Source organism: Antechinus flavipes, chromosome 4 (assembly GCF_016432865.1).
Source record: "Antechinus flavipes isolate AdamAnt ecotype Samford, QLD, Australia chromosome 4, AdamAnt_v2, whole genome shotgun sequence".
In the NCBI taxonomy this organism is placed as follows: domain Eukaryota; kingdom Metazoa; phylum Chordata; class Mammalia; order Dasyuromorphia; family Dasyuridae; genus Antechinus; species Antechinus flavipes.
The window spans coordinates 14,997,147-15,141,325 of NC_067401.1; the positions used below are offsets into that span (position 1 = coordinate 14,997,147).

The 144,179-nt window shown below is 42.6% G+C and overlaps 1 protein-coding gene across 3 annotated transcripts; it reads right to left on the reverse strand.

Moving 5' to 3' along the window:
- Positions 1 to 14,093: 14,093 nt before the first annotated feature.
- On the reverse strand, positions 14,094 to 101,981 carry MYL10 (myosin light chain 10). 3 transcript variants are annotated; one of them, XM_051991858.1, is made up of 7 exons: positions 98,663 to 98,769; positions 88,220 to 88,312; positions 86,787 to 86,862; positions 86,056 to 86,160; positions 81,646 to 81,724; positions 74,507 to 74,555; positions 14,094 to 14,686 (listed from the first exon to the last, which is right to left on the reverse strand). In XM_051991858.1, the coding sequence occupies exons 1-7, from the start codon at positions 98,663 to 98,665 to the stop codon at positions 14,657 to 14,659; spliced, it is 435 nt and encodes a 144-aa protein (XP_051847818.1). In that variant the 5' UTR covers positions 98,666 to 98,769; the 3' UTR covers positions 14,094 to 14,656. The 3 variants fall into 3 exon arrangements, with proteins under 3 accessions (XP_051847818.1, XP_051847817.1, XP_051847816.1); XM_051991857.1 differs by lacking the exons at positions 14,094 to 14,686; positions 98,663 to 98,769 and adding exons at positions 71,909 to 73,074; positions 101,898 to 101,981; XM_051991856.1 differs by lacking the exon at positions 14,094 to 14,686 and adding an exon at positions 71,909 to 73,074.
- Positions 101,982 to 144,179: the final 42,198 nt, after the last annotated feature.

A 144,179-nucleotide genomic window follows, 5' to 3' on the forward strand; every position in this document is an offset into this window, starting at 1 on the left:
AAAGAAGGAAGGAGAAAGGGAAGGAAGGAAAAAAGAAGGAAGAAAGGAAGAAAAGGAGGGAGGGAGGGAAAAAGGGAAGAAGGGAGGGAGGAAGGAAGGGGGAAGGAGGGAGCGAAGGAAGAAAGAAAGAAAGAGGGAAGGAAGGAAGGAAGCAAGAAAAGGAAGGAGGGAGGGAAAAAGGGAAGAAGGGAGGGAGGAAGGAAGCAAAGAAGGAAGGAAGAAATGTGTTAATCACATTATTTGGTTTTGGGATTGAGCCTTCTTATGGGCCCAACTTAATGTAAATTCCCTACTAGAGTACCATGTGAATCATGAGGGGCTCATGTGTGTGTGAAGATGGGTAACATTTAGTTATATCACTACTAGGTCTATGCTTCAAAGAAATCAAAGAAAGACAAAAAGGATCCATATGTACCAAAAATATGTAGTTGTTTTTGCAGAAACAAAGAACCTCAAACTAAGAGGCTGCCCATCAACTAGGCAATGATGGAACAAAACAGGGAATATAAATGTAATGAAATAAATATTATAGCTCTGTAAAAAATGATGAGAGGGACAGTTTCTGTGAAACCTGGAAGGATTTGTTTAAAATGATTTAGAGCGACATGAGAAGAACCAGAAAATAATTTGTGATAACAATACTAGAGAAAAATAGCTTTGAAAGACTGAATAATAATTAGCAACGTTTTGGTGCCAGATTTAGTGCAGATTATCTGTCAATGATGAAGCATCCCATGAATGGACCCAAGATGCAGAACAAGGCATACATTTCCAGAGAATCAACAGGGGAATTTGTTTTGTTTCATTATGTATATTTACCACAAGGGCCTTGTTTTTTTTCTAGTGCAGAGGTGGGGAGCCAGCAAGCATATAAAGCTGGTGAAATCATTGCTAAGGCCGCCACGGGGGATGATGAGCTGAAAGCTAGGTACAACAACCTTCCACTGTTTGAGTCCTATGAATTGATAATTTTGTATGGCCTACGAATGTTATAAATATCCAAATGGCAGATTTGGCAGAAAAAAAGTTTCTCCACCCCCATAATCTAATGGGAGTAAAGATGAAAAGGCAAAAGGGAATTGGGAAAGTTTAGAAAAAAGCAAAGAGGGAAAAGAGAATTATTGGCCATGTTGGTTTGTTTCTTTTTTTAAAGGAAAGAAAAGAATAGAAAAAAAAGACCAAAAAGTCAGACAAGCAAGATGGCTTTGAAAGATATAAAGATATAAAATATAAATATATAAATTGATCTTAATATACTTTTTTGAGGTTAGATTTCTCTATGTTGTTTTGGAGTTTTTCATTTTTATTTAATTTTAAAGCATAGATATTTGTTTGATTATTTGTTTTACATTCCACATTCTGGATCTCCTTAGGTTGCCCAGGTTAGACAGACAATCACCATTTACAGGTTCAAATTTGAATCCTAATCAACTAACTGGAAGTAGATGGGGTTTTGGGGGGGCAGGGGTAAGTGTTGGACTTAATGCTATTTGAGTTTTTTTCCAATCACATGTAAAGTTGTTTTTTTAATATTCATTTTTTCGTAAGATTTGTAAGATTTTTTTTGCCTCCCCTTCCCCAAAACAGAAAGCAATCTGATATGTACTATATATATATAATCATATTAAACCTATTTTCATGTTAGTCATGTTATGAAAGAAGAATAAGAACAAAAGGGAAAAAATCACAAGAAAGAAAAAAAAACAACCAAAAAAGTAAAAATAGAATACTTTGATCTGCATTCAGTCTCCATAGACCTGTCTTTGGATGTGGATGGCATTTTCCATCATAAGTCTTTTGGAATTATCTTGGTTCATTGTATTGCTGAGAAGAGAAAAGTCTACTATAGTTGATCATTACACAATGTTGCTGTTACCATATACAATGTTTCTTTGGTTCTGCTCACTTCATTCAGCATCAGTTCATACAAATCTTTCCAGCTTTTTCTGCAATCCACCTGCTCATTACTTCTTATAGAACAACAATATTCCATTACAATCATATGTCATAATTTGTTCAACTGATGGATGTCTCCACAATTTCCAATTATTTGCCATCATGAAAAGGGCTACTACAAACATTTTTGTTCATGTGGCTCCTTACCGCCCCCCCTTTTTAAATAATCTCTTTGAGATAGTAGTGGTTAGTAGTATTGGATAGTAGATTTAACCTGTTCTATTTGTATGACCTGGATCAGTTTGCCCCTCCCTAAGCACCTTGGTGCTCCCTACTCCCACTAACTCACAATACTAGTGTCAGATTTAATGCAGATACCTAGTAAGATTTACTCCTTTTCCAGCTCAGAACTCCAGAACTCAGTCCACCAAACTCAACCTTCCCAATACCAGGGACCAAAACTACTTAATAATATGTCCAGTCCTCTTAATACAAAAGAAAACTGTATGGAATAGAGAGCTGCAATTTTATTTATAACTTTTTCTATTGTACTCTGCACATGTAAATATCCACTCCATTTTATATTTGTTCGGTTCAGAATAAAAATAAAAATTAATTTAACAAAGAAATTTCCTTATACACCAAAACATTGCGCATCTTTCTGTCATCTGGACATTTGCTTTTCTCTAAGAATCTTGGTAATAACTCTGAGATTCCACTAGTAGGCTTATATCCTAATGAGAGCATCTACAGTAGCATTCTTCATCATAGCAAAGAAATAGATGTCCATTTGGGGAATTTATGGGATGTAGTAGAATATTACTGTGCTATAAGAAGTTACAAATAGAATTGTGGGAAAAGTTATATGAACTGATGCAAAATAAAACAAAAAACAATATATGCAATGAGAATGACAGTGTAAATGCACAGAAGAGGAGAAATCACAAAATCATCAAAACTAAATATTGCAAAACTAGAAATAGTAAGCTTGGCCCCAAAGGAATGGTGAGAGATACTTTGAAATCTCTCATACTTGGCAGAGGTGTAGAGTGAGAAGGGAAGGATCATTCACAGTTTAGAACATTTATGTGACACATTGTTTTTCAGTTGTTTCAGACCTGTCTGGTTCTCCATAATCTCATTTAGGGTTCCTGGCAAAGATATTGGAGGGTTTGTCATTTCCTTCTTCATCTCATTTTATGTTTGAGGAAAGCAAGGCAAAGAGGATTAAGTGACTTGCCGAGGGTCACACATCTAGCAAGTATCTGATGCCAGATTTTAACTCAGGAAAATGAGTGTTCCTGACTCCACATCCTGTATTTTAGTCATTGTGTGATCTAGTTGCCCAATGTGAGATATAAGGTCATTATCTTTTAAAATTCTGCATCAGTTCATAAAAATCACCCCATGTTTTTTGATAATTTTTCATATTTATCTCTCTTTTTTTGGTCCAATGATCTCTTCAGAGTGGAAAATTAATATGAAATTCTATCTACTAACTTTTCTGTGATATATAGTATAAAGGAATCCCTGAGGGTACTGGGTTAAGTGACTTGCCCAAGATCTTACAATGAGTAGCCTGGGAGAAAAGACTTAAAGTCAGGCTCTCAGGTTCTACAAACCTTTTATATCCACTATTCCCAGCTATCTTTTATTCTTTGTGGGACAATAATATTTCATAGAACTCTAAGATCACAATTTTCTCAGCCATTTAAACATATTTAAATTTAAATTATTTAAAACTATTATATAAAACATTACTTGACTATTTTAGAACAAATGCCTTCTTTTTTCAGAGAATAACATCCTTAACATATAATTCTAATTAGATGAACTCCTGCTTTGTAAATCTTCTCTGACGTATGATTCACAAAAACATTGCATGAATTCATATATCTATCAGCACCTATTTCTCCACAGTCCTGCCAACATGGAAGTTTAACATCTGTAGCTAAATGTGGCATTTAATGGATTAAAGATGTTATTTCAAGGTTGTTTACATTCATTTTTCTCTGATAACTCAATGCACTTCTAACTCTACAATATCTTCCAGATCAGTCCTTTTTTCTGTAGTCACAAGACTAACACCCTAATTTAGACTTTCAACATGTCTCACAGGACTATTGAAAGAGCTTCCTAATTGATCTTCTTGACCTTCTCCAATACATCCATCATGTAGGTGCCTCAGTTCTGATTATGTCATTCCTTTGCTCAATGAATTCCAATAGCTCCTTGTTAACTCTAGGATCAAATAAAATGCTTCTGCTTTGGTTTTAAAGCCCTTCACAATCATTCATTTCAGTTTTCCTTACATTTAATCATCAAAAAATTGTGTATGTGTTGAAATTTTTTTTTAATGGGAGTTGCCTTGGAGTATTAGTGCCATCAGATAAAACTGATTTTATAAAAAAAAAAATCAGAATTACTTTACCAATCCAGTCTGTTAAAACATACAAAATATGTAATTTTAAATAAATAATTATTTTTTAAAAATTAAAACTCTTCGTAGTCTTCCTTCATTCTCTTTTTCCAGTTGGTTCATACATAAGAATATGGTAATGGGAATTAAGGATATTAAGAAACTGGAAGGCTTTGAGAGAAAAGTCAATAAGATAAAGCCCTTCCATTTTTTATAAAATCAAAACCATTGATGATGTAATTTCTCATATCTACTGAATAAGATTTTCTTTCTCTTCCCAATTGCCAATATATACAACAACCCATTACTGTCTCATTTTTATGATTTTCTGCATATAAATCATTAATCCATTGGAAGTTTGTTGTGCTATATGTTGCAAATTGTGGTTCTAGTCCAATTTTTTTCACCATGTTACTATTCAATCTTTTCTAACAGTTTTCAGTATTGAATAATGAAGTTCCTCCCAAGCACTATGTACTTTGGATTTGTCAAGCACTAGTCTATTTTATTTTTGGCTTTTATCCTGAATTATATAACCTGTATCATCAATCTAATTTTCTATTTTATATGTAGTTCTATGTGGTCTTGAGAATTATTACTGTTTTATAACACAATTTGAGATCGCATAGTGCCAAATCTCCTTTTAAAAATTTCCTTTTTTATTTTGACCATTTGTTTATTGATGTAAATGTTTGTAATTACTTTATATAATTTTATGAAATCTCCCATACTCTATGAATTAATTTGGATAGTGTTTTTATCTTATTTTATTGGCTCGACCTAGCCATGTACATTGCCTTTCTCTGGGTTTTCTCCTGGTCCCTCTTATCTTGCCCTTCTATACTTTTTAACTTAGTGATGTCTTCAACTCTTATGGATTCAATTATCATCTTTATGTTAATGATTCTCAGATTTACTTATTCAGCCCTAATCTCTCTGCTGACCTCCAGATTCTCATCTCCAAATACCTATTAGATATCTCAAATTGAATGTGGCATATATAGATATACTAAATTCAACATAAACAAAACTGCTCATTATCTTTCCTTCCCACACTATCACTCTTTCCAAATTTCCCTTTTGCTGTCATCATTATCCTCCCAGTCACTCAGGATTGATATTTAGAAATCTGTCTCAACTTTTTACTCTCTCTCATCCTAATATCTAATGTTTCCAAGACCTGAACATTTTTTTAAATTAACATTTTATCATTTTTCCCAATTTATATGTTAAAATGTTTTTAACATTCACTTTTTGAAACTATAATTTCTTAATTCCCTTCCTTTCTCACTCCTTCTCCTCTTTCCTCCTTGTGATGGCAAACAATTTAATGTAGATTATACATGTGCAATCATACAAAAGATATTTACATGTTAGTAATGTTATGAAAGAAAACAGATCCAAGAAAGGAATAAAGCCAAAAAAAAAAAAAAGTAAAAAATTCTACTTTGATCTTCATTTAAATTAAATTTCATTTAAACTCTATCAGTTCTTTCTTCATCATTTTTCATCATAGGTTTTTTTTGTCTGGAATCATTATGCTGCTGAGAATGGCTTAATCATTTAAAGTTGATCCTTATACCATGTTGTTCTTACTCTGTCCAATGTTCTCCTGGTTCTGCTCACTTTACTCTGCATCAATTCATGTAAGTCTTCCCAGGTTTTTCTGAAATGATCCTGCTCACCATTTCTTATGGCACAATAATATTCCATTCATATATCATATTATGATCATATATCACAACTGCCTCAAGTTTCTCCCACTCTAGTCCATCATCCTGTATTATAGAGACCAAAGTGATCTTCCTAAAGCATAGATCTGACCATATCACACACCCAACCTCCCCTTTCCCTTCCTCCCTCCCACCACATTCAATCAACCCCAATACCTCTCTGTCACTTCAAAGATCAATATAAAATTCTTTGTCTGGACTTCAAAGCCCTTCATAATCTGACTTCCTCTCATTCCTTGATTTTCCAGTCTCCTTAGACCACACTTCCCTCTGTATACTCTGCAGTTCAGTGACACTGGCCTTCTCATTGTACCACACACAAAATAGGTTATCTCCTAACTCCAGGTATTTTTGCTGCTGTCCCCCTTACCTGGAATGTTCTCCTTCCTCATCTCACCAAGGGAGATTTCAAGAGGAATTGGAGGTATTTTGCCTAGAATTTTTAGAAAGTTTTAGCAATAACGTGATAACCATCTTCACTTCTTGGAAAGTTTGTCAGATAAAAGAGGAATTTTATTTGTTTTGTTTTCCGCTAGAGAGCAGAATTAGATAAAGGTTAGAGGTGTCAGATATCACTTTGAAATAATGAAAGATTTCCTCTCAAAAAGAACTATCCAATAGTGGAATGAGCCACTTTAATAAATAAGGAATTTGCCATCATTGAAGTCTTTAAATTACAGATTGTGAATAACTTGAAAGAGAATTCATGAATAATTGGAGAAATATTAATTGTTCATGGATGTGTTGAGGCAATGATAATAAAAATATGAATACCATATAAATTGATTTATTTATTCAGTGATGTACCAAACACCCAAAAGAATATTTTATAGACCTAAAACTAATAATGAAATTCATATGGAATGATAAAAAAATCAAGAATCTCAAGCATAAAAATGGGGGGAGTGAAAAGAAAGGGATTCTACCAGTGATCTCAAAGGGTACTACAAAGCAGTTATCGCCGAAAGGATTTAGTACTGCTGAGTGAGAGAAACAGACAAATAAAGAAAGACAGAGACACCCAAAGAGAGAGATCTGTACTAGTGGGACAGATTAAGTACATGACATACAGCATCTAACAAACACAGTTAGTATGGTTTTTGATAAACACAAAGATCTCAGTTACTAGAAGGTCTCATTATTTGACCAAAACTACTAGGCAAACTGTACCTAAATCAGTCAGAAATTAGATTTAAAGCAATGCCTCACACTACAAAAGATAAGTTCCAAATGGTTTCCCAATCTAGAAATTTGTTGGAACATAAAATACTGAATAAATTAAAATAAAATAAAAAACAAGAGATCTTTTTATAAGTAGCCAGCCACAGGGGGACTAAGGGTGTCCTCCTACTGGGGAATGGATAAACAGATATGCTACATGAATATAATGGAATATTATTATGCCATAAAAAGTTATAAAATGAACAATGTCAGAGGAAACTTGAAAGATTTCTATGGACTGATACAGAGCAGAAAAAGAAAAATAATTTAGATCATAATTACTTTATAGAGAAAACCAACTTTGAAAAACTGGAGTTTTGATGATTGTAATGATTAGCCACACATCTAAAAGAATGGAGATGATATATGTCACTTATCTAGGGACAGAGAAGTGATGAACTTGAAATGCAAAAGAGATATACTTTTTCAGATATCGTTAATGAGAATTTATTTTGCTGAACCCTAAAGCTATGTATTGATGATTTCATTTTCAGGATTTTTTTTAAATCAATGAGGAATGGAACAGTGGAAAGGACAGGTTAATTTTTAAATGTTTGTGAATTAAAAATAAAATAGGAAAAAATTAGTTATTTTGAAAAACAAAAAAGGAAAGGATTTTATAGAGAGAATTCCTATTCAAGTAGAGGTACACTAGATAGTTTCTGAGGTTCCTTTCATTCTCAGAGTCTCTGATCTTCTGAATGACCACTGGCAGTGCAAGTAGGGGCCACCACGTAAACCGAGGGGGATCTCTCTCTCTCATCCAGAATCAGCAGTGTTTCAGTGACTACTATAAGGTGCCTGTTGGTGGGTCTAGTAACCTGACCTCCAGTTCAGATAGTGAAGAATGCAACTGAGCCAGGTCTCTGGGAGATAAAAGAGGCGAGAGGCTCACATCTGCAGCCATTTTCTGCAAAACTCTCTCCCGTGCCATCTCCAGGCAGGGGCTTCATTTGCTATTCTGTAAAGCCCTCCAGGATCTTGCCCAGGGAAGACAGGTCTAATGCTCCATTTCACATTTAGAGTGAAGGTCTTTTTCAGTTCTCTGCTAATCTGTATGGGAGCAGGGAGATCTACAGACAAATCCTGAGGCAGTGATTTTAAACGGCACCGGTGGCAACTGATGTGATTTGACTTTAGCTTAGCCTGTCAACTTAACCTGTTTGAGAGCATATTCTGGGCTCCCTTCCTCCTTTTATCTAGAAAAAGAAGTGATACAACACCTTTAAATAGTGAATATACTCTACCCTGGAAAGGCAGCATGATGTAGCAGATAGAGAGCACTTCACTGGGAATCAGAAACATGTCAATAGGATTCTTCACAAAAACTTACCGGCCAGGTGACTATGGGCAAGTCTGTGGCCCATTCTGAACTTCAGTTTCATCATCTATAAAATGGGATGGGGGGAAGGATGGGGGGAAGGATGGGGGGAAGGATGGGGGAAGGAGGGGAAAAGTTAGAATAGAAGGTTTTGCAAGGGTCAATGCTGAAAAATTACCCATGCATATATCTTGTAAATAAAAAGCTATAATTAAAAAAAAATAAAATAAAATGGGATGGTGAGGCTCAAATAAGTTAAGGCATATTAAATACTATGCAGATATGAAAGTTCTGTGGAAAAGTCCATGATTGCTTGAAAGTTAAAGTCTAACTTCTCATTGCCTCATTTTGGAAGCTCATTCTACGCTTAGTCCTGAAATTCAATTCGACAGATATGTATTTATTAACTACTTGAAGATCACAGTTCAACAATGATTAGCAGGATGTGTGGCCTTAGCCCACAGATAGCCAAGTTCTCAGTGTTTTCGGCCAAGCCCGTTAAATCTCCAGCTTCTCAAGGTTTAATTTTTCTCAGTCCGGCTCAGCCTCCCTGGAGCTTCAAGGTCACTTGACTGGAATATGGCTTGGGAGATTTCCTGGGCATTAAATCGTCCTTTCCAAAACATTTTGATGAGTTCAGTGTCAATGATTCAAAAACACATGGATCAGATTTTCCTCCAAATCCATATGGGTTTCAAGATTAAGAGGAAAACATTCTTTAGGAAAATACTGCCTGAAATGCCTCCCCACCCCTACAACCTTGACCCAACCTCCTCCAAGTTCCTGCCTGAGAGGACTTGCCATTTGTTTAACCAATGACATCAGCTTCCCACTCTGCTGCAATAGCAAATCTCGGCTCCAGCTAAGCTAGTATCCCCACCATCCCTCCTATGAGCCAGGCTCTTCCATTCCCTCTCTGATGCTTCTGCTCAGACTGGATCCTATACACTTTCCAAGCCCAGGCCAAGTTCGCCTTCCTAACCAGCCACATTTTGGAATACCTGTTCTCCCCTTCACACCCTCTTACTAACTCAACCTTTGTCTCTGACACCTTCGTCTTTTTAAATGGAACCTCATGGAACAGAGCCACTTCTCACCTCTGTCTATTAGAATCAAAGGCCACCATCTTCATGAGTCCTTTCTTGGTTTCTCCTAGTTATTAACACTCTTCCTCTTGAAATAAATATATCATTTTACTTTGTATACGTGATTTCTAATATACAAAATGTAAAATTCTTATGGAAGACTTTTTTCATTTTTGTCTTTTTGTTGCTAGTATATATAATAGGTGCTTAATAAATGTTTGAATTTTAGGGAATATTGTTTCATTAAATATATTTTAAAGAGTCATTTTCTTCAGTCAGTTTCTGTTTCTTTTTCCAAACTCTCCTGCGAAGTTCTTATTTCCTGTCCCCATTTTTCTTCTAAGTTTTTTTTAAGATCCTTTTTTAATTCTTCTAAGAGTCTTTTGAGTTGGAGACCAGTTCATATCTCCCTTTGAAGTTTCATATGGAGGTGTTTTGCCTTTAGTGTCTTCGGGGGTTGAGGTCTATTCTTCCTTGTCTCCATAATAGCTATCTATGGTCAGAGCTCTTTTTGCTTTTTTTGTTCATTTTTAAAGATTGAGGTTTACACTTAGGCCACAGGGGAAGTTGTCCCAAACTTCCTGTACAGGGAGACAGGGACTTCATACTGTCCTGGGGCTGATGTTGCAGATTTCCCCCCTGAACTGAGTTAGCCTGACCAAGTCCCCCCTGTTATGTCGGGGTTTGTGGCTCGCTATTTGCCTTCTGTAGTTACAGCGGAGATCTCACTCTCTTGATTCACTGGCTTTCTGAAGCAGGACAGAGTGGCAAATGCTGCTGTATTTTGGCTAAAAGCCTCCTACTATATTCTTTGAGGGGGACCGCCACCCTGGGCCTCCCTGCGCTGGGTTGCATCTACCCCCTGCCCAATCAAAACAGACCTTTCCTGAAGTCCTTCCAAGCTATCTTCTGCTGGGAGTTTGTTATACTCCAAATTTTTGTCTGTTCTGTCACTCCAAAATCCCTTCTAAAGCTTGATCTAGTACAGATTCTGAGGGAAGCCAGGAAGAGCTCAGGTAAAGTCCTGTCTACTTTCCACCACCTTGGCTCGGTCCCCTCTGAATGATAATCATTTTAAAAGGTATTAACTTTGTACTCAGAAGACTTGGATTCAAATTCCATTTTTCACATTTACTACTTGTGTGACCAATCTTCCTGGACCTCAGTTTACTCATTTGTAACATGAAGGGGTTGCTCTGGACAAGTCGCTTAATTTTGTGTGCCTCAGTTTCCTCATCTGTCAAATGAGCTGGAGAAAGAAATGGCAAATCAGTCCAGTATCTTTGCCAAGAAAACCCAAAATGGGGTCATAAGGAGGCAGACATGACTGAAAATGACTGAACAATGCAACATGAAAGGATCGGATTAGAGGCCTCTGAGTTCCTTTCTAGGTCAGAACCTATGATTTGATGACATGATGCTTCAGTCCGTCCTCTCCGTATTTATGCAACCTGTAGATAGAAGATTCCAGAAGAATGAATGGGAGGCTAGGGTGGTCCCTTAGAGGTCATTGAGCCCGACCTCTTCCTCCACAGATGGATCTTTTTTTTACAATATTTCCAAAAAAAGAAATGGAAAAAAAAACTTCATAAAATCTCTGAATATTTTCCATAGCGTCCCATTCCACTGTGGGGGAAGTTTTAAGTATTAAGAATTCTTCTGTCTATTGAGATGAAATCAAGCAAAGAGACGACTTGAAATTTTTTTGTCAGTTTAGTTTTTCTTGGCCAAGATTTACCGTTGTTTATATTCTTTGGACATAATTTTCAGCAAGACACGATCATTTGGAAAGCAATAAATACACATTCAGATGCAAGCCCAGGATAATAAAGTGTGGTCCTGAATAGCCACTTGAGCTGCTAAAAATTTGGTCATATTTTGCTCTCTGCTGCCTGTAAATCAGATCATATCTCCTGTTCGTGTCTCTCCTTTGTTTGTTTTTTTTCCCCTTTCACCATCTATTATTTCTGCAGGTGAAGTGTCTGACAGGCCTGGGAGCTGCCCTTACATCAGTCACCCATCCATCATCCTCGTAGCTCTGCATTCCATGCGAGTGTTGAGGGAAAAGCAGAGGAAGGGAAAGGAATGAAGCTTCTTTTCCTATTTTCTCCAGCTTGCCTTTGTCTATTCCTTCTCGAAAGATCGGCCTCTCCTTCTCCCACCCCACCCGTATCTTCAGCACTTTTACATAGGTGCTGTCAGTCTGAGAACCAGCCCCATTTAGAAATCCATCCTTATGGAGAGGGGTGGCAAGGTGAAGTAAAAATGACACTGGGCTTGGGGTCAGGACTCATTCAGCTAGGGGCCTATGAGACATGTGACCCTGGACAAGTAACTTAATTTCTTGGAATCTGTGTTTCTTCATCTGAAAAATTGGGGAGGGGGAGGTGAACTTGATGATCTGTCAAGTCCCTTCCAGTTCCAAATCTATGATCTCTGAGTCTTATTTCTCTGTAATTCTCACTATATCTAGTTGGGAAGGATAGAATTCTGTTAATGAAACTAGCTACACCATTCTAAGCTGGCCCCATTCCATGAATGTCCACTGCCAAGTCTCAACTTGACCGTAATGCTGTGCTAGTCTCTAGGAGAAATATGTGAAAATACATAAGCCCCTCACCTCCAGGGAGGATGCCAAGGATGTGGAAATATTACAGAAAGATCCTAGAGCCCAAACTCAAATATACCCTGGAAAGGGCCATTTTACAGATGAGGAAGCGGCAAAATTACCCAAGTAACGAGGGTCAGAGCCAGGATTTAAGCTCCTTCCCAGTTAGAGTTCTTTCTAGTGTACTGATGTGCTGAGGGTCTGGATCCTGCTCCGGAGGAGACAGACTGATGGAGAGAAAGAGACTGATGACAGTCAGAAGATGGGCATAGACAGAGACTAGAAGGAGCTTACGAATTGTCTGGTGTTGTAGTAATTGCCGGAAATACAAATACAATCAAACAAGACAGTACTTTCCCTCAAAAGACTTATGTTCTAAGAGGGGAAAACAAGATCTAAAGGGGTGCCAGGAAATGGTGGGGAGGTGAAGGAGAAGGAGACAGCATGACTGCCTAAAGTAGGCAGACATGGAAGAGACTAACTAGGAGGTGAACCCAGGGGCATACAGCAAGAAGTTGAAAACAGTTCCTTAGAAATAGTAAGATGTTTCACTAGATTCCCTCCTCAAACCCTCTATTTGCTAATGAAAGACAAGGAGAGGATCCCAGGCATTTTGTTCTCAGTTCTCAATCTATGATCTTACCGTCCCATTTATGGAGCTATTTCTGTGTGTTTAGTCTTGTCCTCAATATTGAGATATATACAAAAGAAACCTGAGACCATCATGAGATTAAGGGTCTTAGAAACTCATTGAAGAAACAGGTCAAGTGAGTTTTAAATGAGTGAAACCTTAACTGTTAATGGTTTGTGCGCAACCATCCGTGTAGAAAAGCCACTGGCCCCCAAAGATCAGTAATCTCATTACTCAAATCTGTTCTTTTCACTTTGTCTTTTCTTTGTGACTTTTACATATCTTACATCATCTACTCACAGAATCTCAGAAATGAAAAGTGCCTCAAAGGTGATCTAAATATTTGCAAGAATAACTCCACTATGACATCTCTGACAAATGCCCATCTGGCCTCTGTTGGAAGGCCTTCTCTTCTAGAGAACCCAGAAAGTACTTTGGGATAGTTTTTATGTTAGATTGAAAACTGCTCTCTTTTCTCTTCTACCCACTGGACCTAGTTCTTCCCTCTAAGGGCAAATAAATTAAGTCTTATTTCTTCTCTACTGATCACCCTTCATCCAGTTCAAGGCAGTTGTCACATTTCCTCCCTCTGACAAATCTGCTCCACTCCAAGTGAAATACCGCCATATTCCTTGGAAGGGATGGCTACCAGGCTCCTGATCTTCCATATGGAAATGCACTTAGGGTAAAGATCATCAGATCATGGGATCATAGGAAAGAATAAGACCCAGAACTGCAGAGGTCTTCAGAAGGCTGAATAGAAGGTCCCCCCACCCCCATCTCTAGTACTAAGATTGTATGAGAGTGATAGGTTCACATGTTTACAGTGATTTAAAGTTTACAAAATGGTTTCCTAAAAACAAGGCAGTGAGGCAAAAGCAGTAATAATCTTTTTATCCACAATGAAAAAAACTGATGCTTAAGGAAATTCAGTGGACTATGACCATTTTGTTGGGTTTAGAATAAGACGTGGGTCCAAATGTCAGCTCTGCTACTGATCTTGCTGAAATAACCAGTGAAATTGTTTCGTTATTATGCAGATCTGTTTGCTACTAGATATTTTTTTTTCATAAGGCCATATATATAGGACTAGAAAATCATCAAACCCGATCCATCCTTCATCTTATAGAAATAGAGGTTTGGCAGTTTGCCCACAATCACACAGGTAATAACAGAATGTTAAAAAATAATAATTTTATTGACATATTTTGGTTTTAATCCATTAAATTCCCCTGATTTGTCTTCCCCTTCCAGGGAGCTGTGGGTGAGGAAGAGATAAAGGAAGAAGAAAGAAGGGGAAAGGGATAACATGTGATGAACTTTCATTTAATTGAGTGCCTTGAAATCTAGTTTGTATCATAGTCTTCATTTTATTTTCATATTTTTTAGAAGAAATGTGATATATTGGACAGAGAAAGACCTTGGCTTTAAGTCCCCACTTTGACATACAATGGCTGCGGGACCATAGATAAGTCACATGATTTGTGAAAGCCACAAGTGATTGTGTAAGACCATAGTTTACAGGCAAAGTATTGGTGAAGTACAGAGTAGGTGCTCATTTGGCACTTTTGCTTCCTGGAGGAAGATTCTGAAAGAGAAAAAAAAAGAAGTCTTTTCTCCATCCAGTTGCATTATGATATGAGGGGGCTGGAGGCCAAAGGAGGGGATCAGGACGGACATTCAGGGGTTCAGGCTGGCCAGTTCTGAAGGCATCTCTTGTTGGATTTGTTCCTTTTCAAAAGTCAGCACATGTGAGACTGAAGATTTGTCTCCTGCCAATGGAGAGAAGACAATTAAATCAAATTAACCACTCCCTTCTCTCCACTAAGGGCTCCAGAGCCCCTCGTGCTAGAGAGGCCCTCCCAGCTATGTGACCAGATGTTGTCAGTAACCCAGGCTGAGGCTTATTTAGGGCCCCATTCTGGAAATCTTGATGAGGCCATTTGGGTCCCTCACCCATGGGCCTGGATCCTTCTGAGAGTAGGTAAAGCTGGAGGGAAGATTCAAGCCAATGGTGTCAAAAGCCATTCCCCTTGGAGTCAAGAGTTAATGGACCTGGGATCCTGCATTCACTTCCCTTTCAGAAGTGAGGAACCCTGGCCACAGCAGTCCCAACCCCTAAACATGGAATCCATCTATTATCCAAGGAAGAAACACATCCATTTCCATCTCAGTCTTCAAAATCAGCCCATAAAGCGTAAAAATAAACATAACGTGCAGCTTTAATTTTGGAGGTTTGGGGTTTTTCTCCTTTCCTTTTTTATTACTTGTTAGATTTTCATATTTTAGTGCCCGAGTTATAGAACTCACTGGTCTGAGGAAAGGGGAGCCAATGAAGTCATCTCTTGGAGAAGTGGCTTTAAGGATCTTCCAAACAGGGCTCCTGCCCATTCCCATAGAAGGAGAACTGGGCTTGTAAGAGCAATCATGGAGTACAGACTCCTAGAATTTAGGGAACATTTAATCTTCCTGAACATCAGTTTCCCCATCTGTAAAATCGTGGGGTTAACCTGGGGGTAGGAAATAATCGTTTATAATGGGATTGAGATTGAGCTAAGCTTTCTACAAACATTAGCAACTCTGGGAAGTAGGGTCTACTATGACTATTTTACATGTAAGGAAACTGAGGCAGACAGCAATTAGAAATATTTCAGGTCTTCCTGACTTTGGACCCAAGTCTTCTCCTACTGTACCATGTAGCCAAGTGGGTGACCTCAGTAGTACTTTTCAGCTTTAAATCTCTAATTTTAGAAAGAACCTTGTTGGAAAATAACAGTCCCAATTCTAAAGGCTAATTTTTTTACTTTTAAAATCTCTATGACTTGTTTTTATCTTCCGGGACTTATCACTGTGCCAGGCACATAATGGACACTCAATAAATGCTTATTATTTTTGTACCTTATTTTATAATTTCCAAAATACTTTCAAATTCACAAACTTATTTGATCTTCACAGAAGTCATATGAAGGAAGAAGAATTTCCATCTTAGAGATACAGAACATAAGTGACTTGTCCAAGGTCACAAAAGGAAGTCACAATGGAAACAGAATTTGGACCTAATCTATTAACCACACTGTGGTAACTCCCCAAACAGGTTCAGAACCTGAGAAGAGTTAGCCGTTTGTCCTATATCTAAAACTCTGGATAATAATCCCTGAATGCCATTCCCTTTCCCATTTGATCTCAGAAGACTCTGCTTCCTTGAGAGGAAATGCAATGTGACTTCCTGTTCACTTCTGTCTTGACGCCTCCTGGGAGGATGGAGACTTGGATCAGAAAACATCATAGGGTAAAAATCCCGTTTGGCAGAAGTGTGGATGGAGGGTGGTGCTCTTGTCTGTGAATTCATTTCTGTGGCCAAGGGGGTGAAGGTGACAGCTCCCCCTGCTCTCTTGTAGGAAGTCCATTCAACTGCCCCAGTCCACATTTGGAAATCTTGGCAAAAGAGTCCCTTTCTTCTTGGCAAAACACAGCTTCCTCTTTTGAACAATAAAGGAAGATTTTTCAAGGCTTATTATTAAAGACCCAAAAAGAGCCTTGAACATCAAATAGCTATTTTTTTAAAATCCTCTATTTTCATGATTGCCATGTCAATTAATCAGAAACACGTGTGTTCTATTCCTCATATGTGATGTGATTAAATTTGAAAAAGCACTTTGGGTTAAAAACTTTATTCATGGTGTGATTTCAGAGGGCCTGGGAAAACCCACCAGCTGATGGAAAGAAACAAGAGAATCCTCCCCCCTTTCCCACAGACAAGTGGATACTTTTTCAATATGTATGACCCAGATTACCATCCCTTCCACAACCATTGGAAAGACTCTCTTCCCTTAAAACTGAACGCGTGTTTTCTTATTTGTATTTGTTGTTGTTCAGTCATTTCACCAAGTCTGATTCTTCAAAACTCTATTTGGGATTTTCTTGGTAAAAATACTGATGGTTTGTATGTCCTCCAGCTCATTTTACAGATGAGAAAACTGAGGCAAATAGGGTGAAGTGACTTGCCCAGTATAACATAGTTAATAGAGTTCCTGGGGCCAGATTTGAACTCAGGATGATAAGTTTTCCTGTTTCCAGGTAAAGTTCTCTATGCCCTATGGCAATACCAAGCTGCCCATTCCTCTTTAATATATGGTGAGTGATTATCCAGCTTGGCTCAGAGACTTACACCGAAGGAGAACTTACTATCCCCGGAGGCTACCCATTCCACTTTTAGATGCCACACTAATTGGTAAGAAGTTTTTCCTTAGGCATCAAGCTAAAATGTAACCTCTCTGCACTTTCCAACCATTACATCCTATTCTTCCCTTTGGGGCACAAAAAACAAGACTAATCCTTTTTTCACATCTCAACCATACAAAGACTAAAAGATTCATCACTCATTTCAGACTAAATATTAATGAATTAAAGAGTATTCATTAAGTGCTTACTACATACAAAATGGCGATCATACAAATTAAAAAGTGGAGATAGTTGTTATTCTCAAGGAGGTCCCATTCTTAAGGCAGGGGAGAAAATTTATAAATGAATAAGCTCCATCTATGATCTTCAGACTATTGTGGCAAGGCAGATGGAAAGCAGCTTTTTAAGTGTCATTTCTATGGCTAAAACTCTGTTTCTAATGTTGAACCATTTGTCAGATTTAAGGCCTTTGGTGTTGAAGATTTTTCTGGATCTTTGACAGTTATGAATGCTGAAGAATCCAGGATGGCAAGACCAGAGGGCACTTACCATCTTGAGTTCCTTGAGGGTTTCCTGTCTGGATGCTAGATACAGGGGACATTGGGAAGCAGGCTGAGTCATCTGTATAATGTTGCTGATCCTAAGGCTTTGGGCAGGCTTCTCTAAGCCTGGGAGGAACTGATCCAAAAGGAGGGATATATACTTATTGATGTTATATTCTATGTTATTAGATTCAGATCCTTGTTGTAAATTTTCAAGATCTTTTTTTGGGACCTTGACTCACATCCAACATGTTAGTAATTCCTACCATCATCGTATTATCTCTAAATATGATAAATACCACTTATGTCTACATCCAATTTTTTGATTAAAATGTTAAATAGCAGACTTCTTGGCCAATTCAAGAAGACATTGACTTATTAAAAGCAACTCAGAATTAGAAACAACTTTGGCAGCGTTACAGCCAAACCAGACCTAAAAGGAATCCCTCTCCCCCAAAAAACACACCTGCCTGAAGACCTCCGATGAGGGAAAATCCACTGCCTTATGAGGCAGCCCATTCTACTTTGAAACAATTCTAATTAGTAGGAAGTTTGTTTGTTTATTTTATACCAAGTCTAAGCTTACCCCTTTCTAATTTCTACCCCCTACTCCTGATTCTGCCCTTTGGGACCAAACAAACCAAGTCTCATTCCTCTCCCACATAGAAGTCCTTCAGATATTTAAAGTGAAAGCAGTTACATCTCTCCCTGAGCCCTACTTTCTCCAGCCTAATCATCCCCCAATTCCTTCAATGAGCCTCTCTTCCATTTTCATCTAATTGTTCTCTCATCTAGCCCTCTTTACTCCATCTTGTCCACAAGGTTAAATGAGAGACTATTAATGTGATAGACTATCTCAAATGCTGTGCTGAAATTCAGGTGTATTTTGTTCATATTCCTTGAACAGTATAGTAATCCTGTCAAATAAAATGAAATCAGGTTAGTCTGTCATGACCTATTCTTGCAAGGGATGATTTGCTGTCACTGATGACTTTACAGGTCAAGAATAAATGGAAATCTGAATTTTAATTCAAATCAGCAGACATTCATTCAACACTTAGTGTATGTTCAGAGTTATTTTAGGCTTGGGATGAAACAAATATAATGGGGAGGGAATGATTGGAGAGTCACTTATCAATTTGATGATCACTGTGATGGGATTATATGGTGTCATCTTTTATTTAGAGCCATCTAAGGTATGTTTCTTCATATTGCCACGCACACACAGGAAGCTCAAAGTGATTGGGTTATTGAAACTTCGAGGAATGGACTCTCATTAGCAGAATTGCACAAATCCCATTGGAATAAATGCACAAATCTATTGCACAGATATAAAAGTGATCCAAGATCAGTTCATCTTTTCTCTTTATTGTTCATTCTTGAATTTTCTTTTCACTTTCAGAAGATAGGAAAGAGTGCAGTGACTTGGCCCTGACTTGGTAGTTGGGAGAGCAAAACCCATACCCATGTATAGTTGTTTTATTCCCACTGGAAGCTATTATTGACTCTTTGTGGTAGAAGCTCGTGGCAAGCTGTAAGTGCTTGCTTAGGTGGTCTAAGTTTTTTCTAGGCTTGAGTTAAAAACTTCTTTGGCTGAAGAGAAAGTAGTAGTGGAACACCAACAGATTTCTTCTAGGAGCACAAGAAAGGTAAAATCAAGGGTATGCTCATACAGCACAAGTATGGAAGCTCTCAAATTCAAGAGCATCAAGAGCTTGGACCTTCTTGAGGAGAAAAAAAAAAAAGGAATTTCCTGATGCAGTGTGATCCTTGAAGAAATAAGGACCATCTACATCTAGCTTCTGTACAGAATTCTACTTGAAGAAAAAAGCCAATCAGTTATTTAGATAATGCAGGTCCTGTAGGAAAGGGATCATATCTCAGCAGCCCCTAAAGCCTACTTTTGAGAGACATCTAAACTCTATTGTGGTAATATAACCCTCAGAAGAACTGTCTATGACCCTGCAAATAAGGAAACGTATTTTTTATGGAGTAAAATAATTACTGTCCTGTAACGTGTATGCAATTGTTACCTTGAGTAATTGTGAAGGATCTGGGAACATTTTCACTGACTTTTAGAGAAAATGAAGTATAGTAGATTTTCCTGGAATATCTCTTTAGATTTTCCTGGAATATCTCCATATGTGGGCTGATAGTAAATGATAGACTCATAACTCTAAAGCAAAAAGGGACTTCTGAAATCATCTAACAATTCTTTAATTTTGCAGAACAGCCAACTGAAACCCAAAAATATTTAATTATTTGCCATAAGTCAGATGGGTAGTAAACATAGGAAATGGGATCTGACTCTAGTTCCAGAGTTCTTTCCATTATAGCACACTCTTTGGGGTACCCAGAGTTATGGGCTACATAAAGTTTAGGTAGGATTCATTGCTTGTTTTCATTTTATAGCAGGGGTTCAACCTCAGCCAACACGTTACCCTGTTATATTCGAGATAGATGATTTCTCTTAAACAAATAATATAATTATCATCCTACCCAGCAAGAGTATAAACAGAACCCTGATTCATGAATTTCCTAATTGTTCTTCCCTGTTGCAGCCATTAACTGCTTTTGCTCATCTTAGTCTTCAAGCAGATATACAATTATGGACCATCTAATTACATACTCCAGTCCTAAATAGTTCCAGGAGAAATGTCTCTCTGGCTTCCCTCTTCAGTTTTTCCCAGATTGTCTTGAAATGGGGAACTCACAAAAGTCTTTTTGCAATGCCCTTTCCCTCCCTTGTAGCAGGACACCTCTTTGACTTGGCTGAACCCGCCTGGTGGCTGCTACCCCTTCCAGCCGATGAGATAATCCTGCTTGATTTGCTGCCATCCTGGCATGGAGCTTGGAGCCCTGGGCACGGTATAGAGCATCAAAAGGAAAATTAATGTCTCCTACCAGCAATTACAGGAAATTATTTAGATATAAATCTTGTTTTATATCTCCTCATACTTGTTTTTCAATCCTCTGCCTTTGATTTTTTTTCCTTTGGGGATTCTCAGAAAGAAACATTTAAAATCCTTACTATATACCAGTGACATAATGAGCTACGTGTTACACCTGGTATTTCACTATGGAATCATTTTTGGAGGGGGGTAGATATGTGTGTGTGTGTGTGTGTGTGTATGTATGTATGTGTGAACTAAGCCCTGAGGGGCTCAAAAATGGACTGAACTCCTTTCTCCTTTGGCGGGTAATAGAGTCAGAGGTGAGGAGCAGTGGGTGGTCTGTCTTTACATGCCCTTGTTGACTTGCCCAGGGGCTCCGGAGTTGGGGCTGGGAGTGGGAGCTGTTGAGCTCTGGGTTCCCTTCCTTAGCTGAGATGGCTATGGGCCTGAAGAAGGTCCAAAACCCACAACGGGATGGCTACAAAGCCCACACTGCCACGTGGCAGCCAGCCTGCAGACTAGGCTACTATGTCAGCCCTGGGATGGGCCACCAGATCATTTGATGATCATAGTCCCAGTCCGAACTAAATGCCTTCCTGCCTTCTCAGTCCACTTTATTCCCTTTAGAAAACTTGGGATGGACACAGGGTAAAAGACTTCACGGAGATACCGTTGGATCATATGGATTATATCATAAAACACTGAACCCAGACAGAACCACAGAGCTTGTCCAGTTGGCTCCCATTCACTATTTTATAAATGGGGAAACTGAGGCAGACGGAGATTGTAGTCACAAAACTAGTTTCTGAGACAGGATTCAAACTCAGATCTTTTTTTCCTAACTCAGGTCTTTTTGCCTGTAAGTCCAAAACTCTAGCCATGGATCTTCATAATAATCCTGTGAAATAGGCATGGTGGGTATAATTAATTGCCATTTTATAGATGAAGATATGGGATTCCTGACCACATAAAGGACTAGGAGGAAATGAGGGAAAAAAGGGTCCCACCAAGAGAATTTCCAAAATGTAGAAATTCAGAAATCCCAAGTCCCTGAAAGACAAACAATCCTCCAAACTGATTCGGTCTTGTTTCCATCTTTCTATCTCCCTTCTCAACACTCAAACAGCTGCTACCCTGGATCAACACCTTATCATCTCACACCCAGACTATTGCATTAGCTGCCGGTGGATCTTCCTGCCTCCAAGTCTCTCTCCACTCCTATCCATCCCTCCAGTGCCACCAAAGTGGTTTTCCTAAAGGGCAAGTCTGACCATATCATGCCCCTATATGCACTTGGTAAATCCTAGCGGCTGGCTGTTACTTCCAGGATCGCATATAAAATTCTCTGTTTAGCATTTTAAAGTCTTCATAGCCTGGCCTCTTCACAAATTTCTTGTACGTTATTCCCTTCCACTTATTCCAATTTAGCCATTTTGCTATTCTTCTCACACAAGACTCTATCTCATGATTTTATGATTTTCCCTGAGTTCGCTTTCTCCTCCCCATAAATTTCATGACCTTCCTCCAAGAATCAACTAAAATTATGCTTCTATAAGAGGCCTTTCTCATTCCCCAATTCCCCATCACCCCATGGCTTCCCTTCCATCAACCATCATTACATCTTATATGAATATAGTTGTTAGCCTATTGTTTCCTCTATCACACTGTAAGCTTCATGAGGAATATGTATTTGCTTTGGTTGTCGTCATGTTTGTTTGTTTTATCCCCCAATACAATCTGGGATATAATGAATGTTTGTTGACCAACTCAGTGACTGATATTCCATGACCTTTTTTGGACCTCAAAGGCCCTTCTTTCTGGACCCCTTGTAGACTGAGGAGGGCAGGTTAGATATTTAAGGATACCCCTTGCTCTGACATTCTAGTATTCCATGATTGCTATAATTTCCACCCTAACCCAAACGGAATTGGTTTTCAAACACTATCTTTAATTTTGAAACCCAAAAGAACATTGAAGATTTGCAATGATGTCCCCTAGGATAATCTGAGAACGCTTGCTTTCCACCTTGTCAATCTTATCTATATCCTATTTCTGTTCAGACATTAAGGAAGGGATGGAGTATAATGAGATCTCTTCTCTTTTTCCCTTGTACTGTCTACCTTGGCTCCCCACTCTAGCTCATGGATTTCCTTTTAAGGGCATATCTCATCCACTTTAGAACCATTGCCCACGACATAGATCTCTTTAATATGCAATGCTGCTGAGACATTCTCCAAGTGATAAATGATAAAAGAATATGAACAGTTCTCAAAAGAAGAATTGTAAACTATCAACAACCATCTATGACTGAGCTAAATCACTAATAATAAAAGAAATGCAAAATAAAACAACTCTGAGATTTCACCTCCCACTCATCAAAGTGACAAAGATGATAAATGATTAAATTAGTCAATGGAGAAGGGTTTATGGGAAGACCAGCATACTAATACATTGCTAGTAGAGCTGTGAACTGGTCCAGCTTTTATAGAAGGCAATTTGAAATTGAGTGAGAAAAATCACTCCACTGTTCCCACCTTTTGCCCCAATAATGATCCTTTGATCTCAAAGGTGGTCAATGGAAAGTCCCATTTGTTCAAAAATATTTGTAGCAGAATTCTTGTAATAGTTAAAAATTAGAAACCAAATTGTGCCCATAGAAGGAGGAAGCTTCTCCTCCAGCTTCTTTAAGCTGAAGAAATTGTGATATGGAAGTGTAATGGGGTATTATAAAGAAATCATAAGAAATGGTGACTATGAAGAATTCAGAGAAATGTGGAAAGACAGTGTAAGAGTAAGATCAAAACCATCCCCTGACATCTTAGCTTTGATACCTTAACTGGGTGAGAACATTTCCCAATCAGTCAGAAACAGATCTTAGACGAAGGGCCTTTGAATTACACAAGCAGGGTTTGGATAGCCAGTTAGAACAAGGAAATTTGACCTCATCCCAGGTATCATCTATATATCATTTAATGAGTTGTGAATGGATTGAATTCTGGAAAATGGATTATGTGGCTTTGTAGCTCATCCCTAAGGAATAACTGCCACAGGGGATAGAGAAGAAAGAAAAGAAAGACCTCGGTTTTGGCTTTGGCCCTCACTTTTGATCAAAAGAGGAACTTCCAACTTAAAACAGGTCTACTTGTTCAGTCATTTCAGTCACATCCAACTTTTCATGACCCCATGTAAGGTTTTCTTGGCAAAGACACTGCAGTGGTTTTCTATTTTCTTTATTAGATCATTTTACAGATGAGGAAACTGAGGCAAAAGTGACTTGTCCGGAGTCATACAGCTAGTACCTGTCTGAGGCCAAATTTGAAATCAAGAAGATGAGACTTTTTGTCTTCAAGCCTCAAACTCTATTTACTATGCCACACAGCTGCCCAATTATATTCTTTATATATATTCTATTTTGAATTCTTGTTTAAATGAGGATGCTTAAAGACCTGGAGGCAGGAAGGTAAATGAGGACATAAATGTCTCCAAATGCATAGAAGGGTTTAAATATTCATTTAAACAAGAATTCTTAAATTAAAAAATATAATATATATTCTGAAACAACCAAACAAAACCTGGCATATATGATTGTAGACCATTTTTGGTGATCTTTGAGGAATCATGAAGATGAAAAAAGGTATTAGAAAATTGGAAATGGATGTATGTTTGTGTGGGGGAAAGAGAGAGACAGAGATAGAGACTGAGAGATAGAGAAAGAAAGGGGAAGAGACAGAGAAGAAAGGAGGAAAGATAATGAGAGAGAGAGAGAGAGAGAGAGAGAGAAGAGAGAGAGAGAGAAGAAATTCAACATCAAAAAACGAGCAGCAATCCCTAAAAAAAGATTAATAGAGCTGGAAGGGACCTTTTAGGTCTTCTGGTCTAATCCCTTACTTTGAGATGAGGAAGCTGAATCCCAGAGAAGGTAACAGGCTTGCCTGTAGTCACATAGGATAAGGCTCTCACATCCTCAGAATTTGCACCTGGGTATTTTGAATCCAGATCCATGACATTAAATAAATGGTTTATGATAATTCAAAAAGAAACAGTAACCAGGAATCCAGGTTAGTGCATTCAGATTAATTTGATTATTATATTGATTATATTAGGCCAATTTCAATTTCCTTTTTTTTAATAGTTATGAGGTGGGTAGCCCAGTGGTAAATTATAGACTGTCTTTCAGCAAAGAACGTGATAGTCTCACAAGAGGTCTTTATAACAAAGACAGAAATCAGAAGCAGATGAAAGCACCGGAAAATGGGTTTATAAGTGGTTAACAAATCATACCCAAGAATAATGATGAATGTAGTTTCTCCTAAAAAAAAAAGTCCCTCTCAGAAGTAGGACAAAGAGGAGAGAAGAGGGTTCTTTTAGGTCCTGCCCTGTTCAATCTCTTATTTTTATTATTATTACTTGAATGAACGCATAATTTACAAATAATGAAAAGTTGAGGGTGATGGCTAATTGACTAGATGATTTAATTAAAATTCAAAACACTCAACAGATTAGAATGAAATTCATTTAGGATAAATGCAAAGTCTTGCAAGTAGATCTTTTAAAATTGCATTTATGCAGGATGGTAGAGATTGCCTTGACAGGAGCTCATGCGAAAAAAACATATGATTATTAGATGACCACAAGCTCAGTATGAGCCAATTAAGTTCCTTGAGGGCACAGACTGTTTCATTCTTGTCTTTGTTATGCCCCGAGACTAGCACAGTGCCTGGCACATAAAAGCAACTTAATAAGCACTTGTTGATTGATTGATTGATCAAATAGCTGCCAACAAAATTAATGGGACCTTAAACTGAATCAAGAGAAGAATGGAGCTCTGAAAAGGGAGGTAATAGTCCCTGCACAGTCCATATCTGCACTCCTCTGGGTACTCCTCATTTAGGACATGGCACTGACTATCTGGAATATGTCCAGAAGAAAGTGGCCAAGATGACACTGGGTCTGGAAAACATGTCCCAAAAAGAACCCTTGTTTAAATGAGGAAGCTTAAAGACATGGGGGCAGGAAGGTAAGTGAGGGCATATTGACTGTCTCCAAATGGGTGGAAGGGTCTTACCTGGATACTGGATTCCACTTGGCTTTTATTGCTCTGTAGGGCAGAACTGGAAAGGGTATTAGAAGAAGGTAGATTTTGGCTCAATAATAATTAAACTAAAAAACTCTATATAAAGAACATTTTGAGAAACCCTATATAAAGAACTTTCTAACAATGTTAACCATCCAATAAAGGCTAAAGAGGCTGTCTTCTAAGTTGTGAATTTCCTATTATTGGGAATGCCTAATAGAGATTAGACAACTACCCATCAACAATATTGGTGAGGGGATTTCATACTGGACAAGAGCTTATACCAAGCAACCTCTATAATGTCTTCCAATTCAAGGTGTTATTTCTACTCCCATTGTATATGTGAGGATTCTGAGATTTAGAGAATTTAAGTAAGTAACCAGTCCCAAATTATACAGTTAATTGGGATCTGAGACTAGATTCTAAGACAGTCCTAAATCTTGCACCTACTCTTCCCAGGGATACATTGCAGTATTATCAAAGCAAGATTGAATACCTATTCCATAGAATCTTATGATTAGAGATTTTTGAAACCTAATTTTGTCTGACATAATGGTCCACTTTGCAACATCTCAAAAATGCTTCTACCTGAAACATTTCATTGCTAGAAATGTAGTATCTTCCAAGCAATCCACCCCACCTCCATTTATTAGGAAACACTTCCTTCTTTTGTGCCATGTCTGCTTCCCCATAACTCTTGCCCACTGATCTAAGCTCTGGCTTCTTTGGCCAAGCAGAACAAAATGAATTCCTCTTACATTTTGTTTAACATTAGAAACCATTAGTCTACAAAACTACAAATGCAATGTGATCTCCCCACATTTTTTTTCCTTCCTAACTCAACAACTTTCCTAACTAAAACTTCATTTAGCCCTATCCTTTTATTTGGCTTTTGATCTCATATTTTCTTTCAAAGTTTAAGTTAATAGGGGATGTTAATAAAGCAGAAGTAGAGACAGGATAAATTTTAGTTGTTAACTCCAGGGGAAGCTTTTATATTATATTCTTAGCTTCCTATCATCTTCAAACACTGGAATTTTGCTTTTTCCAGATTAAGTTGGGTTCACAGGTGAACACTCAAACTAGGCAACTAATGGAATTGACTAAAGCATAGACAATGAAAAAAGAGAAGTGAACAGTGCTTGGTGAAACAAAAGAAATACCTAAAGTCTTTCCTAAAAGACTGAGTCAAATCCATAAAATTTCCCCAAGAAATGCTGCTTTCTAACTGGAAACTCAATCCATGAAATTTCTTCTTTTTGTTTAATCAGAAAAAATCTGCCACCACTCCCTTCCACCTTTCCTCACAGAAAAAAAAGAACAAAACTTTTTCTTATAAACATGTATAATCAAGCAAAATAAATTCTTTCATTGGCCAGCTCCAAAAAATAATAATAAATAAAATTCTCCATGCTGTATTCTTAGTCTTTCACTTCTCTATTGGTAGTTAGGTATCATATTTTATAACAAGTTTTCTAAAACTGTATTGGTCACTCAGCCAATCATTGTGACTTAGGCTTTCAACGTTGTTTGTTTCTAAAATAGTTTACAGTGTATAAATTGATCTTCCATTTTTGCTTACTACAATCTGTTTACTACAATACTAGTCTTCACAGCATTCTCTAAAGTTGGGCCTTGAGCTCTTTTCTATTTTCTGTTTCTCTTGATTCCTGTGCTTTTTATTTGAAGCTTCCATACATTCCTGGTATTTTCATTAAAAATGTTTGGAAATCTTCTATTTCATTAAAAGCCCCTTTTTTTTTTTTTTTTTGCTTTTTGATCATACCCAGTTATGTTGAGTACGTTATTCTTGCCTTAAGCCTATATCTTTGTGGAATTTTACATCACAAACTCTTCACTTCTTCATTGTGGTGGCTTCTAAATCTTGTGTGATCCTGACTGAAACTTAAGTACTTGAATTCTTTATGACTGTATTAAATATCTTCTTCTGACCTGCAATTTTAAGTTTCCAATTTAACTCTGAATTTGGTAATGATATCCTACAAAGATTTCATTTTGTGGTTTCTTTCAGATATGATCAGTAGATTCTTTTTCTTTTCATTTTGCCCTTTAATTCTAATGTCTCTGGGAAGATTTCTTTTATTTCTTAAGATATGATATCCAGGTCCTTTTTACTTATCACGACTTTCATATCATTTAATGGTTCTAAATGATGTCTCCTTGATTTGTTTCCCAGTTCAGCTTTTTTTGCTAATACCTTGCTTTTTCCTAGCTTTCTGTTTAGTCTATTCTAATTTTCAGGGAGATTGTTGTTTCTATGTTTCTTCTGCCAAGTTATTAATTTTCTTTCCAATTCTTTTTCATGGTTTTCACTTCTTTTCCAAATTTTTCTCTACCATTCTTACTTTATTTATAAATGCTTTTATAATACTCGTTTCATCTCTTCCTGAGATTCTAATAAAATTTTACGTAAGCTGTGTTTTTCTTTGAAGCTTTATTTGAAGCTCCTTTGAAATTGTTCTCTTCTTTTAGGTTTCTGCCTTGAACTTTTCTATCATCATGATAATTTTCTATGGTGGGGTTTTTCTTTGGTCTGCTCTTTTTTACAGTTTACTTTCTGATTTGAGACTTTAAGTTAATGATAGTCTACAGACACTTATGGCGAGAATGTCTGGGCTGATCCTGCTTCTATTTTCTTGAGGTAATGAAAATTGTGTTATTCCATGATGTCTGGGACAACTCAGGCAGGGGACCTGCAAGCTTTCAGTGCTCTCAAATGATCTGATCTAGGACCATCTTATTGATGTCTCCTCCTAGTTCCCCACTTCTTTTGTCTGATCTTTGAAAATATCTGACCTAGGTCTGGGTCTAAGGAACATGACAAAGTTTGCCTCATTTGGAGTTTCAATCGACTGCTATTAGACTTAACTACTTAGTCAAATGCAAAGTTCTGCTGATTTAAAATAACACAACTATAATCTTTCATTTTGTCTGGGATTTCTGCCCTATTTATTCCTGTACAGGCTTCTGGCTGAACTAAAAGCTGGATTTGAGACCTCTACCCACTTCTGTAGTATGAGTCACACAGCTGCTGCTAGCTTTTATATTTGTTCTTCCTCAATAAATTTGTTCTTCACTAGGCAATCACACTTGTGAATTGTGAATTAGAAGATAGCATTTCTGAGAAAATGTCATGGGCCAGGAGTAGACTTGGATCTGTGACCCTGAAATGGGTAGGGAGAAAGAGGGCTGCTTTTTGTCACCAGTTCCTGCACCCTACACAAATCTAGGTCCCCCTATGCTCTATCTGGGATCTTTTCTTTCCCTAGCACACTCCCTATGTCTACTGACTTCTCCATTTGTTCCCCTCTGCCAACTTGGTCTTGAAAAACTACTCACTATGATTTTTTTCTTGGATTTTCTAATCAAAATTCAATCTGTTTTTTTAAACTGTTTAAAGAAATTGGAGGAGGGGGTGAGTTTAATGTACTTCATCCTACTTCTCCCAAACCAGTCCATGGAATTTCCCTGAGGATTGTGGCTTTCTAATTGCCAATTCGGTCCTTTTAGTTTTATCAAAAGTCTTATTTTTTGACTGCCAGCACAGTATCTCCTTCTCTATAACTGGCCTTTCCTGACCTCCTTACTACAGGAATCCTCTCGGATCAATGATGTGGGGGTGACACAGGATTCTTGGGACTGTAATGGATGGAAATCTCCTCCGAGTACTTACTCTCCAATTCATTTATTTAATCTGGACACTGGATATCTCAGGCTTTTTAGCCAGAGGTTGTATGATCAGGTGGGATTCTTATGAAATGTTTTATCCTTTCTTAAATTCTTTATATTACGAATATTTCCTTCTTCTGCTTATTCTTAACATGAAAACTGTAATGTGAGATACAGGCAACTGGGGCTGGGGCCGGGACCAGGGAAGGATAAAATTGTTATGAGGAAGGTGTTCATCAGCCTTAAAGCATTATAGAAATCTGAGTTACTTGTATTATCATCATCATCACCACCATCATCATCACTATCATCATTATCATCTTTCTTCTCTTTGTCATCACCATCATTATCATCATCATCATTACTATCATCATCACTGTAATCATCATCATCATCACTATCACAATTATCATCATCATCTTTACAATCTTCATGGTTGTCATCATCATCACCATTATTGTCATTGTCATCATCATTACTGTCACCATCCTCATCCTTATCATCATCATCATCATCTTTACAATCTTCTCATAGCTTAATCATGATCATCCTCCTCACCATCATCACCACCCATCGTCACTATCACAATTATTACCATCATCATTTTTATAATCATCATCATTACTGTCATCCTCATCATCATCTTCATCATGGTCATCCTCATCATCACCATCATTGTCACTATCACAATTATTACCATCATCATTTTTATAATCATCATCATGACTGTCATAATCATCACACCACCATTGTCGTCGTCGTCATCATCATCATCATCATTTGCCTAAGGCTTTGATTCTCAGCTGTGTAAACTCTAGAGTTCATTTTAACAGTTAATTAGGGAGATAATGAAGTCTTGAAAGATTAACTCATAGAAATGACATACACACAGGAAATAACATTGGCCCAGGTGTTGAGGACCTGGGTTCACATCTTGCCATAGACACTTACTAGCTGTGTGACCATAGCTAAGTCACTTGAGCCTCCTGTACCTCAGTTACAACTTCTGTAACAGGAATCAGTGTTTACAATCCCTTTCAGCTCTTATGACCTGGGTTTAAATCTGACCTCTGAAACTTACCACCAAGGAGGAAATTGTGACCTAGGTACTTTAAGTGACTTACTAAACATTATACGGAGTTACTATCAGAGATAGGATCTGAATCCAGGTCTTCTAACTCCAGAGATCCAGGGTCTTTTCTGTTGTTCCAAGCAGAGTCATAGCTTGCGAATACCCATTAGAATCAAGGGCAAATTTTTAAGGATGAGGAAAAATGAGTTCTCATAATGATTGATGAGGTGGAAAGGAGTCCTTGGAAGGGAGACATGAGAAAAAGAAAGAGAACAATAGACAGGGAAAAACCTGGAAGAAGATAGATTCAGTCATTTTCCAGGTCTTGTCAATTCTGCCTCCCCAATCTCTCTTGCATCTCTCCACTCCTGCTGCTTTTCCAGGTCAGACACTTATCTTTTCTCACATGCCAGCTAATCAGTCATTCTTCTTCCATCGGGTTCCATCTCTAGTTCATCTCTCATTTGCTGCCCAAGTAGTCATCTTTCCAGAACACCTCTGATGATGACTCTCCTTATAGAGGATTATAAAGATTTACAATATACTTTACATATATGATCTCATTTTATTTTCATCCTCACTGTATCCATGTGAGGGAGATGTTATTATTACTTCCATTTTATAGATAAGGATATTAAGGCTTGGAGGTGTTCAATGACTTAGAGAAGATCACAAAGCTAACTGGTATCTGAGGCCAGATTCTAGCTCTGATCTTCCTGACTTTGGCCAAGTCCATTAATTTCTCTACTAAGTCCCAGCTGCCTCAAAAATCCTCCATGGTTCCCCAGTCCCTAGCTGACATGAGACATCCTATAATCTGGTTCTTTACCTATTATCAATCAATCACTCAAACAATCTATATCTATCAACATACACATTTTTATTTATATGTATCTATCAATCAGTCTCTACTTACATATTTCTATTTACCTCAATCTATATATTTATATCTAATCTATAATAATATAAGTTTTCTCCCCATCCATCAGTTAATCTCTATTTACATCTCTATCTCTCTACCTATCTCTACCTACATATCCATATCTATAGTTATAGAGAGGCAAAGCCAAGATGACGGAAAGTAGACAGGACTCTCTGTGACCTCCTCTGACCTCTCAAACCAACAACAGATTAAGCCTCTGAACTGGTTTTGGAGCCAAAGAACCCACAGATATTTGGAGTACAACAATTCCCAAAAGAAGATACCTTGGAAGAACTTCAGAACAGGTCTGTTTCAGTCAGGGAGGTGGGCAGTCTACTGAGCCCAAACGACAGCACGGGGAGCCTGGGGCAAGAAGCTGGGGCAGTGAGTCAAAGCACTGCAGCTTCCACGTACTTAGGAATCTTCTGTAAGTCTCTTAGGCTACTCTGTTCTGGTTGCAAGCAGGTGGTTTGGTAGATTTGCTACTAAAAGCAAATTGAAAACTACTGAGCCCCAGAAGAAAGTCAGAACTAGCCACTATTACCCATCACTGGAAATCAATCAGTAGAACTTTTCCCGGGCAAATTAAAGCAGCTGTTGCTCCTTTGCATTGAACAGACTTTAAGCCTTAAAAAATGAATGAAAAAATCAAAAAGAACTCTCACCATAGATAGCTTTTTTTTTTTTTTTACTCCAGATGAAGCCCCAAAGGGAGACATGAGCTGGTCCCCGTTTCACAAAGCTTTCTTCAAAGATTGCATAAAGGATCTTAAAAGAGAATTAGAAGAAAAATGGGGAAATGAAATGAGATCATTGCAAGAAGGAATGGGAAAAGCATATAATGTTCTACAAAAGAGATATTAAAAAGACAATTCACTGAAAAACAAAATTTGTGAAATGGGAAAAAGAATGCAATGAACAAAATAATTCAATTGGCTAGTTACAAAAAGAGCTAAAAAAGGTAACAAGAAAATGATGCACTAAAAATTAGAATTGAACAAATGGAAGTGAATGGCTCAATAAGATTTCAAGAATCAGTCAAACAAAAACAAAAAAAATAAGAAAAATAACAGAAAATATGAAACATCTCCTAGGAAAAACAAATGACCTGGAAAATAGATCTAGGAAAAACAATCTAAGGATTATTGAACTTTCTGAAAGCCATGATGAAAAAAAGAACCTACATATTAATTTACAGGAAATCATATCTATAGCTATCTCTCCATCTATCAATTAATTTCTATTTTATCTACTTATTACCTCTACCTACATACCTATATCTATCTATCCATCCATCAAGCAGTCTCTATGTGCATATCTGTATCTTACTTTATCTATCTTCTATCTATCTAGCCTTCTGTCCCTTTCACATACTCTAATCTACATTTTTAGGAGACTACTTTCATTCTCATTCCCCATTTTACAACCTGCTTTCTCTCCCTATCAGAATATGCCTTGATATTGCCCCACAGTTTCCTCAGTCTAGCATGAGTCAGTTTCTCATCCCCAGTTCTTGTTGGACAGTATCTGGGGTCCTAGTTAGCACTTTATTCCTTACTCTCCATCTTCCTACCAGCAATGAACATTTATTTTTTTTTCTGTTGTATTAAGGTCTTTCTATCTGACCATGGGAGGAGATGGGTGATTCCCACTTTCCAAGTAAAAATGACCTTTGTCCTCTCAAATTCCTTAATGCTGTCTCCTTATTAGAATTTATTTCATTTTTCATTGAAAATATTAGACTCTCATATCATGATTAATAGACTCACAGAAAAGAAGAACTAGGTAGGATCATCAATTTGGAATTAGAAGGGGTCTTATAGGCTTTTTAATCCAATTCCCTCATGCCAGGAAATTAATTTAAAAAAAAATCACGTGATTGTCCCAGATCCTATAGGAAATATGAGATTTTTAACCCAGGTCATCTGATTTCAAAGTCAATTAGTTTTTCCATCATACCAAGTCTTCCTAAGGCATAAGCCTGATGGTGTCATTGCCTTCCTCAAAAAACTTCCAGTGGCTCCCTATTGCCTTGAGAATAAAATCCAAATTCCTAGTTCAGCCCAGTCATTTGCTTGCTCCCCATCCTTCCTCTATACCCTCTGGTTCACTGAATCTAATAAGAGTATGCCCTAGGTTGTGCTATCCTGATTGCTGAATCAACCAATGCTTCTTTATCTAGCCTATCCCAAAAAGTAGAAGGAAGAGCTTCCCAGGCATGGAGCCACTTTTACAAAAGCATGGAGATGAGAGATGAAATGTTAAGTATGGGAAACAGCAGATAGCCCAATTTACTTGGAATATAGCATAAGAGAGGGAAAACCATATAATCATCATAGAAACAAAGGTCAGAAACAAAATATAAAAGGCAGCAATAAAGAATCCCTGAAGCTTCTTTCACAAAGGAGCAACATGCTCAAATCTATACTTCTGAAATCTCAACTTCTGAATTTTCAAAACTAAATTTTTTGACTTTGAGATCTCCATATCTCTCACTGCATGAAGAGTGAATTAGAAAAAGAAGAGGTTGAAAGCAGGGGGACCAATTAAGAAACTATTGCAATAATCCAGGAAAGAAGATACAGTTTACAGTAGTTGTATTATAATAAATAAATAATAAAATAAATGAATAAAAGTTTATTATAATAAATAACAAGAGATGTCAAAATGGTGGAATCAACAAGACTTGTCAACTGATTGTATATGGAGGATGAATGATGATGAAGAATTGTGGATGACTCCAAGACTAGAAATCATGGTTCAGAGAAAGATGCCACTGTCCTGGATCTAAATGGAGAAATTAGGAAGAAGGGGAAAGATTATGAGTTCTGCACATGTTGAGTTTGAAAGATAATGAGTTCTGCTCATATTGAGTTTGAAGTGCTAAAGAATATCCAGGTATCATATAGACAAATGGAATTGGAGAACTAAAATTTAGAAAAGCAAAAGGGTTTAGAAGCTAAAAATATGGTGAACTATGTAGATAAGTCCAGAGAATTGGGGTTCAAGGGGAGGACTTTTAATTTACATCTGGATAATCAGATCACTCAGATTACAGAAAATTCAACTTGAATTAAGCATTCATTTATTTGGCATCTAATGTACAGAGCAAAACCAATAAATGATACTCTATCCCTATTCAAGGAGTTTAAAATACAGCAGGCAGATAAGACAGACACAAAAAATAATCATATTTACATTGTCAGCATTTCTCTTTTAACATCAAGGACTGAAGATCTAGCTCTCATTTCTCTGAATATATATGGTACTCCCTGAGCATAGCCACTAACACCCCTTAAAAGCATCAAGTCTTACAAGGCTTCAAAAAGAAGAATAGTTTTATCTACAAAGCAAAGAACACAAAAAGAACTCTTATCCAAACCTATGTAGATGGAATAAAAAATAATACCCTCTAATGCTATACCCTTCTTCCTAGGGACCTGAATAATCCCTGTGATTTATAGTACTACCCTGATAGAACCATGAAAAATGGGAGGCCAAAGTTAAATCCACATGCCAGTGATCTAAGGTGGGACTCTGTTCTCTCAGCAGCTGTTCTATTGATGATCTGCAGCTCAATTGCTGTGGTCCTCCACTCTTCCACCATTATTGCTGCCTTCAACTCATGTCTCTAGTATTCATTTCTCATCCAGCAGATGGTGCTAACTCTCTCCCTTCTTCCTGAACCTCCTCTCAAGCAGGTGGACCATGAAACAATTATGGGAGATTCAGCTTTCCCAGATCTTATTTCCAATTCCTTCCAATGTGGATACATTAAGTGCTTCAGTCCAATATTAAACGTCTGATGTTTTATAGTCAGGTCCCATAGACCCATCCTTCATCCAAAGGCTCTCATGTGACTATAGAAATGGTTCTTTCTTCGACTGATCTGATGGCTGCTCAGACCAGGTCACCTTGAGTTGTTAGGGATTTACCTTAGCTCCTGGTTGAGGTGTTCCTTCCTTCTTTCCATTTCTTTTCTTCTCTCATCTCCTCTCCCCTTTAATAGCTGAGCTGGGTTATATAAATGACTCTAGCCTATTTTTCAGATTTCTCCAAAATGGGAAGGAATTGGGTGAGGAGAGAGGCAGAAAGCTCCCAGGAAACTGTGAATCAAAGAGAGAATCAAAGCAACCTCTCACTACAGGAATTGTGAAAAATTAGAGATTCAAGGAAGACTCGGGAAATGGAGACTTCATACACAAGGCAATATGAGCTAGATGAGTGAATGTTAATAGGCAGAGGTATGGAACAAATCCATTCCGGGCTTGGGGGAGGAATGAATAAATGCAGGGAAGTCACACAGGGCAAGACAAGATCAACAACTGACTAAGAATCCATTCTGGCTGAAATTAAAAAGGTAGAAGTCAAGTAGTAGTCAAGTTGGAGCTAGATAGTGAATGTTCTATAGAGTTTATGTTCTACCTGAAGAGCAATAAGAACAACAACAAACAACAATAATAGGCCTTTATATACTGCTTTAGAATTTTTCAAAGCACTTTCTTTGCTTGTTGCTCATCGGATCCTTTCAACAACCTATGAGGTAGGTACTACTATTTTCATCATTTTACAGATAAGGAAATTCAAGCAAAGAAGTGAACTGACTTGCCTGGAGCCACACAGTTAACATCAAGGAATTCTTCAACTAGGAGGGATTTGGGCTCCTGAGAGTATTTCACATAGTAGTGGGTCCACAGGACTGAACATCAAATAAATAGAAGTTAAAGTTTTTAGTACATGAAGGAAACCTGAGTTTTGGCAGCAGTCTCAGTTTCCTAGAATATAGACTGATTTGTGTGTGTGTGTGTGTGTGTGTGTGTGTGTGTGTGTGTGTGTGTATGTTTCAAGTTTGGTCAGAGAACAGAGCTAGTATGTGGCTGAAGATTGTGTTCTTTGTGCAAGAAGGCATGTATATGCAGCCTACACAGAATAAAAGTGATTAAATTTTGTGTATTTAGTCTGTTATACAATAGAGAACAATAATTCAGTTAAACAGCATATTCTGACAATAAGGTTGTTTTCCTCCTCACTAGCAAGTTTCTGAGATAGGATTAAAACCCAATATTTTATCCACTGCATTACCTAGTTACTGAAAGTTTTGAGTGAAGAGGGGAATGCCTCACATTGATCACATCTGTCTATTAAAAAGATGGCACTGGATTGATGGGAAGGATATTCATGACATGATATCCAGTTATGTCCCAATGAGAGAAGGGAAGAAGTGCCTCAAGAACAAGGGTGCTATGGAACTGAATGGAGTTCTGGGACTCATCAGAAAGATAATTTTTTCCCCTGGAGAGAAGCCAGGTTGGGAAGGCAAAGTATGTAGAGCAAGGAGGGTGGCCCAGGCTGACATGCTCACAAAGAGCCCTCTTAGGTTGAGTGGATATCTGATTGATTGGTTTATATTAAGCAAGAAGAAACAAAAATTCCACTCCTAGAGAAAAGGGATAATCATCAGATATAATGGGGATAAACTAGAACCATCCCCAATAAGATCAGGGGTGAAACAAGGTTGTTCACTATCATCATTACTATTCAATATTGTATTAAAAATGTTAACTTTTGCAATAAAAGAAGAAAAAAGATAAAAGGAATTAGAATAAATAAGGAGAAAACAAAATGATCATTCTTTGCAGATGATATGATGGTATACTTAGAGAAGCCCAGAGAATCAACTAAAAAACTACTAGAAATAATTCACAAGTTTAACAAAGTTGCAGGATACAAAATAAATCCACATAAATTATCAGAATTTTTATATATTACTAAAAAAAAGTCCAGCAGCAAGAGAATCAAAGAGAAATTCCATTTAAAATAACTGTAGATAATAGAAAGTATTTGGGAATCTACCCTCCAAAACAAAGTCAAGAAAAAGGCTAGATAGAGTTGTTCTTGCCCTCCAGGGGCTATGCCATCTAAGACTCTCAGAGTCAACTCCAAGGCTACCTTGTCCAAATTGCACTTGAATGAGACTCTATTATACACCTGATGAGTGGCCCTCCAATCTTGATTGGAGGATCTTCAGTGAGCATGACCCTCCTTGCTAAAGACTAACACCAATATTGTATGTGGTATGCCACAGACACCCAAAGTAGTGTAATGCAGCAGAAAAAAAAAACTGTTTCTAGAATTAGCCAACAAGATCTGAGCCCCAGCTCTGCTACTTCCCAACTATGTGAGCTTGGACAAGTCATTTCATTTCTCCAATCTTCCATTCCCTCATCTCTAAAACAAGGCAAGTAAATAAACCTGTAAGATTCCTTCTATCTCCAAATCATTATTATCCTTTGACCAGGCTAATTAGTTAGCCATGATTTGTCTTTCAAAAGTGCATTGGTTACTTTCCCATTCAAAGGCTGCCATTTCTAGATATATAATGGGAAGATTGCCCACTATCTCACAGATATCCCATTTTCTCTACTTACCTAGCCACCATACTAATTAGGATTTCACCACCTCTTAACTGCTCTTCTATCCAATCCATTTCCCTAGCAGGAAATCAATTAATAAACATTTATTAAGCACCCACTATATACTATATTGTATATGAGGAGTGAGAGATAGTAAAAAGTTGAGGATGATGCCTATATTGGGAAACAAAGGTAAGAATGGGTGGAGTTTTAGGGGAAAGATAATGGTTTGGGGCATACTGAGTTTAAAATGCAACCTAGATGTCCAGTTTGAAATATCTTAAAAGTCAGCTTGAGACTGGGAGAAAGACGGGCACATGTTTAGGCAGTAGGAAAAGAGCCAGCACACAGAGAGATTGAAGATCTTCTATTCTGCCTCCCATCTAAACTATTCTATTAGATGTTTCTTCATATAAAACTTCCTATTCCTGAATGCCATGATCTGGATTTTCCCTCATTCTGAGATACCATCCTTCTTCCCCAAGGCCTCCAAGAATGCCTTGATTCTTTCAAAGAAAAGCTCATTTTCAGCCTCCTATGGGAGCAAGTGATCTACCCTCCAAATTCACTTCATCTTTTAACACTGTGTGTAGCATAACTGTATTTTTCTGTCTATGTTGTTTTCTCCTAGTAAAATATAATTTCCTTAGGGCAGGGACTTTTTGGTGCTAGTGTCTAGCACGTAGAAGGTCCTCAATATGACTTGGACTGAAATGTGGGCAGAGTACTTCTCCTCAGCTGAATCCACTCCTGGTGTCCTCAGTACCAATTCTTATTGAACATCCTTCCCACGTGATGGCCAATTAAATATTCTTTGGGGAACTGTTGAATAATCTACACATTTCTCATCTTAATCCAACACTGGCCTGAGTCAGGACTAGCCCAGTCCTAGCACCATGTGCCTTTAACTTAGTCTTTTCACCTCCCTACGTCTCAGTTTCTCCATCTGTAGAATGAAGAGGTTGGGCCAGTTGGTCTCTGGGATCCTGCCCAAGACTCACAATTCTAACTCCTTTTTTACTGTCTCATCTCTTGTGCTCATGTCATATTCCCACCAGTTTGCCTAATTTCCGATTTTGTTTTCCACGTCCTTCTCAGGACACAAAGCTGACATTACCTTGTGACAGCAGCTGGCCAGGGCCTTTTTCTTATGATTTAATTGCTTTTTAGAGAAAGGAAAACTGACAGGTCTTTCTAAGTGCAGCATCCCTGAGATGGGCTCTCCTGAGGTGCCTGCGGCTCCCTGGGTTCTGACACGACCCCTGATCCTCCTCTCCAGTTGTACTTTGGCAATTCCCTGAACTGAAAAATGACCAGGTTGGACTGGGGACCCTTTCAGATCGAGAGCATGGCCCACGGGTGCAGATGGCGGCTGAGCATCCTGTGCAAGCGAAGCTTAGAACACCCCAGTCCGCCAGCAAACAGACGCTTCCCCATCTCCCCTGGGACCTCCAACCATCTTCCCCGGCGCAGCAGGTTAGACCCCAAGCCAGTTGGTTATTCCATTCACCTGCCACTCATCTGCCCATAGGAGGGAGGCCATAGCAAGGCCCTGCCGAGAAGGCAAACACGTTTCCTAGCCAGACCATGGCTTTAACAAGCAGGAGGCTGAAAGCTCCAGAATCAGGGGAGAACAAGGAGCTTCATTCAGGACAGGGGGACCATGTCTCCCTGCCTGTTTTCCAGGTGTGTGATCTCACCACATGGAAAAATAGAGGCCCGGCCAAAGTGAACTCATAAAAGCTTTGATGAGCAAAGTTTGGAGAAATACAAATCATCCCGAGCCCGACAGGCGGCCCGACTCTCAAAGGGCTTGGCAGACACCCTTAATTCGTGGTTTCACACAAACCCTGACAAATGTTTATGATCCGGAAGAGGCAGTTCTCAGAGGTGCCGGGTTTGGCTCTGGGGGAGAGGGGCAAGGAGCCCAGGCACCCAGTGGCGATCTGTAAAACAGCACCGAGGGGGCTGCGCCCAGACAGGGAGCTCTCTCCCTGGCCGGGGAGGCGGCACTCCAGGCTGAGATTTCTGGAGTTTCTCATGCACCAAGAAGCCATGGGCCTGTGGCTCAGCCCCCCAGCCCTCCTACCCTACCCTCTTAGAGCCTCAGCTTCCCCCCAACCCTCAAAACCAGGCGCTAGAGGCCCAGTGATCAGATGCACACGTGGTCCCATTTTCTCACTAGGTTCCCAAGACTCAGGTCACCTGGCAACTTGCAGAAGGGCCCAATGACATCATGAAGCATTCTGGTCTCTGGGCCAGCCTTGGTAAGTGATTGGGACGAAGAAAGCCATCCCACCCAGCCTCCATGTTGGACAATAGCAGGGCACTCAAAGGCTTCCTTGTGTTCTCTCCCTCCCCTCCCCTCCCCAGGAGGGTACAGGGAAAGAGGCAGCTGCTAGAGAGGAATCTGCAAAAGCACCTCCCTGCCGAGATTACCTCCCCTGCGAACGTCCTGAAGGCCACATTTGTGTGAGGGAGGCGCTGGGGGTAATTTGCACAGGAAGCCAGAGCTGGGTTCCTGCAGACAGTTGGAACTAATTGAGAAGGGCCAGCCAAAAGCGGAGCACCAAATGGGAGCTGAACTTTAACATTCACAAAAATTGGAACGCCTTTTCCACCCTCTCTCTGGCGTTTTTTCTTTTTCTTGCATTTTTTTTTTCTCACAGACAATTGCTGAGTGAGGAAATTGGGCTTGGAAGGTGCCACACCCCAGCAGATGGGTTCCTGCAATGGATCCTTTCTTCCAGGAAGTCAGGAGGGAGCTGGGATTGACCCCCCTGCCCCTCCCCCTCTGCCCTTTCAACAAACACCCTTCTTTTCTTTTCCTTGGGAGATGAGGCAGTAGGGTGAGAAAGAAAACTGGATTTGGAGGCGGAGATTGTGTTTGAATCCTGTCCATGGGAGCTCCCTCCCTCCCTTAACTTCTGGGGCTTTCTTGGAGACATCTCCCCAGGGGGCCTTTCACCAACACCCGCCCCTCCTCCTGAGCAACTCCCGTCCACTTGACATCTACCTTGGCTAGACCTGGTTATCTGAACGTTTCCTCGGCCATCCGAGGGCCACTCCTCGAGGGTTGGAACTCTATTTGTCTTTCTCTGTACCTGCTTCTCTGCTCCTAGGGCCTGGGATATAATCGGTGCTTAATAAATGCTTTTTTTTTTTTTTTACTGTACTTTGCCCATCAAAAAGCATTTAATCAGCTCCTACTATGTGCCAAGGTAAGAGGATGCTAATACAAAGAATGAAATAACTTCTGATCTCAAGGAGATTACATTCTATGGGGGCTTACACTCCATGGAGGGAGAGAGAACAAGAGAAAAGTACGGACTAAATGGCTAGCTATCTTTCAATGTGATGTATGTCTCTATACATATAGATAGATCAATCAATTGATCAACAGATAGAGAGACAGATGGATGGATGGACACACAGATATAAATAGACAGACAGACAAATGGATAGATAGACAGACAGACAGATAGATAGATGATAGACACACAGACAGACAGATAGATAGATGATAGACACACAGACAGACAGATAGATAGATAGATGATAGACACACAGACAGATAGATAGATAATAGACACACAGATTGACAGATAGATAGTTGTTAAATCATGTCAGTTGTTTGAGTCATGTCTGACTCCTTGTAATCCCATTTGGGGTTTTCTTAGCCAAGATAATTGGAGTCATTTGCCATTTCCTTCTCCAGCTCCTTTTAAAGTTGAGAAAACTGAGCCAAGCAGAGTTAAGATTTGTCCAGGGTCACACAGCAAGGACCGGTTCTACTAGAATCTGAACTCAAGACTGTAGCCCAGCGCTCTGTGCACTATGGCGCCCCCTAGCGCCCCCATATACACATAGACATCTGTTTATACATTTATGTGTAGATAACTATGTAACACTATCTAGATACGTATGTATTTCTACCTACAGATATGTGTGTACATAGAATAAAGATAAAGGGGAATGAAGGGTTAAGCATTTATTAAGCACTTACTGTGTACCTTGTGCTAAACACTTTACAAGTACTATCTCATTTGATCTTCCCAGAAACCTGCTGAAGCAGGTAATATCGTTAATCCCATTTTATATTTGAGGAAACTGAAGTGGACAGAGTTTAAGTGACTTGTGCAGGGTCACACAACCAGTAAATGTCTGAGTCTGGATTTGATGGAATCTTCCTTATTCTAGACCCAGCCACTTATAGACAAATAAATATAAAGCAGTCGGGGCCATTTCCTTAGGCTTTAGCCTCTCATCTCTAAAATGAAACAGCAAAGACTGGTCTGGAAGCCTCTGAAATCTGAGCAGAGGAACTTTTCTAATCAATTAATCAATAACCAGTGTCCCCGCTGGGTCCCCTGCTGGGTCCTGCCCTTGTTTCCCAGTTTAGAATCCCTGGCTCCCTTCTGGGGTGGGGGGCGACCTGCGGGCTCCACCTCCCCTGAAGGTCTCTCACGCCATCCCCAAATGCTCATATCCTACTCTAGTCTGTGCCAGGAGTGCCTGGGGGGCAGGGATGCTTCCATTTTGTGTCTGGATGCCCAGAGTCCCGCTCTGCTCCTGGCACAGCACGAATTTAATAAATGCTTGTGCAATCGGGTTCCTGCCAGGCTCGCCCATGGGAGAGAAAGTCAGTAGGATCTCGGGCTGGGAGTGACCCTAGAAATCATCTGTTACATATAAGAAAACTGGCTCGGAAGAAAAGGAGGGACTTGTCTGGTACAGGGGAAATGGTGGGTTTGACTCAGAGGACCCGTGGTATGAAAGTAGACAGGGTCCAAATCCTGGCTCAGCCTCCTACTGCCATGTGACCTTGGCCAATTCATTTCATGTCTTTCTGCACTTCAGTTTCCTCATCTGTTTAAAAAAAAAATCTCTTTGTTCTCGTCAAGCTCTAAATCTATGGCTATGATCACTGAATTTCTTATACTTCAAAATCCAGACCCTACTGACAAGTGGGAAGCACTGACAAGTGGGTTAAGATCCCAGAAGGGAATTGGTCTTGGCCCTGGGGAGACTCTCAGCCCAGCCAAGATTCCCTTTTGAAAAGAACAATTAGAGAACAATTGAGGATAATATATATTCAGTGTTAAATGGTTCAGTAAGTGCCAGAGGACTTCACAGGAGGAAGAAACACCTCCGAGTGCAATTTCACCCACCAGTCCTATGTGGCACTGCCCTGGGCACAAAGCCAGCCATAATGGACCTCAGTGGACACTGAGCCGGGGCATCCCCAAAGGGAAGAACTAAATTAGTGTGAACTTCCAAACTTCAGCATTCTCTTATCTCTAGGGATAGCGAAGTGACACCATAGTAAATAGAGCACTGAGCTTAGAATCAGGACTTATTTTCTGGAGTTCAAATGTGACTTTAAACATTTGTTAGCTTTGTGACCCTGGGTAAGTCATTTCACTCTGTTTGCCTCAGTTTCCTCATCTTTAAATTGGACTAGAGAAGGAAATGGCAAACTACTTCAGCATCTCTTTGAAGAAAACTCCAAATGGAGTCACAAAGAGTTGGACACAACTGTACACTATCAACAAATAACCCCCTTTTCTGTGTGAGTGAAGGCCCAAGGCTATGAGAACAGATTCTAACTACAGGAAACAACTCCCCCATGTAGACCAAGACTCCATCCATCATAGAAATGGTGGCAAAGGATATGGGTAAAAATCCTATTTCTTCTATTCGCTGACTCTGTGTGTTGGGGGAGATCATATTGACTCAGTTTCCTTCTCTGTAAAATTAGACTATTGGACTATGACCTTTTAAGGTTCTTGCAGCTCAATTTTATTAAACTCTCCTCTAATAATAATAGCTAGCAGTTGGATAGTATGGGAAATCTATGTAATGGAAATGCTTGCTTTATTCCATAAATTAAAAATAAAATTTTAAAAAGGATTACATAGTCTTCTTTTTACAGATGAGAAAGTCACCGATGAATCCTAGAGTTTGAAAAGACATTAGAAAGTTTCTAGCCCCAAACCCTCTTATTTTATAGAGAAGGAAACTGAGGCCCAAAGAAATTAAGTGGCCTGTGCAACTCCACGGAAGCAGTAAGTTGCAGGTGTCAGTTCACATTGGACTCCCGGGTTCTCTCTATGATATGACAATATCGTCCTTAAGAAGAAGGGATCTCCATGTGGGTTAGACTTAGGGGCTTTGGAAACCTTCTGGGGTATGTTGTGCCCTTCCCACACAGTGATCCCCAGTCACACCTCCAAGTGGCACAGGCAGGGCCCCCAGCATCCCTTCTCCTCCAGGGCATCTCTTCTAACCCCAGTAGGGTTCTTTTTTGCCTTCATTTTCCAAAGCCAGGCCACTGCCTTGGGGAGGGAAGGCTTCTTTTCTCAGTTGGTTTGGAAGCGTTCAAGCTGGAACAAGTCTAATGATTCTCTTGAATTTTTACAAGCGGCTTCATGTTTGCTGTCAAACCCATGACAGCTTTTAGAGGATGGGCAGGAAATAAACCATTAATTATTCCGACTGCACCAAATGGTTCATATTTATGAATTTATTTCAGAACCTTCTTCTATTAAGTTGGAGCCTTCACAAAGCAGAGAAGAAAGGAAGGCAGTTAAGCGACCAGAGATCCTTGAAGTGCCCTAGACAATAGAGACAGATCTCATTTTGCTTTGGAATTCCCACCTCTTCTTTTGTGAACTAATCATCTGTTCTCTAAAATCACCTGACCAATTTGGGGAGGTGGAAAGGGGTAAGATGCTCTCATGGGATCCTTCTTCCATTGGAGAGTGAAAATTTATAAAGACAAGACATTAGGGTGGAGATTTGGGGAGGCAAGCTGGTATTGAGGAAGAGATCATATATATGGCTGAACAGAGGCCTGTGAGTCATTAAAGGGGGGGAAGAAAGGGAGGAGAATTTGACCTCCCAATAGGATCTTAGAGGTCATCTACTTTAATCCCTTCATGGAGACTAAAGGAAGCTGAAACTCAGAGAGGGAAGGTGAGCCGCAAAATGGCTTCTGAAGGGCAGGGAGGTACATTGGAAAAAGCACTGGACTTGACTTGCAAATAAGAACAGACATGCTATTCCATACACACACACACACACTCTCATACACACACACACACACACACACACACACACACACACACATCCACTCTCATCCACCCTCCATTCAGATCTCCATCCCCACCAATGCCCCTTCATATACATCCAACTACTTCACAGACTTACTGCATTTTATAACCTGTGGGACCCCCCGAGGTCATTTGAGCCAAGTGCTTTGATCAGGTAACTTTGATCAGTGTTCCAATGGGATGTCAATTTCCTTCTCTAAGACAACTTCCCTCATCCATAAAAAGGAAGAATAATAAATCCTAATTCTATCCTATCTCCTCTCTGCCTCTACCTGAATGTTCTTGAGATAGTGAGCCTGGATGAAATTGGGAGATTTAGTCTCAAAAACAAACAAGCAAACAAACCCACAAACACCAGAATTATAGATAATTCTTAGAAGCTACGATTTCATAGCATGTCAAGGCTTACAAAGTGCTTTCATGGATAATTGAAAGAACATTATTTCTTGAGCCAGAGAATCTGAGTTCAAACTCTGTCTCTACTGTTTGTTATCTATGTGACCATAAGCAATTACTTGGCTTTCTTGGGCCTTCCTTTCCTCCTCTATAAAATGAAATTAGATGGCTCCCAGGCTCCTTCCAGCTCTAAATCTCTAACCTTGGGATAATTAAAATTCCTGGACGTTATTACCCCGTAGCTCTTTAAAGCTTGCAATGTACTTCCTTCATGTCAGTCTCGAGAGGTTCAAATATCATGTTTCCCAGTTTATATAAAAGTAAATAGAAATTCAGAGAAGTTCTGTATGTAATCAATAGTCATCTGTCTCCTGATTGCAAGGGCTACGTTCTTGCTTTTAAAAAATTACATAATTTGTTTATTCATCATTTTCATTTCCAAATATATCCCTCCCCAGTTCCTTTCCTTTATAACCAAGAATGAAAAGGAGCAATTCTCAGAAGGTCAAATACTCATCTCAATGAGGTAGGGGCTTGCACCAGATCCACGATTCCTTTCTATGCTGGATTCTGAAATATTGAAAAGGTCTTAGTCTCCAATGCAGTCGAATGGTCCTTTACTTGGGAAATCATTCTATACATATATAATGGGAAGGACTGGTCAGTGAGGGTCCAGGCTTTCGAGCATTCAGAAGCAGCATACTCTCCCTACCGATAAACCACAGGGAAGCTTGGTGAGCCTGCTTCTGGAAGTGCATGATGGAGGGGCCCCCCTTTCCTCCCCACACTGCTGTGCCAAACTAGATCGTTTTCCTCAACTCAGGCAGTCTCCTTCTCTTTTCTGGTGCTTTCCCATGTTTTCACATCTCTCCCCCTGGCCCTGACCTCACAGGGCCTGCAAAAAATTTATGGCAACTTTATTTCTTCTGAGGCTATATTCCTCCTCCCAAAAGAGATTACATTTTAAGAGAGGGGCCTGGAGAGGGTAGCGCTGAACCCGAAGGAATTACTCTCTAAAGGTCAAATTATAGGTAGAAAGGCCTTGAGAAAGATTCTTTTGGGGGGAAGGTGGAAATAATAACTTTCTCAGAGTCCCTCACATCGCACTAATAGACTGTTGTGTCCCCTAACCACACATATATCTCTTAAGAGCTGGCTCTGATTTCTTTCTGGATGACTTTCTGACATATATCCAGCCCCTCCTCCATCTTGATGTCTGAGCAGTAGCATTAAATTCTTTTTTAGCATCTGATATCTCTTTTCCCTCAAAGATGGACGAAAGAACCTATGTGCTGTGGAGTCGTCTGAGAAAATATGGTGGGCGGAAAAGTAACAGCTCTGGGGCTCTGTCCTGCTTGCATTTCATGGTAAAAACACTGGGATAACACTCTGGTTCTGGTTCTAGGACAGAGCATTTGTTGAATGCTCAAGAATAAGTTGTAGTTTATATTCATTATTGTTATCTCATTGTCATCATTCAAATAGAAAAGGGGTTGGATTTAGGTATTATTTTGTTATGATGCTTTTATATTCAATGTCCTTTTCCCCTGGTATTTATATTCCCAGTGCCCAAGTAAGTACTTAATAAACATTCACTTTTTCACTTCTATCTATCCATCTACTTATCTTCTACCTATTATTTATCCATCATTTATCCATTACCTATCATCTATTATCTATTGTCTATTGTTTTATTGTCTATCATCTGTTTATCCATCATCTATCTATTGTCTATCATCTATTATTTATTTTCTATAAACATGTCATATCTCTATCTGTAAAGCTTGTAAAGGGCTGAAACTCTGAGTCGATGCACTGAGGTAGGACAACCGAGCACTTAAGGCTAATTACTGATTGGACAATATTAGCAAAATATGGCCCTTCCAACTATTCTGTGCTGGTTCAATCTTTTGCTGTATACAGAGAATTGTGGGAAGGATTAGGGAGTGGAGTAAGACAAGCCAGAGTCACTTTGGTGGGAGAGGAGGAAAAGGGAGGTCGCGGAGATCCTGTATCCATTCCTTTCACTTCTACCCCTAAAGACTAAGAATAAAGACCAAGGACTTTTGCTTATCTTGACTCCGGCTGATTCTAAGGTATCCAGGGTGCTAATGTGGTCTTCACATCTATCATCCACCATCCATGTATTATCTACCATTGATCCACTCTATCATCTATCTACCTATTATTATTGTCTATCAACATATCTATTATTGTCTATCAATGAATCATCTATTTATCATCTATCTAGTCACGATTTATCTATTATCTATCTACCATTGATCCCTTATCTATTATCTGTTATCATCAACCCATTGTCTATCATCTATGTATTCTCTATCATTGATCCATTAGATAATGGATAATCATCTTATCTATTTTCTATTGTCTATCTACAATCCATCCATTGTCATCAATCTGTTATTTATCTATTGTCTATCTATCATTTATCTATTTAAAATCTAACACCCACATAATGAAACAGTTGCTTTTTATAATCAAAGAAAACAACTCTAACAACAGGATAATGGGGATAATATGGGCCTCTCCTTGTGCTCACGTAATTTTGACTTTTATTTGGCTTTTTATTTGGAAAAAAAAACACTCATTTTTATAGAGATTGTGACTATTTGGTAGGAATGATAGTTTGAATTTACATAGGATTTTATCTTACACCTATTTTCTGATTTGAGCTTCAAACTGTGGAATAGGGGCTATTATTGTCTCCATTCTACAGATGAGGAAATTGAGGATGAGAGATTAAATGACTTGCCCAAGGTGACAAATTTAGTACATCTCTGAGGCCAGATTTTAATCCAAGTCTTTCTGACACAACACACAAACACAGTACAAGGCTCTATTTACTGTGCTACTGTCTCATGTGCTAAAAATGTTCTTAAGTTTTATATAGGAAATGAAAGCAAAACAGTTCTGAGCTTTCATCTCCTAGCTGGTAAATTGGCAAAAATTACAAATGATTGGAATAGACATAGTAGAGGGGCTGTGGAAATTCAGGTGCCATAATGAATTGTTAGTGAACTATGAATTAGTAGACTCATTCAGGAAAACAATTTGGAATTACACAAATAAATGGTTAAAAACACTCATTCCCACTGACCCAGTGATTCCATTTCTAGTATATCCCTCAAGGTCATTGACCTCCATATACACCCCCTTATGGAGAAAGGCTCCATATACACCAAAATATCATGATAGCTCACTATTGTATCAGAATGATTATAAGTAAGAGTTCAGTCTTTGATAATGCTCTAGTTTTGGTGCAGGCTATGGGCTAAGGTCTCAAGGATATTTTTAAGGTCTCTTTTTGTATGGGTATTTATCACCTGTCAATCCTCCAAGCTTTTGAAATATAATTCTTTCTACCAAGCAATTTCTTCCTAGAGATTTGGTAGGCACAAGACTTTGGTAGTGAGAAGCTACACAATTTTTTAGTGTTTTTTAAAAATTATTTGCATCAATCACCAAGCTCCTTCAATCAATCAATCAGCAATAATTTCTTAATTGCCTACTATGTGTCAGATACTATACAAAGTACAAAGGCCAATGGACCAAAGTATAAAGAAAGAAGCAATCGTTACTTGTGAGGAGCTTCCACAGAGAAAAGGGAGAGAAGTATACACAAAACATATGCAGAATAAATATAAAATGAATAAATACAAGGTATTTGGGGAAGGAGGACACTATAGCGCCTGAACAGCATCTTAAAGGAAAAAAGGAACTAGAATGAGGCAAAGATAAGGAAGCAGTACATTCCAAACATGTTGACAATCAGTGAAAAAGCATAGAAATGGGAAACTGAATCACATGGGTAAGGAAGAGAAAGAAAAGGTCAATGCAACTAGATCAAAGAATATGGAAGGGGAATATCATCCAATGTGGTCAGAAAAATAGATTGGAGCTAAATTGTGAATGGCTTTAAAAGCTGATCAAAAAAAAAATTTTTAATGTTTTATTTCAGAGACAATATGGAACCAGTAGATTTGATTGAGGCGAATCATGTGATCAGATTTACACTTAAGGAAAATTACTTTGGTAGCATTGTGTTGGATGGACTGATATGAAGGGAAGAGACTTGAGGCAAGGAGACCAAATGAGAGTCTGTTACAATAACCTAGGCAAAAGGTGGTGAGACCTTGAATTAAGGAGGTAGGTGTGTGAGTAAAGAGAAGGATGCTATTATTATCCATTTAAGAAATATGAAGCCCAAAAGGCCAAGATTTTACTATTGCTTATCTCTGGTGTGAGAGAGTAACGAATCAAAGAGAACTCTGAATTTATAAACCTGGAAGACTAGAAGCATGGAGTTGCCTTCAACAGAAACAGGATAGTTTGGAAAAGGAGATAACTTTGGGGCTGAGAGGTGGGAAATGAGTTCAGCTTTGGACATGTTGAACTTGAAATGTCTGTGTAGCAACCTGTTTATAATGTCTATTGGCAATTATGATGTAGGACTAAAAAGATCAGGAGAGAGACTGAGGTTAGATAGATGTAGAGAGATGAATAAATAGATGTAAGTATTAGATATAGATAGATATGATATGGATATAAATGAATAGGAATAAAGATAAAGACATAAATGTGGATATACATATCTATAAAGATATGGATATGAATATAGATATAGATATCTGAAAGTCATCTGCACAGAGACTCACATGGTAGTAGAAGAGAGAATATAAAAAGGAAAACGTAACCTTTTTTTTTTTAATTCTGCTATTTTTTTCCAGTTACTTATAAAGCTAGTTTTCAACATTCATTTTTTAAAGATTTTGAGCTCCATTCTTTTCCTCCTACTCTCCCTTATTTCCCTCTCCCAAAGACAATCTGATATAGGTTATGTGCATACAATCATTTTAAACATTTCCACATTAGTCAACAGCATAAACTTTTTTACAATTTCTGGTGGCAATGGCTCAGTCCTAAATTCTTATTATCGACCTCTCTGTTTCAATAAACAAATTTATTTGATAATTTTTTGGCAAACATTTCTCTATCAAGATATTCTTGCTTAAGGTCATGCAGGTCTCACCTACGTGGGGCCTTTTGATTCTACTGTTGGACCTTAACCATCTTCTAGGGTTTAGTTGGCAGTAAAGGTCAATTTTATAGTTCTGAACACATGTATTGTCCGATATTATGTCATTGTTAATTGCTAAAAACCTTTCCTATCATCTTTGATTTCAGGATATCAGTTCCTCTCACTATATTCAGCCATGATCTTTTCCGTAATATCTTTACGTTCAATGTGTCATGTCTGAATAAGATCAAGGTTTTTACTTTCCTCCATTGGTTCAATTTGGCTTCCATATGCCAGGTCCAAGCTTTCAGTCTCTACCATTACCTGACCTGAATGGAGGACTTGACACTTATTAAGTAGAAATGCTATCGTGTTATCACTATAAAAAGTGATTTTATCATCATGCATCAAGTGACGAAGATACTTTGGTCCCACCGATACTGTAATTTGGGAGCCGTCCTTAGTACGGTAACAGACTTGAGGCAAAGCAAAATGCTAATCATGAGCATTATCATTTTTATTATTGATTAGAGTTGGGGGAGTAATGATGTTGTGGAAAGGAGAAATAGCAGTGGATTTTAAGAGGGTCTGAGTTCGAATGCCACTCCTCCTTTGTGTGGCCTTGAACAAATTACATTCCTTTTCTCTGCCTTCCTTCCTTCATGTAAAACAAAGGGATTGGACTAGTGATCTGGAGTGGTTCCTCACTCTGATCTCTGTGAGGGAAGGAAGTTCTAGAAAGAGAGAAGACAAATGAGATCCTGGAAGTGAGATCCGGAGAGGGACCCCCGGAAAATAAGAGTCACCCAGAGAGCTTCTCTGTGCAGAACAATGATCCCCTGTGAGAAGCCTGGTGGACGGGAGCTCTTCAGAATTCAGAGATAATAACAATAATGACAACAACAGCCAGTGCCAGGCTCCGTGATCATTTTTAATCTGTTTGAGCCTTAAAATAACTCTGGGATGTAGGTACTGTTAATATCCCCATTTTATAATAAGAGAAAGAGGAGGGAGAGGAAGAGGAGGAGGAGAGGAAAAGGAGGAGGAGAGGAAGAAGAGGAGAAGAGGAAAAGGAGGAGGAGAGGAAGAAGAGGAGAAGAGGAGAGGAGAAGAAGAGGAGGAGGAGCAGGAGAGGAAGAAGAGGAGGAGAAGAGGAAGAGGAGGAGAGAGGAGGAGGAGGAGAGGAAGAAGAGAGGAGAAGAGGAAGAGGAGGAGAAGAGGAGGAGAGCAGGAGAGGAAGAAGAGGAGGAGAAGAGGAAGAGGAGGAGAAGAGGAGGAAGAGCAGGAGAGGAAGAAGAGGAGGAGAAGAGGAAGAGGAGGAGAAGAGGAGGAGGAGGAGAGAGGAGGAGGAGCAGGAGAGGAGGAAGAGGAGAGAAGAGGAGGAGGAGGAGAAGAGGAGGAGGAGGAGAAGAGGAGGAGGAGGAGAGGAAGAAGAGGAGAAGAGGAAGAGGAGAGGAGAAGAGGAGGAGGAGAGGAAGAAGAGGAGAAGAGGAGGAGGAGAAGAGGAGGAGGAGGAGGAGAGGAAGAGGAGAAGAGGAGAAGAAGAGGAGGAGGAGGAGGAGAGAGGAGGAGGAGAGAAGAGGAGGAGGAGGAGAGGAGAGGAGGAGAGGAAGAGGAGGAGAAGAGGAAGAGGAGGAGGAGGAGAGGAAGAGGAAGCGGAGGAGGAGAGGAAGAGGAGGAGGAGGAGAGAAAAAGGAGGAGGAGGAAGAGGAGGAGAGGAAGAGGAGGAGGAGAAGGAGGAGGAGGAGGAGAGTGAACACTGAGGGGGAAAGAAGGCCCCAGGATAAATGACTGACATCACAGAGCAGAGGAGGGCTGGCCCTAACACCTCCGCTAATTTGTCGTGGTCTCTAAAACCTCTCTTGTTGTTTTTGGCTCGGGTTAAAGTGTGTGAGTCTCCTGTGGGGATTATTCACTACAAGGTTTATTAAAATAAAGCTGACGCTCCTCCGGGGCCGAGCGTTGGGCCAGGATCGATGCCGGGCGCTGTCCCAGCCATTCCAAAGGGAGGCCGGGCTCCAGGCCCAAAGGCTTCCTCGGGCCCTTGCTCCCGGTGACCCCGCGCCCTGCCCCGGCCCCCCGCCCTGCGCCCCGGGCTCCGTGCCCTTGCCTCCTGCCCCCACCTCACGTCCCATCATGCCCTGCTCCTTGGGCTTCCTCGTGCTCCCCGGTTTGTGCCCCACGTCCCACCGCCCCCAAAGCCAGCAGCCTGACCTGGAGCAAAATCCCCTTGGGGACTTTGTCTCCAGCAGGGCCTCCTGCGTCCACTAGATGGTGCCAGGGAGCCGCCGGTGGTCGGAGCGAGGCGGGCTGCCGAGCCTCGCGGGCTCCCGGCGCTCACGCCCTCACCCCCACGCTCCCGTCTCCTGCTGGCAGACACATCCGGGCCTCCCTGTGCGCGCACACGCTCACCTGCGCACCCGTGCCTGCTCTCCTGGCCGCCCGTCCCCTCCCAGCGCTCTCCGAGCCCCTTCCAGCCCGCCGCGCTCCCCGCTGGCACCTCCCCGAGGCGACCCTCCCAGGGGGAAGCGACCCCTCTGACCTCCCCGACAAGCGGCCAATGACCTGTCTGGAGACCCCGGCGACGGCTCCTGCCCGGGCGCTCTCTCCCCTCCGGAGTAGCGCTAATGATCAGCAAGGGGCTTCCTTAAATTGGGCCGAAATCGTCCTCTCCCCACTCCCAGCCCCGTCTCTCGGGCCGCCCCCGGGGCCGAGCAGTGCCACGTGACAAGCCTTCAGACACTTGAAGTCACTTAGCAGGAAGATGCACTTGGACGGGCTCGCATTGGGCAGCGGCTCGGAGAAAGCACCGCAGGGGCTTCTGGGAGGCCAGAGCCAGGCTGTGCCCTCAGGGAGCTTATGTTCTCCTGGGGGGCAAACACGGCCCCGGGGGATCGGTGCAGGGTAACGCGAGGCAGGAAGCAGGGAGCTCCGGAGCCCAGCCCGGAGCCAGCCAAGGATTCAGAGCATCTGGGGGGGAAGAAAAGCATCATTGCAGACATGGGGGGGGGAGGGGGTCCGTGCAAATACATGGCTAAGGGAGTGTTTAATCCGGGGGTCGCTAGTAATCTGGCCTGGCTAAAGCAGAAAGGGAGGGGGTCAGAAATAAGGAGTCCGCAAAGGCAAGGGAGGATTAGGTGGGGCCACCTCAACTGCCCGCCGGTGTCCCAAGCTAGAGTTAAAAGGAAGCCAGGGAAGATTTCGGAATAGGGGAGTCTGTGCCTTAGGGAACATGACTTAGTATGTCAGAAAGCCAAAAACAGAGGAGGAGGAGAAGGAGGAAGAGGGGAAGGAGGAAGAGGAGGAGAAGGAGAAGGAGGAGAGGAGGAGGAGGAGAAGGAGGAAGAGGGGAAGGAGGAGAAGGAGGAAGAGGGGTAGGAGGAAGAGGAGGAGGAGGGAAGAAGAAGAGGAAGAAGAAGAAGAGGAAGAAGAAGAAGAAGGAAGAAGAAGAAGGAGAAGGAGGAGAAGGAGAAGGAGAAGGAGAAGAAGAAGAAGAAGAAGAAGAAGAAGAAGAAGAAGAAGAAGAAGAAGAAGAAGAGAAGAAGAAGAAGAAGAAGAAGAAGAAGAAGAAGAAGAAGAAGAAGAAGAAGAAGAAGAAGAAGAGAGGGAGAGAGGAAGGGAGGAAGGGAGGAAGGAAAGCATATGAGGAGGCCGCTGTAATAGTTTAAGTGAAGACTTCTGGGCATTTAAATTGGAGTAATAGATTTGAGAATGGGAAAAGGAGAACAAGTGTTAGAGCTTGTGTGAGATAGAATCAACTAAACTTAGAAGGAATAGTCTAAGATCACTTAAAAGTTAGGACCCAAATGCTGGAGAATGGCGAAGCCCACCAGGGAGATGAAGAATTCGGGGGAGGGGGAGACTTACTTGGAAAGGGGCGGGGTGGGGAGGAGGATGACTTCCTTCAGGAGAGAACATTCATACATATGTATGACTCCCCTAAGTCTTCTCCTCTCCAGGTGAAACATCCCAGGCTAAACATTTGCACACAGTGGAACGCTCATACATATGGATGCACACCCACACAAACCCTCCTGCCCTCACAGATTCACAAACTCTCCTTAAAAGTCACCTCCTTGACTTCCAGGAAGCAATGATGAGGAGATGCTAGGGGAAGAAATAAGAACCAAAACATCTGTGATCACCTTGACTGCATCCGTATAGACAAAACAATTAGCACAGACACCAATCGGGGCCACAGACCCAGAAGACAAAGTCAAAAATGACCCAGAAAATGCAGCAAGCAGACCCGTTTGTGGAAACCAGTGTTCACATCCCTAAAGAGAGGGGAACAATCTGTAGGTCACACAGACAGTCACTGACAATTGTGTGAATGTTTTTTCTTTCATTTTTATGTTCTTTTGTGCTCTTGCTGAGATAACTACACCTGTCAAAGGAAATTAAATTGGGATCTGAAAAAAGGAAGGATGTTGTTCTTCAGTCATGTCCAACTCTGTGACCCCATTTGGGGTTTTCTTGGCAAAGATAACCGTGTGGTTTGTTATTTCCTTCTCCAGCTCATTTTATAGATAAGGCAACTCAGGTAGACAAGGTGACTTGCCCAGGGTCACACAGCTGGTAAGCGTCTGAAGCTGGATTGGAACTGAGTTTTTCCTTGACTCCAGACCCAGTGCTCTGCTGCCCTGAAAAAGGGGGGAATTTCATGATATGAGACTTGAGTTTGAATCTCGACTCTTTCACTACTACTGGCAGACAAATCTGGACCTCAGTTTCCTCATCTGTCATCTAAGAGGATTGGGTTTGATGCCATCAAAATCAATGATTTCCAATTCTGGTCAGCACGGGGAATTCCTAGTATGGAAATCCCTTCTACTTACAGTTTATAACCCCTCCAAAAATGAGGAGACAGATGTTAAGTGTTCTTTGAGGTTAAATGACTTGTTCAGGGTTGGATCAAATGCAAGAATCAGAGGCAGCACTTAAGTCAAGTTCTTCTGGACTTTAAAGTTAGGACTGTGACCACTGCACCACATTGTCCCAGTAGAGAAGATAGAGCAGAAAAAATGACAGGTACATATATATATGCTCGTGTACATATGGATAGGTAGAGAAGGCAAATCAACAAGCATTTATTAAGCACCTACTATGTGCAATATTCTGTGCTAAATTCTGAAATAATACAGATACAAAGAATACTAAGAAGATACAAAGAAAGGCAAAATCAGTCCTTGCTCCCAAGAAGCTTCTAGTCTAATGGGGAAGAAAACAGTTATGGACAATGAAGCTATACACAGTTTAAATTAGAGATAATACTTCAGAGAGAAGTTATTAGATAGATTTATAGAAAGAGATGTTAGATAGATGAGTAGATATTAGATATAGATGATAGATAGTAGATATGTTATAGATGCTAAATATGATTAATGTTAAAGAGAAAAGAGAAAGAAGAAAAGGAGGGAGGGAGGGAAGGAAGAAAGGACAGAAGGAGGTAGGGAGACAAGAAGAGATAGAGAGAGAGGAGAGAGGGAAGGAAAGAAAAAGAAAAATGCAAACAAGATACAGAGAATAGAAAGATGGAGATTCTGAAAATTGTAGATTGATGTTCCCAGGATGTTTCTGATGCCTTTTACAGTCACAGGAAGGAAGGCAACTTACAAAAGAAAAAACAAAAAGAAAAGAAAGAAGTCTGAACAAATTTAAGAACCTGTCCAGTATGCTGTGTTTACTGTCACAAAAAATATAGTAAACTGTTCAGTAAGAAAGTGTACATTATTTATTTCACATATCTCTTATTCACTCTACCCAAATCTCTCTCTCTCTCTCTCTCTCTCTCTCTCTCTCTCTCTCTCTCTCTCTCACACACACACACACACACACGTTATTATACCTTTAATTTCATCAATAACTATCAATATAATTTGAATCTCGAAATATTAAAGATGGTAGGAGACTTTAAAAATTAGCCAGTCCAAGTCATGGATATAATCTCTTCTATTAATATATATGCTTTCCTGAATTGGAAATTTATTGTTACATGTTTTGCATCCTCTCTGATGGACATAGGACATTGTTTTGTTTTGCTTTGCTTTCTGTCTTTCTTTTTCTATTTTTCTTATTTTATATTTAGTTTTAAATAAATACATTTTAAAATTATATAATAAAAAAATTTTTAAAGAAATTATCTAGTCCAATTCCCACCTCACCATGGGGCATCTAGGTAGATAGTGGAGAGAACACTTGCCTTGGGAGTCAAGAAGATTTCTCTTTGTAAGTTCAAATCTAGCCTCAGTTTCCTAATCTATAAATTGAGCTGGCAAAGAAAATGGCAGACCTCTCCAGTGTCTTTGCCAAGAAAACCCTAAATAGGATCACATAGAATACCCCTGAAAAATGATCCAACAACAACAAAAATCTTCCTACTTCCCAGTGTACAGCTGAAAAACTGAAACCTAGAAAGACGTGATTTGTTTAATGCTGCAGAAAGAACAATGGACTTGGGGAAAAAAAGACTTAAGATCCAATTCTACTTTAATCATGTATTAGCTCTATGATCATAGTCAAGTCATTTAATTTCTCTGAACCTCAGTTTGTTTATACATATATATAAAATCATAATGGAAGAATAATACTCATACTTCCCATCTGGCAGGAAAATAGGATCATAGAATTAAACTTTAAGAATCGTGTCTAATTTCCTCATTTTACACATGAGGAAACTGAGGTCCCAACAAATTAAGTGATTTGTCCAAGGGTATGCAGAGAGTGACTGTCAGAGATTTGAGTCAGCTTCTCTGGGTCTAAAACCCACTGTAGAACTCCCCAACAGGAGCCCATGTCAATATTAGCAAGATGAAACATTTTAATGAACAAATATTTCTTTTCTCTTTTTACCTTCCTCCCTTCATTGAAAAAAGAAAATAAACAAATAAAATCCCTGCAACTTAACACCTCGTCAAGTAAAATAAATTCCTATATTAGCCATGTTCAAAAATGTATGTCTTATTCTACATCTTGAGTCCATCACCCATCTGTCAGAAGGTGGAGAGCCTTCATAAATGCATCCTCTGGCATTTTGGCTAGCCATTGCATGAATCAGAGTTCTTGGGTCTTTCAAAGCTACTTTTCTTGCAATGTTATTGTTATTATATAAATTGTTCTCCTAATTCTTATCACTTTACATCAGTTGACACAAGTCTTCTGAAATATTACTTTTTGTCATTCTTACACATTCAAATGCCCTAATTTGTCCCATCATTTCCCAATGGATAGATACCCAAGCTCTCTCTGAAGAACTTTAGAATTGATTTTATGACATGGGAGACGCTGGTACAGGATCACTCAACATGGCGTGCCCCCATCAGTGAAGAAGCTTAGCTCTATGAGCAAAGCGGAATTGAATTATCCCAGAAGAAACATGAGATATGTAAGGTTAGAAAAGGCAGCCCAGATGTTCATAGGGACTATTTGTGTCAGACCTGGGGCAAAGCGCTCCGAGCTCATGTTGGTCTGGTCAGCCACAGTCGGACCCCCTGTAACTCAACTCTGTCATAGGGATGTCACTTTAGTCCTCTTCCGGGAACAAAGGACAGCACCCAACCAAACAATCAATCAACCCCTTAGTTTCAGTTTTTTGTTACCACAAAAATAAGTCATTTAGACATTTGTGTATATTCAAGCTACATAAGAATTGACAAAATGAGACAATAATGCAAGAGACATGGGAAGGCAGTATATGCAAAGAAATAAGTAGTTCATCTCACCTTTCTATAGTGCTTTATTACTTGGAAAGCACTTTCCTCATAATGCACATGTTAATGACCTCATTTTACATATAACCACCAGGATGTGCTATTGACCACTTGCCTGACCCTGCCCAGGATTCAATCACTCACTGGTTTCCAGCAGGTAAGCACTCCAATCAATGCCCCAGGGAATTCTCTGGCAGCTTCTTCCACAGTTCTGTCCTTTGTGGGTGGCAAAATTATGTGTGTGTGTGTGTGTGTGTGTGTGTGTGTGTGTGTGTGTGTGTTTGTTTATCCATCAAATCTCCTAAATCCATCCTTATCCCATTAGACAACTCTGTTCTTCTCAGCCCTCTTTTTCTATGGTGTCTATTCACAAAAGCACGTCACCTGCACTCCACCCATCCTCCTCCCACCAGAACAAGGAACTGGGTTTCAGGAACACACTGTACCTGACAGGTAAGTTTTCACCTTGTCTTCCATATTGCTTGATAGCCATTCACTAACCATACCAGCACAAATTCTCCCTCTTCCTCGCTCCACTACAAGGTTAGCTCCTTCAGATCAGGCACTAGTCTGCTTTCTGCTTATGCTATGTGCCTATTGTCTGATATATAGCAAGTGCTTAATAAATATTTGTTCCCTTGTCTGTTGCCATGTGCCATAGAAAGGAGGCTAACATGAGTGGAAAAAAATATAAAAATAAAAGTACTCTCAAGAAGGGCATTTTTAAAAATAGATCTCTGTTGATATCTTTTGTTGTAGCAGGACCTACATTTCCCAAAGAGCAATCCTTTATAATATTTTTTAAAGAGCAATAAGAAAAAAAATTAGCAAAAGCAAACCACAGATCAGAAAATTTGAACAATTCTTTACAATTGTAGATTTTCACTCCTACAAATGAGTGGAGTCTTCTCAACTCTTTTACTTGAAGGCAAACATACTCTTTATAATTTCACAACATCCAGTTCCTACTGCTTTGTTGTTACTGTTCTTTCTATTTACATTGTAGTAATCACTGAGCTGACTTAGAGCCAATTTTTTAATTGAAGCTTTTTATTTTCAAAATATATACATGGAAATTTTTGACATTCTCCCCTACAAAACCCTTGTGTTCTGATTTTTTTCCCCTTCCTTCTCCCATCCCCACTCCCCAAGTCGGCAGGTGATCCAATGTATGTTAAACATGTTCAATTCCTCTATAGAAATTTCTCACAAATATCATTCTGTGTTAAAAAATCAGATCAAAAAGGAAAAAAATGAGAAAGAAAACCAAATGCAAGCAAACAACAGCAGAAAGAGTGAAAACCCTATGTTGTGACCCACACTCAGTTCCTTCAGTCCTCTCTCTGGGTGCAGATGGCTCTCTTCATCACAAGACCATTGGACAATCTCATTGTTGACGAGAGCCATGTCCATCAGAATTGATCACGGTATAGTCTTGCTATTGAGGCATTTTTTTCCTGATGGACTCCAAGTCCCATGTTCTTTTCACAATATGTCACAATATATATGCTCATATGACCAAGTTTTTTTTTTTAATTTACTGATGAGACATTGAAATAAGCAGTATATGTGGAATCCAAAGGCTTGAGTTTTGCTGAGTACTTGTCGCCTTAAGAAAGCTATTTCCCCTTGCTTGTGCCTCAGTTTCCCCATTTGTAAAACCAATCAACAATCAGGCACTGTAACAGGTATTGTACTACATGCAATTCTAAATCCTAAAATCTCAACGCTACCTTCAATCTTTTGGGTCATTGAGGACAGTTATATCTGACAGGAAATACATAACCCAAAAATGGAAGCAGCCAGTAACCGGAGGAAGTGGACAACCAAGGTAGCTATTGTTGGTTTCCTAGAAGATAAAAAGCCAGGATGGAATTTGAGCACCCAGTCTTCCCCAAGGTTACAGTTGCCAGTTGCTTCAACCACAACAGAGACAAAGACCACTAATAACACTGAGCACTTATAATCTCTAAGGCAATTTACCAACATTAAATAATTAATCTTCACAATGCACCTGGCAAATAGGTACATCTGTAGCCTAATCCCCACGGCCCAGCCAGGGAATCTCAGGCAGAACCACAAAGAGAGTTGGGAGAGGCAATGGCTTGAGTGAGAACTCCGGATGGAAAATTCAATCAGCCCACAGTTCGTCTTCAAGATACCAGATCGTTGGAGTAATTTAAAGACCGAATTACTTGGCAGAAACTTAATGCCATGTTTACTACCCTGCCTGCTAATACTTATCGTGCCTTATATTTGCGTGCTGTTTTACAACACAAGGATCGGCTTCGGATGACTCTCTTATTTGGTCCTCACACCCCAAGGCAGGTGGAACCGGGATTAGCGTACCCCATTTGCGGATGTGAACGAAAGGTCACGTAGCACATCAGTGACCCAGCTGAGACTTCAGCTCCCATCTCTAAAACTGAGCCCTGAGTTCTTTCTACTGCCCACACCAGTAATTCTGTTTATCCATTTATTCATTCAACAAGCAAGATCTGGCCACCAATCATATTTATGAGGCGGGGGAGAATTCTCTCCCAATTCTAAATCTCATCTCCTTGTCTAATTTAGAAATATAAAAGACCCTAGAAGCCATCAAGTCCAACCCTCACCTTTTAGAAATAAAGAAAAATGAAGAAACCGGGGAAGTTAATTGATTTAGAATTATAGAGTCGTAAATCTGGGCTTTTGAAGGCACCTTGGATTAAATAATATGCCTCTGATTTTACAGGTAAGGAAACTGAGGCACAGGAAAGCAAAATGGCTTTTTCAAAGGACACATAAGGTGCCAGAAATAAGATGAATAAATTATGAAAGCGTTTAGTATTTGAAGAAAGGGAAAAATGAGGTAATTAATAAAGGCATATTAGCTTTGGAAAGTTTTTTTTAAGCTATGTAAATGTCAGGGATTGCTGCTGATTTTATATTGCCTGCTTTTACATGTCAATCTTTTCTATCCCATCCTTCAATATTTGGTTCAGCATGTAGAAGCTCCTTTCCTTCTTAATGTGGTTAATGAGCTCTGAACTTGGAGTCTGCAAGGCCCAGGTTCAAGTCCCACTTTAGATATCTTTTAGCTGTATAACCTTGATCGAGCTAATTACCTTCTATGAGTCTTGATTTCCTCATCTGTAGATTGGAGGTATTTATAGCACCTACCTCATAGGAGGGTTGTGAAGATCGAGTGAGGTAATGTCTGTGAGGTGTTTTGCAAATCTTAAAGCATCTTATGCATGTTAACTATTCTCAAGATATTCCAGGGGAGGAAGGAGATAGAACAAAAGAGAGAGGAAGAGAGAGGAAAAAGGATGAGAGAGGGAGAGAGACAGAGACAAAGGAGAAAAAAAGGGAGAGAGAGAGAGAGAGAGAGAGAGAGAGAGAGAGAGAGAGAGAGAGAAGGAGAAAGTGAAAGAAAGAAAGTGTGTGAGAAAAATAGTGATAAAGACAGTGAAAGAGAGCAAGAGAAAAATAAAGAGCATGAGAGAGGCAGAGAAACAGACAGCCATGCAAATATAGGTATATGCTACCGAATACTGCTAAGTGGTTCTATGAAAACGTGATATTTGATGAAGCGACTAGAGCTCAGATGCTTCTATAGGAAGGAACATTACCAATATGCCAAACAGAACCAATCAGACAATGCCATAAGACAGCAAAGTTTTGTGAAATTCTGATGAGACTTGGTTATAATATCACCCCTTCATCTCAACATAATCTGTTCAGATTTTGTAGCTCATGATGAAAGATTTATAGCCAAGAAGAAACTTGGATTTTCCTAATCTAAGCCCACCACTCTATAGAAAGATGAGAAAAGTGAGATCAAGAGAGAGATGAGTTGAATTGTCCAAAGTCACACAGATCATAAGTAGAAAAGCCAGAATTTAAATTAACTCAGGTTCTTTTCTCTGCCTCCCTGATTTCAACAATCAAAAGAGGGTAAGAATTGACCCAGAGTCAGCACGATTCAGGGAGATAGGGTTCTATGAAGTCCAATAAGTGAAATAAGAAAGGTAAAATTGGGGTTCCCGGTTGGATCAATCCTCAGTTTCTTAGTTTTCACAACATCATCCTTTGTTGAGAACTCTTCAAACTTCTACAAGGTTTCATCTAAAAAGCCTGGGTACTAGAGAGAAGCTGTGAAATAAAGGACCCCTTTCCGACATCTTGACCTTCACAACAGAGCTGTTGACTGGAAATCGAGGTAGATTGGGGGTTCTGCTGTTACTTCCTGTTTCTTTCTAGGTCATCCTTTCCTTATCTACCAAATGAGAGAATTGGATTACTAGAGAATCAGGACTGATTCAAGGAGGATGGACCATGATCCAGGAGATGGAGTGCTGATTTGATTCCAGAAAGTCCTGGGTTCAAATCCCCCCTTTGATATTTATTGGCTGTACGAATGAGCAATTCATTTAACGTTCCTGAGTTTCCTTATGTAGGAAAGGAGGGGATTGGTCTAGATAATTTTAAAGGTCTTTTCCAGCTCTGATTTTTCCTCTGGTTCCTTTGATTGTTGCCTTTGAAAAAGGCATTTCCTAAGTTATTATTTCCAAACGCCGGCCTCAGATTTTTGTTATTTACTAAATGTCAGGATGAAGGGAAGGAAACATTCCTTCTCTCCTCCATCAAGAGATGTTAGTAAATATTTCCATGTTCTGGAAGGCCTGACTTTAAAGCCTTGATTGTGTTCAAATAATTGAAGCCAGACCGACTCACACCTTGGAGGATAACCCCGGCAAAGCTGGAATCAGTGAGGGACAAATCTGCAGGGAAAAGAAAGACTCACCAGTGCTGGCCCTTTAACTTCCTCATCCCTCTTTAGCAAAGAACTAAAGATAATGGGAGACCTCCGAGGTTCCCGAGTCCAGAGGAAAAACCCAGCCCCACCTCTGTCCTCCCACTAAGCAGCTGGTTTTCATTAACACCTTTCAAATAAAGGGCCTTGGAATAGCATTTTCCATTTGCCATGGCTTGGTTCTGAGCGCTGGACAGTGGGGTACTCACATAAACTTAGTGGGAGTCACTGTTAAAAAGAAACTCCAAATTCCATCTACCGGTAGAGCTAGTTAGCTGGAATTGTAGATGCACCTTGGAATTGATTCAAGAATAATAAAGTACTTTTTAACGAATCCAAAATTCAGAGAAAGTCATGGCAAGTCTAGGAACTCTCCATATAGAGGCAGGAGGGACTCCAGAGAGTCGGGTTCAAGTTCCCCTTTGGCACCCATCAATCAATCAACATTTGTTAAGTGCCTACTGTGTGCCAGACATTCTGCTAAGTATTGACTTATTTATAGACAGCTATTAGCTAACTGTAGGCAAGTCCCTTTTATTTCCCTGGGCTATTTCTTCATCTGTCAGTTTGGAATAATAACTTGAACTTCTGGTTTCTCTTGTGAGCAAAGTACTTTGTAAACCTCAAAGCACTGTAGAACACAGTTCAAGTCGACATAGAATTATTAAGCACCTACTGTATACCAGGCATGGTACTAGGTGCTGGGGATGCAAAAACAAAAATTAAATAGTCCCTGCCCTCAAGAAACTTACATTCTTGGGCAGGACAATATGACGTGTACAAAAATGTGGAGAATATTGAGGAGAAAGAGAAACATGAATAACGCAGGCAGGGGTGGTAAGAAAAGGTTGCAGAGAGGAGGGGACCCCAGGGATGACCCCAGAGAGGAAGACAAAGATTCCCTAAGGAGAAGACAAAGAGGAATGGAGGGAAGGGTGGGGAATGACTCATAGGAATACACAGTTCCAAGTTCCAAGATCAGTTAGTAGTCTAGTTGACCAGAATATACATGAAAGAAAAGGAATAAATGAAAATAAGGTTTTGCAATGCATGGGCAGATTGTGGAGGGCTTTCAAAAGCAGGCTACACAGGTAAAAGAAGTCAGGGATGACTGCTGAATGGGGGTCACATAGTCAGACCTGGGCTAAAATACACAATTGTGAGATTCCCTATTTATCTTTAAGTAGTTTCCCCGACAGTAGGTTTAAGAAGAGGTTTAACAATTGTAAATAAAGTCCTGGGTCTCGGAGTCAGAAAGGACTTTGTGCTGGTCTTTCTACCCTAACGAGAAAAAATAGATCCATAGACCCTTTGGACAAATAGTAGCTTTAGAAGACTTATTTATTTATTATTGGGGGGAGTTGATCAAATTTTACTGATATCTTTTATTTTGACATGTAAATTCTTGCTTATATTCCTCCTTTTCCTCCCCTAGCAATCCTTTGTAACAAATTATCTTTTAAAATCATCAGCAAAACTAATCAATACATTCCAAAAAAGTCTGGCAACATATGCCGTTCTCCACATCTGCGAATTGTCCGACCTCTGCCAAGCGTCGGAGGGTGGGATCTTTTAGAAGAATTCCTGTTGGATTTATAGGGTCAGGAAAGAGCAAAAGTCAAGGAGTCACTGGGACGCTCTCCCTCACTCTCTTGTTCTCTCCGGCTTTCTCGCTGGAGAAATCCCTGTAATTGTGAGTCACGGATGGCTTAAAAAAAAAACCGTTCTTTGGCCACCAGTCATCATTCCCCATGGCCATCCATGACAACTCCATCCATGTCCCCATCTCCTGCTAACTTACCCCTTCATTGTCAGCCTTTAATCCTCCCTCTTTGGATAGCAAACTGCCTTTCTTTTAGACCTGTGCTTCCTCCTTCCATCCAGTTTATTTTGATTTCATCATACATTTAATTTTCTACCTGTGTTTTCATTCCCCTTTTAGTTGTAAGACTCTTGAGAACAGGGATTTTCATTTTTTTTCTTTCTCCAATGATGGTACAGCACCTGGCACATAGTAGGTGATTTTTTAAATACTCAGTGGAATAAACTGAATCTTGGTGACCCTCTTCTAGAGATCCTTTGCCCTATCAATGCCCTTCCTAAAACAATGGTCATGGTACCCATGGCGAGGGCAGAGTTCGTGAAGCCGTTGTCCTACTTCTCAGAAACTGTCCCTCTTTTAATTCAGCTTAAGATTGTATAAGGGGATTTGGGGAGAGACTTCATATAAAACCATTTCCTTATATTAAGATTCCATCATGACGAGGCTCTTTTCAACAATGAGATGATTCGGGACGGTTCCAATGATCTTGTTTTTATTTTTTTTATTAAAGTTTTTTATTGACAAAACATATGCATGGGTAATTTTTCAACACTGATCCTTGCAAAACCTTCTATTCCAACTTTTCTTTCCTTCCCCCTACCCCCTCCCCTAGATGGAAGGTAGTCTAATACATGTTAAATATGTTAAACTGTTCCAATGACCTTGTGATGGAGAGAACCATTTACACCCAGAGAGGCCTGTGGGAACTGAGTGTGAATCACAATCTGGCATTTTCACTCTTTTTGTTGTTGTTGGCTTGCATTTGGTTTTCTTTCTCATTTTGTTCCTTTTTGATCTGATTTTTACTTGTGCAGCCAGAGAATTATATGAATATGTATACATATATTAGACAACATATATTTTAATATGTTTAACATATATTGGATTACTTGCCATCTAGGAGAGGGGTGGGAGGAAGGAGGGGAAAATTTGGAATACAAGTTTCTATAAGGGTCAATATTGAAAAATTATCCATGCATATGTTTTGTTTTTGTTTTGTTTTGTTTTGCTGAAGCAATTGGGGTTAAGTGACTCACCCAGGGTCACAGAGCCAGGAAGTGTTACGTGTCTGAGGCCACACTTGAACTCAGGTCCTCCTGATTTCAGGGCTGATCCTCTATCCGCTGCTCCACCTACCTGCCCCTATGCATATGTTTTTAAAATAAAAAGCTTTAATTAAAAAAAGTTGACCATAAAAGATTCTCTCATATTAAAACCCTCATCTTTTTCAGCTAAACTCTGCTGACCAAGTCACGTATGTCCCTCTCACCATGAACCTTTGAAGCTAATGTTCTTAACCCAACAGTGAGACTTTACATTTATTCTATTTGAATTTCATTTTATTAGCACAAAGCCACTGTTCCAGTTTATGAGGATCTTTTCTAAATATTGACTCTGTCAACTAGTTTGTCAACATTCTTCCCGTATTCATGTCATCTACAAGTCTGCCCATCATGGCAGTTATGCTTTCATCCAAGTCACTGATAAAAATCATCAGTAGCACGGACTGAGCACAGATCCCTGGAGGACTCCACTGGAGATCCCCAGTCTCTGTGACCTTGGAAATGAGTTGATTGGAGGCATCACCCAGTTAGAAAACTGAATTATCCCTATCGATACAGATCAATAATCGCCATAACACTTTCAGTCTTAGAAAATCAACAGTGGGAGGTAGATATGAGGTGGGGGGGCAGCTGGATGGCACAGTGGCTAGAGCACCAGCCCTTCAAATCTGGCTTCAGACGTGACACTTCCTAGCTGTGTGATTCCGGGTAAGTCACTTAACCCCAATCGCATCACCAAAAAAGCAAAACAAACAAACAAAAAAAATCAGCACAAAAAAAGAAGGTCAAGAAGCAGGGGATTGAGCCTCTGGACACTCAGGCCTGTGGCTGGTTCAGAGACAGGGCCATCCCCAACTGCATGGGATAATCTCAGGTGTTAATCCAAGGTATCCACCCATTCTTGGGCAGACCTCTGAGAACCCTGCCACCAAGACTAGCATGTAGTCACAGAAAAGATGAGGAACTGAGTGAGAAGCAGAAAATAGATTTAATTCTTTATTTATGACTGTGAAGTCCTCCCAGATCCTACATAGAGCCTTCCTTCCAGACACACAACAGGGGTAGTGGAGAGAGCTAAGGCTAAATCATGGTTCAAAACCTGGCTTGGACACAAACCAACCCTGGCCCAGAGAAATGTGAAATGAAAAGGGTGGCCTGGAGGGCCTCGAAGATCCCTTCCAGCCCTGCAGCCGGGGCCCACCCTGGTGCCTTTGCACTATATAATACACTACAACAAATGACTGTCAGTAATTAAAGCGTGCATTCTACCCACCGGACTACCAAGCTAGGAGAATCCCTGCTTAAAGCTGAAACAAAGATTTTTTAAACCTGAAACAAAATCAGTTTCTCAGACCTAAAGTCTGAGGAAAACCTCATTCAGCTCTATTAATGACAGGAGATCTGGGAATGTGTATTGGGAGGGGAGGAAGGAGACTTTGGAGGGAAGCCTGTTAGAAGAGGGACATGATCACTGGAAAAAAAAGTCCTGAAAAGACTTCCCCCTCCACCCAAGTCCCATTTGTTGCATCCAATCTATTTTTCGGCTCACGTGCCTCCGTAGGATGGAGATTTCCCATCAACTCAACTGCCATGGGACTCAGGAACCTCGTTGCCTGTGCTCACCTTTGAGAGTACCCTCACCCTCCAATCAGAAATACTCCCAGCCTGATTGGAAAGTGGGGTCCTGAGCCCCAGAACCTCTATAAAAGGAATTCACTAGCTGTCCTGCTTTAAACCTCATGTCTGCTATGTTTTTCCCTTCCTTCCTCCCTTTTCAGTTTCCTTCTGTCTCTTGTCTTCCCCCATTAGAGCATAAGCATCTTGAGGACAGGATCTGTCTTTATTTTCAGTATTTTTTTAAATTTAAAGAAATAGAAGAAGAAAAAAGAAACAAAAAAGGAATACAAAACAAAATGAAACAGAACATTGTCATGGGCCCAGCAGAACATCAGGGAGGATTCAAAATATATAACAACAAATTGCCAATTCAACAAAGTGTGTATGTATATGTGTGTATATATAGATACATATATATATATGTATATATATAACCCACTTATATACATATATATATATATGTATATATATATATTAGTAAAAAGAAATTTTATTCACGTGTCCATCTTTTCTTTACTTCCTTGCAAACTGTTCTCAGCTTTCAGATACTTTCAGATATTCTTTATTTTTGTCTCCTTCACCCTGAGCCCAATGCCCAGCACACAGAAGGCACTTAATAAATGTTTACTAAGTGGCTGAGCAGGCTGCTGGCTCATTCTAGGGGAAGATCTCCTGGACAGGCTCCTGCCCCCTGCAATGTCGCACATACCCCTAATTCCTCGGTTATAACTTCATTCCTTTGGAATCTGCTTGGCCCTCTCAAGCCTCCTTTTTAAAAACTGTAAATCCCCTGAAGGGATCACGGCTGCTATTTTTCTCCTCTGAAAAGAGAGGCAGGAACCTTTCGACTTCCGCCCATGTAGAACCTTCCCTTGTGAGAACGGAAGGATCTGGATTCCTCCCCCTTATCTTCTGGTATCCAGAGCTTAGCTCAGGATCTGGCGTATTGTGCGCATTTAATAAATGCTAGTTGACTTGATTTTGGAAATCTGTAAAGCTATGGGCCCTTTCAGAGTCAAAGGACTTGGGTTCAGATGGTCTCTGTGTGATCATTTTAAGCCCCTGGGCCTCAGTTTCCCCCATTGTAAAATGGGGATTTGGTCAAGATGGTCTCAAAGACTCCTCCAAGCTCTCACCTGATGATCCTGGGACCTAGAAGTAGGATTTTCAGCCCCTTCCGTCATTCTGTCCCACTGGTGACAGGACGCCTGTGCCCCCAAAGCTTTGTGTGTCCAAAAGAGGGAGCAGAGTCAGATGTCTCTAGTTTCATAATTTGCTCTGAACTCGTGTGCATGCGTGTGTGTATGTGTGTACATGCGTGCGCACGCGGTCTTGTCTCATTAAAACGCTGCCCTCCTTAGGTACACGCTGCCACACACAGACCCTGCCAGTATTTTTCCCAGGGCCCATCTCTCCTGGCACATCTCTGCCCTCCTTCTGGGTTCTGAGGTTCCCAAGTCTTGCCTTTTCTGAAGACAAAGCTATTTCTGGGGAGGGCAAATCTGCAGACCTGGAGATGCCAGGGGGAATGTATGAGCCCCAGCTTGGAGCCCCACAGGCAAGCAGCAGGCACCCCAGCAGGCAAGCAGCGGGCACCCCAGCAGGAGAACAGCGGGCACCCCAGCAGGAGAGCAACGGGCACCCCAGCAGGAGAGCAACGGGCACTCCAGCAGGAAAACAGCGGACATCCCAGTAGAACAGTGGGCACCCCAGCAGGCAAGCAGTGGGCACCCCAGCCCAGGAAAGCTTTGCTGCCTCTTGAGTCCAGGGAAGGAGGTTGGGTGTTTGGCATCTCCCTGCAACAACAAGCTGGACAAGTTCTGAAAAACGGGGCACCAAGGTTTGGCAGCAAACTCCCCAAAAGCCGAGCTCCCAGAGAGAAGGCAAGAAGGTGGGATATGGCAAAGATCCAGGATAGGTGAGGGAAGACCTGAGGACCAAAGGTCCTTCCCAGGTGCACACACAGGTGTGCCCACACCCACAGGTGCCCGCACAGAGAGAGACACATGTGTATGCACACAGACGCCCACGAGCACAGGGACCAGGAAAGCTATTCCATCCCTTCCTGGGGGTTTCCTCCAATCATTCTTATCCAACCAAGGACAGATTGATTTATTCAGTGTATATTAATTGACAAGGCTCTCCCCTCCCCTATTAAAAATAAAAATAAAAAAATACAGGGGGAAAGCGCTGTCAGAGACAGAGACCCTGGGATTACATTCTTTCTCTACCGAATAACCTGTGTGATTTTATTCTCCCACAGCCTCAGTTTCCCTCTCTGAAATGATTGGACTAAATCAGGAGTTCTTATTCCTTTTTGTGCTATGGACCCATTAGCATTATGCTGAATCCTATGGTTGCCTCCTAGGAATAATGTTGTTATTGGGGAGGGGGTTGTTGTTCTATGTATTTTATTTTATGCATTTAATTTTTCAATAGTATTTTATTTTTCCAAATACATGTAAAAATAGTTTTCAACATTAATGTTTGTGCGACTTTGTGTTCCAATTTTTTCTTCCTTCCTTCCTTGCTTTCCCCTCCCCAAGACAGCAAGAAATCGGATATTGGTTAAATACGTGCAACAATGATGTTTTTATATGAAAAAAACTAAAATAAATTTTATTGCAAAGGAAGTTAAATCCATTGAAATATGGTTATAGGAGGCCTGGGGAGACTCATATGAACTGATGCTGAGGGAAATAAACAGAACCAGGAGATCATTGTACAAGACAACAACAAGATTAGATGGTCGTGGCTCTTTCCAACAGTGAGGTGATTCAGGCCAGTTCCAATGACCTTGTGATGGAGAGAGCCATCTGCACCCAGAGGGAATTGTGGGAAGTAAGTCTGGATTACAGCAGAGCATTTTCACTTTTTTTGTTGCTGTTCGCTTGCAATTTATTTTCTTTCTCTTTTTTTTCCTTTTTGATTTTTCTTTTGCAGCAAGAGAATTGTATAAATATGTGTATATATATTGGATTTAACATATATTTTAACATGTTTAATAGATATTGGATTTCTTGCCATTTGGGAGAGAGGGTGGGGGGAAGGAGGGGAAAATTTGGAACAGAAGGTTTTGCAAGGGTCAATGTTGAAAAATTATCCTTGTATATGTTTTAAAAATAAAAAACTTTAATAAAAAATTGATTATATACCTATGACAAATGGCTTGCCTTCCCAATGAGGGAGGCAGGGAGGAAGACAAGGAAGGGAAAGAATTTGGGATTCAAAATTTGAAAAAATGTACATTTAAATTGTTTTTATATGCAATTGAGGGGAAATAAAATATTAAATAAGATTTAAAAAGAAAAAAATTGGAACACAAAGTCTCACAAAAATGAATGTTGAAAACTATTTTACATGTATTTGGAAAAATAAAGTACCAAATGCAATTTATACAAATATTTTTTTTTTGAAAAACAAACTCACGGATCCCAGATTAGGAACTTGTGAAAATACATGAGGATACATAGATTGATTGATGCTCACAGAAAAAGCTGGCTCTCCTCAGGAAATGGGAGCAGCTGTCTACATGGTATGGGGCAACAGTGGCCTAGGAAAATCCTTCTGTCCCTAAATATCTTCCCAATAAATTCCATCATCAATGACTTTGGGAGTTGGGGGTACAGTGGATAGGTCACTGGGATTGGGTTCTGAGTTCAAGTCCAGTCTCAGATACTTAGGAGCTGTGTGATCCTGCACAAGTCACTTACCTCTGCCTCAGTTACCTCATCTGTAAAGTGAGCTGGAGAAGGAAATGGCCAAGGGATTCTTGAGACACATATTTTTGCATCGTTTAGTTAACTAGACTTATCTCTTACACAGTTCCCACTCCACAACGGGGGAGTGAAGTTTGAAAAAAAGGGAAGAGACCCAAAGAAATACTAAAGAAGGGAAAGGGACCTGTAAGTGCCAAAATGTTTGTGGCAGCCCTGTTTGTAGTGGCTAGAAGCTGGAAAATGAATGGATGCCCATCAATTGGAGAATGGTTGAGTAAACTGTGGTATATGAACCTTATGGAATATTATTGTTCTGTAAGGAATGACCAGCAGGATGAATACAGAGAGGACTGGAGAGACTTACATGTACTGATGCTGAGTGAAATGAGCAGAACCAGGAGATCATTATATACAACAACGATACTGTATGAGGATGTATTCTGATGGAAGTGGATCTCTTTGACAAAGAGACCTAACTGAGTTTTAATTGATCAAGGATGGACAGAAGCAGCTACACCCAAAGAAAGAACACTGGGAAATGAATGTGAACTATTTGCATTTTTGTTTTTCTTCCCGGGTTATTTCTACCTTCTGCATCCAATTCTCCCTGTGCAACAAGAGAACTGTTCGGTTCTGCAAACATATATTGTATCTAAGATATAGTGCAACATATTTAACATATATAGGACTACTTGCCATCTAGGGGAGGGGGTGGAGGGAGGGAGGGGAAAAATCAGAACAGAAGCGAGTGCAAGGGATAATGTTGTAAAAAAATTACCCTGGCATGGATTCTGTCAATAAAAAGTTATTGGGAAGAGAAACATCAATAGTGATTGTCCCCCCCAACCAAAAGAAAAGTGAAAAAAGCACTTTTAAAAATATACAGAAGAAAACAGGAGATTCAGAAGGAAGCACAGACAAGAAGGATAGCTTTGAAACTTTGGGGATTTATTGTAGAATTTTGAAAAGAGATGAAAGTTATACAAAATGGAAGTGTATGGTTTCATATGCAATCTCTTTTTTCCTTTCTTTTGTATGGAAAGGCTCAGTTTGTCAAGTCAAAAATAATCCCCCAAATTATCTTTATTTAATGTGTGTATGGGGGGGGGTCCTAAATCTACAGGAGTGGTTCCAACATGGCCTGGCTAGATACAGTCAGAGGTCTGGTCTACCTTTGCCAAGATTAGGAGGTCGGGGAGAAGGGAGGAAAATAGGTGCTGTCTATATCTGGGAGGAAGAGGAGGAAAGACTGGGGGGGGGGAGGCAGGCAGGAACTGGTATTGTTTAAGCCGGGAGAGGTTCCCTCCAAGCTCCCAACCCTTTCTCTGGGAGAGATAGGCCCCTCAACTCAAATCAAGGGATGAAGGGCACGATCTCCCCATGATGTCACTCGCGGGGGTCCCTAACTTTTCTAAAAGTGACCCGTTTCAATATAAGCTTGTGCAATAATCGCCCCCCCCCCAACATAGCCCAACGGGCTCTGTTTATTTCCAAACCAGAGTTTGATTCCACTTGAATACCTAATGTAAAAGGCAATGCAATGGAAGCAGATTCTGGTTACCCAAGACCCTTTATGATGCAACAGGCAGAAGCATGGAGTCTGGCCCAGGCAATGGGTGGTTTGGGGGGAGGGGGTGCCAAGATGTTTCCTCTATCCTATGGGCCATCTGGTGATCATTAAAACTGTCAATAAATTAAAAGCAACAACTCGTCAGGAAAATTCCAGCCGAAACCACCAAAAGGTTTTTTTTTTCTCTTAAGTGTGGGAAAAACTAACAAAATTGGAATTTTCAGCTTTTATCCGGGCTGGGACATTAAATAGGATAACTTTAACCTCATTTCCACTTTTTAAATGATTATTTTTGGTTCTTTTCGGATGAGCCCCATGACAGTGGGAAGACTTTTCTCTCCACCTCCTGTAGAAGCTTCCTTATCCCTTTCACCTTTGCCACTAAGTGCTTCCAGAGGAGACACCGGGGGCTTTCTCCCCCTGCCTAGTCTTTCTCCTCACCATGGGTGATGACATAGCACAGGTTCTTGTAATCGAGATTACCGCGCACATCTGGAGGGAAAGCTGTAAACATCTGTTTGATCTGGAAAATAAATGCGAGAAACAGGCGTCCAGGGGGTGGGGAGGGGGAAGGAGAACCCCAAATCCCCTCCAGCTGGCCTCCTGTCGGACAAAGACGTGCCTTGTCCGGTCTCGCTCGAGCAGGAGTTCTGTCCGGGACCCCTGCCCAAATTCACTGACCCCTCCCGGCCTTTGCTGAGCTCCGGAGAGCCGCCAGCTCTCCTCCCCGCGTGGGTCCGGATCAGCCTTCCTTGGGGAGTCACAGAACATGGCAGCATCCACGGAGCGGGGACCTCCGAGGTCACTCGAGCCAGTCGATACCCATTAGTGAAGTTAATGAAGGAAAATGAAGGGGAAAAAAAATCACCATTTTTCCCAACCCACACCATGTGGGAGGAATGAACGTGCAGAATTCTTTAGAAAACGTATATTTGGGCAACTGAGACAATAGCATTGATTTCCTCCAGAGTCACCCATCAGTGACTAAAAAAGACTGAGTTCCTACCCTTAAGAAGCTCACAACCTGGTTTTCCAGGCCAAACCTGTGATTTCTTCGGTATAAGCAGTCCAGGGGGAAAGTGGAGAGAGTTCTGCAATCGGGAAGACCTGAGTTCAAATGTCACCTCAGACTCTTACTCAGTGGTTTTAGGCAAATCACTTAATCTCTCAGTTTGTCTCAGTTTCCTCAATTGTAAAATGGGGGTGATCAACTCTCACCGGGTTCTTATGATAATCAAATGACTTAATATCTGCCAAAAATACACTCAGTGCAGTGTCTGGCACATAGTAAGTGCTGTATAAATGCTTATTCCTTTCCGATCTGTCCTAATGAAGAAACTCCCTCTCCCAATGCAGATCAGCATCTGTTCAGACACTTAAGAGACTTGGACTCAGGGCCTGAGATCCCTGAGAAGGAAAATGATGTGTCCAGAGTGACTCCATGAAGACCTGGATCCTGACTCGGAGCAAAGCTCTGTCCCTGATCTCATAGTTAGAAGGGAAATAATAATAATTCTTTTCCTGAGCTTTTTTTTTTTTTTTTTTGCTGAGGCAATTGCCCAGAGTCACACAGCTACAAAGTATTAAGTGTCCGAGGTCACATTTGAACTCACGTCCTCCTGACTTCAGGGTTGGTGCTCTATCCACTGCACCATCTAGCTGCTTTTTACTGAGCATTTTACAAAACCCTTTCCTCACAGCAATCCTTCAGGAAAAGATGGTAAATAGGAGCACTGACCTTCCCCTACATGGATACAGAAGGGGTTTATGTTTTTGTCAGGGTGAGAAACTCCTAGTTTCAACCAATCAATTGGACTGCAAGCTCACTTTGAAGGGAAGTCCTGAAAGGATGTTATGAGGTCATTAAGTCCATCCCCCTGCCTCTAGGGAGGATTGCACCTTGTGTGTAAAATGATCAAGTCCCAAGGACAGAAAAAAAAAAAAAATGACTTTACCTCTTCCTCGCTGAACCGATCTGCCTGTGTCATGAGTTTTTCTTTGATGCTGTAAAAATAAAAAACAAAGCAAATTACTTCATTTCGTGACAGAAAACATGTGGCCCCAGGAATGGGGCCAGGTCCCTTTCTCTGAGCCTCAGTTTCCCCTTCCACAAAACGTGCCAGCTGTTCCCTAAAGGGCCTCGTGCGGGAGGGATGGTTCCAGCCGTGGCCGGAGACCCCCCACGGCTTCTTCCCCCAGCGAGGACACCGGCCACATTTAGAAACAGCATCAGGGATTTATCTCTTTCCTTCCCATGTTGTTTATTACTGAAGTTATTTGCCTTGAAACAGAATATTGTTTTCTCCAGCTAGCCGGCTTCTGCTTTTTATTCCCCAGGGTAACAAGCTACAGATGATCGTTTCTCCCAGTTGGAGATGGCTCCGTCTTCCCCTGCAGCCTCCCATTGTTCCACCTTTCCCTCCATCTGGAAAATCTACAATGGTCATGAATCATTTTGGGTCAGAGCTGATGGGGACTTTTACTGTACAAATGGGGAAACTGAGGTAGAAGGGGTAAGTCTCTCTCAAAATCACACAAAAAAATTAATACAAGAATCAGAATTAGATGTCATGTCTCCAATATCCTACTCAGTGCTCTTGTACAAGTCCTTAAGGACCTTCCAAAGAATTCTTCCTCAATTATCAGCCTTCAGAAGTGCTCCTGGTTGGAAGGAAGGCCACGGAGATGATACAGCAGCATCCCCCTGCAAGGGCAGATCTAAAAAGTGGGAAATAATAGCTCAGCGGAGTTGCCTATACCATCCCACCCCTCTTCAAGGTTCTGAGCCTCCATTATAACCTAGCCCCAGGCACTAAAATATTGGGTTAATTTACCTCTAATTCTTTGTTCTTCCTATCCCTCACAGCCCTTCCTCACACCAAGATGCTCCTTCAGAACTTCCTTGGTAGCCTCCAAAAAGACCTCCCTGCCTCCTCTTCAGCCCATCAAAGCTGGCAAACATCTAGCCTCAGTTTTCTCCTTCTGAAGTTTTTAAGGCTCAAGATTTATCAAACATCTTTGGGGCTCCAGAGGCAAATGATGCAGTTGTCCATGCTGCATGATATGGGAAGAATCAGGTAAATCGTGTCCTTCCTAATTCCCCAAATCCCACTTGGGTTGGAATCCCAATTCTTTGGGCTCAGTATCACTCTCACTTAAAATGCAAGTACTACCCTCAGTCTCTAGCAGATCAAAGAAAGAAAGATCATTATTTCCCAAAATATTCATTACAGCCTTTTTGAAATAACAAAGAAGTGGGAACAAAGAAGATGCTCATCAATCCGGAAACGGCCAAAACAACACAAAGGTAATCGAATTTTACTTCTCTATGAGAAATGATTGGCACAGTGGATAGAGCTCCGGCCCTGAAGTCAGGAGGACTGAGTTCAAATCTGATCTCAGACACTTAACACTTCCTGGCTGGGTGACCCTGGACAAGTCACTTAACCCCAATTGCCTCAGCAAAAAGAAAGAGAAAGAAAGAAAGAAAGAAAGAAAGAAAGAAAGAAAGAAAGAAAGAAAGAAAGAAAGAAAGAAAGAAAGAAAAGAAAGAAAGAAGAAAGAAAGAAAGAAAGAAAGAAAGAAAGAAAGAAAGAAAGAAAGAAAGAAAAGAAAGAAAGAAAGAAAGAAAGAAAGAAAGAAAGAAAGAAAGAAAGAAAGAAAGAAAGAAAGAGATGATGGATATGACAAATACAGAAAAGAATAGGAAGATATATGAAATGATGCAGAGAGAAATAATCAAGAAAACAATATACACAATAATGTCAATAGAAAGAATAAAAAATACTGAATGCTGTATAATTATAATGATCAAGCTTAGTTAATCCCCAAAAGGAGGGGAGAAAATGCACCCTCATTTTCTATATGAGGAAGCTGAGACTTATCCAGTAAGTTATTTCATAGAATATTAGGATCATGGCTCTAGAACTGGAGGGGGAAATAAAAGGCCATCCAGTCCAGTCCTCTCATTTTATAGACGAGTAGAACTCAGAGCTTTTCCCACCGCTTGGAGAACATTTTCTCCTGGGAATCCATCATGATTTCCCCTGCCTTGCATATCCCTGGAAAAAATGGGCATGGGACCTTCTCCTACCTTTCCTGTCCCCCTCTCTCCTCTCCCTACCAAGTTCTGCCATTGCTTAAGACCTCACAGGTGCCTTCGGTGGGAGATGCCATCCTTTACCCCATTGGGCAGCAAAAACATCGTGGTTCATAAAGGTCAAGGTCATTGTGGTGCTGGCTAGAGTATCATCACCCCAACACACAGACATAAAGTTGAGAATCTTGGGCTCAGTAGGCCTAAACTTCTGGAAAATCTTAACTGAGAGCTCTTACTGGAGTCGGCGAGGGCACGGAGGAGGGATGTGGAGCATCCAGTGTCTAATTATAATCTTCCGATGCCCAGCCCACCCTCCATCCCCTGGCGAGGGCACAAGGAAACCAAGTTAAGACCTATGGGAATTTTCCATTATTTATTTTATAGAGGAAGAAGAAGTCACAATTTCCAATGCTCAAAGTTCTGTCCTTTTCACATACTATTTGTTTCTGGAAAAAAAAAAAAAAAAACTTCCCCCAAACAAGACAACAAGCAGAGCCTCTGGTGCCTTTACGGAAATTCGTGCCTGGAGTCTCGATGTGGGTCTCCCACTGATGAACAGGCTGGCCAATATCAACTGGTTCTAATATTGAAAATATTTTGTTGTTCCTTTGATTTACATACAATCTTTTAAAAGATTATCATTGGAATCTGCGGGGCAAGTGACTTCCTCTGAACCAGCAGCACATGGAGCAAGGGCAGAGGAAGAATGAAGGGGGTGGGGACCTGGGGGGAACCACATTATTAGGAACATACTAGGAGAGGCTGTCATCTCTGGGAATTCTCTCTCTCCCTCAACTCCCTCAGCTCAAGATGCGGAGGGTGGAAGGCCACGGGAGGCACCAGGGATCTGTGAGAAGTGAGAAAAGGGGCCAGGGCTGTAAATTGGCAAAACGTACCGTCCCCAGCCCATCTGGAGGCCCACCCCAAGCACCGTCAGATGGACCGCGTGAGTCACAACTTTCCAGACGAGAGGTGAAAATACAAAAGGAGACGGAACACAAACCCGTCGTCCCCTCTCCCGGGCCCGTTCATGTGGAGAGGAACAAAATAAATGTTGACGAAAGGTCGACGAGGCCCTTTTTTCCCCTAGTATTATTAAATTATTTTAATATGGAACACAATTATTGTTCAATTTTCAAGTTCTAAAATATAACATTAATTGGGCTTGGAAGATCCATCTTGAATTGGAGAAGAAAAGCATCGGCCCAAGAATCTGTTACAAAACCTTCAAATCTCTAACCCAGGGGAGCCCGTTGAGTACAAACGCAAACCTCAAAGACGTTTCAGGAATTGATTAAATGGTTTGCTCTGTAATGATCAGTATTACCCTCAGGTCTAATAAGGAAACATCCCTGTCTCTAGTGGGGACAGACTAAAGCAACTATCTACTTTGAACAGAGCATAGAGAAAGGCGTCCTGACCTTTTAGGAGAGGGGAGTCTGGCTGGGGGAAGGAGCTCTCTTTAATCTGATTGTAAAATATACCATCTATGGGAAACAGCCCAAGAGAGCTTGGCCAGGGAGGGGTATTGCTCCCAGTGCCGTCACCTCAAGGGCGAGACTTCCAACTGGGATTCCCCTGCCTCGATTTCTCATCTTGTAATCTACGTCAGAATTAGGAACCATTTCAGAGGCCCCCCTCAGATCCCCTTCAGCTCATCCAACAACACAAGCTTCTCCAGAAAATCATCTCAAAAATAATCTCCAGATTTATTCAAAAAGCTCTCATCCATTGCTACTGTTGGCCAATGCCTTTTCAAGGACCCATGCAGACACTGAAAAGGAAGGCATTGGATAAAGCCCAATCCTGAGAGCTCTTGGACAAATAATTTAACTTTGCTGTGCTTTAGTTTTGGTTCTAGAATATATGATTTCTGTGATCCAGAACTGAGACCTGAACCTAGAACTTCAGTCAAGCCTTCCTCTCTGGGCTCTGTGACCATTCTATAGAATCTTCAGAGATGAAAGAAACCTTGATCAACTTATACCTGCAGGGGGGCTAGAACTAGCTTAGAGCTGATTGTTAAATGTTTACCTCAGAAATGGGCAAACACAGCACACCCAGAAATGGATTTGTTATTTTCTTGATTGGATTTAAGAAAGTGATGGAGAGAATATTCAGCATACAGATTCACCCTTAAAGTGATTTTTCCTCGAAATCCTGTTGTAAAGATTTATACACACCCATGGAGGACTCCTAACTGTAGCATCCCCAGTGGTCAGCCAATCTTTTTCCGATGACTTCCAATGACAGGAAGTCTACCATTCCCCATGGAGGACCAAGGAACTCCAACTGCTGGGAAGCTTTTGTGTCTTTCTCTCCCATCATCCAAATCCTCGTCTTCATAATTCCCACCTTGTTCTGCCCCAAACAGAGCAAATCTCCTCTTTCCACACAGAACGGAGCCTGCTCTCCCTTCTCCTTTCTTTCTCTTCTAGAGACAGACAATAGTGGACCAGGGAATTCGGGCATTCAATTTCCAAATCCCTGTTCAGACACTTTCTAAATGAACGTACCGCTAGCCAGGTCACTTAATCTCTCTCAGCCTGAGTTTCCTCATCTGTAAAATGTACACCTCCCTCCCCGGATTATTGTGAAGAGTTAATTCATACAATACCCATATATATATGTATACTTAATATACATATATATATTTAATATACCCACATATAGAAAGATAGATACAGATGCATATACATATATCTATAGCTATCCATTTATATCTCTATATATATGTACATAACATATATATACAAATACACACAGGCCCAGTTGACCCTGGATCCAGCTCCTAGTTCTGCTGTTATTTATGTGAGCTTAAGCTAGTCAAAGACAAGTCATTTAACCTCTGTAAAACTCAGTGTCTTTATCTATAAAATGGGAGTCTTGGATCAAATAAAAGAGTCGAGAGTTATCCAATGACCCGTTGACCGGCTGGTCTGGCAGCCCTAGGATGGCAGGGATTCTCTTTTTCCATACATCAAGAAGATTTCCACCTAAAGGCCATCATTTCTGAATGGACTAAGCAGTGCAGAATGATGGCAAGATGGCTCTCTTATCCATCCCTTTGCTCTACTCGTTCAAACATTGCCCCAAACAAATCCTCTCACCTTCTACCTTGATCATTGCAATAATCTCACAATCTTTCCTGATCTCAACTCGAATTCCATTTCTACCATCCTCCACACAGCTTCTAAATGGATATTTGTGGAATATGATTTTGATCATGTTACTCCCTTGCTCAAGAACAAGGGGCTTCCTATTACCACCAGGATAAAATACAAAGTCTCCCCCTTTGCATAGGCAAGCAGAGACTATGGATCGGCTGTGAGGGGAAGCCCGTATCAATCTCTATACTTCCTCACTGATTCAATATAAAATCGATAGCTTCCTTTTGATCATAACTAAGGTGTGCCCTTCTGTGGGAAATCCTTATTTGATTCCTTTCCCCAAGTTGACAGCCCCCACCATCACAGCCAATTACCTTATCTTTTTTCTGTAAATATCGTACACATATATAACTGTCTACATATACATATACATATATAAACATATTGTTTAAACAGGAATAGAATATAAATTTCTTGCTCCATTTTCTTTCCTTTCTTCAGTGCCCGACATAGGCTCATTCGGGGGTTCCTAATCCTATCCATCGACTGGATAGATTTCTGAAAGTCCACGAAGTTGGATGGGACAAAATTACATCTTTATTTTAATCGATAGACTTCCTTTGTAATCCTGAGTATTTTGTTTTTAATGATATCATTCAGAGAAGCGTTCACAAATAAAAATAATAATAACCCAACTCTTTGCCAGCTTGCTGCTAAAGTAGTCAATGGGGGGAAAAAAGTTATGAAACAGTGGTGTGAGTGCTCAATAAATTCTTATCAACTTGTCAAAGTGTGACTTTACTTGACATAAATCGAATTGAATTTAGAATCAGACAACTTTGATAAGTACATATTGGAATATAGTCTATTAAGTCTTGGGCTGAGAGCCGAGGATACAAAAAGAGACAAAAGAAGAGTCCCTAAGCTAGTTCCTGCCCTCGTGGAGTTTACAATCTAACGGACAAGCCAACAGGCAAATAATTAGGCACAAACTAGCTGTAAACAGAATAGATTGGTTGGGTGGTTGACTATTGTCCTTGTCAGAGAGAACCCAAAGGAGAGGAAAGTCATTAGGATTAAGGGGGGTTGAGAAGGCTTTCTGTAGAAGATGAGATTCTGAGACTTCAAGGAGAGATTTTAAAAGGAGATTTTAGATGGAGATGAGGAGGGGAAGCTTTCCAGGTATGAGGGAGGAGTAGCCAGAGAAAATTCCCAGAGCTATATAAAGATATACTTTCTTTTTTGGAAAACAGCCAGGAGGCCAGTGGATCAAAGGGTACATGGTGGGAAATAAGGTAGAATAAGACTGGAAAAGTAGAAGGAGATCTTGTGATAAAGGACTTTGAATGCCAAACAACCTGTTTTGTCATTGATCCTGGAGGTGATGGGAAACTGCTGCATTTTGGGAAGCTCTCTCTCCATTCTGCTGAATTTCTGCATGTAAAAATGCAGAAAATGGATCCTTTAGAATGACCAAACCTGGTCCCAAAGAAGAGATGAGAAAAATCTCCTTTCCTTTACATGTCCGCAAGATGGTTTCATAATTGTCTACCTGTCCAGGGCCAGAGAGGAATTGAAAATGGAATATTTTCCCTTTTGTAACTCCAGATGTGGAAAAACAAGCTAAACACTGTTCTCTTCATATTTCTCCTTACCTTGGAGAAGAAGGGAACCACGGATGCAAACTTTTTCATACATTATGTCATGTTGTTATGTCAAGTTAGTCTTGCTTGATTGTTTTTCTCTATTACAAAGAAAGCCTTGGCTTGGGCAGGAATAGGGGGATTCTATCTGGAACGACTGTGATTTTTTTTTTTTTAAGCCATCAATAAAATAGTCATTTAGGAAAAAAAAAATAGGGGATCCTTTTGAAAGGTCAACTTACAAGTCTGCCTTAAGGAAACCTTTTCCTTCAACATCAAAAATCTTGAAAGCATGCAGGATGGTCTCTTCTGGATCTGTTCCTGGAAGGACAAAACAGACACAGCAGGTGAACGTTTCAGGTACCCAGAATCCCTGGAGAGAGATTGAAGCTGAGGAGTCTGTTTCCATAAAATCAGGATGATCTCGGGAAAAACAGGCTTCTTCTTCTTCAAATCCCATAAATTTTCTCTCTCCCCCCTTGAAGTTCAAACCAAAAACTCCTTTTTGAACCCAGTCCCTTAAAATTATTTTTTAAATTAACACTTTTATTGATGCTTTAAAAAAAAATCAATCCTTCCCCTATTCCTGCCCACCCAGTAAGGCTTCCTTTGTAACAAACTACAACAGCTAAGTGAAATCAGTTTGGGAGCCCTCCCCTCCCTGCTCTTAAATGACCTATCCAAGGTCACAATCAAACTAGTGTCAGAGCTGGGACTAGAATGTAGGTCTCCTGCCTGGCTGGAGGCATGAATGGAGACGGAAGAAAACGGATGATCAGTCAGAGTAATAGTTGGTGAAGGTGAAGAAGAAGGGGGCGATTCAGCGGGGAGGATGGGCTCCTCTGGGGATGGGAGCTCCCTCGATATTTTTGCTCCCCAGATAATGGGGAGTCCCGGAATATAATGGGGAGTCCCGGAATATTCTGAGCAAGAAGTGCCACGGTTCATTAGAAGGAGGAAAGCAGCTGTTGTTGGAAGGATGGATTATTCATGTTTATCATCCTTGTTCACTTTAATTGCTGCTTATCATAAGCTGAGGGTTATTAGAGACAGCACTTGGGTTTGATAGAAGCCAGATTTGGGGAGGGGGGAAGGGGGGAGTTCGAAATGTGGTCAAACAGCAGCAAATGAGAGTTATTAGTCTTATTATTATTTAAATGAATACACCTTGCCCAGGGCTATTTCTTCTGTTTTCAAAGGGTAATGGACATGACCGATTATTGCTCAGTGAGGCTTTTTGTGGGTGATACTGTTTTTAAATTTTGATTGGGGGAGTTTTAAAGGTGCTGTTTTCTTGAGAGACTGAGCGGTGGTGAGAGCCTGGAATGGGGAAAACTCGCCTTCCCGAGTTCGAATCTGGCCTCGGACACTTACAAGATATGAATTTGGGCAAGTCACTTCACCCTGTTGACCTCAGTTTCCTCATCTGTAAAATGAACTGGAGGAGAAAATGTCAAATTACTCCGGGGTCTTTGCCTAGAAGACTCCAAATGGGGTCTCAAATGGGGGCCCTCAAAGGACTGAATGACCCTACAATGGTGTCAAAGGCCAGGGATAGAAAGGGGCAAAAAAAAAAAATTGTCCCTGGTCAAGAAAACCCCAAATGGGGGCCCTGAAATGACCGAATGACTGAATGATCCTACAATCGTGTCGAAGGCCAGGGATGGGGGGGGGGGGCAGAAACGGTCCCCGGTACAAAGGCGCTCTATGAGGGGGGGACACAACTTAGAAATAGGTACGGCCAGATCGCGCGCAGGTAAGTGGGAGCGCTGCGCGCAGGCGCGATGGAGAAGCGGCCTGGCCCTCTCCCTCCGCGCTCTCCGGGCCAGGTGCAGGGGGAGCACGGGCCCGTTTGGAGCCGGCCCCGCTGCGTGTGGGCAGGCCCCGGTTGGGGGTGGGGGCGGGAGGCTTCCTTCCTTCCTCCGTGCATGCGAACGGCCTCCCGTCCCCCGCACAGCCGGCCTGCACCAGGCAGCCTTTATTGATTAGCTGGTAAATAGCGCGGCCCTTTTGATGTGTCTGCATCCCTGCTTTCTGGACAAATTGCATTACTCTGTCTCCCCGTAGCCACGGCTCCATGTGGACGGCATTAACATAAAGGGAGTTTTGCGAGCTGTTCATCTGGCACCGAGGGCTGCCCGGCCCGCCTCGCTCCGGCCTCCGGAGTCCCCGCGCGGCCTTTTCGGCGGACCTCGATTCCGGGCCCCGATTTCCCGGGAAAGGCCCCTCGGGCCGCCCAGGCGCGGGGGCTGGCGGGAGCGGAGGCCGTGTGGGCCGCCCCGCCCCCACTACAAAGGCTCTCGGTCCCAATTAGCTTTGATTGGCTCGGAGCAGCCTTTTGGCTCGGCCTGGTTTGCATGACAAAAGCCCAGCCAGAAGGGCCTGACAGGCCCAGCTGTTTCCCCCTTGTCAAATGAAAAAAAGCTGCTCCCCTCCTGGCCAAGGGGGAGGGGGGCTGAGGCCGGAGCGCTGGGGACGTGGCACCCGCTCTCTCGGGGACGCGAGGCCGGGACCCGGGGCGGGGGCTCCGGCCGCTGCCCCTCGGGAGCCCCATCGACTCTCGGGGGGAAACTGAGGCCCTGGGTGGGGAAGAGACTCTCGGTGAGACCCTAGAACCATCAGCCTAGTGGGAGGCTGCCCGTCCAACCTTCATCTGCCGACCTGGCCCTGCGGGAAACCTGCGTGACCCGTCACTGTCCCTCGGCTCGGCTGCCTTCGCTTCCTCATGTGGACACTGGAGGTGGAATCGCACCTTCCCCAATGCAAGCCCAGCGGGCTGAATAATGCCAGTTATTCCCGTTTAATAAGGGAGACAACATGGAAGCGGCTTGGGAACTACAGGAGGCAGCTAGAGCCGATGGGAGGTACTTCCTTCCCAAGAATGAAAAGCACCTGGAGGCCAGGAAAAGTCCTTGGCAATGGCGGGCCTTGAAGGTAGCCAGGAAACCAGATGGGGTCAGCGGTGGCCACGGCTCATGGGGGGAGAGCAGGAAGGGACCCAGAAGCCACAGAATCGAACCCCCTTATTTTATAGATGAGGCTCAGAAATGGGACTTGCCGAGAACTGCCCCGAATCTGAATCCAGGAGCCAAGGAGCTCTCTGGGGGCTTCCTCCCTCCCCCGGACAGTACAGTGCCCCGAATAAGGCAAAATAGCTCATAACTCAAAGCAACTAGAGCCCTTTTTTGTTCTTAAATGAAGCTGTCGGATAATCCAGCTCAGTTCCTTCCAGGTCCATCCCCTGAACTCCTTGTGTTCCCGTTAAAAGTTCTGCTTTATCTTTTGATAATAGTTTTCCTAGGGATGACCAGGCGGGCTGATAGGAGGGCATCCCTCCCGCTCACTCCTGAGCTGGCCCTCCCAAATGGCGCCTCCTCCTTGAAGAATGAGGAGGCCCAGTGGGTCATGGGAGCAAGAGAAAAGTAAACAGAAACTTCGAGATTGGGACAAAGGGAGGACAGAGAAAGGAAGGAAAGAGAAGAAGGGAGAGGGGAAGATGGAAAAAGGAAGGAAAAGGAAAGAAGGGAGATATGGGGGGGAAGAAAGGAAGGAATTAAATTTCCTCCCTCCCTTCCTTCTCTATTATCTTCTCTTCCCCTTTTTCCCTTTCCTATCCTTTTCTCTTCCCCTCTACTTCTCGTTTCTTCCCCCTTTCCTTTTCTCCCAACTTCAAAGTTCTGTTGATTGTCCCAGAATTCTCTAGATCAGAACAAGAGGAAAGTAAAATTAGGGCTCAATAAATGCCCTAAGAACGTCCTGCAGGGTGGAGGGACTGGAGGTCTCTATGGTGGCCCAGAATGTCTTTAAGAAAGGTGAGTTATCAGAAGAAGTCAAAGTGACTGAGATGCTCAGCACAACCTCTCCGACTTTTGCCAAGTATAAAGCAAATTTTACCTCCAAGAAAAGTTATCTCCCAGCCTAGCTTTTCACCACCCCAAAGACATCAATCAAGTCCACCCAGCCCCTCCTCAGCTCCCTCCTTCCCCTTTCTAGACCCTGGGACCACCAACACTTCCACCTTACAGGGGAGCTCAGGGGAGCCCAAAGGATGAAGGGGAGGGATTGAGCCAAATGAACTTCATCAGACCTGGCCATGTGGAAACCATGTGTGACCCTGTCATTGTTATTTGGCTTGTCTGCCTTAGTTTCCTTATCTGTACAGTGGAGGTGATAATAGCACCTTCCTACCACAGCTGTCAGCGGGATGAATGAGAGAGCGATTGTAAAGCACTCTGCAAACCTCAGAGGGCTGAATAATACGAGTTATTATTATTATTCTTCATCATTGTTCTAAAGAGGGAGACAACAGCTGAGTGGCTTGGTATCTATAAGTTATCTAGAGCAGATGGGAGGTACTTCCTTCCCAAGAAGGAAAAAGCACCTGGAGGAGAGGAAAAGTCTTTGGCAATGGCGGGTCTTGAAGGTAGCCAGGAAGCCAAATAGGAAGGGCAGCATTTGGGGCATAGGAGAGGAGAGAAAGGGCTCAGAAGTAGTAGCTGATGGTGGATGTTGTTAGAGGAACCACGAGCAATCAGAGCTTGAACATGGTTGCCTTCATCCCAATCCCAAGACTCTCCCCAGGAAACTATCCTCCCGGCCTGTACCCTGCTACCCAGCTGCCTGTTTCTGCACCTGCTCCGAAGGATGCTCACCTTTCAGCTTCTCACCAAACATGGTCAGGAACACGGTGAAGTTGATGGGACCGGGAGCTTCCTTTACCATGGCTTCCAGCTCTTCGTTCTTGACGTTGAGACGGCCTGCATGCAGAGGATTGAAGGGGATCATGGATGTTCGGACCTTCCTCCCCTCTAGCGTTCGGTCCTTCTTGACCCACATAAAAACATCCTGACTTTCTGGCCATTGGTGACCCAGCCAATGCCAACCCCACAAATTTCCCTTTCTGCCTCTCATGCTGTAAGTCTCCTCAATTCAATTTACTTTCCTTCCTGTCTCTCTCTATTGGCTCCTGATTTTGCTGTGTTCCATCTCTTTTATAAGCATCAGGACTGACCAGGACTGACCAGGTAGCCACCCTTATCTCCCAAGCCACAGCTTAAGGAATACAGAACTCAGGGGCTTCCCTGGAAACCCTAAAACCCCATAGTAGGGTCCCCCTTCTCCCCAAGACCAGGATTTCAATGAGAGGCTCTCACTTGCTTCTCGGGCCACATACAACAACCCCGCTCAGAACTCCATTAATACGGGCGCCTGGCTCCTAGCAAATAACAGAATAGGGGTTTGCTGAATACTGAATGAATGACTATTTGTACTACTTACCTCACGAGGCTATCGTGAGGATTTAATGGCAATCTATGTGGGCTTCTCTGGACCATAAATCACGCCATAAAGTCAATCTATCGTGACCATTATTATAATCTCTTACCCAGGGCAGCAAAAGTGTCTCTCAGGTCGTTTTTATCAATGAAGCCATCCCGGTTCTGATCCATGATGGTGAAGGCCTAATAAAGAGCAAATGGCCTGTGAGTGCCCTGGATCCTTCTGAACCTCCTGTTCCTTCCCTTTTCTCTTAGCCATGAATCTTTTTTTTATCATATGAGAAGAAGGGCCCAGATTCTGTTGCTCATTATTCCTTTCTTTTCAAGCTTACAGAACTCTTGGGCATTGTATGCTTTCAACACATCAATGCATGTTGGTGAGAAACTTAATCAAGTCCACTCGAACTTCCCTTTACCAAATTAACACATGGTGAAACATGGAACTGGGTCCCAGCCAATGCTGTTGGCGTTAGCCATTCATTCTTTTAACCCATGAGGGCTTTTATTCAATTTTTAAAAAAGAAGCTACTTTATTATTTTGTTTTACTGAGGCAGTTGGGTTTAAGTGATTTGCCCAGGGTCCCACAGCCAGGAAGTGTTAAGTGTCTGAGATCAAATTTGAACTCAGGTCCTCCTGACTTCCAGGCTGGTGCTCTGTCCACTGTGTCTAATTGCTCCAAGGGCTTTTATTCATGATACTCAAGGAATGGTATTCCCAGATCCCATTTCTATGGAGAGACCAGCTAAATGCCCAATCCATTCTTCCCAGACAGAAGGAAACTCAAGGTGGGAAAGATGTGGGCACACTGTAGCACAGCAAGCTTTGCCTTGACAATCAGTATACAGAGCTCAAGAAGAGCCATTTTGGACCATAGATTTAGAGAAGAAAGAAACCCCAGAGCCCATGTAGTCCAATCCCTTCATTATACAGATGGGGAAACTGAGGGTCAGAAATGAAGTGATTTGCTAAAGATCTTCCTTGGTAGTCTAGATGCAATGGGATTAAGTCATGGACCGCCCACACTCTGTCCTTGAAACTTCTCCTTTGGGCATCAGTATCAAGTTATTTTGAGACACAAAGTTTTGCAAAGGTAAATGTTATTAAATATATATATATATATCTTTGCATGTATTTGGAAAAATAAAAAAAGAAATCAATGTGCTATTCAAGCATCGAGTATAAACCAACATTTTATAACTCAAGTCCAATTTCATATGTATTCAGGGATTAAGCATGGGATTTGACAATCTAAAGTTTGGGGGAAATATTCTTAGGGTATTCTAGACACTCTTAATCTACTTCTCTTTTTTCTTCCTTTTCTCACTTCTTTTTTTCCTCCCCTTTATTCTACTCATCTCTTCTTGTCCTTCTCTTCTCTCCTCTCCTTTCATTGGGTCTCGCTCTATGTCTCTCCATATCCTCTCATTTCTAGCTCTCTTTCTGTATCTGGATTTTCACATGCAGAGTTTGCTTAGAGAAACAGGTTTTTACTCAAGTTTGGACAGGTGGGAGCCCTGACTCCATTTTGGAGGAACCAACCTCTTTAAACTCCTGGATCTGGGATTGGTCGAACATGGAGAACACATTGGAGCCAGCTCCTCCCTCCGTCCTCTTCTTTGCCTTTTTGGGAGCCTGCAATGAACCCACGTATATGTGACGTCAGTCATTACCACTTGGACATGCAGACACAAGCACCGGCAGCCACCACGGCCCACAACTTCCCAACAGCGGGGCAGAGAGTCCCCGTGAAATCACCTTGGAGAAAAAGTTAAAAGCCCTGTATTATTAAAGACCATATTATTACCATCCCTACCTGCGTTAATAGCCATCCCCACACCCCGCTCCCAAAAGGGAGAAAGAGCCGAATCCTGCCGAAGCCTTGTAAATAAGGATCCCATCTTCCCAGGCCATTACTGTTCAACCAGCCCACCCAGCCTTGGGGCACAAGGGAAGGGATCATTAAGCTACAGGGCAATGGTATCCAAAGGATGTAACAGTCTCCACCCTCAAGGACTCAAAGAATAGAATCATAGAGTTTCCAAACTTAAAGATCATCTAAACCAGTCCTTTCATTTTACAGATGAGAAGATTAAAGCTCCTTCTAATTGCCATTTCCTACACTTTAAGTTTCCATCCGTGTCCCCATCCAAGCTCCCCCTGCTTAAATGTTCTCCCTTCTTCAGATGCCGTCCCGTCCAGTTTCTCGATTTAACAACCACCTCTCTTACCATTTGGAGGGCGTTGGCAGAGGTTATAACTATTGATGTATTCTTTTATTCTCTGCTAGACTATAAACTCCTGGAAGACCAGGACCGAGTCTAAGTTATGGGCTGGAGTAGGTGACAAATAAATGTCTGTTGGCCAAGTGAAGTCTGTCGGCCGACCAACAAAGATGGCGGACTAGTCGTGGATTTCGGCCAGTCATCTGGCAAAGTTACACGGGGAGGTTCTCTGCTGGAGTCTTGGGGACAAGTCGGATGGACACAACCATGGCCATGGTGTGGTTGAGCGGATTCAGAGATCCCTAAATGGTTAGTGTTCTCCAGCTGACTGACCTCATGTTCATTCCCGGCTCTTTTTATAATCTTCCATCTCTGTTTTCTGGCTCCTTCCCAGCTGCCTCTGAGCATACCTAGATCTCCTTCATCCTTTAAGAAACATTCTCATGGGGCAGCCAAGTGGTGCAGGGTAGAGCACCAGTCCTGAAGTCAGGAGGACCTGAGTTCAAATCTGGCCTCAGACATTTAACACTTCCTGGCTATGTCACCCTGGGCAAGTCACTTAACCCCAATTGCCTCAGCAAGATAGATAAATAATAAAATAAAACAAAAACCACACTCACTGGACCCTTCCACCCCTCAAATCATCTTCCTTTTTTTAAGCCAAACTCCTTAAAATGCTGTCTAGGTTCATTGCCTTCCCTTCTTCTGTTCTTACTCTTCCAAACTCATACAATCTGCTTTCCCCCATCATCGTTCAGCAGCAACTGCCCTTTCCAAAGATCACTAATGATCTCTTCATTGGCCCTTCATCTTTCTTCACTTCTGTGAAACATCTGACCCAACACAGGATCCTCTCTTCCTTTTAGTCTCACTTCCCCAGACATTCAGAACCTCACTCTCATGGTTCTTTCTGATCACCCTTTTAAAATTTCATTTTAGTGGTTATCAACTACTTCATACTTCCTAATTGTAGCGGTACCCAAGCCTGTCTTCTCTCCCCTTCTCTCTGTGTCTCTATCTCTGTCTCTCTCCTATAGTCCACTCCATCTTTACAGTCCTTCAAGCCTCATTACATATTATTTCCCTCAGAAGGATGGTCAAACACTGTGATCCAGTCAAACTGTCTTCTTAACTGTTCCTTACATGTTACATTCTGACTATTTGCAATGTCCTTCATCCTTACTCCATCTCCCAGAATCCCTAGGATTTTTTTGAGGTTTCCCTTCATGTGACCTTTTCTATGAGACATTTCCTGATATCTTTAGTGGCTAATGATGAGAAAATCTGATATTAATTGTGACTTTCACTGACAGATGGGACACTGACACATAAAATCACTGATTCATCAACATACGAAATTCAATGTAAAGTTCTCTGCTTGGGTCTAAAAAATCAGGACATACAGGATGAAAGAAGGGTACGGCTAGGGTGGTGTTCATATAAAGATGGTCTCCCATCCGGTGGACCTCCAGTTCATCATGAGCCAACTCTAGAACATGGCGGCCAAGGCAGTTAATGCAATCTTGGGATTCACTAAGAGAGAAAAACTGTCCAGGAGAAGAGAGGTCCCCATTAGGCTGTCCTCCACCTGGTCAGACCAGCGTTGTGTTGAGTTCGGAGGATCCTATTTCTAGGAAAGACATGGACAATCTTGACCTCATCGGCCGATGGGGAAGAGACTGGACACCATGCTACATCAGGATCGGTGGAAGGAGGTAGAGATATTGGGGTGTGGAAGAGAAAACTTGGGTGAGAGAAGAAAACTGTCTTCACGGATTTGAAAGATTGGATTAGCCCTACTCTGCTTTTCCCCCAAGGGCATAAATAGGAACAATGTGTGCAAGTGACACTGATTGTAGTTGATGAAAGGAGAACTTCCTGATAATTAGAACAATCCCCAAATGGAATGGGCTGCCCCAGGAAGTAGGGAGAGACCAAGATGAGCCTGAAGACCACTGGTTAGTATTGCTGTAGAGTGGCTTTGATTCATGGGAAGCGAGAAGTAGGGGCAGAATTCTATAGTGGATAGAGAGCTGGTATTGGAGTCAAGAAGAGCCGGATTCAAGTCCTGATTGACACAACCTGGCCGTGTGGCCAACCTAGGGCTAATCAATGCCCCAGATGGCAACCTGAAGAGGAGATGAACTACTTTAGGAGAGAGAGTTCTTACTCACTGGCTCGTGACACTGGTGATATCACCGTTCCAGGCTAAAAAGCAACAAAAACTAATTTGAACTAAATTGATAGATTCCCAAGGGGAAAGGGAGACAGGAGGAGGTGTAGACACACCACTGCTGATCAAGCGTATTGATCATTTTAAGAGTCCCATGCTAATGAGAGAAAATTGTGCCAGTAGAAATTAGCTCCTGGATATATGAAGGTGGCATGTATATGTATGTGTGTGTGGGGGGGGGAGGGTGCTGGGGGGGTTAGCTACCAGTGCAGAGAGCCCTGGACCTGGAAAAAGGAAGACATCTTCCTGCGTTCAAATTCAGCCTTAGATCTCATGCAGGCAAGTCACTTAGCCCTACTTGCCTTAGTTTTGTCATCTATAAAATGGGCTGAAGGAGGAAATGGCAGAATCTCAGCCAAATAAGGTCACAAAAAGTCAGACCTGACTGAAGGGAATCAACAAGATGGAAAACCCTTGGAATGGAGATATAGAATAATTCCAGGGGAACAAGGACCTGGCTCTAAGAAAGCTGAGAAGGATGTACAAATGGACAATGGCGGACCCCAAAGACCAGCTTCCTGAATCCATCAGAAGTTGCTCTGAGTCCCACTGAAGAAGCCACATGCCATCATCCATTCGCCATTGAAATGGTGCTTGGGAGTTGGCCTTTCCAAGACTTTGGGGCCTATGAGACCCCCACGCTCCCCTCTGCTCATGGAAGCTCTCTGTGCTCAAATATCCCACGTCTGGCTCCCCCGGGGTCAGTCCCTGGAAGTTTATGAATCACTGTGAGGAGCGAGGGGTCATAAATGTGAAGGTAACAAGGTGGTCTCAGACAGAGGGAAAGCCACGTGAGATGGAGACCGAGCACCAGGCTTCATAAATGGCTTCAAACTCCGGTTCTTCCACTTACACTGAATAAGTCACTTTACCTCTTCTGAGCCTCAGTTTATGAGTCCATGAAGTGTGGGGGTTGGGCTGGGTGATCTCTAAGGTCCCTGTGCATCCGGGATCCCGAACAGGCCTCTGGGTCACCGGGTCCGCCCCAGAAGGGGACGAGAACAAGGTCCCCAGATCTGAGGCTGTTTCTGCAGAGCCTGACAGGCAGCCCCAGGTGGGACGGGCGGGCCTGGCCCAACTGAGAAGCCCCCAGAGAGAGAAGCCCTCGCCAAGAGAACATCGGCCGAGCCAAAGTAGCGTGTAATTCGGAGCAACTGTCTGTTCCCAGCTTCCCAGAGCCACGGCTGTTCTTTAATTGGGGTCATCCGGACCCAGACCACCATCTTGTGCCTTCCTCGGGGGTCACTCATGCAGCATGGAATCAGAGACAGGACATAGGGGCCATCAAGCCCAACCATCTCCTCCTGGATCCCAGGGGCAGCCAGGTAGCGCCACAAGAGATAGAGCATCGGGACTGTCAGGAAGGCCTGAGTTCCAGTTTACCTTCAGTCATTTCCCAGCTAATCCTGGCAAATCACTTAACCCCTGTTGGCTTCTGTTTTCCCAAATGTAAAAATTGGGATAATAACAGCACTTGCCTCCAAGGGTTATCATAAGGATCCAGTGAAATAATACCTGAAAAGTAGCCTTAAAGTATCATTATTATTCTTAGCTGGCTTTTTTTTTTCACTATAGCTTTTACCCATTGCTTTATGATGATGTAATGATCACAAGATGTGAAGCCAAAAATGACCTCGAAGAGCCACTTTCATTGTGCTCTCGGGGAAACTGAGGCTCAGAGAGGCACAATTGTGATTTTCCCAAGATCACACAAGTAGCAGAACCATAACCCAGCAAGCCACCTAACCCAGCCCCACAGGCAACTGTGAAGACTTAGAGACAAACTGGCCTAAGCTATTTAATTTACAGATGAGGAAACATAGCCTTGAGTGGCAAAGTGACTTGCCCATGGTGGTTACACTGAGAATAAGCATTAATGGTAGAATTTGAACCCAGAGCCTTTGACTTCAGAGATAGTTCCCTTTCCACTGTGCCATCATTTAGTCATAAGATTCAACATTGAAAGGGACTGTAAGACCAACCCCAAACATCCCATTTTGCAGATGAAGAAACTGAGGCACAAGCAGACTGAGTGATTTATCCACAGACTAAATAGAAGAGTTGAATTGGAACACAGACCCTAGGGAATATTGCAAGAGAAATATGCCAGTTCCTTGGACCCTACGGCATCTCAAGTCCTACCACCACCTCTCAGTGCAAATTCTAGTTCATCAGTGGTTCCCATAGCTTCTACAGTGTAGGGAACTTCCCTGACTCTTGGAAGCTAGTCTTCAATTTACAGTTTGGGACAATTGCCTATGGCTCTGGGTTAGGCGGCTTGTCCAGCGTCCTACGGTCAATATATCTCAGAAGTAAAATTTGAACCCGTATCTCCCTGACTTGGAGCCCCGTTTTCTCCCTATGAGCGGTCTCTCGCCAACATCTGGAACGGGGTCCCCAGAACCGGACGCTGCTGCGGACACGGCTTGACTTGGGCAGACCCAGGGGAACTTCGCCCTCCCTCCGTGCTCCCCGTTTTCCACAGCTTCACGGAGGCTTCCCGGGTGATGTCCACTAGGTTCCCCTCCTTCCTCCTTCGGCTCAAAGCCGGGTGCCCAGACAGAGCCCCGGGGGAGGACCCAGCAGGAGGCCTGGGCCGGCCTGGAATGAGGTGGTTTATATTCCTCCTCCTTAATCACCCCTCTGCGCTGAACAGCACAGTTCCCTTTGCTGAATAATTAAAAGGCCAACTTCATAGCAGCCTCTAATCACTTTATTATATCACAAATGCTAATGTTCTTTCAATCGGGCTGTTTCCCAGAATCTTTTTCGTTATTTTTAGAATTTGAAAAAATAGTAATAACAGTAATAAAAAATAGCATCTCCTGACCCTGCCCAGACTGGGTACCTTGGCAACACACTGTACCAGTCAGTCTCCTTCCTCTGCTCTCAAACCTTTTGTCTAAATTCTTAGGTTTGAGGGACTCGGAGGTTTCGAGGGGAAATGGCTAATCTAGAGACCGGGACGTGTTAAGGCAAAAGGCAGCACTGTGCCCCCTGGTGCCCCAGAGTATCTGACATCAGAGAATCATGGGATTTGAGAATAGGGGGGAGACCCCAATGGTTTCCAAGAGCCACAGGCACACGATGGTCAAGAAGTCGAGAGCTGAGAGGGGAAGGATGTGGGAAGATGGGACAGGACCATGATGAATTTAAAGGGCCTTATTATAGGAGCGGGGATTGATTCAGCATCAAAGGCTCTTGGGATCATAGATAACCTAGCTCAGTCTCCTCATCAGGTGAAAAAGAAAATGGCGGCCAGAGAGAGGTTCCCTGACTTGCCAATGAGTCACTAGTACAATGCTAAGAGGACTGCATTTGGAGTCATAACATAGAGTGTTAACCCAGAAGGGTTCTGGATTCAAATCCTGCCCTTGATTTTCAATCTCTGTGTGACCTGAGATGTGATTTCATCTATAAAAGGAAAGGGTTAAATTCCATATTCTCCCTCCTTATCTCTGCTTCTTGCTATTTCTGCCATCATTATCACCCTTCTTCCAACCATCCATACTTGGGGGTGGGAGAGAGAGTTGGAAGCTAGAGTTGTTCCCCTCCTAAAAAAATCTTTAAAATATAAACAACAGTGATAAAAAAAAAGAAAGAAAGAAAAATATTCGTAAATGCTCCAAAGTGAGCAGAAAGAAATTTAGAAGGGGTCCCAGAGACGCATTGCCGATGCGATTGGATTAAATGAATAAACATAATCTTATTTAATTTTTAAATTATATATAGTTATACATAATATTATAAAAACATGTATTTATAATATACAATCATATACAATTCATATACAATTTTATTTGATTTTTAAATATATATTTATATGTTATAAATATACATATTTATAATTTATCATTATAGACAATTAATAAAAATATTATTTAATTTTTAAATATATATATTTATACATAACATTATAAATGCATGTTTTTATAATATGATATATAATTATATACATTTAATAAACATAATCATAATAACAATATACCGTGAAATGTTGTTTCAGTTTGTAATAAATAATTGACAATTTAACCAAAAAGCGGGAAAGAAAGAAGAGCAGGGAAGGGAAGACAGAGATGAAGGAAGAAGGAAACAGGGAGTTTATTTTAAGTAGTTTCACTTGTGGAGAGAAGAAGAGATTAATAATCATTCATATTAGTACTAGGTAGTCTCCTGTTCAAGTGCATCAGCTAGGGGACACTATAGTGCACAGAGAGCATCAGGCCTGGAATCGAGAAGTCACCTCATCCTGTCTGCCTCAGTTTCCCCATCTGTAAAATGGGAGGAAATGGCAATATCTCTGCCAAGAACTGGGGCCACTGACTTGACCAAAAACAGCTGAAGCTTTTAATGTAATTCTGTAATTGCTTTAGCTTATTTTGACTGCTGGATCTGGTATCTTGCACTCCACCAAAGTCCCCAGGACTTTTTCATCTGAATTATCGGCTAGTTGTCCCCAGGGAAAGCAATCTGCAAGGGAGGGAATATCCTTGGGCTGCTTACAAGAGGACAAAAACTAGGATCCGGGCTTGAAGGGTGGGTCAGATTCAGAATTTAGGAATAGCTGTAGGGAATGGAAAGATCCCATTGGATGGAAGTCAAGAAAACCTTCAGATCCCAGCTCTGCCATCGAACAGTTGTGTGATCTTGGGCAAGGTCTTTCCAAGTCTCAGTTTCTTCATCTGGAAAATGGGGATAATACTACAAGGACTCTCTATCCTAGGTGACTGATGGGAGGATCCAAGGAGTAAAAGCGTGCATGAAGCATGTAAGAAGGAGGGCAATGCAGAGGGAGGGAACAGCATGGACAAAGATACGGTGATGGACAAAGCTCACTGACAGAAACTGGTGAAGGTGAGCAATGAGCTGGCCAGACTCTGGTGGGCCTCCAGCTCAGCCCGGGCCTCCCACTCTCCCTGTAGTCCGGCCACAGAGAAAGAGCAGAGAGCCATCAGATGCTCCCGGAGGATGAGGAGGGGCGAGCCTTCATCTCTGTCGGCCTCCTTCATTAGGGAGGGAATGAGATGCCCCAGTCAGGGGGCAGGGCCTGCTGCTGTGGCCCAGGTGGAGCATCAAAAGCTCACTGTGGTCCGGGAGGACCCCAAGGGGGCCGAGAGGGGTGGGGGGAGACGGCCTGGGAGACTCTCCCAGAATCCCATTTGCATTTCAAACAGGGGTTGCTTCTGATTTAAATACACTTAGCATTTGCAGTGCTGAGGCTCACTGGCTTTCTTCCTGGGCCCCCCAGAATCTGCTCCCATGCCCTCCTTGGTCCACAGCCCAGGATTACTCACAGGAGCAGTTTGCTTCCTCACGCTCCTGAGGAACCCACAGCAGCAGCAGCACCCTGTGCTCCCGCAGCCAGGCAGTCTGGCTCCCGCTTTCCCTCTGCTCTTTGTCTCTCTCCCCCTCTGGTTCTGTCCCTGCCCCCTCCCTTATTATCTCTTCTTCTCTCCTTTTATTTCTCCCAGCTGCGTTTCTCCCTGTTTCTCTCCTCCCTGTCCCTCCTGCCTTTCCATCTCGGTCTGCATCTCTCCCACAAACTCATTCCTCACATAAATTTCCTTTTTCTCCCTCCCTCCTCCCCACTCCCTGCTGCCTTTTCCTCGTGGGACCAGAAAACCACAGCTACTCTCCCTCCTCCCGACTCCTAGAGCATCCACAAAAGCCCTGTGTATACAGTAGGTGCTAAGTAAATGCCCATTGGCTTGTATTCAGGCTCCTTTTGTTTTTACTCCACAACACAGTCCATCCTCAACCTTACACACACACACACACACACACACACACACACACACACACACACACACATACACGATCACATTTCCCAGCCCAAAATATCCCTCCGTCGGCCGCATCCCCCAGAGGTGATCCTCAGTCCCTTCCCCGTGAGACCACGGGTTCGAATCCCACTTCTGAGGCTTTGCCTGTGTAGACCAGAAGACAAATCACTTGGGCCAGATTATCCTCCTCTGTACAAGAGGGTGGAGGTTCCTGCCCATCCCTTGTCCTGGATAGTCTGCTGGGGAGATTCTCAGAATTCCCTTAGATCACAGGGAGTGCTCCGGATAACTTCAGAGATGACAAAGCACTTTAAAGAATCTGGATCTAGAGTTTCTTCACCTGCCTCAGTTTCCCCATCTGTAAAATGAGAACGTCCCTTCCAAATCTAGAACCCTGACCCCTTCTCTGCTTTTGGAGGGCCGGGAGACCAATCCCAGTGAGTTTTCTTTTCTGGCAAACGAGAGAGCGCCCCACTCCTCTAAGCCCACAGGGCGGACACCCCGCTCCCCACTTCTGTCTGGGGGATACTCCCTCCCCCAATCCCCGTGTGGGCCGGGAATCCTCTCCCTGGGCCCTCAGCCCTGGGAATTCTACTGCAGAGGCTCTGGGTGGTCTCCCCCCGGTTCCCAAAATGATCTCCCTGAACCCCTCCATCTCCCCCTCTCTTCCAGGGCTGTTTGTCAGAACCCAGAAGCACTCTGCTGACTTGTAATTATTTTTACTATGGTTCTTTGTCTCCACTAATCCTTTGAAAGAAGCTTTACTGAACAGCTGAAATATTATGATGCTATAAAACCTCTGTAATATTTATAAATCCCTTAAGACATCATAAAGAAAAAAAGCCCTCCCCACAGAGTTCATCTCCCATAATTACATATACATTTCCCTCTGATTAATAAAAAATGATCACTTCCTTATGGAAAGATAGACTGAGCTCTCTCCCCCCCGCCCCCCTCCCCGCTCCCCCCCCTTCCCTTGGAGACTGGGATATTTCTCCCTTCTCCTCCTCAGGGAAAGGTGTCAGGGGGTGGAAGGGCCTCCCCGGCTCCTGCTGCTCTCCCCAGGCCGCAGGACCCGCTTCCTGGGAGGGAGATCGGGGGGCTCCGTGACGAGGCCCCCGACAGAGCGGGCCGTCCACACCGGCCTCCTGGGAGCCTGGGATTCCTGGGCTCTAGACGCAGAAATAATTTTAGGACGTGAAGTGGGCAGTGAGCTCTCTGGGTTGGGTCCTAACTCTCCAGGGCCTTGGAAATGGAGGATCCCGGTCCCTCCCTAAGAAAGAGTCTCCATGTCCCTCCCAAAGGGTCTCCACAAAGGAGAACATTGGGCTCTTTTCTCCGGTCTCCCCCTCTCTTATTCCCCCTCTTCCCTTCTTTGTTCCTCCCCCCCCACTTCTTCTCCAGGCTCTCATCTCCCCATAAACCTAGAAAACTGTAATTGTTAAACAAGTCAAAGTCAGCAGATTGTTCTTGCCAGCCGATGACGAAGTAGGTGACGGGCTCCGGGTGGCTGGGGCGCGGCCGTACCTGGGCGAGGACGTGGGGAGCGAGGGTCAGGGGTCAGGGGTGACGTCAGGTTTGGGGTTGGGGTGGGAGCGATGGGATGAGGTGATGAGGTGGAGGAGGAGATGGGAGAGAGCCTGGCAAGCGGAGAGAGAAGGAGACGGACGAGAAGAGAGGGGCTAAAGGGAGGGGAAAGAAAGAAAAGAAATTCAGAAGGGGACAATCACCCCAGCCTGCCTACCATGACGCCGCTCTTCTTGCCGCCTCCGCCTGCCGACCTGCGAGATGGCACCTCGAGGGGCGATTGCCCCTTTTATAGCGCCGCTGACAATTAGGGCAACTGTGCCCACTCCAAGTTTAGACAATAGATGTAAGGTGGCAAAAGTGCGGTAACCAGAGCCCGGGAGAATCTCTGGCATCCCATCTGTGCAGGACTTGGGACGGGCCCAACCACAAAGCTGGAGACCGACGTTGGTCCGGGGCCACCCTTGAGACACGGCCCCCTCCCAGAGAGCGCCGACCGGGCACTGGGGCAGAGCGGACGGGGGGCGGTGGGCAGGGGGGCTCGGGATAGAAACGCCCTTATCGTAAAACCAAAAGGGGCTCTACCAGACCAGACCCTAAGTCTTTGCTTCCCAGGGGCTACATGTGAGATTTCTCTGGGACCCTCCCCTGCCACCAGCCTAGGGTTTGCCAGTGCTCCATAGATATCGGTCAACACAGCACAAAGGGGGGAAGAAGCAGCTCCAGCTGCCCTTCCCACTGTCCTCATATTTTCCATCCCCTTCCCCTCATCCACAAACCTTTGTTTTCATGGAAAGTTTGCCCAAATATCACCTAAGGGGTAATTGACTAATTAAGGGTTCTAAGGGTTCTAAGGGGTTCTTGACTTTTTTTGGTATGTTTCCTGTCCCTTTAGCAGCCTAATGAAAATTCTGGGTCCCATCTCAGAGGGATGCTTTTAGAGGCATAAAATTATATTTAATTCCCAAACTCTGGAATCAAAATACCAGAAGTCCCAAGTTTGTGGCCTCCAGGTTAAGAACTCTTTCTACAGGAAGCTTTTCCAGACCTCCCTCCCCCAACTACTAGTCCTCCCCTCGCCCCCATTCACCTTGTATTTATTTTATGTGAATATGTTATATTTATTAATTTATTGGGCAGCTAGGGGGTGCAGTAGGTAGAGTCCTTAGATTCTTACTAGTCGTGTGACTCTAAACAAATCATTTAACTCTATTTGCCTCAGTTTCCTCATCTGTAAAATGAGCTGGAGAAGGAAATGGTAAATCGCTCCGGCACTTCTGCCAAGAAAACCCCAAATGGGGTCGCAAAGAATCGGACACAACCGGTAAATGGCTGGATAACAAAAACAGTAATTTATGTATATCTTGTTAGTCTCAAACAGTGGGTGCCGAGGGCAGAGATCCCCATGCCCATCCCTAGGCTGGCACAGAGGGGCTGCTTGCGGATTGAATGATTGCTTCAGACAGACAGAAGGGCAGACACCTTCCCTTCCGGCAGCACCTGCCCCTGCCCGTGCGCCAGAAACGTCCCCCAACGAGATGCCGGGCCGCTTTGGCGCGATCTCCATGGATTCCCAATTGCTTTCTCAGAGCCACCATGAGCGTGAGCTCCAAGGAGCGAGGAAAATCCGGAGTCAGAGGACCTGGGTTAAAATAATCGTGGGCAAGACATCTCATGCCCCAAGTCTCTGTTTCTCCATCTACAAAATGGGTGGATTGGAGAAAATGACCTTAACTTGTGTGGACCTTGCCTTTCTTTGGATCCCAAGCATTTAGCCTGGTCCTAGTACACAGTAAGCACTTAATAAATGCTTGTTGGCTGATTGACTCTGAGCCTCTCCCAGCCCTGCAGGATCCCTGCCTTCAGTGGGCTTGTGCTGTTTCCTGAAGAATCAGGAGATACAAGGTAGCCATGGGGACTGGTTCCCGGAAGCACGCCCCGAGCTTGAGCACCCTTGTAGAAAGACGAAGCCTGTTCCAAGCAGGGAGCCCATCCCTCTTAAAAATCCTGTGAGATCGTGGTAAGAGCAGGCAGGGTCCTGGATTCAAATTCTGCCCATCTGGGATAAGCCATTTAGCTTCAAGTCCCAGCTGGTGCCCCTGGGTGCATGCAGTTTGGTGCAGAAGTAAAGGTCTGGGTTCGAATCCTAGCCACTGCCCTGTAGCCTTGAGCTGGTTACTGCCCTCAGTTTCCCCATTTGCAAGGTGAGGGGGCCGGGTTCACGGACCACCCAAGTCCCTCTTCCCTCCAGCTCTGTGATCCCGGCTGTCTCTGGCCACGAAGGCCGTCCGGGGGCCGCTGGTCAGATCCTTTGCCAGGGATCACACAGCTCAGATTAGGGTCTGACCACGTCCCCGGGAATGCGGGAGCTTAACTGTCCCTGGGGGAGCATCAAGGCCCAGGAAGCTCCAGGGGGAGCAGAGAGCATGATGGAGAAGAGCCTTCTTTTGATGTTGCTCCCAAGGATTTGGGGGCATCTGCCCAAGCCCCAGCCCTGGGCTCGGGGGTGGGCACAGAGCCTCCGAGGGGCTTTTCCTGGTGCCCGGGGACAGAGGCGACAACTTTCTGCCAGCGCAAGAGAAGTGACCGCCAGCCACGGCCTTCCTTCAGGCCCATCTCCCCCAGAAGCCTCTCTGATTCATCTTCAGGATTCAGCCCCTGCCCCCCTCCAGGTGACGATACCTCCCCCACAAATAACCGGGCATCTATTTTATGTGTCTCAGATAGAATGGAAACTCCCTGAAGGCAGGGACTGTCACAGAGCATCCATCAAAAGCTGGGAGGGACTCCAGAAAATGTAACTTTACAGATGAGGAAACTGAGGTTCAGGGAACTTAAGTGACTTTTCCAATGTATAAACCAGAGGGAGGATCTGAGTTCAAATGCGGTCTCAGACACTTAATACTTCCTAACTGTGTGACGCTGGGCAAGTCACTTAATCCTAATTGCCTCATCAAAGAAGAAAAAATTATATTTATACATATATATATATATAGAGAGAGACAGAGACAGAGACAGAGAGAGACAGAGACAGAGAGACAGAGACAGACAGAGACAGACAGAGACAGTGACAGAGACAGAGAGAGAGACAGAGAGACAGAGACAGACAGAGACAGAGACAGTGACAGAGAGACAGAGACAGACAGACAGACAGAGAGAGAGAGAGAGAGAGAGAGGAGAGAGAGAGAGAAGAGAGAGAGAGAGAGAGAGAGAGAGAGAGAGAGAGAGAGAGAGAGAGAGAGAGAGAAGAGAGAGAGAGAAGAGAGAGAGAGAGAGAGAGAGAGAGAGAGAGAGAGAGAGAGAGAGAGAAAGAAAAGACATGATTTACTTTGGAACTTCCAACTGAGAAAACTCCCCTCTACCATTAGAGACCGCCAGCTTATGGTCTTAGAAAGGTTTCATGGCTTGTATAGGATGGCACGGCTGGTCCCTCCCCCATCCTGCTGACTTACGACCTGGCTTTCTCTCAGGGATGACTCTCTCTCTGGTCAAGAGCAGCCACACCGATAAGAGATCACCTGGACGTGTGATACCATCTCCGCTCTCAAACCTCCCCAAGGTCTCCAAAGGGTAGAAGCAGCGAAAAAGAAACTCCAAGTGACGCGGGGCCTGGAGGAAAGGGGCTGCAGCTGCAGGACTCGCCGAGCATCTTCATATTCTGCCTGTTTAAGCTCTTATTTGGGAGTAGAGCGCGTCTAATTAACTGGCTTCCCCAGGACGGGAAAGAACGAGACACGATGTTCCCTCCAGTTTCTGAACAGAAATGGGTGTGAGAGCAATGAAGACTCCCAGAGCCCTAGACAAATGCAACAGGGAATCGTTCGGGAGTCTAAGACTTTCAGGGAATCAACCCAGAAAGTGCAAGGTCTTAGAAACCAGTTATTCCTCTCCAGTTCCTCCACGTTCCATCCTCCGACCCTTTTTTTATCAGGACCTAAGCCACAATCAGAATCAAGCTACAATATTTAATGTGTGACATTGACCTGAGTGTTCCCTGAGCTTGGAGAAGACATAACCCATGTCTCGGAAACACAGCCATGTCTTCAGGAAGATCCTTTGCGGGCTCACAGTCACTTCTGGACTGACAGCAACTTGGCAGGGAGGGGTCTAGTAGAGCATCCGATGTTTGGATATGTCCAATAGGGGAAGGAGGAGGCATTTCCCTGGAGGAAGGAGAGAGTGGGGGAAAGGACAGGTGAGAAGAGACCATAGAGAATTAAGAGAATATCGACTTTTCTTGGTTTAGCTCCAGAAGAAATCGGAGTCATCGTTGTTGAAGGGAAAGAGGTAGAAACCTGGTCTTGACCCAGTGGCATTTGACATCGTTTATCAGTGATGTAGGCAGAGCTTTATAGATTTTAGGAGGAGAGCAAGAATGTTAAGGTTCTAAGATCTCAGTGAGCCGAAGGGGCCAAACCTAAGAAGATAAAGCATAACAAGGATAAATGCAAAGTCCAGCACTTGGGATCAAGAAATCAATTTCACAAGTGCAAAGTGGGGAAGACATGGCTAAATGACAAATGTGTAGAAATGATCTTAGATTGAGCGGATTGTGAGCTAAAGACGAAATAAAAAGCTAATGCTCTCTGTGGCTTTTACTTGGCCCAGAGTGCCCATGGCTGGGAGACAAGAGTCCTCCGATGCTATACCTTGGTCAGAACAAAGTTGGGGGTGGAGGAAAGGGCACGTTTGAGGAAAGACCAACTAGAGTAGGTTGGAATTCTAAGGGTACCAATGCCATGGAAAGGCTGATAGGGCTGCCATGTGAAAGAGGGGCTAGACTTTTCTGCATGGGCTCAGAGAAGGGATCCAAGAGTTCTGGTCAGAAGTATTCTGTGCAATGAGATTTCAGATTTCAGATTTCACCTCAATGCAAGGAAAAACCACCCAGTAACTGGAACTACTCAAAAGGTAAATGGGCCTCCTGGGCAGGCAGGGGATTCACCCTCGCTAGTGGTCTTTAGGCAAAAGCCAAAATGATCACATGTTAGGAACATGGTGGACACTCCATCCCCACCCCCAACCCTTTGCACACGCTGTTCCCCAAAACTGAAAAGTGCTTCCTTTTTCTCTCTTCTTCTGCCACTCAGAATCCCTAGTTTCCTTGGAAGCTCAACTCAAGAATCACCTTGGACCTAGAATTAGAGAACGCACACGCTTTATGTGATCGTTCTCGAGTCAACCCCAGCTGTTGGTACCTCCTCCTCCTCCACCTCCATGATCTTGTATTTATTTCACACGCAAAAGTTTTTGTTCCAAAAGCTTCAACCTGCACTAAGATTTTGGGGACAGCCTGTGTATGTTCATAAAACATGAGTTCATTGAATGTAGGGACTTGGACGAGTTGCTTTTTGGATCCTCGGTGTTAAACACAATTCCTGGCTAATAAGGGCTTGTTGACCAATGTGCCGACTGACCAGCGGATGGCATTTCTCCAGGCTAGTTCGATCTGGAACGCAGGCTTAGCTTTTGGGGAAGTTCTGTCGAATTCTGGTTCCGTTACCCTCTTCAACACCCCTTCCACTAAAAACTTTCTAATTTCTAATTATTTAGATTTCTAAATTTCGAATAAATGCGGGATGGTCAGGAAAGGCCAGACAGCGGAGAAAACTGAAGAGAACCCTAGTGCCTTGGGTTCAAAGGAACAGCCACCGTTTCCTATATGAAATCTTTTCCCTTAAAGACTAACAGAAAACTATCTGCCTGAGTCCACAGGGGGAAGGAACGGGGTGATCCCTCCCAGTCCCATCCCATCCCAGGATTCTGGCTCCGGCTCCTCGGAAGCCTCTCAGCCCCAGGGCTGGACAAGTTGCTTGTTATCTAGAGGAAGGGGAGGCTTCATGCTCTCCACAGCTAATAAATCTCTGGAGCCAGTGGCCACCGAGGCATGCGCTGCTGGGCTTCCTCCTTCCTAATTTCGGGCATCTTAAGCTCTTGTTTGGGAGTGGAACACGCCTAAGTGAACTGGATTCCCTGGGATGACAGATGACAAGAAATCTCGTCCCCTCCAGTCATCGGGCGGTAATGAGTGTGAGAGCGGCTAAGACTGCCAGCGTCACAGATAAATCCTAGATGGAATATTTGTGGGTTCGGAGACTTTCAGTGAATCAAAACAGAAATTACGAGTTCTTAGCCAATTATTCCTGTCTAGCTCTCCCTCTCCCCCCAACCAACCCTCCTTCTTTTTCATCTTATAAAGACAGAAACAACCACAATCAAAATCGAGCTGAGACCATGGAAAACTTAGCAAAATGAGACCGTTGTGAAACAAATTGGCAGCAGGAAGGGAGAGACAAGCTTCAGATGCCCATAAGGGGGGAGCTCCGAGCTCTGATCCTGCTTAGTGCTCTGAGAATGCAGCGTGACATTGAATAAATGAGTCCACCTCTGTTTCCTTATCTGTACAAACGGCCTACCCACATGCCCGTCGTAGGGTTGTTCTGAGCACACTTTCTTCTTTTTTTAAAACTGAGTGGTCATGTGGCATTTGAAAATATATTCATAGATGGTCTCTGGAACCACTAGAGATCATACACAGATCAAGGAACTGGATTCAAATGTTACTTATGACTTTTGTTGTTTGTCCATTGTTCTCGAAGAGGTCCATGACATCAGGGAGGAGATGTCGTGACCCGCAAGGTGAGGAAGGGCTGGACAAGGTCACCTGCCTCACTTTCCCCTCCAGACTAGGTTCAGACTGGAGATGGCCCTGAAGAAAATGAGAGAGCTCGGCCTTTTTAAAGCCTCAATATGACCCATTCAATGATTAAGGCCAAAAAAAAAAAAAATCTAAATGAATGAATGAATGAATCTGGGAGGGAAAGACCCCACCAGGGCAGGCCACACCCTCACCTGTTTTGGTTTCCTCATCTATACCATTAAGGAGCTGGATTAGATGGCTGCTTTAAAACCTAAACCCAAGATACTAAGATCCTGTGACTCAGTTTCTCTTGGAGCTTTCTTTAGTCTCCATCCTTGGGCCCTGTCCCATTCAGACACAAGCATCCTCAGAGAACTGTGCTTGTAGACTTGGGAGCAGAGAGCAGTTTCCTCATGGGTCAAAGCTGAAGATGAAGGGAGCTCTTTACCAACATTAGTTTCCATTGGATAAACTGAGATTTTCACAAATCTAGTGTCTCACCTTGGGGGAAAAAAGCTCCTCTGAGTGACATGCCTAATTTTGGAAAATGGCACCAGACTTTCACAGTCTCCTAGATCTGGACGAACCCAAGAGGCATCAGATCCAACTACTTCATTTAACAGATGAGGAAAATTGGGACTCAGAGATCCTAAGAGACTCAGTCCAGATCACACTGGTAGAACTCTGGGATCACAGATTTAAAACCGGAAGAGCCAAAGCCTCCGTCTCTACAGATGAGGAGCTATGGGCCAAATCAAAAGGAAATAATATGGAAAATATCTTAGCCAAAGCCACACATGTCATAGAAATAGAGGTGAGATTCAAATCCAGGTGTTAAGTCTCTGCACTATATCATCCTCAGTCATCAAAAAGCATCATAAGAATATTTTTATCTCATAATTCATCAACTTGTTATTGTTTTTATTAAGTCTTTTCAGCCATCTTTGACTCTTTGTGACCTCATTTGGAGCTTTCTTGGCTAAAATACAGGAGCAGTCTGCCATTTCTCTCTCAGTTGATTTTACAGAAAAGCAAACTGAGGCAAACAGAGTTAAGTTAAGCCCACGATCACACAGTTACTCTCTAGTTGTGCTCTATCTTAAACTACTCTATGGAAATCTGGTTTTTATACAAAAGGCCACCTAATCAATAAATCCATAAACCAAATATCTGTTAAATAGCCCAAATAATGGAGTTACATTTGACAAAGGGCTTTTTCGATTTTTAAAAGCGGTCACTCTAGAATGCCTTTGATTCTATTAGTTCATCTAGTATTTTTTTTTAATTGGTGTGGATTTATTTTTCCAGCTACATATCCTTCAAAAAACCAAGCCTTCTTGTAGAATTGCCATGTGCTGCCCCCAAAACAATTAAATTAATGCCTGTTTTAATCCAACTAATTAAAGCTTAAATGAACAAAAACATGTTTTCTGTTATAGATAGATACATTGGTAGATAGATAGGAAGGAAGGAAGGAAGGAAGGAAGGAAGGAAGGAAGGAAGGAAGGAAGGAAGGAAGGAAGGAAGGAAGGAAAAGAAAGAGAAAGAGAAAGAGAGAAAGAGAGAAAGGAAGGAAGGAAGGAAGGAAGGAAGGAAGGAAGGAAGGAAGGAAGGAAGGAAGAAAGAAAGAAAGAAAGAAAGAAAGAAAGAAAGAAAGAAAGAAAGAAAGAAAGAAAGAAAGAAAGAAAGAAAGAAAGAAAGAAAGAAAGAAAGAAAGAAAACATCGAATGCTTATTATGTGCCAGGAACTGGGTTGACCACTGGGTATAAAATGCAAGATATCAGAACAGAGACTTCCTTCTGACAGTTTACATTCTCATGGGGAAAAAATAACATATTAAGCAGAACTGAAAAGGAGAGAGGGAGGGACTCTCAAGGCCTCATGAAGAAATGAAGAAGTGCTCTGGAGGGGTTGATCCAAGCAAGACAAGGTGACTGCTTTTGCACCAGTCCAGGGTGGTCCCAGGGCCAGATGGGGAAGAAAGGTCCATAGTCTGGGTGGAAACAGCACGATATGGAGATGGCCAGAGCCCTTATTGCTGACTTTCTGATTCAACGAGGTCACCTCCGGCCTTTGTCATTTACCACTGATATGTGATCTTGGACAAGTCATGGAAGCTCTCCGAGCCTCGGTTTCTCCTGGCAGGCTCTGAGGTTTCCTTCATTTCCAGATTTGTGATCCCATGCTCCTTCTTCATTAGATCAAAGAAACATTGCAGCTGAAGGGAGGTGAGAAGAATGGCTTGGATTTCAAGCTTCAAAGATGGAAAGAAAGGAGGAGAGCATCCCTGGCGCAGGGAACTGTGCAAGCAAAGGTGCAGAAGTGGGAAAATCAGATATTCCTATCTGTGTAAGGCAGAGTGGAAGCTGCTATGTGGAAAGGAAGACGAGCTCAATCACCTCCTTCTCCAGAAAGCCTCTCTTGACCCTCTGCCCTCAGTTCCTAGGACCTCCTCCCTAAATGGCCATGGAGCCACGGGCAGCTAGCATTTATACAGACTCGGGGTTGGCAAAGCCCTGGCCATATGTTATTCCATGCGATCCTAACCACAAGATAGTATTATTACTATTCCCCTTATTTGACAGGTGAAGAAACCGAGGCAGAGAGATGAAGGGACCTTGCCCAGGCTAGCGCCGAAGGCAGGATTTGAACTCCATGGTCATCCCCCTAACCCCTGAAGAAGGCCTCCTGGCTGCCTTCTCAGCACAGTGACCGGCATTCGCCCAGCACTCAATAAATCATTATTCCCTGATTTGACCTCCCCAGGTGAGAGCTGTAGTCCCCACTAGACTGTAATCTCCTTAAGGCAGGGGTTGTTTCACTCCTCTCCTACTCTCCCTAATTCCTGTGCGATAAATTGTTGCTCAGTCATGTTTTAGTCATTCCCAACCCTTTACGACCCCATTTGGGGTTTTCTCGGCAGAGATACGGCCGTTTCCCTCCCCACCTCTTTTTACAGGTGAGGAAACTGAGGCAAACGGGGATAAGTGACCGTGCAGGATCACACAGCTAGGAAGTACTGAGGCTGGATTCGAACTCAGGGAGGTGAGACTTTTGGGCTTTCAGACGTGGTGCTCTGCGCATGGGGTGCCTCCTAGCAGCCCCAATAAACGCTTCTTGGTGGACTGATAGTTAACTCGGCATTTAAGTCAACTTTTCAAGATAAATGTCGTTGAGATGGAGAACAAGGCCTTGTGGGAGCCCCCATGGTGGGAGGGAAGACCCCAGGGAATTCCTCAGAGGAGCAGAGGGGCTTGTCTAGGGCAGAGTTACCTGAGGGAGAAATCATGGAGGCCCCTGGCTCCCAATTTGGAGAAATGATTCCGGCTAACCAAGGGCCGGCTCAGTTCCTTAGGCAGCTAGATAGAGCATCCATCAGAGCCTTGGGACTCCACTCACCCTGACCTCTGAGGCTACCTTCATATCCTCGGGAGAATCACTTACCCTGACTGGGCCTCAGTTTCCTGATCTGTTAAAATTAGGGGATGAATTTAACTCCATCAGCAAGCATTAATTAAGTCCCTACTGCATACCAGGCACCATGCTTAGTGTTGAATATAAAGCCAAATGGAAAGCTTTTCACTCCTGCCATCCCGATGGTCCACGGGACCTCTAAGCTCCCTTTCAGCGACAGGCCTACGAATCCAAGAGTCTCAGCTCCACTACTTCCTAGCTGTTCAGCGTGGGGGGCCTCAGTTTCCCCCTCCAACATCTTTTCCAGGTTGAACCCATCTGAATTGAGTCTACTATGGGACACAGACGATCACGGTGGGTGGCTTGGCCCTCATCTCTCGGCGCCTCCTTTGCTCTCCTTATCTCGCAGCAAGGTCATCAAGAAGCCAGTTATCTTTACGGGGATGGATTAGGATCCGGCCCTGGGACCGTCGGTTCCCGAGCAGAGGGCTCAGGTTCGCCAGATCCCTTTCTGCTCCGACTATAAACCCTCCGCAGAAGAATTCCGGGAGACATACTTTGGGGTTTTAAAGGTTTGCTTGTCTTTGTGTAACTGCCTCCAAATTAGAGAAAGGCTCCAGACAAGAGGAGAGAGGGAGGGGACGGGGGATGCCACGGGCTCACAACCAGAAATGCTTCCATTTAATTGCCCTCAAAATTTCAATCGCTCAATCTGGTAATTAGAGAGTTGGCTGATTCAAAAGGCAATTTCCTTTGGAGGAGGGAAAAAAGGTAAAAAGGAGGATAATTGAATCTAAGTAAGTGTTTTACCTGAAATATGAAATACCCAATCTCAGCCTGCCTCCAGGGCCGGCTTCGCTTTCCCTTCAGGGTGTCTGAGGCTTTCACTCCTCCATGGGGGCTTCTCCGGGCTTGCTGGGCCAGAGTTCCATCTGAACTGGGGGCCGGGAGGGGCAGGGGGAGGTGGAGGAGAGAGGGAACAAAACGGCCAAAGCGGAGATTTATGGGGGAAGAGAAAAAGGCCGAACAACGGGAGGATCTCGCTCTGCTCACTGTGGGGTTTTTCCACTGGCCGCCCGGACGTCCTTGGAAATGCTCTGAGGAACCACCAGAAGTTAAGGTCATTCTCTACAAACTTGGAAAGGCCTGGTTTTTAAAAGTAGGAAATTTGATTGGACGAACCCAGCAGGAGTAGCAGAAGTAAGAGAGCAGAGGACTGGAGGAAAGGGAATCTATAAATATGAAAGATCCCACTAAAAAGACCATACCTGAGGCCTCTGGATTTGTAGGGGTCAAGCTCGGTCTCAAAGAAGAGAGGGGACAATGGGCCTCCCTCCTTTCCTTGCTTTGCCAGGGGACTATGGGTGTGGAACACTGCCGAGACTTTGCTAAGGTGTTGGTTAATGTGTTGAACTCTTCTCCTTCCCTCACCTTCCTTTCTTCTTCTCTGTCTCAGGTACTTCGTAGCTCTATGACCCTAAGCAAATCACTTTACCTCTCAGCCTCAGTTTCCCCAGTTGTAAAATGGAAATAAAATTGTCACTCACCTCTCGGGATTGTTGCGAGGATCATATGAGATAACAGACCAGTTGTCCATTTACTCACGCAATATTTGAACTCAGATATTCCTAACTTCAGGACCCCAAACGGGGTCTCATAACTGAATGTGGGGGTTGCAAAATGACTTATGATTTGTATAATTATTTTATATGCCTATATACTCAGGGCCATGCAAAAATATCTTGGGTGAAATGGGGTCGAGAATGGAAAAAGCTAGAGAAGGCCTGGTCTATTTCACTGAGCCACCCGGCCTCCTCAACACGGCAGCTGGGTAAAAGTTGTTCCTCTAACACTTCCTGTCTCTGCCATTTTGGGCAACTCATGCTAACGGCTTAGAATCCCTTCAGGTTCTAGATTTTTACCTCCTAAACACAATTATAATTATTATAGCTAACATTTCTGTACTACTTTTGCAAAGGGATATCTATATCTATATTTATGTATATATACATATGTGTATATAAATATATATTAATATATCTACATATCGATATCATTGACACATTATCTACCATATTTAAGCCCCACAGTGATCCTGAGGGGTGAGTGCTATTATTTTTCCCATTTTATAGATAGGGAACTAAGGGTAAAAGTGATTTGCTTGGGGTCATATAGCTCAGAAATGTCAGGGGCAGGTTTCAAACTCAGGGCTTCTTGAAACTCGGAGACGTATCCGTGATCCCTGACGTGCTGACATTTTCTGTGTTTATGGAGTGTGCACCCCTGGAAGGTCCCATTTTTAAGAGGAGGCGACATCATCCGATCCAACAGCCAGTTCTCAGAGCCGAGGAGATGTCACTGCCTTTGGCTCCGAGGAGAGATTTATGGGGATGGCTCCCCAGGGAGTTACAGACTCCCCCAGAAGGTCCCTTCCTTATTTGGGGGCTCCGACATCACTGAGAAATTTATAAATTGCCTTGATCCTCCTGCTGGGCCTGAAGCCCTCCATTGATGCTGACTAGAGCCCCCTCGGATCCTCGCCCCGGCTCACTGAGGGGTCGGGCTGCTCGCCAGCAGGATAGACCCCCTCGGTGGAAGCCGGAAGCCATCAGGACAGAACTGGGAGTGGGTCAGCACGTGGGGAGGCTTCCCGGGGGAGAGCTGAACACGAGTGCTCTGAAAGCGGCCCAGGATTCTGCTCGGAGGCCACTTGCCCCCTCAGATTTCCCTGAAGCACCCGGGAGCTCCGGATTCTGGCCATCACATCAATCCGTTTTCCAAGGTTCCAGCTTAGGGAAGGGACAGCCCTGGATAGGGAGACAATTTCCTGGCCTTAATAGGAGGAGCCTAGAAGTAACCTTAGCACAGGGAAAAGGACAAGGGTGCAGTCTTTGGGATTTTCTAGAGGCAAATTAGTTCGGAATGGGAGATTCCAGATCCTAACCAATGAAGGAGATGGAAGGCATAGTCATTGACCATAGATTATAGATTTAGAGATAGAAGGACTTTCAAAGGCCTTGGAGTACAACATCCCCATTTTACAGATATGAAAACTAAGACTCAGAAAAATGAAATGGATCAGGATACTGGTTCTAGAGCTGACCATCAAGTCCAATCTTCTCATTTCACAGATGAAGGATCGATCCATAGTTAGAAGGAAACTTGGAAGCTGTCTAGTGTAAACCTTTCATTTTGCAGATAAGGAAACTGAGGCCCTTAGCTTACTTTCTTGCCTAAGATCACCCAATTTTTTTTTTTTTTACAAATCTGGGAAAAATATTTTTATTAGAGTTTTTATTTTCAAAACATATGCATGGATAATTTTCAATATTCACCCTTGCAAAATCTTGTATTCCAAATTTTTCCTTCCCTTCTTCCCCCAGATGGCAAGTAATCCACTATATGTTAAACATGTGTAGTTCTTCCATATATATTTCCACAAATATCATGCTGCATAAGAAAAATTAGATCAAAAAGGAAAAAATGAGAAAGAAAAACAAAAAGCAAGCGAACGACAACAAAAAGAGTGAAAATACTGTGTTGTGGTCCACATTCCTCCTGCTGATCATTTCTTACAGAGCAATAATATTCCATGACATTCTTAGACCATAATTTATTCAGCCATTCTTCAGCTGATGAGCACCCCCTCAGTTTCCAGTTTTTTACTGCTACAAAAGGGCTGCTATAAAGAGATCATCCAATTTTTAGAGACTGGATTTTAATTTAGGCCCTTTGAGTGCAACACTACACTGTGCTGAAACTCGGTGACCTTTGCAGATCCAGCGTGGCCCACCAGTGGGGTTCCGTACGTTGGAGCTGCGGGGTGGGTAGTGTTTCACTCTGGTAATAAGGGAGCCCCGGCCCTCCTCCCACCCCTCCTTGACTTCAGGTGGGACGCCAGCAGCTAGGCTCTCCTGACAAGGGAAGGGCTTTTGAAGTGGGCACTTAGGAGCCAATAAAGCAGGAAACATTTTACAAACATGGGAGGAGAAGGATTTATGAAACGGAAGGCGAAAGACAGCACATTAGCATTCAAAATCCTCCCTGAGACTGAGGTAAAACTGGAGACAGACATGCCCAGCCCAACCCTATTCCCTCCCTTTGCAGGTGGGAAGACAGGAAGGCCCCATCTCAATCAGGGAGCCCATGCCCTGCCAAGGCTCAGGTGAGAGAGTCTCAGGGGGTCCCGAGCCCATCGAGGGAGGGGATGCAGTCAGGAAAGCATTTGCCCCCTGGTGTGGTTCAAAGCCAACACCTGGATGTCATTGGCCTGGGAGACAGGGACAGTGCAGAAGAGAGAGGGGAGAACAAGTATGACAGACCCTGGCCCAGCTTCCTAGGTGTGGACTCTCCATTGCACTGTGCTAAACTCATAATGGAGACCTGATGCATGAATCAGTGAATGAAGAAAAGAACCAAAAATCAAGGAAAGAATCAATGAATGAAGGAAAGAACCAAAAATCAAGGAAAGAATCAATGAATGAAGGAAAGAACCAAAAATCAAGAAAAGAATCAATGAATGAAGGAAAGAACCAAAAATCAAGGAAAGAATCAATGAATGAAGGAAAGAACCAAAAATCAAGGAAAGAATCAGTAAATCAAGGAAAGCAAATGAACAAATAAATCAATGAATCCATGAGGAGCTTGGGGGCAAATTGACGAAGGTTGGACCCAAATAGAAAGGCACCATAAGACTGGGTAACTAAAGTTACCTGTAGCTTCCCCTCTTTAAATGTCCCAGAAGGCAGTAGTTTTCCTTGGAAGAAAGGCAGTTTTAATGGAGGGAGAATCCTCCATCTCCCTAGCCAGGATTTCTCACCTTCTGAGCCCTGAAATACTTGTATTGAGAGGAAAATCTTTTATTCTCCAGTGGGAATGAAATCTGGTTTTGTTTTTATTTTTGCTAAGTTTAAGAGGATACTACTAAACAGATGGGTGAGGTCGGAAGCTTAGCAGGGCCATGTTGTATCAGATTTGGGCTTTAAATTATTCATCCACAAAAACAAGAAAGAACTGTGAGGTACACAGGTGAGAGCATCTCAAGGAGGGATTCCCCTTCATCATTAGACATCAAAACTCTTCTGTGAATAGTAAAGAAGACCTAGGGGGGCTGGTTTAAGCACAGAAAAATTGTAAGTGACCAGTCCAGGGTCCTACAGCTAGTAAGTGCTGTGGGCAATATTTAAATCCAAATATTTCTGACTCAAAGAGGGATGAGTAGAAATGGTAGTGGAAGTAGCATAAGTGGACCTGAGTTCAGAATACTGCCTTGAATACTTACTGCCACAAATCACTTGAACGCCTTGGTCCTCATTCCATTTTTATTGTTGGGTTTTTTAAAGTGACTTTCTCAGGGTCACACAAGTAAAAATGTTAGGTATCTGAGGTCACATTTGAACTCAGGTCCTCCTAACTTCAGGGCTGGTGCTCTATCCACTGCACCACCTAGCTACCCTCTCATTTCTTTATATATAAAATATATATAAAATGAAAGGGTTGAATTTTATGGACCTGCCAGTTCTGGATCTTTATAGTTCAATGGAAAGAGGAATGGCTTAGGAGTGGGAGGTCCTGGATTCAAATCCTACCATTGATTTAAAGCTCATATTTCTCATCTGTGAAATTCAGGGATTGGACTAGATGCCTCATGTTTCCTTCTGTATTGAGTTCTATGATCCTGTGATTTCTATATATTCTGCCTCTTTCACTTGGAGAATTATCCTAAGAAGGATAACTTGCATTTAGACAATACTTGAATATTTTCTCATTCCTTACGCAGCAATCCTGAGAGGCAGGTCCTATTATTATCCCTATTTTACACATGAGGAAACTGAGGAAGACAGGCAAAGTGACCGTCCAGAGTCACATAGCTAGGAAATGTCTGGGGCTGGATTTGAACTCAGGTCCTCCTCTGGTTTAGTGCTCTATCTACCAAGCCACCAGGATAGGAACTGAACATAATATTTCTTTGAGATGAGTAAATTCCCCACTTTCTCTTCACAAGAGCATCCTGGTTTCTTCCAGAACTCAGAAAGAGACGCCCTTCTTTGTATCCCCAGCACTTATGGCCAAACTTGTCTCTCGGTGAAGCCTTCAGAAGTTTGTGCATTGAATGGCTGACTCACTGACCTTCCGGATCATACCTCTTTGGAGATCCCCACAATCTCCACAGGATGCAGCTCGATGAAGTAGGAAGAGAACTGACAGGAGCCCCTGGGTTTAGCCATGTACTACCAGTGTGCTCCACTTCACTTGATAGACCTCAGTTTCCTCAACTGTAAAATTAAGGTGTTGGACCCCAAGGCCTCTAAGTCCAAGATCCACAGCGATCGGCTGTGACCCATCAGAGGATGACAAGATTCCTCCAGAGAATCACGCCATGCAAGTGACCGATCACAGCACGTCAGAGCCGGCCATGGCCGTCGAGTCCAACCCTCGTATTTTTACAGATGATGAGTCTGAGGGACCTTCCCACGGTCAGGAAGGAGCGGAGCCAGCCGGACATCCAGCCCCAGCTTCTTTAACTTGGACGCCAAAGCCAGTGCTGTGCCCATCGCTGGAACGCCACCTGCCAACACTCCAAAGGCTGGTCCCAAAGAGCTGGTCAGTATAGACCTAGAGGATCCCAGCTTCAGGGGTGGAAGCGAGAGGGAAGCAGTCATTAGAAGGTGCACTTCGTGGGCTGAGAGCAATGTTGAAGTTAGGGTCAAGCACCCTCATGGGCTCCAGCTCCCAGCAGCTCCAGTGCAAACAGAGCCAGATTGCAAGAAGCAGAGGCTGGAACAGCCCCAGAAGTTGCTGGATTGGGGAGGGAGCCACGGTTCCCTTCCCCCAGGAATGGGGGGGAGGGGCTGGGCCATACATTTTGAACACTGGGTCAATTCAAGTCAACAAACGTGTTTCAAGTGTCTCTGTAGAGATTTGGAGGCCCCATGGTGTAGTGCATGGAGCCTTATATGTCAGAAAGAGGGGGAGGAGGAAAAGGAAAAGAGGAAAAAGGAGGAGGAAAAAAGGAGGAAAGGAAGAGGAGGAAAAGAAGGAGGAGGAGAGGAGGAAGAAGGAGGAAAAAGGAAGAGATGAGGAGGAGGAAAAGAAGGAGGAGGAAGAGAAAATAGAGAAGAGAAAGAGAAGGAGAAAAGGAGGACGAGGAGAAGAAAAAGAAGAAAAAAACTAGAAAAAGAAAAAGATGAAAAAGAAGAAAGGAGGACGAGAAAGAGAAGAGGAAAAGAAGGAAGAAGAGGAAGAGGAAATGGTGGTGGTTAAAATCAAGAGAGTCTGGGATCCAGTGGCCTTGAATGTCTATCCAGTTTTTTCTTGGACCTAGCCCCTCCTCTTTGCTCCCATGATCATCACTCTCTCTCCCCCGTTTTTTTTTTTTTTTTTTTTCTGCCTCGAGTATTGCAATAGACACCTGAGTCCAAAGGAAACTCAAAATACGCAAAATTACAGAGTGCACCCCAAACGTTCCTCAGGACTGTGGCGTCCCACCTGTGGCCGAGCATTCCGAATTCAGGCTGGTTTGACCGGCCATATTCGGACACACAGTGATGTCATCTCGGTCCTCCCGGAAAACGAGGACAGTAACAGCCAACTCCTGAAGACCCCGGCTTCCATTTGTTCCTCTCCCCAACCCGTCCCTCTCATCAATGTCTGAGTTAGCTTCCTCCTGTGATCGGGGCACTAGGGTGTGGCTGGCTTTAGCTTCCGAGGACTTGTGTTCATACCCGGACTCTGTCATTGACAACTTTGGGGATTCTGGGCAAATCGCTTCGTGTTTTAGACCTTGGCTTCTTCACCTGTGATTTCTGAGATCCTCTGCCTTTCAGTCCGAGTCTGGAAAGTGTGGGTGTACAGGTGACGCCATTGGATCTCAGACTATCCCCTGGCCCATTGCAAGTGGCCAAGTCACTCAACTCTCCCGATGAAGACCCATTGCCTCTAGGGTACAATCAGGGCTCCTCTCCGGGCACCCTTCTCAGTCTGGCTCAGTCAATGAGCCCAAAAACACTGATCAGGTGACCACAAAGTTTCAGGCACTGGGCCAAGCACCGAAGTTACAAAGAAAGCCAAAAACTTCTGCTGACATTGGTCTCCTTGTCTGCTCTTCCTCATCCACAACATTTCACTTTCTACCTTTCCCTTAATGCATTTGCACAGCGTGGCCCCATTCCTGGATGATATTCTCCCCTTGCCACCATCTCTTAGAATTCTGACTTTTTTTCTTTTTCTTTTTCTTTTTTTTTTTTTTTTTTTCTTTTTTTTTTGTGAAGAGGCAATTGGGGTTAAGTGACTTGCCCAGAGTCACACAGCCAGGAAGTGTTGTGTCTGAAGTCAGATTTGAATTCAGGTCCCCCTTACTTCAGTGCTGGTGCTCCATCCACTGCGCCACCTAGCTGCTCCCCAAATCTCAATTATCTTAAAAGCAGAGAAATCTTGTGTCTTTCTTAGTCAATGAGCACTTTTGTTGTTGTTGTTCAGTCGTGTCTGACTCTTCATGACCCAATTTAGGATTTTCTTACAAAAATACCAGCCTGATTTGTCATTTCCTTCTCCAACTCATTTTACAGATGAGGACACTGAGGTGAACAAGTTAAGGGACTTGCTCAGGGTCACACAGCCAGTAAGCATCCCAGGCCAGATTTGAATTATGGAAGATGAGTCTTCCAGACTCCAAGCCCAGCCTTTATCCATTGTACCACCTAGCCACATATTAAGCACCTACTATGTGCTAGACATAAGCACTGGGGATACAAAATGAGGCAAAAGACAATTTCACAATCTCACAGTGAGACAACAAATACAAACAGGATCCTCATTACTTGGCAGAGTGCTTGGTAAATAGTAGGCACTTAATAAATGCTTGTTATCTTGACTTCAACATGAGATTGCTATTGAGACAAAGTGGTTCATTCTAGTGAGTTCCTCGCAGTCCTGCCCAGGCGAGCAGATCACAGTATCCCCCTGGGCTTTAGCATCCCTCTGTGCTGTAGCATCCCCCAGCCACTGATCTACCAGATCATGTTAAAGGGACCCTTTTTGAGCCAAGTCCTTGCTGTCACGGCCGCCCCCCTAATCCAGGTCCTACTCACTCTCACGGCCCCTTAGCAGACTTGCATTAATGTTGCCTGCTCTCCCATCTCCCCTACTTCCCCTGTGAGCCTTCTCTTCTGCCTTCCCAGAGGGCCATCTGCCTGTTTGGTCTTTATAGCCTCAGCCCTAGCATGGGGCCTACTACATGATGTTTAGTTAATTCCTGTTGAGTGATTGATTGATTAGCGAGGGAGAGATGGGAGAGATACTGCAGAGGTAGATTGGACAAGACTTGGCAAGGGTCTGAGTCTCTTATTATATCCAAATGTGGAGAAAGGGAATGTAAACAGGCCAAACCGCCGCAGAACAGCCCCAGCTCCTTGTCCCAGGAGGCCCGAGAACAGAATCCCTTAATCAATCAGTCTCTCAGCACGTCTTCATGGCTTCTCGTGCGCCAGCCTCCGGATTCAGCCCGCCTCCGGGAGGGAAGTCAAGGAGGCCAGAAGCGAGGGCCGCTGCCCTCCATGAGTTAACGGTTATGGGGGGGATGCAAAACAGGCCTCCCAGGGGGAACCCGATTAGAACGCAAAGGAGGAAGACATGTAATGGAGCGTCAGGCTGTGAGATGCAGGCCTCGAGGGACGGCAGAGCCCAGGGAGGGAAAGAAGCATGGGCCGGGGGAAAGACTTTCAGGGAAGGATGGGATAGGGAGAGGTGGGGCTGGGGGAGGACGAGGGGCTACCCTGAACACGCCAATGGAACTGGGCTCGGAATAGAGAAGGGAAGGTTTGGGCTGGGAGGGACTGGGATGGGACAGTTTTCTTCACATTGATGTTAGTTTTCAGGCACGTCTAACTCTTCACGACCCCATGAGTTGGCCAAGATACTGGAGTGCTTCGCCATTTCTTTTTCCAGTCAATTTTACAGATGAAAAAACTGAGGCAGACCCGATTAAGTGACTCACTTTCCAGTGTTTTATTGATCCCAGGCCCGACACTTGTGCAACAATGGCACCCGCTAGCTGCCCTTTCCTCAGGGATGGGAAAGCTATTTCTCCTGAGAAAGGATTAGGTTTTTTAATTGACCCCGGAAGACAGAACAAGGAAGGAAAGTTAAAGAGGCAGAGAATTTAGTTTCTGTCAGTAGAAAGCTACACGACCACTTGGTTTAAAAAAAATCATTGGGAATCTTTTTTATGGAAACTTCATTTTTATAATATACTCCCTAGAGAGCCATCTCTTCTAATAAAGAAAAATGAGAGGGGAAATTAATTCAGCAAAACTAACCAACGTAACAACTGAGTGTGACATTATTGACATGGTCCTCCACCTCTGCAAATGATGATGATGATGATATTTATACTGAATATTAAATTTGCAGAATGCTTTGTTTTAGCTCAGTTTAACCTTTCAACCATCCTGTGAGGTAGACGTTATTGTTCTCTCCATTTTACAGATGGAGAAGCTCCCCATCCCAAATGGTAATAGCTTGTGTACGGCTGATTTACTGATTGGTAAATACTGTTATTTCTAAGTGGGCCACATTACTTCCTGTTGATCTTTTGGACCATTAAGAGAGCTCCCACCTTTCCAGTGGGACACTGTAAAAAAATCAACCCCGCAACCGCCATTGGAAAGGATTTGCCAGTTTACTCCCCAATGACCTTATCCACCACCCCCACAACTTCCTGAATCCCAGTCCTCCTCTCTGGACAGGACTCCTCAATGTGGGTCATCTCCCCTTTGGAATCCAGGCTTCTGGAGGGAAAGGCCTAGACTGCCTTCACTTTTATATTTGTGCCCCCAGGGGATGAATACTTAATAAATGCATTCATTCATTCATTCATTCATTTATTCACTCATACGTTTTTCATTCATTTATTTGTTCATTCATTCATTCATTCATTCATTCATGTTAGAGAGGTGGGGCCTCTTCAAATACAGATCAGACTGAATGGTCACTAAGGTCCTTTGTAACCGGGACACCCTCAGTTCTCTGCTTCTCCTCTCCCTCCAAACCCGAAGCAGAGCAGGTCCTGCCCAGGATTTAACACAGCGGGGACGAAGGAGGGATGTTCTAATATTCCTTTTAATGCCGGAACACGTGGCTCTCCATAGTCCATTAGTATTTATCTTGTGTCAGGTCACGGCTTAAGTGTTTGACGTAGTGAAAGCTCCGGGGTCTGGAGCCAACACGTGGGGAGGGCCCGGAGGTCTCAAGCCGCCCCCTTATCTTGGCTCTGCCTGGAAAGTCCGTCACCCTTAATGAAGAACGGCACCGCAAATACTCCCGAGGCTCCCATGGGTGTCATACTGTGACTTACTGAATGGGGGTCGTCGATCATTCCAGCGATCAAGAAGCATTTATTAAGCACCTGTTGTGTCCCATCTCCGGGACCTGACTGGCTGTATGACTCTGGGCAAGCCGCAGCTTTCCGACTGTTGCAGGAGCTCTCTCCGATGGGACTTTGTGAGCCGGAGTTTAGAGACCTCCTCCGAGTCTGCGAATAGCTCTCCGGGAGTCTATGAACGTTTGGGAAGGAAATGACGTCACTATTTTCGCTAACACTGGTTTCCTTTGTACTTTATGCATTGAAAAGCACTGTTCTAAGAAGGGGGTCTCCGTAGGCTTTGCCGAACTGCGAGAGGGGCCCAGGACACCAAAAGGAGTCCAAGACTGCCCTGGGGGAGGGAGTTCCCTCCTCTGGGAGTCCTTTTTACCCAGGGAAATCACAAGTCAAGTTTTCGTCTCCTCCGGATCCCAAACCACCTCAGACTGAGCAGACCGGAAGTGACCAACAAACGCGCGCTGCGGGAACCAATCCGTGCCCTGGTGAGAGGCGCCGGCGGCTCTCGGGGCGCGTGTCACGCTGTCCCGGCGCCCACCGCGCTGGAGGAGCCGCGGGGAGCAGCTTTCCTTTCCCCTGAGCCCATTTCTCTCCCTGTGGCTCAGGCCGAGGGCCAAAGGCTCCGTGAGGAAACTGTCGTTGTCCTTTGTCCGGGCGCTAAAAGGCCAAGGAGAGGCAGCCTCAGGCTTCCCCTCGCGGCCAGGGCCGGGGTCACCCCGAGGCGGCCGGCGCTGTTCCCATGGGAGGCCGATGACTCAGCGGCAGGCCTCGGCTCCCGGGCCACCAATCCCGGCGAGCCCCAGTTTGCCGCCAGTGCGCGCTTTCTGCTGAGCTGGGACTCCTCGGGCTCCTCCTGCTCGGGACCTGGAGCGAGACTCCGGCCCGGCAGAACAAATTGCAATTATGTCAAGCCGCAACCTGCCGCTTAGTCAAGGCAATTAGGGAGGTTGTTTGGTTCCACAAGCGGGGGAAGCAAAGCCAGGAGCTACGTGCGGTGGAAGCCGGGCAGGTAGTGGGACGGCGGCCCCGGCCCCCAGTGGGCTCCCGCCCCCTCCCAGGCCCACCCGGCCATCATCAGGCTTCTTTCCGGGCTCCACTTTCCCTCAGCCACCTCCAGGACTAGACCTGGAGAAACAAAGGCAGAAAGAGAGAGGGAGAAAGGGGAGGGGAAGAAGGGGACCCTGATGGGCGAGGGGCGCAGGAAACGGCAGCCACGGAGAGAAACAGCCGGCCAGGGCACTCCGCTTCCCTCTCCCAGGGGCACAGCGCCCAGCGTGGGTCCCCGGCGGGGCCTTCAGGAAGAAGGGGAGCTGGAGACCCCGCCAACCTGAGAATCCTGGATCGGTGCATGGATGTTGGGGGATCATTCAGCCACTACGGTCCCTGAGAAATGCTCGTTAAGTGTTGAGAGGACTCTGGGAGATAGACTACATGGGACACGTCCAAGGCAGTGGGAACAAACACAGGAAAGATAGCAGTCCTGCCCCGTAAAAGGACCTAGTCTACTGGGGGGAGGGGGAGGAGGTGGACAAAGGCTTATGATACTAATTAGCATTTTATTAAGTACTTAAGAAGCACCTTGGAGCCGGCCTCAAAGTCAGGAAGTCTGACACACCTGTGGGATTCTAGGAAAATCGCTTCACCTCTCTGCCTCGGGGCAAGTCTCCTAAAGGATTTATTTATACTGGGTGCCCAGTCTGGGCAGCTGGGAGGTACGGTGGTTAGAAAGCAGGAGGACCTGTTGGACCTGAGTGCAAATCCCGCCTCACACAATGAAAACCTGGGTGATCCTGAGCAAGTCACTGCACCCCGTTTGCCTAAGCTCCTCTTGGATGTAAGGAGCTGGGCAGGGGAATGGCCAATCCTCCCCGGTCTTGGCCCTGGCCAAGCAGGTGCCAGTCTGCATTAGGGGCGTGTCTTCACAAGCCGGGTCCAAAAACATGGGGGACCAGAAGGATGTGGTCTGGGAAATCATGAGGCCTCGGCTTCCTTCTGAGCTGGGGGAACCAGGCAAGGAGGCAAAGAGATCAGGGTGGAGATTCTGGCAGATAGGAGAAGCAATCCAGGTGAGAGCCACTGAATCAGGGCAGTCGTAGGAGTGGAGATAAGGGAGCAGACGCAAGAAATGTTTAGAGAGGAAACCTATGGGGCTTGAGCAACTTATGGGATGTGGGAGGTGAGGAACCATAGGTCAACAAGCATTTATTAAAGGTCAGCTACATCCCAGACATTGGAAATACAAGGACAAAAAAAAGTATAATCCCTGCTCTCAAGGATGTTTCCCTCTAATGAGGAAGGAAGAGAAGGAAAACAAGGAGTAGGAGGAAGAGAAAGAGAAAGAGAAGGAGGAGGCGAAGGAAATGAAGAAAGGAGGAGGAGGGAGGAAAGAGGAGAAAAAGGAAGAGGAGAAGGAGGAAGAGGAAGAGGAGGAGGAAACTGATGACATTTCAGAATGAGACAAGTCAAAGATGATGCTGGGATTGAAATAGGGAAGTTGAAAGAGAAGCAGAACATTTGGGGGGAAGACAATAAATTCTGTCTTGGACATGTTGGGTTGAAGGTGGCAGAATGATATCCAGGTGGAGGTGTCTAGCTGGCAGTGTCTGTCGGATGTTGGCGTGAGGCTCAGGGATGAGGCTTTGATAAGAAATAAGAACTGACAACAATTAAGCATTATCTTTCAGATGAAAAACTAGACATTCAATGAAATAGGGGGTTTTCATTTATTTTTGATAAGAAGACCAGAGCTGAACAGAAAATTTGATCTTCAAATACAAAATTCAAGAGAAGCATAAAAAGGTAGTACAGGAAGAAAGAAACTACATTTTTAAAGGTTAAAATGTTTACATCCTAATATGGGAAGATGACATGTTTAACTCTTGAGAACTGTATCTTTGTTAGAGTATACTTAGAAGGTATAATTTGACTTTACTCTGATGACATAAAAAAGAATCAATGGGTAGAAAATGGATTGTACTGGAAGGAGAGGTAAAATGGGGTAAATTACATCACATAAAGAGTCAAAAAAAGAGATATGGATTGAGAGATCATCTGCAGGAATGATTAACTTCTTGAGGCCCCAGGCAACTCTCAAAGACTATAAATTGGAGAAAGTGCAAGCTCCTTGCCAGAACTTCAGTATAGATGTAATCACATCTGTCTCTTCCAAAAAATAAGTATAATAAGTTAACATTTACATAATGTTTTAAGGTTTGCAAAGCACTTCACACGTTACCTGGAACATCCCTTCCCTGGCCTTGTAACACTGCCCCCAAAACTTGTTTGGAGTTCTACTCAGTTTTGTCCTGGGAAGAGAAATTGATAACTGCAACAAGTCCCAAGAAGGGAAGTTAAGATGATGAAGAGCTTTGAGTTGATGTCATCTGAGGATGGATTCAAAGAAGCCCAGATGTTTCATCTGGCAAAGAAGAGTTAAGACAGTGGTTCTCGAAGTGTGATCCAGAGAATCCTAGGGGTGTTTTAACACTCTTTAAGAAACTCTACAAATTCAAAATTGGTTTTATTTTGAATATTGCAAATATCTATAAATATAACATACATAAAAACTTTTTGGATGAGAAATTTCAATAATATAAAGATACTGAGAACAAAATTTTGAGAAGCACTGATTTAAGACCTACCGGATATCTATCTTCAAGTTCAAATTTGAAGGATGGTCCTGTAGAAAAAGGATCAGATATTTTGCTTGTCCCAAAATTCTCAAACTACAAATAGAGGCTCCATATAATCCAAAACTTGCCAACAATTAGAGCTGCCCAAAAGAGGTTAGGCTGCCTCATAAGATATTGACGTCTCTGTCACTGGAGGTCTTCAAAGACAGACTGGATGAGTCTCGATTCTAATTCTAATACAAGCATGGGTTGGATTAGTTGACCTTGAAGGTTCCTTCCAACTTAAAGGTTCTGTAATTCTGTATTTCTAACTCATTCATTCCATGAATTTTCTCAATCTGGCTTTGACTAGAAACATGAGGAGCTTAATATGAATATTCATCAGAATGAAGTTTTATCACATTAAAGGGGTATATAAACTCTCTTTCCCAGATGGAGACAAGCAAGACATGCACAGTTCAAGATGGGACTCCTCCATATTTTGAAGGATGCGACTTGTGGGGACCCTTATTCTGTGGGTTCTTTGGAGGATGGGAGTCTGAAACCAGAGATGTAGTGGAAGAGAGCAGGCTTTCTGGTAATAAATGGAAAAATTATAAATTAGTTTCAGACCATCTTTCTGGTAAGAGGGAGGCCTTCGGTTTTACCACCTGATTTTCTTCTGTACCTTAGAGGCCTCTGGGTCTTGCCTCCTGTATTGCCACAATATTACCCAGAAATGCCATCTGACTGGATGATGTATCCTAAAGACCCCTTAGTCTTGTCATCTGTATTAATGCAGTACTCTTGGGATTTTCTGATTAACTACTAGGTCAGAGCTGAAAATTATCTACAAAAGACCTCCACAGAAAACTTTGTTGCCTTCTTCCCGCTGCTCATAATGTCTGAAGAGGACTCTTTAAGGTCCCAAAGACCAGCTAATGAATATTGAGGAGATACCAAGAGTAACTCATGACTAATACTAAGAAGAAGAGACCAAAATTGGAGGCCTAAGAAAGTAGGCACCAGGATGATCCCATAACCCCTCAGGGATTCTCCTAGAACCCCGGGAAGCCAACTTGCCAGTATAAGGTGGGTATTACAAGGGACCTCAGAGTATCTACAGGCTATAAAACCATAAATCTATAAAAATGTGAGTTCCACCCCCACAGATGCAGGCTCCAGTAAACATTATCCTGCTGCATCATGAACAAGACCGGCACATCTATTCCTGCCTCCTTATCTCCCTGCTGCCCACCAGGCTTTCTAGGCGGATCATATGCCTTCACAGAACCCCCATCCAGTTGGAGTATTTGGCCAAGGGCATTGTCAAAGCTCATTCTAAAGGCTGTGTTTCTTTTCTTAGTGTGGATTTCCTTTTATTTTTTTAATTGGGCTATAAAAGACTCACAGAAATCCTTTTTTCCCCTTTCTCTTCCTTTCTCCACTATATTAGAGACACAACAGGAGCTGCTCCCTTCCAGGGATAATTGGAAGAGGCTCTTAGCAATTAGTGGGTTATATAACAAAGGGAACAGAATCTCACCTGGCTTTCTGCCTCTCATTCAGCTTGGAAAGCAGGACGGCCTAGGGACAAATGAGATGAGACTTTCAGGCCCAGACACTGCCCACCGCCTGTGTGCATTGCTAACAAACAGCGTCTTCTCTAACTGCCCTGGGACCTCAGAGCAGGAAGGAACCTGAGAGACTGTCAGGTCCACTCCCTTTCACAGAAAAAAAAGAACTGAGGCTCAAAGAGAGTGACTCCCCCTTCCCCCCGCCCATCACACAGATAATAAATGCAAAATTAAGATTTGAACCCAGCTCCTCTGAATTCAGCATCGGTGCTCTTTCCATGGTGCTGATTTGCCATTAACAACGTACCTCAACTTCCTCTGTTTGGGATGCATCTGGTTTTAACTCAAGAGAGGTAAAGATAAAAAGAATTCAGTAACTGGAACACACTCGGGACGCAGATCCTGGGCCGTGTTAGCTACAAGAACGGACAATAATCTGTGTACATTTATGGGCACATTTCTTTCTCCCTTCATTCAACTAATGCTGACCAAATGTCTACCCCGGACTGAGCCACAACATAAGGAATACAGGGAAGGTGTGTTCTCTGCCTTCCTACCCTGCGGGAGTTTAGATGATGTTTGCTTGAAGAGAGACACACAAACAATTAAGATGCAAGGCAAGATCAACGAAGTCCCCTAAGAGAATGGAGAACAAAGGCCTAAGGTAGAGCAGGGGAAGGAGCTGTCTGTGATTTTTGTGCATGTAGGTACCTATGAATCTTTGTATGTGAGTATGCATACATGTGTGTGTCTTTGTGTGTTTCTGTGTGTTTCTCAGGCTGCATCTGAGACATCTGACGGTCTCCTCTGATTCCAAGTTGAGCCTTCTTCCCAGGGTGCCATGTTGACTTCCCTGATAGGAGGTAAAGCCTGAGATCAAGAAATGTTTCATTTCTGCCTTTATATCATTAGCAGCTGGCACAGTGCCCGGCATGTAGTAGGCTCTCAATAAATACTTGTTCATTGATTTATTGATTGATTGATTGATGACTGCTGAAATCTCTTCCAGCTGTGAGATCCTGAGGCGCTGCCAAGTGTCCATCTGGGTCTGATTGTGTCTTAGCATGAATTTCCTTGTGTCTAAGGCAGCGGGCTGAAAGGGGAGGGCTTACATGATAAGCCTATTACCCTCGCCACTAACCAGTGCTTCCAATTTGTCTGAACTTGTGTTTGACGGCAGTCACACGCAAATCTTTTGGGGCCATGTCCAAATTTGTAATGAGCTACGCTGGCATTTCTTAGGACTTGGAGGGAAGGTCTGGATTTGGAGGTTCGGAAGAGGTGTCCAGTGGACTTCTCACAAGCACTCTGGTATCTGCTGCTCACCCCGGCTCTGTCCTTCCTGCTCCCACCACATTTAGCCACATATATGCATTTATTTCTAACTTGTATGGATCAAACTGAAGGGAGGGGAGGGGAGGGAGTGAAGAAGGGAGAATTTATTTTTCCTCTAGTTCATCCAAGAAATGGATGAAGTTTCTTTCTCCTTCATATTCAAATCTTTAAATATATAAATATATTTTGTTTTACTATTAACTCTATCTCCAAATATATGCTTCCTCTTCCTTCTCCAAAGAATAATAATATAAAGAAGAATATTCCTTTTTCCCGGGGAATGTGGTGACTCTGAGCACAATTTGTATCTCAATCCTTTCTCTGGAAGAGAGATGGAGGCAAAGTGACAGCTGTGTGATCTCAGACAAACCCATTTAACTTTTCTGGATCTTAATTTCCTCTTCTAGAAAATGAAAGAATTGAACTGAGTGGCCTCTGAGGTTCCTTCCAGTTCTCAATCTATGTTACTATGATTTTAGGAAGAGTTTTGAAGGAGAAAATATTCAAGAATAAACGAGAATAAAGAATAAGAACAAACAAAGAATTAAAAAAGAAAGAAGGAGGGGTTAAAAAAGACCATTAAGAAAAATTAATCTACACCATGGCTTACAGTATATGAAATGGTTAGCACCTATAGCCCTTAACCTATACAAAGTAGGAGGGAAGTCCATTTCTTCATCATTTCTTCAAGGCCAGCCTTGATCATCATGATCATATGGTGTTCATTTAATCATTTTGTTCTTGTTCTTTCTACTTAAATTGTTAGTTACAACAATATGTTGTTTCCCAGTTCTTCTTCATTTATCAGTTCATACAAGTCTTCCCAGACTTCTCTGAACTCTTTGTAGTTTGTTTTTTATAGTGAAGAAAGACTCCATTGTCTTCATGGACCACAATTTATGAAACCATTTCCCAAATGATGAACTTTTTTCTTCTTCTCATCCTTTGCTCCTGCAAAAAGTGACTCAAACAATTCAAATCTTCTAGCCTCAGATTGAGTTGGTTGGTGCAGCTCACAGAGCATGTCAATCCCCACCCTTTTTCTGTCCTAAAATTCTTTGCCCACAATCCTCATTTAGGATATGGCATAAAAAGATGTCCCTAATTGGATAGTCTGGGAAAAGAATGAGATCTTCAGTCGCTTGCATGAAATCACTCCTTAGGAAGCCAACATGGGAAGAGGAAAAGCGGGGAGGGACATGGAAAGAATTCACCCTAGTCCACCATCTGGCAACTTCCCTTTTTAATTAACTATTTTTACTAACTTTGTGCTAAACTCTGTTGTTTCTATACTGCTGCAGGACATCGAGTGCTCCTCTTAAAACCCTCCAATTCCTGTTCCCTGGGGAAAGTCCCTATCTCCCTACCTTAGTTTTAGTTCTATTCTCTCCCCGATTATTTCTGGGGAAGCCTGTTCCAAAACCCCCATTTTAATCCTTGAATAGTTTCCCCTTCAAGACACATCCTAAAATCATAGTAACAGACAGAGAACTGAAAGGAACCTCAGAGGCCACTCAGTTCAATTCTCTCATTTTATAGATGAGGAAATTGAGATCCAGAAAAGTAAAATGGGTTTGCCTGAGATCACACAGGTTCTAAGCTGTCACTTTGTCTCCATCTCTCTTCCAGAGAAAGGATTGAGATACAAATTGTGCTCAGCGTCACCAAGTTCCCCGAGGAAAAGGAATATGACCCCACCAATGGAAAAAAATGGTTATTTTCATAATTATCTACAGACTAAAAGCACCTGGAATATGATAAATGCTATATGTTAGTGATAAAAATAATGATGATGATGGTGATGATAGTGATGATGATGATGGTGAAGGTGATGGTGGTGAATGATTATGGTAATAGTGATGATGATGATGATTCAGAGCAAGGCCAACAGAGGTGTTCCTTCCCTTTTGGTCATCCCATATTTTTCCTCCTCCAAATTCGTACTGAATTAGGAGCTAGCACCCTTCGCTATTGATTTGTCCAAAAGTTTGTGTTATATTTCATTAATATACAACAATCCTGTGGCGGCATCCTCAGATCCAGGAATATTTTCCACCTGAACTGTAACTTCAAGTCCTCCCTATTGCCAGAAAATAGCTGACAATTACTTAGCACTTTTAGGTTTGCAAAGTACTTTATATTTGCTAATTCATTCGATCTTCCCAACAACTCTTGGAAACAGGCTGTGTTATTATTCCCATTTTACAGATGAGGAAACAGGCAGACAGAGGCTAAGTGGCTGATCCAAGGTCACTCAGCTAAAAGGTAGGGCTCGACTCTAATTCCCCTGCGCTGCCTGCTGCATCACCTAGCTTCTGGTGCATGTATGGGAGTATACATGCCCGTGTACATGTGAACATGTGGATACTAGAGTAATTTTTACCGCCAATATTTTTCAGTACCTTATGATTAATGAAGTACAACTAGACTGGTCAATGGGTAGGAATCAAGAAAACCTGAGTTCAAATCCAGTCTCCAATCCTTACTATCTGTGTGACCCTCGGCAAGTCATCACTTCCGTCAGCTTTAATCCACTGGATCAGGAAATGGAAAACCAATCCTGCATCTTTGCAGGAAAATCCCAGGGACAGTATGGTTCATGGAGTCATGAGGAATTGGACGTGGCTGAAATGGGGATTAACATGATTAATGAACAAGGTGTGGGGTTTTCCCTGATACCCAGTTGAACTAGGTAAGGTGTTGATTCCTTCTAGCTTCATGCCGGGTGGTATTCCTCGGATATTCCAGAAAGCATTTCAGTGCAATTAAATAATAAGAAGATTCTTAGATTGAGAACCCCTATTTCATTCAAACCACACTCTTTCGATTCCATATTGTCCAATATCATTCAATTTCAGGATAAGTCCACCTTGCCTGCCAAGCCAGACCACAGACTCCCCAAGGGCAGAAAATAAATATTCCTGCCCTGTCCTTGCCATTGCAGAGGGCTATTCGGACCTCGGACATGACCAGCTCTTCTTCCTAGGTCTCCAGTGCCAGTCTTCGCTCTCTACTGCGAGCCCTGCTGCTTAGGTGAAGGGCTCTTAAAGTAGCTAACGTAGAGGTTCCCATGGAGCTTAGGAGCTTGGGAGGTGTTACAGAAAAAATGGATTTCATCCACAGAAAACCAAAGTACAATAAAAAATATATTGGATTTGAGTCGGGGTTCAGATTCAAACTCAATGGCTTTACTCTGTGTGATCTTCAGCAGTTCACTTAATACTTCAGGCAATGCCATGGTAGAATAAAGAGGGTTGAATTTGGAGATGGAAATCTCATCTCAGATATTGATTAGCCTTATGACCTTGGGCAACCAATCAATCAAGCAATTATTAAGCACCTACTATGTTCAAAGCACTGTGCTAGTTTGTGGGAATACAAATACAAAGAATGAATTGATTAGCCATATGATTCTGGTGAATCAAGCAAGCAAGCAATTATTAAGCACCTACTATGTTCAAAGCACAGTGCTAGTTTCTGGGAACACAAATACAAAGATCGAATTGATTAGGCATATGATCCTGAGCAACCAATCAATCAAGCAGTTATTAAGCACCTACTGTATTCAAAGCACTGTGCTAGTTTCTGGGAACACAAATACAAAGAATGAAGCAATTCTTACTCTTGCGTTGCTTATAATGGTGGTAAAGAGCTTCATTTCTCTGGCCTCAACTCCCTCATCTGAAAAACAGGGGGCTTGGACTCCATGACTTTCCAACTCTGAATTTATGGGACTCTAAAGAGATGGCCTCTAAGAGTCTTTCCAGCTTTCCATCTACAATCCTCCGACCTGTCAGGATTTCCTGACTTTAAGCAGAGACCTAGAAATGCCCTTAGAAACACAGCACTGTTTATAATGCTGACAAACCACATTAAAATCAACCAAATAAATAGGGTAAGTCTGGTGTTCCCATGCTGCTTGAGATTAAAAAAAAATTGTAGGGCTTCACTCTCCAAGATTAAAGAAATTATATAAAGAAACAACTAATTACTACTTAAAGGTGTTTCCTTAAAAAAGAAAAAGACAAAACAGGCAGTTGCCATTTGCCAAGAATAAACAAGTCGGAGGTGGGAGGCAGGAAGAAAGAATTCACCAGAGCTCTGAACCCAAGGAGTGGAAGTGGATTTTAAAATGAACAAAGCCCTATCGCTCCCTGTATGGAACACAAGTCAAAGGACCAATGCAGGGGGTGCTCCTTTCACTGAAAGAGATTGCAATCTTTGCTAAATTTTCTTTATGAGTTGCCACCCACAATTTCACCTCCTGATGGCCAAATTTCTGGGAATGGTCCTCAGTCCATCCTTTGCACATATGCAGCTTTCTAAACTGATAGGACATATCAGAGCCTACTTTTCACTGGAGGAAACTGAATTTGGAATCATTGAATTTGAACACAATCTCTATCCATCTGTGATTGTGGGTAAGTCATCAATCTCACTGTTCTCAATATTTTCATTTCTAAAATGAAGAGGATGAACAAGATTATTTTTAAATTCTCTTCCCTTCCTAAATCTAAATCAATGGAAAGCAAGGATCAGTTTCATTCCAAGAGGAGGCAGGAAGGTATGATGGAAGGAGCAAGCCAGGGGAATGGGGTTCAAATCCCACCCCTAACTTATCACTTAATCGCACTAAACCTCAGTTTCCCCATCTGTAAAATGAGAGAGCTGGACTAGATGGCTCTAAGCCAACAAGTCATGACCTTGGAATGCATCAAAGAAAGATGTGAGTAAAGGGGAAATATTAATAGGCTCATAAAACCATAGGTCCAGAGCTGGAAAGGACTTTAGAGGTATCTAGTCCAGTCTGCAGATGAGGAAACTGAGTCCCAGAAAGACAAAATGATGTGAGCCAGTATCCAAACGTGAGTCCTCTAATGCCAAAAATGAGTCCTCTTTCCACCATACCAATATCTTCAGTCTGAGCTAGAAAGAGAACTTAAAAGACTTCAAGATGCTGTGGGGTTTAATAATACTGTGAGATCTGCCCTTTCATTCGAAACTTCCTACTAGGAAAATTCAGTAAAAAGCATCCAATTAAGAGTCATTTTTGTTTTTGGAGCAAAACTTGCAAAGGCAAGCCCAGCACAAAGAGTTGACAAATGGAGGACAAAGGACAAAGGGAGAAAAGGGAGGAAAAGAGTCTTGGGCCACATGGACATACTGAATGCACGCACATTTAAATATTCTAATTATTAGAACCTGGATACTTGGCAGAAATCCTGGGTTTTTTTAAATCTCAGTTGTCTTTTTAAATGATCTACACCCATTTTAAAATGCTTTTAAGAAAAAAGGGAACAAGATGTCACAGCCTTGTATAATAAAAATAGACACACATTTGTGGAATTGGAAAAAAAAAAAAACACTGGATCAAAGACATCTCTAAGAAAACAGAAAAATCAAGACAAGGAGGTGAATGTAAAATTCAAGAAACTCTCCAGTGGTTAAGAGGGAGTATCTTCTTTGTTCCCACAGTCCCCGGTATTTTAGCTTTTCCTTTTTTTCCTTCTCCTCTTTTTTAATCTTTTCTCAGTCTATATCTTATCTCATTTTCCCTAACACCTAGCAATTTCACAAAAGAAGCTGTATAGAGCTTTGCACACAGTAGGAATTTAATAAAAGTTGTTTGTAATGAATCAATCTGAATTCAATCATCTGGTTCATTTTATAGATGATGAAACAGGCTCAGAAGGGGAATGTTCCCAATATAGAGCCAGAAAAACTAATCAGCTTTCCATGGGATCCATTTTTTTCTCTAACCTACTATTATTTATTTCTCATTCCCAGGACTTTTCTGACTTTGCTCTGCCCTTGATTCCTAGAATTCCCCTACTACTTTTTTTTTTTTTTTTAAACATCTCCATTGAGATGCCAATCCTGTACAAAAGAGATGAGGGACTGTTTTGTATGTTTGTATTGCCCAGCTCCTGACATGCAATAGTCACTTAATAAATGCTTGTTATTATCATTGGAGCATAGATTTAGAGGTATAAGGGACCTTAGAGACCATATAGTCCAAGTTCTTAATTTATAAGTGAGGAAATAGGGAACAGAGAGATTAAATGACTTAGCCTATGTCCCTTAGCTAGTGTCTGAGGTAGGCTTTGCACCCAGCTCTCTCTGATTCCAAGTTCAGCACTCCATCTCACTGCCATCAATAATTGATACTTTACGATAAATGAACTAATAAGCTCTTGTTCAAGAACTATAGGCACCATAGCTTATAGTAACTTACATTTACATCAGATTTTATCATAAAAACTTCTATACAAATTATAACTTCATTTCCAAGTGGAAAATGACATCTAGTCAACTTTCTTAGAATGAGTAATTTTAAAATAATTTCTAATTCAATAAGTAAGTATTTTTTATACAGTAGATTTGGAATAAAAGGACCTGGGTTCGAGGATGAGTTGAAGGAACTGAGGTATCACGGTATAGCAGATATAGAACTGGGAAACAACCTTTATTCAAATCCCAACTCACTAGCTGTATGATCCTGGGCAAATGACTTAACTTTTCTGTGCCTCAGTTTACTGCTCTCTAACATCAAGAACCTTGATTCAGTGTTCCTCAGGTCCCTTCCAGTCATAAATCCTTCTAGGATGCTCAGTTTCTTCATCTATGGAATGAGGGCAACTAGGAGACTCCATCGTGCACAGAGTACCAGGCCCAGCAGCAGGAACTCTCACCAGCATGAGTTCAAATCCAACCTCAGATACTTATTAACTGTGTGACCTTGACAAATCACTTCACCCTGTGTCTACCTCAGTTTCTTCATCTGTAAAATGACCTGGAGAAGGAAATGGCAACCACTCCAGTATCTTTGTCAAGAAAATACCAAATGGGGTCACCAAGAGTTGGACAGGATTGAACAACAAATAACAGAATAATGGGGGAGGGGTTTGGAATAAATGGCTCCTAATATCTATTCCATGTTTAAATCCCTGATTGTATATCCTGGAAAAGACAGACTTGCTAGCTGCCTTTGAATATTTGAAGGGCTGGCTTGTGAAAGAAGTGTTAGATTTAATCTACTTCAATATGTCAGAAAAGAATGGATGAATATTTATTAAGCACTCACCTAGTGCTAGGGATCTGCTAAAGGCTGGGATTACAAATGTAAAAATGGTCTCTGCCCTCAAGGGGCTTCCATTCTAAGGGGGGGGAGACAAAATGAAAACAACAACATATGTACAAGCTATATAAAGGACAAATTGGAGGTGGTCTCAGGTAGAAGGTTTTAGTGTTCAGAAGAATGAGGGAGGTCTCTTGTAAAAGGTGGGATGTGATCTGAGATTTACAAAAAGCCTTGAAGCAAAGGAAAACATGAGACTAGAGGGAGGCCAGTGAAAATGCATAGATTTGGAAGGAGGTTACCAGGGAAAAAACAAAAAATAAAAAATAAAAATATAAATCCAGTGTTGTGGGATTACTGAGAATGGAGAAGGAAGTAAAGTGTATAAAGGCTGGCTAGATAAAAAGGGCCAGGTAGGGAAGGGCTTTAAAATCCTGATGATTTTCTATTTGGTCCTGAAAGTAATAGTAATGGTTCAGTTGTTTCAATCCTGTCTGACTCTTTGGGCCTCCATTTGAGGTTTTTCTGGCAAAGATACCAGAATGGCAATTTCCTTCTCCAGCTCATTTTACAGATGAGGAAACTGAGACAAAGCGTGTTAAGTGACTTGCCCAGGCTCATATAGTTGGGAAGTATGGGAGGCCAGATGAAACTTCCTGACCCACTGCATCCCCTCGATGCCCAGGAAGAAGTTACTGAAGTTTAGTGAGTAGGAGTGTGACATAACTGGAATTGTACTCTAAGAAAATCATTCTGACAGTAGAAGGAGAACTGGAGTGGAGAAAGACCTGAGACAGGCAAACCTTCCAGTAGCTATTGCAGCAGTCCCGGTATGGGGTGATCAGGGTCTGCACCAGAGAGTTGGTAGCATCAGGGGAGAAAATAGGAGAAATGTCACAAATGGACAATTTGGACATGGGGTGAGAGGGAAGTTGGGAAAGACCCCCCAGTTGCATCTGTGACCCAGAGGGTGATGGTACGCTCAATGGAAATAGGGAAGTGGGGGATGTTTGGGGGAAAACAAGATTTCAGTCTGGACATGTTAAGTTTAAGACATCTCTGGGATCTGGATGACAAAACTAAGAGCAGAAAAATCTCTAACCCCCTTTTGGAGCTGTCCAAAAGTGAACATCAGGAGAATACTGATGTTACAAGAAGAGTTTTGCAGCAGGGAGCAGCTAGGGATCGCTGGAATTTAAAACAATTTTCAAAATCACATAAACATATGAAATAGAGAAATCACAAGCTACCCAACAATCTTGGGGGCATCCTATAACCCAGTAAATACGGTAGCTGCTTTTTATTTGGAAGCTTTAGAAGTTTCTAATGAACCTTATTCTCTTTGAAGCATGAATTAGGTAATTCCCTCAGCAGATAAATAAATAAACAAACAAATCAAGCCCTGCTCTGCTGATGATTTTCACATCAAAGCCTGGATGGCTACGTCTGGGTTTTTCTTAGCTGTGCACATTAATGGCCACCCCCAGAGCCAACCGGGCAAGCTTCAGCTTCTAGTGCTTTGCTCTCTGTTTATGGGATCTCACCTGTCCTAATGGAGGCTGCTTCTATTTCAGCATTTAATGGAAATCAGTAGGAAGCAGGATTCAGAACTGTTTCTGCTTCCCCTTAAAGCAGAGTCCACTTTTGTCCATTCGTCCTCCCTATTTTTTTCTCCTCATTTTGTCCAATTGCCTTTTGAATGCTTGCATTTGTTTGGGGCTTGTCCTAATCAGTGTGTTTATATTTCCTCCTATTCTGCTTACTTCCAATTAAACAAATCCATTTGTTCTTCCATATTTATATTACTCATATTTCTCATTTGTACTGGGATAATCGTGACCTATTAGATTAATATACAACACATATGGAATGGTTCAGTCTCCCACAGCTGCAGGACAGTCTAGAAACTGTAGCCACCTTCTTATGCCTCTGGGAACATCCTTAGATCCTTAGGTCAGAGGAACCATAAATTTAGAGATGAGAGATCCTTTCGATCTCCTAATTTTATAGATGAGGCCTAAAGAGGATGGGTGACTTGCCTTAATTCACAAGATCTTCGGAGCAGCCTCCCTTTAGTGACTTCCTCATAGATTTTTAATAGTGGGGTTATTGAGTTAAACTTTATAATTCTTATTTTGAATCGAGAGCTAGCAATAATAATTGCATTTATATAGCACTCTTCTCTAAAGTTTGCAAAGTGCTTTGCAAAGAACACTTTATTCTTTATAACCTTGGGAGGTGTTGTTATCCCCAATTTGCAGATGAGAAAACTGAGGCAGAAAAAGAGTGACTGGGCCAAGTTCACCCAATGGTGAATGTTTAAGATTAGATTTGAATTCCGATCTTCCTGACTCTAGGTTCAGTATTCATACGCTGTTCTATCTCGCTTCCTTAACAAGGTATTATAATTAATAAACGTTGGGTTTAAGAGTCAGGAAAATCTGGTTCATTTGTGATTTCCAACATAAGAGTTGTGAAAAGTTATTTGCCCTTTCGAGATCCCAGACTTAAGCATATTAAGACTTTAAATTGTAGATATAGGTCTTCCTTAACAGAGGCCATTCCTTATTAGGAGGCTAAAACATAAAGGAAATCATGAGTCCAACCAAAAAACAAAATGGAACTAATTTGGAGGCCTCCAGCAGTGACTTGGTGGACCTGTTCTTCCACATGATGCCTTGCTTTGGCTCTTGTTTACTAGTTAATCTGATATGTCTTCTGAGGGGTTTTAATAAATGATATTATTTATATTTTGTGTATCTTCCTTTGTAAAGCAAAATTCGAGTCTTTGCAATGGAATAAATTCCTTGTAAATTCTGGATGTCAAATTTCATTTAATATGATGATTACAAGTATTTTAAAACTGTTGGGGATTTCCCTAACTGGGAGATCTGAGCTATTGTGACCAATGTATTATTAACTTTTTTGATTCTATCAAACAACAAAGGAAGGACCTGAAAATATTCTTTTGTCCCCATATTAAAAAGTGAACTAATGATTGTGACAGGTTATAATTAACTAAATATCTAGAGAGAAGGACAGCTAGTTAGTGTAATGGATAGAGCACCAGCTCTGAAGTCAGGAAGACCTGAGTTCAAATCTGATCTCAGACACTTAACACTTCCTAGCTGTGTGACCCTGGGCAAGTCACTTAGCCCCAACTGCTTGGGGGGGGGGGGAAGGGGGGAAGATAAAGATCTAGAGAGAAAGAAGGCAGAAAGCAGGAGGTAATAACTCAAGAAAATATTGCACTGGTCTAAGCTCCTGCTTCCCACCAAGGTACACCAGAGCGGAGCTTATTAGTTTTATGAACTTGAACAACTTATCTAATTTCTGTGTACCTTAGTTTCCTCATTTATAAAATGAGGGAGGTGACCAAATGGTTTCGAAGGTCTCCACTCTGGATCTGTGATCCATAGTTTGCTTTGCCTGTTACTAGGTATATTTATCTATTTATCATACATTAACCTTTACATACATTTAGCATCTCTTCTGAACCACTGACCTATACCCCTGAGTCACCTAACTGCCTCAGCTTGGAACATAAAAGGCATTTAATAAATGTTTATTAACTAACCAACTCCCTCAACAGAATGAAAGTTCTTTAAAGGAGGAAGCTAATTTTTTTTTCCAATTTTAGTGTTATTGTCTCTAAAACTTGGTGCAGAACTCTGCAGATTATAGGAATTTACTATCTTCTTGCTAAACTGAATTGAATGAAATGTTCTATAATGGATATATACTGAGATTACAATTCTCAGACTTGCCAGGGATTTTATTTTCTTTTGTTAAATAAACTCCTGACCAGCCATCCTTCGTCTTATGTTAGTACAGTTGATTTTTTGAACCCATGTAGAACTTTACATTTATCTCCATTACATTTTGTTTTGATCTTGAATAAGTCACTTAACATTTCAGGGCCCATGGAAAATGTGCTCAGATTATAAGTTAAGGAGGAATTAGATTTGCATCAGCAGGAAAGAAAAGTTCTTTAATGGAAGTTCCTCACACCAAGACAATAAGAGAATGATAAAATTATTGATATTTATTTTATTAGTTATGGTCTGTCATTCCAGATTGTTGAGTTTTTTGGATCCTGAATCTTTCATCCAGCATATTCACTAACACTCGGAACTTTATGCCTACAAATCTGATAAATATCCATCTCTTCTTTCCACTTTCTGCAAGAAGCCTTTCCTAATTCCCTTTAATTTTACTGCCTTCTCTTTCTTGATTATTTATACTTTATCCTGTATACATAACTGCTTTTTATTTATTTTTAATAGTATTTTATTTTATTTTTCCAAATATATGCAAAGAGTTTTCAACATTCACCTTTGCAAAACTTGTATTCCAAATTTTTCTTCCTCTCTCTCCCTTCCCCTCCAAGACAGCATGCGATCTGATACAAGCTAAACATGTGCAATTCTTCTAAATCTATTTCCATATTCATCATGCCCAGCAAGAAAAAAATCAGATCAAAGGGGAAAAATGAGAAAGAAAAAAAAAAGCAAACAAACAAGTACAACAACAAAAAGATGAAAATACTATACTTTGATCCTTCCATCCCAAGGCTATTGGAACTGCATATAGAATTGTTTACAGTAGATTATTAGCTCCTTGAAAACAAGGACTGTCTTTTGCTTTTCTTTGTATCCCCAGGATTTAACATAGTGCCTGGGATATAGTAGTTACTTAATAGGTACCAGTCGGCTAATTTCAAAAAAATTAAACAGAGCAGAGCCAAAGAGACAATTCTGGTGTCCTCCATTAGAAACTTCCCTCTAAACAGCATCAATTAATAATTGTTGAATCTGGTCATTCAACTACCTCTACATGAGCCAACATACATTTATCCCTCTAGCTAATCTAGAAACATTTCCCCTGCCATATTATAGTCTTTCCTATTTTATATATGTGTGTGTGTGTGTGTGTGTGTGTATAGTTTAACAATATAACTAGCATTTAGATAGTGCTTTAAGATTTATAAAGTGCTTTTCAAATATTATCTTATTTATTCTCACAACTCCATGAGGTACATGCTATTATTAGCCCTATTTTACAGATGAGAAAACTAAGATGGAGAGCCTAAGTGACTCACTTGCCCAGGGTCACATAGCTATCCAAGGCCAAATGTAAACTCAGATTTTCCTTAATTCTAGATCCAATTTTCTGCCTACTGAACTACCACCGATAGATTCAATTACTTGAAAATCTTAAACTGTAAAATTCTGACATCGGTCTTAAAGAAATGGGAGAGCTAGCCAAAAGTTATGCCCTTGTAACACTAGATTCATTTATTATTTGATATAAGTCTATAAAGAAGAGGAACAAAGAATTTTGCTGCTGGGAATATTGTCCTGAGCCTGCAGAGTAGGATAGGAGCCTCTTGTTAAGCTGCCCAAGGAATGGCAACTGTACTATGCAGAAAACCAGTTTGGGGCACGTGGGTTCTAAAGTTTGGGGTTAACTGCCAGTGCTAGTCCTTATTATTAGCCTGGTTTTGGCTAAGTTTCTGATTCCTATGAAGTGCTTCTATCTGCAGAGGACATTTGGTATGAACAATAAAGTTGTCAAGTGTTTCTTGTACCAAATATTATAATTACATATAGATGTTGTTATTATTTGCTCTTGTCCAACTCCTTGTGATCCTATTTGGGGGGGTTTCTTGGCAAGGATACTGCAGCACTTTGCCATTTCCTTCTCCGGCTCCTTTTACAGATAAGGAAACTGAGGCAAATAGCGTTAAGTGGTTTAGGAGAGTCCCTAGTTAAGTATCTCAGGCTGGATTTGAACTCGGGAATGATCTACTATGGCGCCACCTAGCCAGTCATATATCGATAAGTATGTAATCTTTTCAGATTTCACCTGAACTTGGCAATCTTTAACAGGTTTTCTATTCCCTCAAAATAACCTCTCCAGAGGCCAGCGTTAGTGCCGAGATCCTCCATCCAATGTCTAGAGGGTTTCCCGTAGACTTGGTTTCCCAAGATTTGTTTTTTGATGAACCTGTGATTGCTTGGTAGGAGAACTAGGATTATGGGTCGGGGTCTGGGTTATTCAAACCCCGTATTTCTACAGATGGAGAAACTGAGTCTCAGCAAAGTCAGAGAGATGAGTAAGTGGCAGGGCTGGTCCCATGGTTCAAATCCAGTCCTCTTTCCACTGTTCCTATAAATGGCAGGAACATTTTCAGTTATTTCTGAGGCTCGTGAGGATGGGTGGTGGTGGGGAGGTTAAATTAGCCTGTATGAGCTCAGTGCCCCTGTAATCCCCTGGCAGCTGGGCAGCCCGGCCTGTGCCTGAGCTGGGACTTAAATGTCCAGCCTGATTAAAAGCACTCTCTGTGCGGAAGGTCAAGGACTCTGGGCCAGTGGCTGGGGTCCCATTCTCCCACTAACAATGGACGCTGAATGGCTGCCAAGGAGCCGCCCCTTGTTCTCATTTCAGGCGACTGCCCTGGGCCTTCGGATCTAATTTCATTAGTTTCCATTTTTAAAGGCTCTCAGGGGACAGCGTGACAGCGATTCCACCTGTGCTCTCAAGTCCCATTATCGGCCAAGATGGTGCCAGGCTCCCCACTCTCCTCCCGGATAGCAGCTGGCTCCCATCCCACTCCCGGCCGTGGCAGACAGGACCAGGGGCCAGGAGCCCTCGCCCAGGAAGTCCCACCGTGTCTGGGGGCCTTGGACCAAGGGAGAGTCTCAGCGGGCCACATGAGGTAACTCAGCATCTGCCAAGGGGGTGCAGAGCATAATACCGCCGCCATACTGGCCCCCGGGGCCTTCCCAGGCAGGGGATGGGAGCATAAACAGCTACGGACAAACCACCCATGTGAAGCAAGGTTTCTCTGACTCATGTCACCCAGGAGGGACCGAAAACACGCAGGACTCAGAGTCCATGCCCAAGAAAGTTGTCTTCCTTCCTCCTTCTCTGTCTATCTATCTGTCTGTCTGTTTCTCTCTCTGGGTCTGTCTCTGTCTCTGTCTCTCTGTTTTTCTGTCTGTCTGTCTGTCTGTCTCTTTTTTCTCTCTTTCTCTCTGTCACACACACACACACACACACACACAGACACACAGACACAGACACACACACACACACACACACACACACACACACACACACACCGCTCCAGACTTGCAATCAGAAAGATCTGAATTCAGAGGATCCCAGACTCAGAGTTGGAAGGATCCTCATGTCACCGATGGGGAAACACCTCTTGTAAGTGACTTGTCCACAGTCACACAGACAGTGCTCAGATCCGAAGTGTGAGCTCAAGTTCTGGAGCCAGAGGCAACAATACGCTTACTAAATCTCTCACTCTGGGGAAGCCATTTCACCTTCTCAAGTTCTTCCTCTGTAAAAGGAATAGTGGCCTTTGTTTCATGGGGTTGCTTTGAAGATCAAATGAGTTAATATCTGCAGAGCATTTTACAAGCCTATATAAATGTTAGCTATTTTTATCACGACGACACAGCTCCAAATCAGCATGTGAAAAAGCATGCAGTAAGTGGTTACTAAGTGCCATATGCACGTATTTTCCTCTTCTTCCCTGTCACTTGGGCTATCACCATATATTTCTGGGTGGTCTCCCTGCCTCAGATCAGCCCCTCACAAATGAGTGAGGAAAAAGTGAATTTCCTGCAGCAAATATCTGACCGTACCACTTCCCTATTCAATAAATTCTAATGGCTCCAAGTTTGTTTTGGTATTGAAATCTTTTCCCAATGCGATCACTCTACCTTTCCAATCTTCCTTCATCTTAATCTTCCTATACCCTCCATAATCCATTTTAATACGTGACGCTCTATCTCCCCTCCCATCCACCAACTGCTAGAACTTAAAAAGAGATGCCCGGGTGAGCCTTCATTTGAACTCTTTTACCCCCCACGAGGATAAGGGATTGATTTGAGGCTCCTTGTGGCAAGGAACAAGTATTTGGGGGAGAAGAATTGGAGGGCTGAGTGTAGAAAATGGGATTCGAAGGGACAGGGATGTAATCCACAAACGTTATGGAAATGGGATCCTGTCTGGGACTGGGCTGGGGATGCAAAGACAAAATTAAAAGTAATCCTCACCTTCATGAAGCTTATATTCTATGGGAATGAGCATTCGATCAACCAAACACGAAGTGTTTAAGTACCTACTGTGTACTAGGCACTAAATTCTGGGAATAAAGACCAAGCAAAAAGAGTCCCTGCCTTCAAAGAGGTTATATTCTAAGGGGGAAACAATATGAGTAAGTATATGTGTGTGGTGTGTATATAAATATACATGTGTATACATACACATGTAACATGTGTATATTGATCCTACATGCACACATGTAACATGTGTATTGTGTATATTATATTTTCACACTTACCCAAATACACAAAAAGTAACTACAAGTTAGTTGTCGGAGGGATGTCACCATGAACGATCTCCCTGCATCCCTGATGGTCCTGTGAGAGAATCTCCCCAGGCCCTGGTTCCTTGTGATGCGGCATTCCCCCCACTCCACACAGCTTTGATTTATGGGCCATCTGAATCCATCATCTCTCCAGGCCCCAGGACAGTTCTCTAATGCTGGAAAGGGCCAAGTGTCTTACGAGGAGAAGCGGAAGCAAATTGGAGCACACCGGACGGGTTTCCCAACTCTGATGCCAGACACTGTGTGCTGCACCGAGGGAGCACTTTTTTTTCATTCATTCATTCATTCATTCATTCATGGAACAAAGCAATCAATATTTCATTTGCATGTAAGATGGGAAGTTCTAGCCCAACAGAACCCGGGAAAGGGGGGGGGGTGTCAGACAAGAGAAGGGAATGTGGCTATGGCAGCGGTTTCCTATCTGAGAAATGCCAGAAAAGGCAGGTTTTATCAGACTATAGTAGTAGCCATAGGAAAAGCAATTCATCACTGAACCTATTTATTCCTCTGTACAATGGGGGAAATTCTACTCACACAATCTCATAGGAGAATGCTTTTTGAACTGTAAAATACTACAGAAATATAGGCTCTAATTGTCATTATTACTCTAATGGGGATGGCCACTAATGGGCCGAATCCATAGGGAAAGAGAAATCTGGAAGAGTTCCATTGAATATATTTAAGGGATCTTGGCCCTTTGGACCAGAACCCCTCCAAGTGGAATCCCTGAGAGCCACCATCATTGCTCTTGGATCTGACGCCAAAGAAATCACAAGTCCCAGTAGCGGTGGAATTCAAACTCAACTTCCGAAATTTCTGCTTATTAATTGACAAGGTCTCTATTTTTCCTCATGCTCTGGGAGCCCTGACTCATCTTCACTGCAGGCTTCTGAGATGAAAAACCGTCTCCTTATCCAGTTTTGAACGCTCCCAACTTTTCAGGATTTCCACTTAGAAATCCCAGCCCTTGAGATCTATCGGGTTGTCTTCCAACCTGCTCCCAAGGGCACGCTCTCAAATTCCTTCTTGAATTATTTTTGGCCAAAGCATTGTTTTGTCTAGTCATTGACCAGTTTCCCCATTCCCTCCCTAGCTCCTGAGGTACTGGGAATCCCCTGCTACTCTCTTGATGTTGATGTGCATCAGAGTGGGAGGTCCTATTTCACTTAGAAGAAGATTTACAAGCCTGACTGTTGATGAGAAACGAAGGAGAGTAGGGAGGAGTGGCCATCACCGTCAGGAGACGGCATGGCCCCTCACCGGGATCTCAGAGTTAGTTATGGAACTTTGCTTATCCCTCCTCCGACATAATCATTCCTGGAGTCTCTCAGTGGTCGTTAGCCCCATTAACTAGTAATAAATAAATCACTTTCCAGACTTTTTTTCTTCTTCCCCTAGGAAAATGTCAAACTTCAAAAGTTGGAGCCTTAAAGATAACACAGATTATCTTTTAGTTTTCACTCTGCCTCATGGATGAATAATCGGAGTCTGCTAGGAATGGGCCCCCAGCCTCCCATTTTCATCAAAGTCAGCGGGGCCTTATAAAGCACCTGCTCTATAAAAAAGCTCTCCTCTGACACTGGAGTGCAAGTTGAGAGTTGGCCAAAAAGCTGGCTAGACTTCCTTCACACATGGGCCCGTGTGGCAGACCGGGCACAGTACCTGAAGTCCGCCCTGGAGAAGTGTGAAATGCTCATCCCCATTAGATGGGCCACCAGAGAATGACTTTTTTCTTTCCAGTAAGAGGAATCAAGAAACTCTTACATTAAAGCCCTCCATTTTATTTATTCAGAAAAGCCCAACTACTGAACCCATGGAAAACTGAAGCCCTTTTTTTCTGACTGCTTCAAGCAGGGATGCATTGCTCTCCATGACTTACAGTACAACCCTGGCTGGGAATCTCAGCAAGGGCAGGGCTTGCTTCTCTGTCAGTTCTGTGCTTCCTTGTTTTTTCTGCCATCTTCATTCTCCAGCCCCTTTGGGATCCACAGAATAACCTTTGTAAAATCTGGGATTTGGGTTCACTAGTGAACCCAGCAGCTCACTAGTGTACGCAGGGATTATACTGTGACTTTGGCGTCGTTGCTCTGGACTCTCCGGAGAGCCTGGGGCTGTATAGCAGATGAATCTTGAAACAAGGCTGGATCCTTGATACCCTCTTACATACCCTTAAGCCTATGAGAGCCCTGAGTCCCTAACCATCAGCTAGAATATTGGTATCAAACTCAAGTCAAAATGGATTCCTGGCTTTGTTTCATTTTTTTCTGTCATGTCCAACTCTCCATGAC

What these genes read in the sequence shown, in the direction of transcription:
- MYL10 (XM_051991856.1), bottom strand. An exon ending in AGACACTTTTGCTGCCCTGG is followed by an intron (nt 86,161 to 86,786) that starts GTAAGAGATTAT and finishes CTCTGCATGCAG; the next exon opens with GCCGTCTCAACGTCAAGAAC. An exon ending in ATCGGTTCAGCGAGGAAGAG is followed by an intron (nt 73,075 to 74,506) that starts GTAAAGTCATTT and finishes TTTATTTTCCAG; the next exon opens with ATCAAACAGATGTTTACAGC.